The sequence below is a fragment of the Zingiber officinale genome, chromosome 5A, assembly GCF_018446385.1.
Source record: "Zingiber officinale cultivar Zhangliang chromosome 5A, Zo_v1.1, whole genome shotgun sequence".
Taxonomy (NCBI): domain Eukaryota; kingdom Viridiplantae; phylum Streptophyta; class Magnoliopsida; order Zingiberales; family Zingiberaceae; genus Zingiber; species Zingiber officinale.
Genome location: NC_055994.1, coordinates 6,805,800 through 6,949,978, shown reverse-complemented (window position 1 = coordinate 6,949,978; position 144,179 = coordinate 6,805,800). Strand labels below are relative to the sequence as shown.

At 37.8% G+C, this 144,179-nt stretch overlaps 4 protein-coding genes and 1 long non-coding RNA gene across 12 annotated transcripts; 1 reads left to right on the top strand and 4 right to left on the bottom strand.

The window, feature by feature from the left end:
• Positions 1 to 44,761: 44,761 nt before the first annotated feature.
• LOC121979510 (fasciclin-like arabinogalactan protein 15) lies at positions 44,762 to 46,982 on the bottom strand. Its single transcript, XM_042531502.1, has 2 exons — positions 45,527 to 46,982; positions 44,762 to 45,033 (listed from the first exon to the last, which is right to left on the bottom strand). The coding sequence occupies exons 1-2, from the start codon at positions 46,893 to 46,895 to the stop codon at positions 44,960 to 44,962; spliced, it is 1,443 nt and encodes a 480-aa protein (XP_042387436.1). The 5' UTR covers positions 46,896 to 46,982; the 3' UTR covers positions 44,762 to 44,959.
• Positions 46,983 to 51,658: 4,676 nt separating this feature from the next.
• On the top strand, positions 51,659 to 60,175 carry LOC121982602 (protein downstream neighbor of Son-like). Its single transcript, XM_042535742.1, has 14 exons — positions 51,659 to 51,886; positions 52,799 to 52,872; positions 52,933 to 53,059; positions 53,147 to 53,235; positions 53,343 to 53,511; positions 53,582 to 53,814; positions 54,771 to 54,952; positions 55,073 to 55,168; positions 58,553 to 58,674; positions 58,926 to 59,027; positions 59,108 to 59,220; positions 59,317 to 59,403; positions 59,488 to 59,684; positions 59,771 to 60,175. Exons 1-13 carry the CDS (start codon positions 51,857 to 51,859, stop codon positions 59,489 to 59,491), a joined length of 1,428 nt encoding a protein of 475 aa, XP_042391676.1. The 5' UTR covers positions 51,659 to 51,856; the 3' UTR covers positions 59,492 to 59,684; positions 59,771 to 60,175.
• An 823-nt stretch (positions 60,176 to 60,998) lies between these two features.
• On the bottom strand, positions 60,999 to 65,052 carry LOC121979507 (probable E3 ubiquitin-protein ligase BAH1-like 1). Of its 2 annotated transcripts, none has more exons than XM_042531499.1 (7): positions 64,810 to 65,052; positions 64,312 to 64,560; positions 63,043 to 63,287; positions 62,695 to 62,943; positions 62,044 to 62,181; positions 61,549 to 61,607; positions 60,999 to 61,473 (listed from the first exon to the last, which is right to left on the bottom strand). In XM_042531499.1, the coding sequence occupies exons 2-7, from the start codon at positions 64,526 to 64,528 to the stop codon at positions 61,368 to 61,370; spliced, it is 1,014 nt and encodes a 337-aa protein (XP_042387433.1). In that variant the 5' UTR covers positions 64,529 to 64,560; positions 64,810 to 65,052; the 3' UTR covers positions 60,999 to 61,367. The 2 variants fall into 2 exon arrangements, with proteins under 2 accessions (XP_042387433.1, XP_042387434.1); XM_042531500.1 differs by lacking the exon at positions 64,810 to 65,052 and adding an exon at positions 64,196 to 64,217 and having other exon boundaries at positions 64,312 to 64,543.
• Positions 65,053 to 66,484: 1,432 nt separating this feature from the next.
• LOC121979506 (ubiquitin C-terminal hydrolase 13-like) lies at positions 66,485 to 103,536 on the bottom strand. Of its 4 annotated transcripts, none has more exons than XM_042531497.1 (32): positions 103,357 to 103,536; positions 103,006 to 103,069; positions 102,653 to 102,800; positions 102,376 to 102,533; positions 99,430 to 99,695; positions 99,140 to 99,358; positions 98,946 to 99,054; positions 98,756 to 98,871; positions 97,896 to 97,994; positions 92,588 to 92,697; positions 91,046 to 91,120; positions 90,030 to 90,108; positions 89,790 to 89,936; positions 89,639 to 89,719; positions 89,435 to 89,554; positions 88,670 to 88,792; positions 87,069 to 87,146; positions 86,846 to 86,934; positions 86,505 to 86,613; positions 73,292 to 73,360; positions 73,102 to 73,212; positions 70,693 to 70,748; positions 70,427 to 70,607; positions 70,235 to 70,336; positions 70,083 to 70,154; positions 69,864 to 69,929; positions 69,396 to 69,461; positions 69,181 to 69,267; positions 67,692 to 67,808; positions 67,330 to 67,404; positions 67,176 to 67,262; positions 66,485 to 67,056 (listed from the first exon to the last, which is right to left on the bottom strand). In XM_042531497.1, exons 1-32 carry the CDS (start codon positions 103,384 to 103,386, stop codon positions 67,015 to 67,017), a joined length of 3,351 nt encoding a protein of 1,116 aa, XP_042387431.1. In that variant the 5' UTR covers positions 103,387 to 103,536; the 3' UTR covers positions 66,485 to 67,014. The 4 variants fall into 4 exon arrangements, with proteins under 4 accessions (XP_042387431.1, XP_042387429.1, XP_042387430.1 ...); XM_042531495.1 differs by having other exon boundaries at positions 103,006 to 103,072; positions 103,357 to 103,535; XM_042531496.1 differs by having other exon boundaries at positions 70,430 to 70,607; positions 103,006 to 103,072; positions 103,357 to 103,535.
• A 1,224-nt stretch (positions 103,537 to 104,760) lies between these two features.
• LOC121979504 lies at positions 104,761 to 114,684 on the bottom strand. Of its 4 annotated transcripts, XR_006111407.1 has the most exons (6): positions 114,445 to 114,684; positions 113,235 to 113,326; positions 112,327 to 112,502; positions 106,649 to 106,871; positions 106,105 to 106,586; positions 104,761 to 105,450 (listed from the first exon to the last, which is right to left on the bottom strand). It is a non-coding gene; the product is annotated as an uncharacterized LOC121979504 (long non-coding RNA). The 4 variants fall into 4 exon arrangements; XR_006111406.1 differs by lacking the exon at positions 112,327 to 112,502; XR_006111405.1 differs by lacking the exon at positions 113,235 to 113,326.
• Between the last annotated feature and the right edge of the window lie 29,495 nt (positions 114,685 to 144,179).

Below are 144,179 nucleotides of genomic sequence, written 5' to 3'. Positions count from 1 at the left end.
TTAGGGTAGAGATCCTCCAGGCTGTAATAGCGGACTCCCCTTCGCACAAGAGTTGAGTGAATACTGTATCACCTTGTCCTTCCCAGGGCTCACTCTATTTCTAACTTGAGTATAGTCAGGATTAAGCTTATATATACATCTGTAAACCTTCGTTGAGTAAGATGTCGATAAGCTTCTCCTTAACTCTGCGAATACCTGGGAGTCACTGATTAAGAACGATGTTATCTATGCCGGAAAGCCTCCTCCAAGTACAATTATTATTATCTCCTGATTCAAACATAGTCATAGATCAACTTATTCTCTCTCTAACTCCACTGGTACTCAGAAGTCATGAGATCAAGCATATTATTCTTTCCAGACTCGAATATGATTCCCGTTTATAAATCTGTTTTAAATTTGGTCAAATGCCATTAGTTTTAAATACAAATTCTGCCTTTGATGTTGTCTTAAATATGGCATTAATCGATATCAAATAATATAAAAAATATAGTTTTATTTCATTTATAAATACGTATATACAAAAATTTTCATTTATGAATCCATTTTTGTATACATCCATTTCTAATTTTATTACTAAATGTATATTATAATCAAATTCTTATATTTCAACGTGTCATTTTGTGAAAAGCAATAACATATACATATTTCTAAATCCACAAAAGATATCATAATATTAACATTTATATAAATAAATATTTATATCATCCATGTAAACTAAATCATTGATAATTAATAAAATCATAAGAAATTAAATAAATTTTCAAATCTCAAAAGCATCAAACTACAATTACATAAATAAATGTGAAATCTCGCAACTAATCTAACCTTCACATCATTTATAACATTGTTTATGGAAGCCAAATCCTCCTACAAATATATGATTCGTATATTTTACCTCTTGAATCATTTTGCAAACCCTCTCTTCCAAATTTTCTTCTCTTTCTACTTTCCTTGACAAGCTTCTCTTCTCTCTGTCTACTTTCTATGATACCAAGTTCTAATTTCTTCTTGCCCTTGATTATTTCTTGCTCCATTCTTTTGGTAGATGCACGCATGTCTTTGATTTCTTTTGACAGCTTTTATTTTCCTCATTTGAACACTTTTCATTACTTGATGGTATAAGCAAATTTCCATTATATACTCTTCCAAATTGACGATGGCATTCATATCCATACACCTTCCCCTTCGATGGGCGACCCACCACATCACACCATGAGTTGAGATTAAATGAATGATCAGCATATTGATCATCATCATTTTGTTTCTCTTTGTATTTTTCCTACCAATATTAAAATAAATTATGTTAGTCTAATAAATATAAAAATAAATCAATAAAATCAATACTACTTTGCAATTAATATCAATATAATCAAATTCCAAATTTAGTTATGTTCTTGTCTAACTGCCAACATTAATAATTTAGCAACATGACTAAAGTAATCAACTTTTTTTTACAAGTTAAACTCTATCATCAAAATATTTATGCTAATAGTTCAAGAAAGAAAGAATCAATAGTATCACCCACAATAAGGAATAATATGTGTAATAGATAAAATGAAGGCCAAATGTATAAACATTTTAAATTGAATAAAAAAATAGCCCCTAATAGAGTATTTCCATCAGCATTGTAGGGGATACTCACTTTAACGATGTAATATACTCACTTTAATATTGTTAATAAGACATAAGAACAAACAAATATAAATTTGATTAAATTTACTCACACTAACTCAGGTTGATTTGTTATCTACAAATCCTCCAGTATCTTACTTTCTTTTATGCATATGTTCAAAAACTTCAAAGTCATCAATATCTCGTCCCAAATCTTTCAACTACAATTAAATATATATATCACATTTCAATACAATATCAAATAAAAAAGGAATTACATTTTAATGAAATATGAATTCAAAATTTAATAAGAGATGTGACTATTTGGATAATTACTTAGAAGAAATGGTTTGTCATTCTTTCACGGTGTGTTCCAAAAGAAATCGAACCCCTTGCATGCTTTGTAATGATCCATCCTTCATTGTCATTCAATTATTTCATGCAACTTCACATTTTATCTTGTAATTTTATTTATTCCAATGATGGTTAACTAAGTTATTTCATACCTTAGCATCCATCCACTCCGGTCCCCTACCTATCATATCTAACATGGTTGGTTCCCTTTCTAACTCTTCGTACGCCGATGATAATGATGCTTTTTTAGCCAAATAAATAGATGATCTATATCTTTCACTGGCATTTTTATCCCACACCTTTTTCATTTCTCTATCAATGATATTATCTCATTTGTATCTCAGCTGTAACATTTCCATTTAGCAATTCATGGTTACAATAAATATTAAAACTGAACTAAAATCAATTCAGACATTATCACTTATCTTAAAATTGTCCCAAAGTATATTCTTATTATCATTAGACGTCTTTTTCCATGCTCGCCAAGCTTCTGTGATGGCTCTTTTGATATCGTTTGTTATATCACGAGCAACCTCAATCTCAACAAATCTAATATATGGAAATCAAAAAATGTATAGCAATAATACTAACTAATCACAAAAACATTGGTACTTATAAAATTTAAAAGATGAGAAGTTTTACTTATTCATGACCACATGGATCTTAGTCCTTCCATCACTATTGGCGGAATCTGAGACCCTCGATTAAGTCCTCTTCGATGAACAACTGATGAATTATCTTCTTCATAACAAGCATCACTTGTGATATCGTTTTCTAATGGTGGCCTTCTTACCTCCTCATCCTATGACAATTAAATAAATTATATACATGATTTACTAAACATATATAAGGATACATGAATAAAAAATAGCTATTTTATGTGAAAGACAAGGACAATGATCTCATGAAACTTCACAATATTTGTATTGCCATTATAAAAAAGTTCATGCACTTGTGTCTCACCATTTGATATGTTGTTGATTGTTGGTGACACACGTTGCCTTCGTGTAACATCATTAGAGGAAATACTATTCAACTCAATGTTTTGTTCAGATTGTGTGTGATTCACCAATATCAAGTTTGTATCCTCAAAGCCTAAGAGCAACACATCTTCTCCATCCTCTCCCACTTGATCTTTCTCTACTAGAAACAATTTCTTTCCCTTTGTTGGACATGTTGCATAAATGTAAAAAATAGTCAATTGAAATACTTGAAAAATAAAAAAATACATATTATAAATGAATTTTCTATAAAAATGCACATACAAATGCTAAATTATGATATATATAACTGATCCGGCGGTAAGAACAGGGGACCAGGTCAACGCCACGTGAAAGTCAAAGAGCCGGGCGGTTCATCGAAGAGGGTCGGACCAACTAGGCCGACCGGAGAAAGGGGTCTAACCGACCAGGCGGCCGCCCGGTGTTTAGCCGATGGCAAAAGGCACCCCTATGGAAGCCGGGGTTCCGGCGCTCATTGAACAAGATCGTAGGGCCGAGCGGACGGCACACTCGGCCGAAGGCATGAAGCATACTGCTAACGGTCGCCACAAAACACATTACCGAAAACTTCCCAAGTGGACCATCATATATGACCGGTCGGACGGAAGGCGGACGTGGGCCGGTCGGATGCCCGGCAGGAGTTCGGGGAAACAGACAAGGGACATCTTCTGACAGCTGGCATGCTTCGTGATATGGTTATACTCCAAATCACGCGACAGGGGATTCCGCTGTCCCATCGAGGACATGCTTGGACTGTAACAGTATGGGTCAGGTAAGCTCACTGACAAGCCCTTACTGGGGTATGGACTACGGACACGTGTACACCTCGGTATGTGTGCACTCGCTTCTCCGCTGCCCTATATAAAGGCCCTCATCCTTCGCCGGAGGTACGCATTCTGATATTTCGAGAGCCACTTGCCACTACTTGCTTGCCTGACTTGAGCGTCGGAGGGTCACCGCCGGGAACCCCTTCCCGGCCCGACTTCTGTGCAGGTTCGCCGGAGCTTCGTGCAACCAGTCGAAGATCCACACCAGCAGCCGGGGAGCGCCACGTGCCCAGCGTCCGTTGGTTCAGCATTCGGACAGGATCAAATTGGTGTCGTCTGTGGGAACACTCCTGCATCCGAACGGAAATAATGGACGAGACTGGACGGCAACACACGGTAACGCTCTCCACGGAGGAACTCGACGCTCTGATCGAGTTGAGGGCCGCCAAGCTTGTGGAGCAAAAACAGAAGGCAGCAGCCGAGCGGCCATAGCAGCAAGCAACCTCAGCATCTGGTGGCCGAGCGGAAGCACCTCAAGCCACCGTTGCATTCCATCGGGCCCTATTCCGCACCCCCGAAGCCGCACCCACTCATAGAGATCGGGGATCTTCTTCGGATGAAATGCCGAGACGAGATGACAGAAAAGGAAAAGCCCCTCGAGCGGACTCATCGCCTGAGCGGATTAATCGCCAATTTTCAGAGGCTATTCTACGAGACCCTCTGCCCAAGCACTACGTGCCTCCGACGATCGGCGAATACAATGGAACCACCGATCCGGACGATCATTTGGGCAAGTTTGATAACACGGCAACCCTGCATCAATACACCGATGGGGTGAAGTGTCGGGTTTTCCTCACTACCCTATCTGGATCGGCTCAACGATGGTTTCGGAGGCTACCGGACGGATCCATTACCAGCTTCAAAGACTTCCGGACGGCCTTCCTCCATCATTTTGCAAGCAGTCGGCGCTATCAAAAAACCAGCGTTAGTCTGTTCGCCATCAAACAAGAAGCCCGTGAATCTCTCCGAGCTTACATCCAGCGGTTCAACAAAGTGGCCATGGATATTCCAACGGCCACCTCGGAGACCATGATGAATGCCTTTACACAGGGCCTCGTGGATGGGGATTTCTTCCGATCGCTCATTCGGAAGCCGCCCCGAGACTATGATCACATGCTCCACCAGGCCAACGAATACATCAACGTGGAGGAAGCACAAGCGGCCAGGAAAAAAGAAACTCCAACCGAGCGAGCTCCCCCTGCCGAGCGGAAACAGCACGCCGCTCATCAGCCGCCCAGAGGACCGAGGGCCGAAGCAATCCACTCCCCCCATGCCAGGTCTCACGTGCAAGAAGTAGCTGCCGCCCGGCCCAAGCCAAAGAAGAAATGGACCCCGATATTCTGCTCCTTCCACCGGACGGATACGCACAACACAAGGGATTGTCGAAGTCTTCCCTTCGTGGCTCATCCCGTTCCCCGGAGTGGCGGCCGATGGTCTCCCTCAGTCGACAGGCGACAGAGAACCAATGAAGCCGATCGGACGCGAACTGATAGGCGACAGCAACAGACTCCCGAGCGGCATCGTTCTCCAAGGCAGGAGAATCGCCGAACGTCAAGAGAACGGTCTCGACCATCCGCTCGGGAGGAAGAAAATAGAAGTAATACTTCCCGAGGAGAGATCAACATTATCGCTGGTGGGCCGACCGGAGGAGATTCCAACCGAGCAAGAAAGGCGAGCGTCCGGCAGCTCCAGATCCATGCAGTCGGCTATAGCCAAGAGCGGGCGAGTGGACCCGAAATCAGTTTTGGGCCTGGGGACTTGGAAGGAGTTGAAGTGCCCCACGACGACGCTCTGCTCATCAAAGCGGTAATAGCCAACTATACTATTCACCGCGTTTTTGTTGACACAGGAAGCTCGGTCAACATAATATTCAAAAAGGCGTTCGATCAACTACAAATTGACCGTGCCGAGCTGCTGCCCATGACAACCCCCCTCTACGGGTTTACGAGCAACGAAGTCCTTCCGGTCAGACAAATCCGGATGGCTATTTCATTGGGAGAAGAGCCGCTCAGAAGGACGCGTACAGCAAACTTCGTGGTGGTCGACTCTCCCTCATCATACAACGTCATTCTGGGACGACCGGCGCTCAGTGAGTTCTGAGCGGCCGTCTCTACCTTCCACCAGAAGAGCAAGTTCCCCGTCGAAGACAAAGTGGGAGAAGTACGGGGAGATCAACTGGCAGCTCGGCGATGCTACGTCGAAATGGTCCGAGCTGAAGCAAATTCCTCTCGGAAGTCACCACGAATCGAGGTGAATGCTATAACTGAAAAACCTCCCTCTTTAGTTTATGAAGAAAAAGAGGAAGTGCAAATACACCCGACCCGATCGGAGGCCACGACATTCATCGCATCCGACCTGGAGGCGAATCAGAAAGAGGAAGTGATCCAGTGCCTCCGGAGAAACCATGATGTCTTCGTCTGGTCGACACATGAGCTGCCCGGAATTTCACCAAGTATAGCGCAGCATGAACTACACGTCCGATCGGACGCACGGCCAGTAAAGCAGAGAAAAAGAGATTTCAGCGCCGAGCAGAATTCCATCATCCGAGCGGAAGGACCGGCCAAAAGAAGTTCAAAATCTTCGAGGATTTCGAAATTGTCTGTCAGGATATCAAAATCACGCTGGTCGAATCGGGACTGCATGGTGGTGTACCATGGGCCGAGGGACTGGTCTTCAGGGTGCGAAAAACTAGCCATTGGCTGAGCGAAGGAAGCTAGGAAAGAGGACAGACAGAAACAAGAAGAGATCGCCGAAACAGTATCCGGGAGCAAAAACGGGAGAAAGAAATGTAAAGAAAGCACCGGAAACAAGAAAGGCAGGAGGAGAACCTTACGAAAAAGAAGGAAGATCGAAGGGAGACACCGGAGATCGCCGGAAGCAGGAGAACGCAACCGTCGGAGCTCTAAAACGCTGGGGGCAAGGGTTGAAATCGCAAAGGCAGATAAGAGAATGAGAAGAAACGAAGAATTTATAGGGTGGAGGCCGGGCAGCCTCCACCGTCGGATCCAGGTCACGAGAATCAAGGCGTGCATCAGGCCGTCCATTTCGAATCGCTTCGATCACATCAAAGCACCATGCCACCGCCGCCGTACGACGATGGCATTACGCCACGTGGCATTCGACCATTCGAAGCATTTAATGAATGCATGCTCCGCCTTAATGTCGAAGATTGGCGCAGAACACGAGGGGATCCAGCGAATGCCATTGAATCAAGGTCGTCTCTGCGGCAGGCCGATCGGAGGATATTAGCACGACGGAGCCGCTCGGCCAGACTCGTAGTCCAGTCAGTCGGACTAATCGCCTCCTTCGACTAGACTTGAAGGGGAGGCAAGTGATCCAGCGGTAAGAACAGGGGACCAGGTCAACGCCACGTGGAAGTCAAAGAGTCGGGCGGTTCATCGAAGAGGGTCGGACCAACTAGGCCGACCGGAGAAAGGGGTCTAACCGACCGAGCGGCCGCCCGGTGTTTAGCCGATGGCAAAAGGCACCCCTATGGAAGCCGGGGTTCCGGCGCTCATTGAACAAGATCGTAGGGCCGAGCGGACGGCACACTCGGCCGAAGGCATGAAGCATACTGCTAACGGTCGCCACAAAACACATTACCGAAAACTTCCCAAGTGGACCATCATATATGACCGGTCGGACGGAAGGCGGACGTGGGTCGGTCGGATGCCCGGCAGGAGTTCGGGGAAACAGACAAGGGACATCTTCTGACAGCTGGCATGCTTCGTGATATGGTTATACTCCAAATCACGCGACAGGGGGTTCCGCTGTCTCATCGAGGACATGCTTGGACTGTAGCAGTATGGGTCAGGTAAGCTCACTGACAAGCCCTTACTGGGGTATGGGCTACGGACACGTGTACACCTCGGTATGTGTGCACTCGCTTCTCCGCTGCCCTATATAAAGGCCCTCATCCTTCGCCGGAGGTACGCATTCTGATATTTCGAGAGCCACTTGCCACTGCTTGCTTGCCTGACTTGAGCGTCGGAGGGTCGCCGCCGGGAACCCCTTCCCGGCCCGACTTCTGTGCAGGTTCGCCGGAGCTTCGTGCAACCAGTCGAAGATCCACACCAGCAGCCGGGGAGCGCCACGTGCCCAGCGTCCGTTGGTTCAGCATTCGGACAGGATCAATAACAAAATAATTCCTATCATTAAGAATAAAAATTACAATAAAAAAATTTTAAAAATAAATAATTTAATCATTAGTTTCCATTTCATTGACATTATTATCAAAGTCATGGTCTGTTTCAGATTGTGTTTCTTCGTCTTATTCAAAGTCTTCCTCTAACTCTTCACCATCTAAAATAACTTGCTCATTGTTTACATGTTGTTTACATGTTGAAGCTCCTCAATTTCCTTGGAATCTAACTCCTCTTCCTCATCAAAAACAATGTTAACATCATCAATGTTTGTATCTCTAATAATAGGATGTGGAACAGATGTATCCTCTTCTTGGAAAGCAAATTCAACATTTGGTGGAACACTTTCATCTTGTTCTTGAAGTAAAGGGATATTAAATTTTCCTCTAGCTTTCACTTTGCATACTACCATCCAGTTGTTCCTCTCTCGTGTGGTGCTAGGAGATATAGTATAGTACACTTGTTGTGCTAGGGTAGCCAATTTAAAAAGTTCATTTGTGTTCAACTTTGATTTATGATTAATTTTTACAAGACCCAACTTATGCACTTTGACCCCTTTATCAGATGTGTCATACCAGTGACACTTAAACAAAACAATCTCATCCCTAAGACCATAAAATTCCAATCCTAAAATTTCTTCCAACACTACAAAGTAATCCACTTCACACTCATCAATGGCGCTCCCTAACACACATACACCATAATTTAATGTTGCTTTGTAATGCCCATGTTCCACAGTTTCAAATTTAATTAAATTCATTCACAAAGAATCCTTTATAACATGACACTTGTCGATTTGGACCATGTGCTAGCTTTTTTATATCATCATTAACCCCACAAGGACTTTCTTGAATATATCAAAAATACAATTAAAAATGGATTAAAAAAATATTTATATATTGTTGAAAATTAATGAATATTTTAAAACTAAGTAATATACTACTACGTGAGAGAATAACCACTGTGGAAATTGTTGATCGCATAAAATTTAAAGTTCCCTGTCAGTCATACCTGGAATTTGTTGTTGGTGCAATCGACCTAAGTTTGATCGGTATAATCATGGTTTTGATGTGTGTCAAAGAGTTTAAGTTAGATTTTCATATTGGTTTGATATGTGTGATTGAGTCATGCAAGACTTGGTGAAACACATATGAGGATCTTGGTGCAGTTAAGCTTGGGAAACTCATCCTAGGGTTCGGGTCCTTGAGATTGTTAGTTAGAGCCCTAGAGCCAATCATTTGATAATTGTTGTATGGACTCGTTGTATCATATTCTTGTATATAAATAAAGGCATTTGTCTTTATTATTATACTTACTTGTATTGGTGTCAAATAACTAAGTATAATAGCGTCCTTGAGTAGAAGGTTCTTACCTATATCAATCGATTAGTTGAATCGATAGTGAGATGATATAGGGAACACTACTCTTAATCATTCCTAGTCAAGTATTAACGTTCAGGGACAATGTTAATGCGACGAGACTAGCATGTAGGTCAACTCGATGACTTGATCTCACAAGTCATGGATATGGAGATATCAAGTTGACACATGGGTATGCATTGGAGAATGTATACTGAATGACCCGCCATGAGAAAGTATCATGGATCGTTATATGAGTATCATATACTTTCTCATGTGGCTATTAGTATGACTACTAGTCCTTGGACCTGAAGTCACCATGGTTTCCTACATAAGGAGTTATGTACTTTGGCTTCGTCAAACGTCACCCGTAACTGGTGGACTATAAAGGCGATTACTGGATATGTAACAAATTATGCGAAGGGATGTGAGTGATGTAGATGGGATCTATCCCTCCTATATGACGAGAGTGACATCGATATTCTTGATAGAGTGAGACCACGAAGTGCATGGCCATGCCCAAATGAGTCAATATGATATATTGAGCTCATTTGATTGAGTGAGTCTACTTGGAGTTCAAGATTTAGATTAATTAGAGGATGACACGGTCTATACCTCATATTGATCAATCTAGATGTCTAGGATAGAAGGACAATGTCATATATTGTGAAGAGTCACAATTAGTAGTCACAAGGCAATGTTGGATCTCAACATTCTTGTAACTTGGGTAGTAATGATGTGTTGCTAGATACCGCTCATTACTTATGCTTCTAAATGGGTTTAGGAGCATTGCCAACGTTACAAGAACCTATAGGGTCACACACAAAGGATAATTAGATGGAGATTAGGTTCATTTGATGAACCTAAAGGATTAGGTTATGTGATGAACCAAATTGGATTAAGAGTAATCCAAATTGAGCTAATTGAGTTGGACTCAATTTGGTTCATGTGTTAAGTGAGTCTAATTTGGATTTAGACTCATTTAATTAATTTAATTCAATGAATAGAGATTCATTAAATTAAAATTGACTTGAACCAATGGTTAGATTAGATCAACAAAGGGAGAGAAGTGGTCAAGTTTGGCTTGACTTGAGAGGAAGATGAAGGGTCAAGTTTGACTTGATCATTTGCCACCTCATTGGTGAGTTGGCAAAGAGTGGGCCAATGATGATGCTCCACTTCATCATGTTTGCTTAAGTGGGATGCCACCTCATGGGAGTTACCAAGAGTTGTGACTCTTGGTATCCCATGGAGGTTACAAACCTCATGAAGTGGCCGGCCACTTTTACTGTGGAATGAATTGATTTTCATTCAAGTGAATTCATTTCTTCTTCTTCCTCTCAAACTCTCATCTTCTTCTCCCTCTCCTCCACCTCCTTGGCCGAAACTTCTAAGGGTGCTAGCACACCTTTTTAGTTGTTTTCTCCATCTCTTGCTTGTGTGGATACACATAGAGGAGTGTCTATTTTGATACTCTCGAGATCCGGCGAACCTTAGACGAGTGGGATACGCGAAGGGCTTTGCATCAAGGGTAAATTTCTTTTCTTCCTTGCAGATCTAGTGTAGATCTAGGTTAGAAACTCATACATGAAGTTTTTCAAAATTTTATACACTTTGCACGGATCCGTGGCATGGGTTTCGGGGTTTTCGCAACGCAAAAAGCAGTTTTTGCGGCCCGAAAAACCCAACAGTGGTATCAGAGCCACGTGCAAAGCGTGTACGAGTTTTATTTTTGTTTTTATGAGAAAAATTCAGATCTGTAAGTTTCTGTATATTTGTGATTTTTATAGATTTTATGGGTATTTTTCTCGTAGAAGCGAAGCACAAGTGTTTAGACACTTGTAGGCTTCGACTACCGAGAAGATCTTTCTGAAACGGCAAGGTTTCGCCCCAAATCATTTTGGGACAGCGGGCTAAGGCACTTTAAGATCGCGATGGTTATATCGCGGGTATGGGTGCTGCCCCTGACCCCGCAAGGGGCTTCGTTCCGCGATTACGCCTGAAAATCGCTAAACGGGACCGCCGGGAATTTTACTTATAAAAATTGTAAAAATTATGAAAAATTTACAGAAATTTATAGAAATAACATAATTTGGAATTATGTATTATTTTGTGATAGTCATAGCACAAAAGACACAATTAAATTGGAAAAATTATGTTGTAATTCATAATATGGCCTGCGTGCCATTTTGTGTTTGTGCGTGTTGTACTTGATTCGCGACTTGCACGTCGTGCCTTCCTCTATTTTATATTCCTATTGTAAAATAGTTTTTAGACTCGAATGTAACTCGAGTTTCAAAATTGTAATGTACAAAATTGGAGCGGTGGAAGGTCCACTCGAGACGGAGTTACGAGGAGAGCGCGAGTAACACAAGGTGGTCAATGGAAGGAGCTTGAGAAGCTGTTGACCTTAGGTTGACCATCCGATCTTCTCATTAGCTTGAGAACATCGTAGTAGGGCCATTACTAATCACAAAATATTTAATTAATTTCTTGTGTGTGTATATGTGATACATGCTAGAATAGTAATTAATTAGCACCTTGACGATTAGATTAGATCTAAATCGCGTACATGATGCGCCCTAACGATTAGATTAGATCTAAATTGCGTATATGATACACCTCATCGATTAGATTAGATCTCAATCGCGTCAACTCGTAATACCTACCATACCGTGATACCTATCACTACCTCGATCACATGTTGTTGTTGAATCTGCCAAAGCATATCAACACATATTATCTTGGTAGGGTATGGAGGGACAATCTTGGTCCCGCCTATCAATGCATGGGTGAGTATAACTCAATTAGATTGAGCAACTAGTTAACTCAATTGGATCGAGTTTAACTATAGGCATTTTCCAATGGTTGGTAGATAGGTCAAAATCACGTTTATATTAACTCTTGGGCATATTAGCCAAAGCTAACTCGAGTTTTAATATAAAATGTGAATCTTGATCCTATAAACAAGAGTTGCATAGAGATGTAATTGGTAATTAGTTACCTACTGATCATACTAAGTCTTGGGTGATTTAGCCAAAGCTAACTCAAGGCGTAGTATGATGTGGATCTTGTCCCACATGAATTATAGAATTCAGTGGGAGCATCATTTAATTAAAGGTCTAATTAGATGATTAATAGAATATGATATTTATTTATTTATTGTATTTTTCTATTGTAGATAACCATAACATCAAATACGAACTCTTTCTCCTTGCGTTCCCTCCTTGAGAAGGACAAGCTCAATGGAGCAAATTTCTTAGACTGGTACAGGAACCTGAGAATCGTTCTCACACAAGAACATAAACTGTACGTTCTGGAGCAGCCCATTCCGGAGGCACCTCCTGCCACTGCCACGCGAGCTGATCGTGATGCTTACAAGAAGCATCAAGATGACGCATTAGATGTGTCATGTCTTATGCTCGTGACCATGAACTCTGAGCTTCAGAAGCAACACGAGTTGATGGGCGCTTATGATATGGTTGAACATCTTCGTCAACTATATCAAGGACAAATGAGGCACGAGAGATTCGAGATCTCTAAGGCACTATTTCAGTGCAAGATGCAAGATGGGACTCCCGTAGGCCCATATGTACTCAAAATGATTGGGTACATAGAAAACCTACAGAGGTTGGGATTCCCACTTGGCCAAGAGCTGGCCACTGATCTGATCTTGCAATCCTTGCCAGATAGCTATAGTCAATTCGTTCTAAATTATAACATGCACGAAATTGACAAGCCACTGCCCGAGCTGCTTAGCATGTTAAGAACTGCTGAGCTCAACCTTAAGAATGTTAAGCCCAACTCCATTTTGATGGTGTAAAAGGGCAAAGGCAAGGGCAAGCCCAAAGGCAAGGGAAAGTCCCAAGCCAAGGGCAAAGGCAAGGCACTGAAACCCAAAGGAGGGGTCGCCAAGGATGCTATCTGCTTCCACTGCGGTCAGACCAGGCACTGGAAGAGGAACTGCAAAGTGTACCTGGAAGATCTTAAGAAGAAGAGAAGTGAGACTTTCACTTCAGGTATCTATGTTATAGAAGTCAATCTATCTATTTCTTCATCATGGGTATTAGATACCGGATGTGTTTCTCACATTTGTACTAATGTGCAGGCGCTGAGAAATAGCAGGGCATTGATGAAGGGCGAGGTGGACCTACGCGTAGACAATGGAGCACGGGTTACTGTTGTTGCTGTAGGAACTTATCATCTATCTCTGTCTTCTGGGCTTGTATTAGAATTAGATGAATGTTGTTATGTGTCTGCTTTAACTAAGAACATAATTTCAGTTTCTTGTTTGGACAAGAAAGGTTTTTCATTTATAATAAAGAACAAATGTTGTTCAGTTTATTTAAATGATATGTTCTATTGTAGTGCACCTCTGATGAACGGACTCTGTATTCTAGACCTTGAGAACTCTATCTATAACATAAGTACCTATTGGAGTGTATACTAAAAGCCTAGCTTTTGTATAAACATTTATAAGAATCACACTGGTCAAGTGTCTACATTTATATATACCAAATGTAGATGTTCAATTAATTTATATTGTAGATAACATAGTGTGTGGTGTTACACACCGAAGATCATGTTATCGGTCTTTATAAATTATAAATAGTAGCTTATGACTAAGATGGAAAGGAACAAACCATTGGAATAGTCGTAGTGTAATTAGGTATTAGTTTATCTTGACTAATAGATTACACTAGTACACTCTAAGTGTATTGAGCAGGACCATTTAAGGTAAGTTCTTTTTATACTGATTTAATAAGAGAACTAGACCTTAGTTATTATGGAAGTGTGTGTGCTCTTAATCCTAATATAATAACAAGCACATATATTTAATATTTATTTCTTTGACTTATCAAAGGGTGAGATTTAGCTCGATAAATCAAAATACCCGATAAGTTGGGAAATGATGTTACTTATAGTGTGACTTGTTGATTATAGAAGGAAATTGTGTCCTAGTAATCTAGGTTGATAATGTCCCCAAGAGGAGCTCATAAAAATTGTCATGTTAAACCCTGCAGATGGACTTAGTCCGACATAACGATAAAGTTGAGTGGTACTACTCTTGGACTAAGATATTAATTAAATGAGTTGTCAGTAACTCACTTAATTAGTGGGCATTCGACATCTTAAACACAGGAAGACTAACACACTTATAATAAGAAGGAGCCCAAAAATATAATTTGGGATTGGTGCGGTAATTCAATAATAATTCTTTAGTGGTATGAATTATTATTGATGAAGTTAAGTTGTGTGTTCGGGGCGAACACGGGAAGCTTAATTTCATCGGGAGACCAAAACCAATTCCTCCTCTCGGTCCCTATCGTAGCCTCTTGTATATAGAGATTTATACCCACCACATACCCACCTTCTTACACATCCTAATGGGGCCGGCCAAGCTAGCTTGGAACCCAAGCTAGGGCCGGCCAAGACCAAGTGGATGAGCCAAGTTGGTGGCCGGCCAAAGCTTGGGTCCCAAGCTTAGATGGTCGGCCACTAGAAAATTAAAAGGAATTTTTATTAAAATTATTTCTTATGTGGATATCATGGTTTTAAAAGAGAGTTTAAAATTTAAATATTTCCTTTTATAGCTTTCTACAAAAGATTAAGAAAAGATTTGAAATCTTTCCTTATTTGTAGATTGAAAGGAAATTTTAATTTTGATAAAACTTTCCTTTTTAACCATGTTCATGATTTAAAAGAAAGTTTAAAAATTAAATATTCTCTTTTATTAGTTTCTACAAAAGATTAAGAAAAGATTTGATATCTTTCCTTATTTGTAGATTGAAAAGAGATTTTAATTTTTAGAGATAACTTTCCTTTTTGGAAATTATCCATATGTTTAAAAGAAAGATTTTAATTTATAAAATTTTCTTTTTACTAACCAATCATGAAGGGATTAAAATTATTAGAGAAATTTTTTATAAATTTCCGGAAACAAATTAGGAAGTTTTAATTCTTGTTTTAATTAAAACTTTCCTTGTTTTGGGGAGAAAGTGGTCGGCCAAGAAAATTGGAAAAAGAAAATTAATTTTTAATTAATTAATTTTTCTTTTTCATAGCAAAAGAAGTAAGGAAGTTTTTATTAAAATTTCCTTATTTGCCAAGACCGAGGATTATAAAAGAGGAGGTAGAGGTGCCTTAATGGCTAACGACTCTATTCTTTTATTCCTCTCTTTTCCTCCTTAGTGTGGCCGGCCCTAGGGTCTCCTCTTCTCCTTCTTTTCTCTTCCTCCTTTATGGCCGGCGGCATCAACTTAAGGGAAGTCCATGGTGGCCAGTTCTAGCTAGGAGAAGAAGGAGAGAAAGAAGGCTTCGTTTCTAGCATCCTTTGGAGCTTGGTGGTGGTGGCCGGACCTTTACTTCTCATGGAGAATTAATGGTGGTCGAATCTAGCTTGGAGAAGAAGGAGCTTGGTGGTTCTCGTCTCGGAAGATCGTTGCCCACACAACGTCAGAGATAAGAAGAGGAATACGGTAGAAGATCAAGAGGTCATTAAAGTTTACAAAGAAAGGTATAATTAGTAATTAATTTCCACATCATACTAGTTGTATTTCTTTTGTATGAATTCCAAACACAAGAGGCATTAGATCTAGTTTTTCGAATTAGTTTTTCGAGTTTGTGTTTTCTTCTTTTTCGAATTTGTGATTCGATTGTTCTTTTTGGTTAACCTAGAGTTATTTAAGGAAATTAAATATTAGCTTTCCTTAAAAGGCTTTGTCTAGGCGGTGGTGATTGCTCCCATATCCAAGAAGGCCATGTGCCTCATCATGCAGTCCTGGAAGCCAATTTTGAAAATTAATATTTAATGGAATTAATTGTAGGATCGAAAAGAATTTAGATATCTCCACAATTGCATGATATTGTCCACTTTGGGCCTAAGCCCTCATGGTTTTGCTCTTGGGCTCTCCCCAAAAGGCCTCATGCCAATGGAGATATCTTTTCTCTTATAAACCCATGATCTTTCCCATGTGTTTCCAATATGGGACTATGTTTGCAACCTTGCAACCCCAACATTAATAACATAGGTGGATTTGAATCAATAGTGTTAAGTTCCGCTTGCGATTCAAATCTAAACCATTAAGAACAGGTAAGTTAAATTTGGAATCAATGATGTTAAGTTCCGTCTGCGATTCCTAATTTAACTTTTAAAGAACACAATAGGTTATTTAAGGAAAGGTTCGACACTTGTACAAAATTTTTGTACAGTGGAACCGGTACGATTTTCCTAGGACTAACCAACAGTACCAAGAGGTTCAAGTCAAATGACATGAATCAAACCTATCTCTGGCACTGTCGCTTAGGTCATATAAATGACAAACGCTTATCCCAGCTCCATAAGAATGGTTTGCTGGACTCATTTGATTTTGAATCATATGAGACATGCGAGTCATGCCTTCTAGGCAAGATGACCAAGACCAAGACTTGTTAGGTCTTATATATAGTGATGTATGTGGCCCTTTCAATATCACTACTAGAAGTAGTTATAGGTACTTCATTACATTTACTAATGACTTTAGTAGATATGACTATGTGTATTTGATGACACATAAGTCAGAATCCTTTGAAAAGTTCAAAGAATTCAAGAATGAAGTACAAAACCAGCTTGGCAAGAGTATTAAGATACTTCGATCAGATCGAGGTGGTGAATACCTTAGCCATGAGTTTTGTGACTATCTAGCTGAGTGTGGGATTCTATCTCAACTCACTCCTCCTGGAACACCACAGTGGAATGGTGTATCCAAAAGGAGGAATCGTACCTTATTAGATATGGTACGATCTATGATGAGCCACACAAATCTTCCTATGTATATTTGGGGCTATGCTCTAGACACAGCAGCCTTCATTCTCAACCGAGTTCCATCCAAAGTTATAATAAAGACACCATATAGGATATGGACTGGGAGAGATGCCCAGGTGTCTTTTATGAGGATTTGGGGTTGTGAGGCTTACGTTAGACGTCAAGTCTCAGACAAACTGGGACCCAAATCTGACAAGTGTTATTTCATTGGATATCCCAAGAAAACAAAGGGATCTTACTTCTACATTCCCAGTCAACACAAGGTAGTTGTGGCTAAGACTGGGGCATTTCTAGAAAGGGACTTTGTTTCTAGAAAGACTAGTGGGAGTACGTTCGATCTTGAAGAAGTTCAAGATGTGGAATATAGCACTGAAGCCTCGATGGAAGTTGAACTGGAACCACAAAGTGTTGTGGATGATGTTGTTCCACAAGGAGTTGAGGAACAACAACCAGTTCAAGTAGACCTACCTCTTCGCAGGTCTGATAGGGTGCGTCGTCAGCCTGAGAGATATTCATTTCTCTTGTCTGACCATGATGACGTTGTGCTCATTGAGGATGAGCCTACCTCCTATCAGGAAGCTATGATGAGTCCAGATTCCGAGAAATGGCTAGAGGCCATGAGATCCGAGATGGAATCCATGTACACTAACCAAGTATGGACTTTGGTTGATCCACCTGAATGGGTCAAACTCATTGGGTGTAAGTGGGTCTTTAAGAGAAAGACTGACATGGATGAACTTATTTATAAGGGTCGTTTGGTAGCTAAAGGTTTCAAGTAAATTCATGGTATTGACTATGATGAAACCTTTTCTCCAGTAGCGATGTTTAAGTCCATTCGGATCATGCTTGCTATTGCAGCATACCATGAATATGAGATATGGCAGATGGATGTTAAAATCGCATTTCTGAATGGAAACCCGCTCAAGGATGTGTACATGGCACAACCTAAGGGTTTTGTAGATCCACAGCATACTAGCAGAGTATGCAAGCTGCATAGGTCCATTTATGGACTAAAGCAAGCTTCTCGGAGCTGGAATCTTCGATTCGATGATGCAATCAAACAGTTTGGTTTCATCAAGAATGAAGATGAACCTTGTGTCTACAAGAAGGTTGTAGGAAACACAGTTGTCTTCCTTATATTGTATGTGGATGACATACTACTCATTGGGAAAGACATCCCTTTGCTGCAGTCTGTTAAGACTTGGCTAGGGACTTGTTTCTCAATGAAGGACTTAGGTGAAGCATCCCGCATTCTAGGCATACAGATCTATAGAGATAGATCTAAGAGATTGCTTGGCCTAAGTCAGAGTACATATATTGACAAGGTACTCCTACGGTTTGCCATGCAGAACTCTAAGAAGGGATTTCTGCCGATGTCACATTGCGTGAGTCTTTCGAAGACTCAAGGTCCCTCTTCTAGAGAGGAGAGAGACCGCATGGATCAGATCCCTTATGCCTCAGCCATAGGATCTATCATGTACGCCATGCTATGTACTCGTCCTGATGTCTCGTATGCTTTGAGCATGACGAGCAGATACCAGTCAGATCTAGGTGAAAGTCACTGGATAACGGTCAAGAATATTCTTAAGTACTTGAGAAGGACTAAAGAATATTTCTTGATATATGGATGCGATGACAAGCTAGCTATAAAGGGTTACAGTGATGCCAGCTTCCAGACCAACCAGGATGATTATCGATCGCAGTCAGGGTTCGTGTTTTGCATAAATGGTGGTGTTGTGAGCTAGAAGATGTTGGATCGAGACGCGCTAGAGGGGGGGTGAATAGCGCTCGCGGCTATTTCGTATGATTCGTAAAACACTCGAGTAATTAAAACGCAGCGGAATAAAAAGGCAAACACACAAACACAGAGGAATTTACTTTGTTCGGAGCCTAAGGTGACTCCTACTCGAAGGCCCGCGATCCTTGATCGCTTCCGGTGGGCAACAACTATAAGTTCGTTAAAAGTACAATAAAAGATTTACAATTGTAAGTACCAAAGTAAACTATACCGACAATAACAGAATCGAAACTGATGCTCCAGGTCGTCGGTATGTCGCAACAGCACCTCGGAATGATCTTGTTAGTAGCACGTTGAAGAGAGGAAGCCTGGAAGTTGTTGTCTTGAAGTGCTGGTCGAAACCCCCTTATAAAGGGTGTTCAAGGCGCCTTGAAGGCTGTTCAAGGCGCCTTGAAGGCTGTTCAAGGCGCCTCCATGCTGCCTAGTCTTCCGCGTAGATCAGATCTGAACTGGTCGAACTTCATCCCTTGGAGGCGCCTTATACCCTGCTCAAGGCGCCTTCCAAGGCGCCTTATACTCCCTTCAAGGCGCCTTCGATGAACTTTCGCAGCCAGCTTAGCTTTTGCACCCGAGGCGCCTCCAAGTTCCATGGAGGCGCCTCGGACACTGTTCATCCGAGGCTTTGGGTTGCTCCTTTGCACCTGCAAGATACGTTAGTCCCAAACAATATCCTGCAATACAAAGTTAGCACAATAAACATGATAAATGAAGTATAGACAGTCTCCGGACTGTCCGAGTCTGACTTCGGGTTTCCGACCGAAAACCCTAGGTCGACCCGACGCCTACTGTTCCCTCTACGGGGAACGCATCCTCACCTACTCCACTCAGGAGATTTACCTGTTGCCAGTCGATCCTCCAGATCGACTGGACTTTTGCTCAGCACTCGATGCTTCCGGACTTTCTGCTGGACATCCGCTTCCCCGGCTAGTCCAGTCTTTCACCTGGTTCGCGACACCAGGACTTTCCACCTAGGGTTACCACCCCCTAGGATTTTTGCCTGAAGCCATCGACCTACCAAGACTTTCCGCATAGGGTTACTACCCCCTATGACCTAGGGTTACCACCCCCTAGGATTTTCCCTTTGCCTAACCGCAGCTAGGACTTTTCTCCACCTAGGGGTACCACCCCCTAGGACCTAGGGTTACCACCCCCTAGGGTTTTCACCTGCCTAACCGTAGTTAGGACTTTCCTAAAACCTTATTCAACATGTTAGATAACAGAGAATCTTAACTTTGAATCCCTTTGCCATTATCAAAACTTAGGTTCAATCGTCGGATGCTTCCTGCACCAACAGAAGAGTTTAAAGCAGGACACAGTCGCTGATTCTACAACAAAGGCCGAGTATATTGCTGCATCAGAAGTAGCAAAGGAGGCAGTTTGGATCCGTAAGTTCATTACTGAGCTTGGGGTGGTTCTTAGCATAGCTGATCCAGTAGAGCTCTATTGTGACAACAATGGAGCAATAGCACAGGCTAAGGAACTTCGCTCACACCAGCGGACCAAACACATACTACGGCGCTTCTATCCCATTCGAGAGATTATCGAGAGAGGAGATGTGAAGATTTGCAAAGTACCCACAGAGGCTAACATCGTAGATCCCTTGACCAAGGCTTTAGCACAGAGAAAGCATGATGGTCACACTAGGTCATTAGGCCTTAGAGCCTACACTGATTGGCACTAGTGCTAGTGGGAGATTGTTAGTTAGAGCCCTAGAGCCAATCATTTGATGATTGTTGTATGGACTCGTTGTATCATATTCTTGTATATAAATAAAGGCATTTGTTTTTTATTATTATACTTACTTGTATTGGTGCCAAATAACTAAGTATAATAGCGTCCTTGAGTAGAAGGTTCTTACCTATATCAATCGATTGGTTGAATCGATAGTGAGATGATATAGGGAACACTACTCTTAATCATTCCTAGTCAAATATTAACATTCAGAGACAATGTTAATGCGACGAGACTAGCATGTAGGTCAACTTGATGACTTGATCTCACAAGTCATGGATATGGAGATATCAAGTTGACACATGGGTATGCATTGAAGAATGTATACTGAATGACCTGCCATGAGAAAGTATCATGGATCGTTATATAAGTGGCATATACTTTCTCATGTGGCTATTAGTATGACTACTAGTCCTTGGACCTGAAGTCACCATGGTTCCCTACATAAGGAGTTACGTACTTTGGCTTCGTCAAACGTCACCCGTAACTGGGTGGACTATAAAGGCGATTACTGGATATGTAACAAATTATGCGGAGGGATGTGAATGATGTAGATGGGATCTATCCCTCCTATATGACGGGAATGACATCGATATTCTTGATAGAGTGAGACCACGAAGTGCATGGTCATGCCCAAATGAGTCAATATGAGATATTAAGCTCATTTGATTGAGTGAGTCTACTTGGAGTTCAAGATTTAGATTTATTAGATGATGACACGGTCTATGCCTCATATTGATCAATCTAGATGTCTAGGATAGAAGGACAATGTCATATATTGTGAAGAGTCACAATTAGTAGTCACAAGATGATGTTGGATCTCAACATTCTTGTAACTTGGGTAGTAATGATGTGTTGCTAGATACCGCTCATTACTTATGCTTCTAAATGGGTTTAGGAGCATTGCCAATGTTACAAGAACCTATAGGGTCATACACAAAGGACAATTAGATGGAGATTAGATTCATTTGATGAACCTAAAGGATTAGGTTATGTGATGAACCAAATTGGATTAAGAGTAATCCAAATTAAGCTAATTGAGTTGGACTCAATTTGGTTCATGTGTTAAGTGAGTCTAATTTGGACTTAGACTCATTTAATTAATTTAATTCAATGAATAGAGATTTATTAAATTAAAATTGACTTGAACTAATGGTTAAATTAGATCAACCAAGGGAGAGAAGTGGTCAAGTTTGACTTGACTTGAGAGGAAGATGAAAGGTCAAGTTTGACTTGACCATTTGCCACCTCATTGGTGAGTTGGCAAAGAGTGGGCCAATGATGATGCTCTACATCATCATGTTTGCTTAAGTGGAATGTCACCTCATGGGAGTTACCAAGAGTTGTGACTCTTGGTATCCCATGGAGGTTACAAACCTCATAAAGTGGTCGGCCACTTTTAGTGTGGAATGAATTGATTCTCATTCAAGTGAATTCATTTCTTCTTCTTCCTCTCAAGCGCTCATCTTCTTCTCCCTCTCCTCTACCTCCTTGGTCAAAACTTCTAAGGGTGCTAGCACACCTTTTTAGTTGTTTTCTCCATCTCTTGCTTGTGTGGATACACATAGAGGAGTGTCTATTTTGATACTCTCGAGATCCGGCGAACCTTGGACGAGCGGGATACGCGAAGGGCTTCGCATCAAGGGTAAATTTCTTTTCTTCCTTGTAGATCTAGGTTAGAAACTCTTACATGAAGTTTTTTGAAATTTTATACACTTTGCACGGATCTGTGGCATGGGTTTCAGGGTTTCCGCAACGCAAAAAGCGATTTTTGTGGCCCGAAAAACCCAACAAAACTAAGTAATATACTACAACGTGAGAGAATAACCACTGTGGAAATTGTTGTTCGCATAAAATTTAAAGTTCCCTGTCAGTCATACCTGGAATTTGTTGTTGGTGCAATCGACCTAAGTTTGATCGGTATGATCATGGTTTTGATGTGTGTCAAAGAGTTTAAGTTAGATTTTCATATTGGTTTGATATGTGTGATTGAGTCATGCAAGACTTGGTGAAACACATATGAGGATCTTGGTGCAGTTAAGCTTGGGAAACTCATCCTAGGGTTCGGGTCCTTGAGATGGTGAAAGATGATGTGGAAGACATCCGAGGGACTGTCGGACAAGGAGCAATGGAGTTGAGCCGAGCGAAGCGGACTTCAAGGCAACGTGAAAAATGGCACGGAGAGGAGTCGCGAGCTCAGGTGCATCTGAGGGACGAAGGCCAAGGAAGAGGGCTTCAAGGGCGACTCCGGAGAGGATGAGTGTGAGTGTGTAACCGGGACCAATCGACTGATGGAAGTTGCAGTTGACTGGTCCAGTCAACTACTCAGTCGATTAGGAGCAAACATAAGCATTATGTTCGCTCAGCCAACAATGACCAGTCAACTGGTACTTTTACCAGTCGACTAGTAAGTGGTCGTTTGTGACTGTTGGCAGTCTGCGATATAGCCATTGGCCACACCCTACGGTAGCACCAGTCGACTAGTGGAAATACCAATCAACTGATGCCAAGATGAGTTGATACTATGATCAACTCTCTCCTCTTATTTAAGAGGAGCTTTGGGATATAAAGAAGGTTACGCATGCTCATTGAATAACTCTTAAGTCTCTGTCCAAAGCTTCTAAGTCTTTCTCTTCCTCCTAGACCTAAGTTCCATCTTGTAAGAGGAATAGACCCTTGTGAGAGGTTGTACTCCGCCGAGGAGTAAAATCTAGCCGGAGATTGCTGGAGACTAATCCACCGAAGGATTAAGGGTTCGTCCACCTCAAGGACAAGTCGTGGAGTAGAAACAAGCAATCTCCGAACCACGTAAAGGAATCGTATTAGTGTTTATGTTCTTTCTTATTTGCTCTCATTGTTTTTGTTTAGTATATTCCACTACGCACTAACCTTCTTGTAAAGAAGTAATCTACTTGGGGGTGTCCAAGCTATTCAACTCCCCTTCTAGTTGGCCACTAGATCTCCAACAAGTGGTATTAGAGCGAGGACACCCTTCAAGGGACTAATCGCCAAGAAGAGCAACATCATCAAATGGTTGGCTCACACATTCAACCACCAAAATTTGAAGGAGATTTTTCTTGGTGGAAAAAGAGAATTGAGGTATTTTCAAAACTGATTTTGATATTATGCTAAGCATAGAAAATAGTTTTGAGATACCTAGGGATCAAAATAATGAGTTAATTGAGAAAATAAGATGGAGCAAGAAGCACAGGGAAGAGCACATAGCAAACTCAAGAGAAATGCATCATCTCTTAAGTGTTCTTCCCTATCAAGAAGTAACTCGAATTGGAAACTACACAAGTGCCAAGGATTTGTGGGAAAAGCTCATAGAGCTTTACGAAGGCACATCAGAGGCAAATTTAGCAAGAAGAGACCTTCTTTGAACTCAACTCAACAACATCAAACTTGAAAAAGGAGAAAATGTATCTTCACATCATGCTAAAATTAAAGAAATTTTAAGTGGACTAACAAGTGTAAGTGAGAAACTCTCCAACTGAGGCATTATGATGAAAGTTATCAATGTTTTTCCAAGAACCTCGACATGGAGCTCAATTGTAGACTCGTTCTACATTTCAAAGGATCTAGAAAAGTCTTCTCTAGGGATGGCAATTTTCCCTGCGGGTTTGGGGCCCCGCGGGGAAAACCCGAAATGGGGATGGGGATCCCCGATTTTTCGGGGATGGGGCGGGTTCGGGGCGAGTATGAGAATATTATCCCCATCCCCGAACCCGCCCCGAATATTATTATTATTAATATTAATAAATAATAATATGATTTTTTTAAAAAATATTAATAATAGTGTTAATATTAATATTAAAATTTTTGAAAATATTATTAATATTAATATTAATATTAATATTATCATTAATAATAATTATTAAATAATAATAATAATATAAATTAAATTTAGGAATGAGGCGGGTATGGGGGCGGGGATGGGGATTTGATCCCCGTGGGTTCGGGTTCGGGGAATCCCCGAACTCAAAAAAATGAGAACGGGGCGGGGATGGGAATGACAAACCCGCCCCCGCCCCGCCCCATTGTCATCCCTAGTCTTCTCTAGATGAATTATTCTCAACAATGGAGCTCCATGAAACTAGAGTGGAAGGGCTAGATGGAGAAGCCCATAGATCAAGAGGAGTAGCCCTTGTGGCAAACAAGAGAAAGGGTAAGAAGAAGAAGTCTTCATCCCCATCATCCTCCGACTCTAAAGATTCAAGTGCCTCAATGGATAGCGATCAAGAGTCATATATGGTAAGTAAGATGAGAAGAGCATTTAAGAATTTTAATTCTAACAAATCATACGCTAAGAGAAGTTCAAGGGGCAAGAGTAGAAGAAGGAAGGTAAAGTGCTACAATTGCCAAGGAGAAGAACACATAAGGGATGAATGTCCCCTCTTGAAGAAGAAGAAGGAAGAAGAGAAGAAGACAAAGGAAAAAAGGGAAGGTCAAAAGTTTATTCGCAACATGGGATGATCTATCATCATCATCATAGGAAGAAGAACACCTTGTCTCCCATTTTGCTCTAATGGGAATTGATGATATTGCCTCCATCTCATCCGAAAATGAAGAGGAAAAGAGCTCAAGTGAAGATGAAGAAGGGAGCTCAAGTGAAGGGGGAGGTCAAACATCAGATTCAAACGTCTCGATAAGTGAGGTATACAATCTTTCCCCTCATGTTTTAATTAAAATTATTAAAAGTATAAATGAAAATTTGTTTAAGGCAAAAAGGAAAAACAAATCATTAAGGCATGATATTATTTTCCTTGAAGAAAAATTAGAATCCATGTGTTCTAAGGATAATGATATGCATGCTTCTTCTATTATTTCAAATACATCATGCTTAGAAGAAGAAAATAAGGCTTTAAGGGAAAAGGTAGAACACCTCACCAAAGCCCTTAGAAAATTTGAAATTGACTCAAACACCCTAAGCATGATTATTGGGAGTCAAAGGGTAAGTTTTAACAAAAAGGGGCTAGGGTATAAGGAATCCAACAATGAAAAATCCTATCATTGTCTAATTGCTAGGAGCAATCAAAGACAAAAACCATAGATAGGAAATGAATCCCTAAGGAATACTTAGTTAACCCAATTAAGAAGAACTTCTATTGGGTACCAAAATCAATCTTTAAGGGTTAGAGGATTTTAGGGATAAGTCAACCATGGAAGTCATAATTCTATTTTTTTTTCTATATGGTTGACTTGAGACCTTAAGGGGAAGCACTTAGCCTTGGATATAACCTCGTGTAGGCTAAGTAGAAGTTACCTTTATTACATCTCGCAATGAATTTCATTCTATTTCTAAACATAAATGTGAGATGATAGGATGATACTCATAATTCATATGTGCTTATGGCATTTTGATGAATTATGAAATGTGTCAAAATAGTTATCATAGGCCAACTAGGGGGAAAGTAAATGTTTAATTAATGGACATCTTGTCCATAGATCATAGTTGGATATTTTAATATTTTAAAACAATTCTATGTTTTATTTACTGTGGTATAGCTATTTTAAAACATATGATTGTAAAACTAAGTTTCAAAGTGATACAAATTTGATTTATTTTCAAAGTTTTTGAGTTTTTATCAAAACTCTAAAAATATAATTAATTTTTATGAATACATATTTTTCCTAGTTAAAGGACATTATAAGAAATACGTGTTCAAAATTTCATAATTTTTCAAATTTTTTAAAAAATTTTATGTATTTATGAAATTGGCTTCAGAAGGTTGAAAATTCGGATTGACAAGTGTCAGCCGACTACAACAGTTATCAGTCAACTGGTAGCTATTTTTCAGCACCTTCAGAAGCTAGTTTTGGATATTTTTAGGTCAACATTGATACGATAGTGTACTTGGAAGATAGGTGCAATATTTTTGATGGTGTCAAAGGGGGAGAAATGGGAAGGTTAAGTTAGAAACTTTTATTTCTCTATTTTGTACAAAACTTAAAAATTGAGTGATAGAGCATATGTTAAGGGGGAGCTTAGGTTTTATGCTTCATGTTTATACTATGCTTGTAATTTTCAAGTTGTTATTATTTGTGCCTAACTTAAACATATTGTCACACATCAAAAAGGAGGAGATTGTTGGTGCAATCGACCTAAGTTTGATTGGTACGATCATGATTTTGATGTATGTGTCAAAGAGTTTAAGTTAGGCTTTCAAATTGGTTTGATATGTGTGTTTGAGTCATACAGGATTTGGTGAAACACACATGAGGAGCTTGGTACGGCTAAACTTGGGAAGCTCATCCTAGGGCTCGGGTCCTTGAGACAGTGAAAGATGATGTGAAAGACATCCGAGGGACCACCGGACGAGGAACAATGGAGTTGAGCCGAGGGAAGTGAACTTCAAGGCAACATGAAGAATGGCACGGAGAGGAGCCATGGGCTCGGGTGTATATGAGGGACGAAGGTGAGGAAGAGGGCTTCAAGGGCGACTCCGGAGAGGATAAGTGTGAGTGTGTAACTGAGACCAGTCGACTGATGGAAGTCGCAGTCAACTGGTCCAGACAACTGCTCAGTCGATTGGGAGCGAACAGAAGTATTCTGTTCGCTCAACCAACAGCAACCAGTCGAATGGTAAGTGGTCGTTTGTGACTGTTGGTAGTCTGCGATGTAGCCGTTGGTCACACCCAACGGTAGCACCAGTTGACTGGTGGAAATATCAGTCGATTGATGCCGAGATGAGTTGATACTGTGATAAACTCTCTCCTCTTATTTAAGAGGAGCTTTGGGGCATAAAAGAGGTTACTCATGCTCATTGAATAACTCTTAAGTATCTATCCAAAGTTTCCAAGTCTTTCTCTTCCTCCTAAACCTAAGTTCCATCTTGTAAGAGGAAGATGTTAGTTAGAGCCCTAGAGCCAATCATTTGATGATTGTATGGACTCATTGTATCATATTCTTGTATATTAATAAAGGCATTTGTTTGGTTATTATACTTATTTGTGTTAGTGCCAAATAGACTAAGTATAATAGCGTCCTTGAGTAGAAGGTTCATACCTATATCAATCGATTAGTTGAATCGATAGTGAGATGATATAGGGAACACTACTCTAAATCATTCATATTCGAGTGTTAACATTCAGGGACAATGTTAATGCAATAAGACTAGCATGTAGGTCAGCTCGATGACTTGATCTCACAAGTCATGGATATAGAGATATCAAGCTGACACATGGGTATACATTGGAGAATGTATACTGAATGACCCGCCATGAGAAAGTATCATGGATCGTTATATGAGTGTCATATACTTTCTCATGTGGCTATTAGTATGACTATTAGTCCTTAGACCTGAAGTCACCATGGATCCCTACATAAGGAGTTATGTACTTTGGTTTCGTCAAACGTCACCCGTAACAGGGTGGACTATAAAGGCGATTACTGGGTATGTAATAAATTATGCAGAGGGATGTGAGTGATGTAGATGGGATCTATCCCTCCCATATGACGGGAGCGACATCAATATTCTTGATAGAGTTAGACCACGAAGTGCATGTCCATGCCCAAATGAGTCAACATTAGATGTTGAGCTCATTTGATCGAGTGAGTCTACTTGGAGTTCAAGATTTAGATTGATTAGAGGATGACACGGTCTATGCCTCATATTGATCAATCTAGATGTCTAGGATAGAAGGACAATGTCACATATTTTGTGAGGAGTCACAATTGGTAGTCACAAGGTGATGTCGGATCTCGACATTCTTGTAACTTGGGTAGTAATGATGTGTTGCTAGATACCGCTCATTACTTATGCTCCTAAATGGGTTTAGGGCATTGTCAACGTTACAAGAACCTATAGGGTCACACACTAAGGACAATTAGATGGAGATTTGGTTCATATGATGAACTAAGAGGATTAGATTCATTTGATGAATCATATTGGATTAAGAGTAATCCAAATTGGGCTAATTGAGTTGGACTCAAGTTGATTCATGTATTCAATGAGTCTAATTTAGATTATGACTCATTAAATCAACTTAATTTAATGAATTAGATTCATTATATTAAGTTGGCTTGAATCATATGGTTGGATTAGATCAACCATGAGAGAGATTTGATCAAGTTTGACTTGATTTGAGAGGAAGAGAAAAAGTCATGTTTGACTTGACTTTTTGCCACATCACTAGTGAGTTGGCAAGATGTGGACCAATAGGATTGCTCCACATCATCAATGTGTGCCACCTCATGGAGGTTACAAGCCTCCATAGCATTTAATGTGGCCAGCCCACATTAAATGAGGAGTTACACTTGTTGCCATGTCATTTAGTGAGGTGGCAAGATGTGGACCAATAGTGTTGATCCACATCATCCTAGAGTGCCACCTCATGGGGGTTACAACTCTTTAATGGCTCCACATTAATTGCACTTAATGTGGAAATGGGAGTTACACATGTGAAGGTGGCCGGCCACTTGAATGTGTAGAATAATTTTCATTTTGAAATTATTCCATCATTCATTCCTTCTTCTTCCTCCTAGAGTTCTTCTTGCACTCTCCCTCTCCTCCTTCCTTGGCCGAACCACATAGGTGCTAGCACACCTTGGTTTTTGGTCACCTCCATCTAGTGTGTCCTTGTGAATACTTCTAGAGGACCGTGCGCTTGACGGTCTTGAGATCCAGCAACATTTGGACGAGCGGGATTCGCGTGGGGCGCGCATCAAGGGTAATGATCTTAACTTTAGTGTAGATCTAAAGTTTTTACAAACTCGTACAAGAAAAGGTGTCTCGAAAAGTTTTGTTTACGAATCTTTGCACGAGATCCATGGCTTTGGGTGACTCGGGGTTTCCGCGACGCGAAAAAGCGATTTTCGTGGCCCGACGAACCCAACAGAAGAGACCCTTGTGAGAGGTTGTACTCTATCAAGAAGGAGTAAGATCTAGTAGGAGATTGTCGAGGACTAATCCATCGAAGGATTAAGGGTTCGTCCACCTCAAGAATAAGCCGTCGAGTAGGAGCAAGCAATCTCCAAACCACGTAAAAGAATTGTGTTAGCATTTGTGTTCTTTCTTGTTTGCTCTCATTGTTATTGTTTAGTATATTCCGCTACGCACTAACCTTCTTGTAGAGAAGTAATCGACTTAGCGGTGTCTAAGCTATTCAACCCCCCTTCTAACCGGCCACTAAATCTCCAACAATCATCAACCCCACAAGGACTTTCTTGAATCTATCAAAAAAAAAATGGATTAAAAAATATTTATACACTGTTGAAAATTAATGAATATTTTAAAACTAAGTAATATACTACTACGTGAGAGAATAACCACTGTGGAATTGTTGATCACATAAAATTTGAAGTTCCCTGTCAGTCATACTTGGAATTTGTTGTTTCTTTTCTTCAGTAAATTTCCTATATGTATCAAATTGTTAATGATTTTAATTTACATTTACAAATAAATATATAAAGAACAATAATTAAACCAAAACTTACATTACAAATGGAATTATCTTGTCACAATTCATCAAGATGTATCTATGGGCAGCTTTTAACTCATCGTCTTGTAGATATCTAGTTGTAAATCGAGAGTCAAGTGCTCATCCTGGGTGAGTAAATATTGGCAGCCTGTAAGAAGAATCTATTGCTCCACCATCATCATTTCATGGAATTTGATTTAGTCGTGATTGTACTTGTGGTTCAAAGTATGATGAACAAAATGTCATAACTTCCTCTATGATATAAGCTTCAACAATTGAACCTTCCATATGAGCTCTATTTCCTACTTTTTTTTCTTTAAATGGTACAAAAACCTTCAAAGATTTTCTACTTTTATTAGGTATATGAAAAAATCAACATAAGTTAGTGAATTTAGATGTAAAAATACCTCTCGAAAGGATACATCCATCTATATTGTACAGGTCCACCAACTTTAGCTTCATATGCAAGGTGAATTGGCAAATGCTCCATGGAATCAAAAAAAGTGGGAGGAAAAATCCTTTCAAGTTTGCATAGTATTTCAATAATATTTTATTCAATTTGCTACATATGCTTCACCCTCAACACGTTTGCACATATATCTCAAAGATAATTGCTTAGTTTTGTTAATACTTCTCGAATTGATTTTGGAAGTAGATCACGAAATGCAACAGGCAACAATCTTTGCATAAATATGTGACAACCATGATTTTTCATCCCACTAAACTTGTATTCATGCTTATTTACACAACGAGATATGTTCGTGGAATATCCATCTGGGAGTTTCAATGATTTTACCTAATTACACATTTCTTTCATTTGCAATTTACTCAAAGTGTATGCTGCTTTTGGTTTGTAAAATTTACCATTTACGCCCTCAATTAAATGCAACTCTGGACGACTACAATGTTGCTCTAGATCTTTTATAGCTTTAGCATTATCCTTTGTCTTGTCTTTGACATCCATCTACTAGAAGACGTAAAAATACATCAATATTTGTCTTTGACATCCATGATAGTATTGGAAACATTATCAAACAAATTTTTCTCAATATGCATCACATCTAAATTATATTGAATAAGATCTGTCTTCCAATAAGGTAACTCCCAAAATATACTTCTTTTCACCCAATTATGTGTTCTACCAAACCCATTAATCGATTGGAAGCCACTTTGTGGTTTCCCAAATGTTACATGTGGTAGCCTAATTATTCTTTCACAAATTTGCTCACCCCTTAAGCGAAGAGGCGGATAATCTTTTTCAATCTTACCCTTTTGAAACTTATACGACTATCTTCTAAAAGGATAATCATGAGGTAAGAATTGACGGTAACAATCAAACCAAGAAATCTTTCTTCCATATTAAAGTTGGAATGGCTTTGTATGCTCCATACAGTAAGGACATGCCAACCGATCATAAGTACTCCATCCAGACAACATTCTATATGCTGGAAAATCAATAATTGTCTACAAAAGTGCTACCTTCGTCAGAACATTTTATTTACTGCACACATCACGTGTTTCGACACCAGTGGTCCATAATTTTTTTTAATTCATCTACTAGAAGACGTAAAAATACATCAATATTTTTTTTTCCAGGACTCTTTGGTCTAGGAATGGAATAACCATGTTAAGGAACATGAAGGGCTTTTGAATGCACATTCATGGAGGGAGATTATACACTGTAATAATCACTGGCCAATATGAATAAGCGGTACTTTGATGGCCAAATGGATTGAATCCATCAGTGCATAACTCAAGCCACACATTACGTGAATCTGAGGCCAATGAATGATAAGTGCGATCAAAATGCTTCCATGCCTCACCATGAAATGGGTGTGCCATTTTCGCATCTTCGCAATGATTTTTCGCATGCCAAGTTATCTGTTTAGAAGTATAGGAAGATGCATAAAGCATCTTAAGTCTGGGTAGTAATGGCAAGTACCGTAAGATACTGAAAGACACTTCGCACTCTCGATTTTCTCGGTTTGTATCTAGGATGAAAACAAATGGGGCATTCTTTGTGGTCTTTGTATTCTTCATAATATAAAATACAATTGTTCACACACGCATCAATTCCCACATAATCGAGTCTGAGATTAGCAAATTGCTTCTTTGTTTTATACAAATTGGGCCGCAATTTTCCAGTTTTTGGTAACATGCCTATAACAATTGACATGAGTCTATCATATCAGGCCTCGAGCATCTTGAACTCAGACTTGAGATTTAATAGATGAATCACAACTGAAAGTTTAGTGTGGTTTTTGCAACCATCCCATAACGGTTCATCGACATCCTTTAATAAGTCAAAGAACTTTTGTGCATCCAAATTGGGTGGCTAATCATTATTTAATGAAGTCCAATCAAAACCTTGGTCAATCCCCTCCATGACCATAGTTTTGTAATGAGATCCTTCTTCATTTTGAACTCTTTCACTATCAATAGAATGCGAAACTTTCTTCGATGGTTCAACATGTGCATGCCATAGATCATAGCCACGAGTGAATCCATTCTTGACAAACTAATAATGCACGTCTTTTTCAATAAAAAATATCTATTATAACAATCACTGCATGGACACCTTATCTTGTTGTCACTACTAACGCAATCTGGATGTTCATAGGCAAACTTCAAAAAGTCTTTAACCCCTTCCACAAATTTATCAATAAGATAATTGATATGGGTTATGTTGAGCGGATTTAGAGGAGGACATGACAATCAAAGTTAGGGCGGTGTGATATGTTAATTCGAGGTAAAAGGACATTCCTCACTTGGATACGTTTATCAGGGCTCTCGGGTCTTGATCGTGCAATCCTATAGCAAGGTGTTCAAAGAGGGTCGACCGGTTATAAACCTGGTCGAGTATAAGGGCCCTAGGATTCTACTTTGAAACTCAAGAAATAATGCACTTGGTCAGACAATGGGCGGTCGAGTTTAGGGAAGCTTGATCGACTAAAGGGGCGTCCGGACTCTAGATACTTAAGACTTAGCCCTATAAAACTCTTAACATATGATCGGCCTGGAGAAGGACGATCGAACATAAGGCTTTCTATGGGCACTCGACTTGGCAAAGCTCGGGCGGGCCTAAAGGCAATTAACCCTATAAAACTCTTAACATATGATCAGTCAGGCGAAGGCCGATCGAACATAAGGCTTTCTATGGACGCTCGACCGAGCAAAAGGCCTCATGCCAATGGAAATATCCTACATCCTTTTAAACCTATGATCTTTACCAAATCTTTCTAATGTGAGACTTTTATTGAACCCCAATAATTCTCCTCTCAAACGAAGAACTACAATTACTCTCATAGTTCGGGCCTTCCAGCGAGCATCTAGTCACCCTGACCTGCTCTGGGTCTCCCCGCAAGCATCTGCATCTAATCATCCTAACCTACCCCAAGCTCACCCCTCAACTTCGTTCAAGGCCACCTCACATGGTATCTGGTCTGAACCATGGCTCTAATACCATTTGTTGGGACTGAAAGGATGTTCACATATCTCCACAATGACATGATATTGTCCACTTTGGGCCTAGGCCCTCATGGCTTTGCTTTTGGGCTCTCTCTAAAAGGTCTCATGTCAATGAAGATATCATATATCCTTTTAAACCCATGATCTTTATTAAATCTTTTCAATGTGGGACTTTGATTGAACCTCAATACATTCTCTCTCCGACTCCACTGGTACTCGAGAGTCGTGAGATTAAGCTTATTATTTCCACGATTCCGTGGACACTTGGGAGTAGCGGGATCGAACCTCTTATTATCTCTCCGACTCCATAGACACTTGGGAGTCACAAGATCGAGCCTCTTACTCTCTCCCCAATTCTGCAAACACTTGAGAGAGTCACGGGATCGATCCCTTTAATCTATCTCCAACTCTGCAGACACTTAGGAGTCGCAAGATTGAGCCTCTTATTTTCTCCCCGACTCTACAGACACATGGGAGTCGCGAGATCGAGCCTCTTATTCTCCCCGACTCTGTGGACACTTAAGAGGCACGGGATCGAGCCCCTTATTCTCTCCCTGACTCCACGAACACTTGGTGGTCGTGGGATCAAGTCTTTTATTCTCTCCCGGGCACCACAGACACTTGGGAGTTGCAGGATCGAGCTCCTTATTCTCTCCCTGGCTCCGTGGACACTTGAGAGTCGTGGGATCGAGCCTCTTATTCTCTCCCCTACTCCGGTACCCAGGAGTTGTGAGATCAACTTTATTTCCATCTCCCAACTCATACATAGTCATAGATTGAGTTTTTATCTCCTAACTCGGGCACAGTTGCTGATCGAGTTATTTTCTCTCCTACTCCACGAGTATTCAGGATTTTTGGATCGAATTTATTATTCTTTTCTGACTTAAACATAGTCATGGATTGAGCGTTTCTTCTAACAAGGATGAAATCGCCAATTATTCCCCCGACTAGGACTTAGCTGTGGATTGGTTTCTCTTCTAAAGTCCCGATAGCTCTCTATCGAGTTACTCAATTAGATGGACCTCTATGATCATTGAATAGAATATTTATTCAGTCAGTTGGCCTACATTCTATTTCGACTAGACTTAAAGGAGATGTTTGTGATACAGATGGTAAGTAAGAATCCACATGGTAGGTCCTTGACCCAATCAACAGGGAGTCTAGGTGGCATTATTTAGGATTGGGTCAACGTAAGGATTATATGGTGGTATTCCTTTAATAACCCATGAATAATCCATTAATAGCCCTTTACTTTTCTCTCTACAAAAGTAAATGAAATAGAAGGGGCCAAGTAACAATTTCACGAATCTCGGATTATCTCAGGAAACGAATAATAATCACACGGATCTCAGATTATTTCAAGAAATAAGCAATAGTAGGAATAAATTTTGATGATTTATGGAAACATATAATATCAGTGAAAAAATCATAAGAAAAAATTCTATCATCTTCTTATAAAAGATAATCCTTCCAGTATTAGGGGTACAAGTAGACAAATCCAAAATCTTAAAGATCTTCTTTTCATGTTTCTTCCAATACTATCAAACCTCTATGCTAAATTAGCCATTGGAGTGGTTTCGTTGGGGCTCTCCCTGGTGAACCCTTGATGATTGTCATTATTTGAAGGAATCAAGGATTACGGGAAAAAATCTAAGAGAAAACCTTAACATCATCATTCTTCATATCGGGATGGATTTCAGCCGACATGTAATCATGATGAGATTTTTAAACCGAATCATATATATATATATATATATATATATATATATATATATATATATATATATATATATATATATATATATAACAACCTGTACACCCGCTCTCACACCAGCGAATGTGCAAGCTAGCAAAATTTTAAAGAGGCACATTTTGATATTTATTAAAGGATGTATTTCTTTTTCATATGTTTTTTTTAACAAAGTATTACGTTAGTAATTTTTAAGACTCATGTGTCTCATTTGATAAAATACCGAAAAGTCTGTTTATCCTACTCAATGAGAGTAGGTTATATTATTGAACTCAATTTCATATTATATCTTCATTTTATATTTAAATAATTTTATTTTATTATATTATTTCAAACTAAATTTTCTTTGATTTTTATTTTTTAATTAATAGTGCCAGATGATATCGATCATCTCAAGTGATCCAGTATCACCGGCTTCACAATAAAAACAACTAAATTACGAGAATATTTTATTTTAATGCAATGATCCTTTTAAAGTTGACCCTTAGATGATCAAGAGAAGCAAGCCCCACCTTAGGTGGGGCCTAAATTTAATTTTAGTAACTTTATTTATTATTTTAGTAAAAGCTGACAAAATAAATTAAAATTTCTTTTTCCTTACCACCATTTATGTAAGCCAAAACAATTTCTCCAAAATCTCTCAAATCCTCATTGTCGCTTCAAGAAGTTGGTCGTCAAAAATTGAAAATTGAGAATGAGTTTCTAGAAAAAATTAATTATAAAAGATTAATTAATTACTTTATGGATAAAAATGTAAGATGATAATTGTAATAGTTACTAATTTTTTTATGTATTAATACTGATTATTAACAATGTGGATTATAATATTTTAATTATTATAAATCTTAAATGTTTTGTTAATGAAATTATTTTTATAGCATCATTTTTATTAGTTTTATATGAGTACAAAAGATCCATTTTTTACACCGGATCCTTCAAAGTCTAGGGCCGACCCTCGGCTCTTTGCATGAGGAAGATCAAACACCGAACAAGTTTACATCTACTTAAAATTGACTCCAAAATATATTGGTGCAAACACTCATATAATAGAGTCGTCTCAATAATTCTCGAGGACCTAGGTAGAAAAAAATTTAAGGCCTTAATATATATTTTTTTTAAAAAAAAAATATTATTATAAACATTTAATTTTATTAGTAAAATTAAAAACAAAGAGAGTTTCATATATATTGTAAAAGATTATTTATGCACTTGGCAATTTCTACTTTTTTTTCTCTTTTTTTTTATGGTTTGTGAAATTGTGATTGTTGTGGTTGAATTCTTAGCCAATCAGCCAAGTCTTGGTTTTGCCACTACAATTTTAAATCATGTAAACAATAATTAAAAACTCAAATTCAATAAAAAAAAAGAAAATATTTTTAACACGTTTTATTTCTATGGATGAGTTTAAGGTGCTAAGATTACTTCTAAATTTCCACATTTGTTCCCTTTTTTAAATCCTTTATTTTTATTTTTGATTGCATACATTTTAAGTTTCAACATAGTACTAGATTTTACGAGTAGGTAATGAACTTCTCTTTATCTTGAAGTGACAAATCACATGTAATTTTAGATTTTTAGTTGTGATTTTATTTGAAATTATTTAAAATTTTAAATTATCTAAAAATTATGATTCTAATACTGGGAAATGTTGTGATATTATAAATTGATTTATTATTGTGTTTGAGTTTATCATAAAATAAATAATATGATTGAGTTTGTTATAATTGACTGGTAGTTATTTTTTTTGTTCTTAACTTATAAATAATTAATTTGTAGTAGTTTTTTTTCCTTAGGTTATAAATGGAACACCAACAACCTTCAAATAAAAAGTCAAAAATGTTATTGTTATTTTTTAGGAAAAGAGATGAACAATCTGAATCTAATAATCAATTGCAATGTGATATACCTCTTAGACCAATAATTGAATCCTCTACTTCTTATTTATAGCCTCCTTCTGTATCTAGGTCAATAGAACAAAGAAAAGAAGAATTTGATATTTCTTCTATTGAACGAGATCTACAATTATGAAAATTGATTTGTGAATACGCTATTAATGAGCGGAATGAGATTAGAAGAGCATATATCAAAGCAGGCCTTATCTGTTGGACCGCTCAGGTCGGCTAAAAGGAGGGTTGAATAGTCTGTAAAATTAAAAAGACAACCCTTCTCGACTTTTTAACAAAATAACACTTGCATAAAATAATTGAACAAATAAAACAGAAAAAAAAGAGGCACACAGGGATTTATTTGTTTATAACCGGGAAGGTTGTTAATCAAAGGAAAGTGTCGCACTAACTATCTCCTTCAGGCGGAGAAGCCTCTTATAGCAATGAAGCGCACAAAGAAAAAAGCTAAATTCTAAATGAAAGCTTACAAGTGTTGGAAATGAATTGCTTGAGTTGTTTTTAAAAAGCTTCTGGACCAAGGATGTATTTATAGCCTTGGTCGGGGAGCCCCGAAGGGGTTCCGAGCGCCCTGGGGGGATAAAACTTTATCTCCAACGCAACGGATCGCGCATGACGCGATCTGATAAAAAATCAACCCCCGGGCGCCTGGACCACTAAGTCAACCAAGTTGACTTTCTAGTCCGGGCATTCTGCTCCGGTGCTGCTCGCCTCGGTCCGGGTCTTCTGCTCCGGCTCCGCTTGCTTGGGTGATCTCTGCCATCCGGAATAGGGCTCACCCGAACCCAACTTCCGGTCTTTTCGAGCAGGCTTCCGCTCAGGCTTCTTGTCCCTCAGAATCGTTGTGTGCTTCCTTCTCATTCGCCAGCGTACTCATCCACAGTCTTCGTCCCTCGGTCGCACCCCGTGCCAACCTTCTCGCTAGCTGCATCTCTTGCTCCCCGAGCAGTTTTCCGCTCCGGCTTCTCATCCCTTGGAACCACCGCACGCTTCCTTCTCGTCCGCCGATGTACTCTTCCACAGCGCCTCGTCCCTCGGACGCACCGCGTGCCGTCCTTCTCGCTAGCTGCGTATTCCGCTCGACTACCTATGCTCCTAAACTCCTGCACACTTAGACACAAGGTTAAAACACACATGACCTAACTTAACTTGTTGATCACACCAAAACAACCTTGGGGTTCCAATAATCTCCCCCTTTTTTATGTGAGCAACCCAAGTTAAGCTAGGGTAAATAAACATAAAGATAAACTAACTAATTTTGTAATTAAGTACAAAAAGATAGAAAATTTAAATTTTGGTGGTCTACCTCCCCCTAAACTTATATTTTTCCTTCTCCCCCTTTGATCACAAAAAAAAATAGGGTTCAAAGAAAAAAAAACTCTATGGGAAAAATTTGTAACTTTGAAAAAGTTTTGCAATAATTTTCAACGAAAAAATGTTCTAAGTTAAAAGATTTCTAAGTAAAACTTTATATAAGAAAATTCTCTAGGTAAAGCTTTAAGTAAGAGAATTTAGAAAAAATTCTGACTTAGGAAATTTTGCATAAATTTTGAAATTTTTCTAAGTAAAAGTTTAAGCAGAAATTTCTAATTTCAGAAGAATTTTTAACTTATTTTTCTAAGTAAAAGTTTTACGCAAAAAAATTTCTAAAAAAAATATTTAAAAGACTTTTTAAAGTATTATTAAATTTCAACCTTAATGCTTTATCAAGAAGTTAATTAAATATTTTATTTCAATATTTTGGCTTCCAAGTCGTGGTGAGACGGTCGTGGTGAGACACTAGGTCTTCTTAGTTATTGGAGCAACAACCACTTCTTTAGACAAAGCCTCATAAAGAAACTGACTGTTTAATTTTTTTTACTGAAAATGCTAAGTCTAAGTTTGTAATTTAGATCAAATTCTCTAATATTGTGATATTTAAATTTCCATTTTAGTTTATCATAATTTCTCAAATCATAATTTTTCAAATTTGAAGCAAAAAATATTGAGTATGTAGAAAATTGTATCATTTCCTTTATCATGTTATTTTCTATTGTTAGTTTGTCGAAATTCTTTGATTGACAAACTGTTGCATGAGTTTCCTTTAACCCACTATTCTTTAATAATTTTTTTTTTAATTCGCAAAATCCTTTTGATAAAATAATTTTTGATTTGCAAAAATCTTTTGATAATTTATTGATCAAATTAAGCAGTTGGTTAGGAGGTGAAGACCATACCTGACTTACCTTGTCGGCTGTTGATTCTCCCCTTGTTAGGTTGCTTTCTCCCGACGTTGTTCCCCCTTCATCGATGCTCTCGATGCTTTTTGAGGAAGAGATGATTGCATCTTCTGGTAGATACTCGGCGGTGAGTGATGTTCCGACAATTTCCTTCGTCTCGGATTCTTCCGACGATGGTTCAGTATCCATCGAGGAGTTGGATTCGACTTCAAGTGGTTCTTCGTAGAGCTTCAAGAACTTTTCCCAAAGTTCTTTTGCGCTTTTGTATTTTCCGACTCTGTCGAGATCCTGGGTAGGTAGTACGCTCAAAAGGCAAGACTCATCCTTACCGTTTGTTATGAATTCATCACGCTGCTCGTCAGTCCATTGATGCTCCTCAAGTTCTTCTCCTTCTTTTCTTTTGGGCATATCAAAGTCATAGGTCATTATTAATAACAAATTAAAATCGGTTTTAAAATAAACCTCCATCCGTCGCTTCCAAAAGGCGAACTCCCCCTCAAACGTTGGTGGGTAGATGTTCATTCCGGTCGTCTCGTTGCTTCAGTCGGCGGTTAGTCCTCCTGAGACGTCTTGGCTCTGATACCACTTGTTGGACCGCTGGGCCGGCTAGAAGGGGGTTGAATAGCTTACAAAATTAAAAAGATAACCCTTCTCGACTTTTCAACAAAATAACACTTGCATAAAATAATTGAACAAATAAAACAGAAAAGAAAGAGGCACACAGGGATTTACTTGGTTACAACCGGGGAGGTTGTTAATCCAAGGAAAGGGTCGCACTAACTATCCCCTTCAGGCGGACAAGCCTCTTACAGCAATGAAACGCACAAAGAAAGAAGATAAACTCTAAATGAAAGCTTATAATTGTTAGAAATGAATTGCTTGAGTTATTTTTAAAAAGCTTCTGGACCAAGGTTGTATTTATAACCTTTGTCGGGGTGCCCCGAAGGGGTTCTGAGCGCTCTGGGGGGGATAAAACTTTATCCCCAATGCAACGGATCGCGCTTGACGTGATCCGGTCAAAAATCAACCTCCGGGCGCTCGGAATGGTTCCGGGCCTTCTGCTCCGGTGCTGCTCACCTCGGTCCGGGTCTTCTGCTCCGGCTCCGCTTGCTTAGGTGATCTCTGTCATCCGGAATAGGGTTCACCCGAACCCAACTTTCGATCTTCTCGAGCAGGCTTCCACTCCAGCTTCTCACCCCTCAGAATCATCGTGTGCTTCCTTCTCGTCCGCCAGCATACTCAGCCGCAGTCTTCATCCCTCGGTCACACCCCGTGCCGATTTTCTCACTAGTTGTGTCTCTTGCTCCCCGAGCAGTCTTCCGCTCCGATTTCTCGTCCCTCGGATGCTCCACAGCGCCTAGTCCCTTGGGCGCACCGCGTGCCGTCCTTCTCGCTAGCTGTGTCTTCCGCTCGACTACCTGTGCTCCTAAGCTCTTGCACACTTAGACACAAGGTTAAACACACACAGGACCTAACTTAACTTGTTGATCACACCAAAATAATCTTGGGATTCCAACATTATCAACCCAAACTTGTTGAGTATCCAAGAATAAAAATTGGAAAGCAAAACCGTCAATTTCAATATATTTGGTTCAAACAATTTCCTTGGCTAAAATATTCACCTTAAAAGGACAAATTTCCATGCTTTCTTTTTGAGAATATAAGTAATCCAATGACTCGTTCTGCACTTGTTTCTGAAGGGTTTAACAGTTGGAAGAGAGTTAATGATGGAGAAAAATGTGCATTTCTTATTCATGTTGGTCCATTGTCTTCATCACATAATAGATGTGTGAAATGTGTTCAGGATTTAATGAAACCAAAGCAAAATATTGACAAAGTGATAAATGTTCAATCTACGAAAGAAATTATAAAGAATAGGTTGCATCTAAAGGCAACAATTGAAGGTTTATTATGCTTGCAACTCAAGGATGCTCTTTTAGAGGTCATGATGAATCAGAGAGTTCCTTAAATCGTGGAAAGTTTATTGAATTGTTGAAATTTCAAGCATATTTAAATGATGAAATTGTAAAAGTTGTGTTACATAATGCCCCTCAAAATGCTAAATACACTTCTCCGCAAATTCAATAGGAAATATTGCATATTCTTGCTAATAAGTGAGAACAATGATTTGAGATGAATTGGGAGATGCCAAGTTTTGTATTCTTGTTGATGAAGCTCAAAATGAATCTAAAAAAACCAAATGGCTCTTATTTTCATATTTGTTAATAATTCTAGCTTTTTGGTGGAACATTTCTTTGAGATTTTGAGTGTTGAGGGCACAACATTGGCAAACCTTAGTAAATCAATTTCTGACATCTTTGTTCAACACAATATTCAAATCCACAACATGAGGGGACAAGGGTATGATGGTGCAAGTAATATGTGTGGCGAATGAAATGGGTTTCAAGCGTTATTTCTTAGAGATTGTCCATATGTCTATTATGTACATTGTTTTGCTCATCGTTTACAATTAACATTGGTTGTAGTTGCTAAGGATGTGCCTTCTAGTTGGCAATTCTTTTCTTATTTGACTTCCATTGTAAACTTTGTCACCTCATCTCCTAAACGTCTTAGTGATTTACAATTTGCTCAACAAGAAGAGATTGCATATATGTTGGCTATTTATGAGTGTGAGTTTGGCACAGGAGCTAATCGAATTGGTACATTACATAGACTCGGTGCTACTCGTTAGAGCTCTCATTATGTTTCTGTTAGAAATTTGATAGACATGTATGCAACAACTTGTAAGATCCTTGAAAATCTCAGTGAAAATGGGTCAAATGGTACAATACGTGGGGAAGCTTGTGGTTTATGCAACATAATTATGAGTTTTGAATTTGTATTTGTGTTATTTTTGATAAACAATATCTTAGAAATCACTGACATTCTTTGTCAATCTCTACAAAATAAATCACAAGACATTGTGAATGCTTTAAAATTTGTCTCAACCACAAAAGTCATCCTTCTAAAATTTAGAGAAGATGGTTGGGATAATTTTTTTGAGAAAGTAAAGACTTTTTGTGAACGACATAATATTGAGATGTCTGATATGAAGTGTGGTTATAAAGTTAATTGTTATTGTCAACAATGGGATCATGTCACGGTTGAGCATCATTATCACTATGATATTTTTAATGCTGCAATAGATTTTCAAGTGATGGAACTAAATTGTAGGTTCAGTGAGGCAACAATGGAACTTCTCACTCTTTGTTCAGCTTTGGATCCTACTGATTCATTTACAAAATTTAATGTTGGCTACATTTGCAAGCTTGCATCAAAATTTTATCCAGCTGATTTTATTCAACAAGAAATTAATGTTTTGAGAGTTGAATTGGAACACTATCAACTTGACATAGTTTGTGATCGTGAGTTTCAATAAATTTCTACTCTCTCTGTATTATATAGAGAAATGCTTGTGACCCAAAAGACTGAAAGTTATGTTATGATTTAGAGATTGATTCATCTTGAATTGACTTTTCCTGTATCAACTGCAACGGCAGAGAGAGCCTTTTCATCCATGAAATTTCTCAAAACGACACGTCGCAACAAGATGGATGATGATTTACTTTCCGATTACATGATTCTCTATATAAATGATAATTGTTTGAGAAAATAGACTTGGAATCAATAATAGATGAGTTTTATACTCTAAAATATCATCAAGCACAACTTAAGTAGATGTTGAAGTATTTTGTATGAAATTTGAACTATGTAAAAGAATATTGGTATATAAATATTATATGTTTGTTAAATATTCAGTATACATGTATGCTTTATTATTGTCGTAATTTAGCCCAGGGGATTTGAAGACCCTGGCTACGCCATTAGATGCAATGATAAAATTATTATTATGTGATCTAGAGGTAACAGATTCGTGTAGCAGATATAGTCATTGGCATTTTTATAAATTTTAATTTTGATAAATTATTAATTAAATTTATTTATCTAAAAATATTTAACTATTAAACATTTATTTAAAAACGTACATAATAATTTGCTGCAAAGACACGATAATAAGAGTATAAATCAGATAATGAAGAAGAAAAAAAAATGAAAAAATAAATTTAAAGAGAAATACTAGCATAATATTAAATATGTTTTGACTTAAAAAAAAAATTTATAAAAAAAATTCAATTATTAATAAGTTTAATCAAATAAATATTCTAAATTTATTAATCAAACTTAATTTTGGTAGATAAATTAAATTTTTATCAATAAAAATTAAAACTTATGCATTAAATTTTAATAAAAAAAAGTACCAACAAAATACAGTAAAAAATTAAAATTATCAATTAGATATAGTAAAAAAATAAAAAATGATCAAATTTAACTTTAATCTATAAAAAATTAAAAATTATTAGTCAAATATAAAAAAATAAAAATTATTAGTCAAATATAAAAAATTAAAAATTATAAACCAAATATAACTTACCTAGTAAAAAATTGAATTAGATGAAAATAAAACTTAACTAAAATTTATTTTAGTCATAATTTTAAATATTTAATATCCAAACTCAAAATATATATATATATATATATATATATATATATATATATATATATATATATATATATATATATATATATATATTTTTTTATGAGCCCCAATGTAATAGGAGCCCTATTCCCAATATATTCCATTCCAGTGTATATTTATCATGGTCTTTTTTTATTACCTAATTGAAATATTTTTATTGATTATTTAAGTATATATTTATATCATTTTAAATATATTTAGGAGCCCTAGTCCCAATATATTTCAGTGTATACTTATCGTGGTCTTTTTTTTCATTACCTAATTGAAATATTTTTATTGATCATTTAAGTATATATTTATATTATTTTAAATATATTTTAATAAATTTTTTTCAATAATCATCACTCTAACTTTCTTTATAATATTCTCATTTATTATCTAATCCAAAATTCCACTTCCATTATTCTTCATTTCAATAATCCGTAAAACATCTCAATAAACTTCTCAATATTTAAAGCTCTTAATCATATATAATTCATCATCTACTATTTATCAATGGATAATATTAAATGACCAGAATATGATCAACCAGAATATATGCATGCATGTACAAAAACATTTTAATAATATCATATTTATATATTAATTACATACATACATTATAATTAGAAAATAAAGATTTCTAACTGGTCATATTCTGACCAACAAAATTTACTATTTATATGAATTATCTATAAAGTCATTACTTATTACACTTAAACTTTTATATTGTATATTTTAATTTATTAAATTAGAATATTTTTATACATCCACTGGAATATTCATCCTAGAGAGTAAAATAACAAGAACGAGATTCACATTTCATACCTAAACCAACACAAATAAATAAGAAAATGAAATTTAAAAGGAATCATGTGGAATTGACTTTGTAGTAAAACAAGTATGGATGACAACAGAAACAAAACAAAACAAAAAATGGCTTCCTTTACATGTTCTTGAATCTCAGGCATCAGTATTTTCACTAGTATGAACATTACAAACACTCAACTTCATCACCTCACCAAGAACATGTTTATTGATTGTTGAATGGATTTATTGGCATGTGGCAAAGCGAGGACGTTGACCCAAAGCCCCAAGCAAATTGCATCCAACTTCCAATAATTTCCCTGCATTGACTCAATGCAAACAACTTAATGGTGCACGTTATGTAAAATAAACAGAAAATTCATCCAACAACTCGGCTTAAACCATGTTGTAAAGGAAAAAATGAATCACAGAGGTGTTTTCTATTGCAACCAGAAGAATACAAATGCATATTTATATAACACTGGTTGTGACAAATCAACTATTCATGCTGAACAATTGAAATGGTCGAGAATTAGAGATGAAAAACTCTACTTTTGCATCTAATAAAAGGGAGGAATAGAAGATAGATCAGAGAGGCACGCAAGAAAGACAAATAGTAATCGTTCACCAAGAAGCATAAATCGCTACCGACAGTTCGTTCACATGATGAGCTAATGTGCAAGTTATTCACTAAGTATAGTTGGTGAGTTCGTATGATGACAAACGATGTAAAAAAAAGGAATCTTGCCGGAATGTGCCAACGAGAGATATCGTAATCCGATAGAAGGGTTTGAAGAAGAGAATGGTGGTTACCTCTTCTGAGCTTGGCTTTGAGCTTTGACTTGGACTTGACCTGAGCGATCTCAGCCTTGCGGGCGGACGGGGAGAGGGAAGTGGCGGGCGGCGCTTCCTCGTCGGGTGGGAAGAGGACGGCGTCGATGCCCTGGACGGAGATACGGCCGTCGGTGTAGATATCTGGGTCGAATAGATAGGCGGATCCCTCACCGGCGCCAAATTTGACGGAGCCGTCGGCCTCCCGTGCCACCACCTTGTGCGGCAACCGCAACGTGTCGTAACGCACCTTGCCGAACCGTCGAACGGCGTTGTACATGCTCTCCTCTGTTTGGTACTCCGGGATAAGGTGGTAGTACATGATGGCTTCCGGAGCCCCTGGCTCGCTGAGTTGATCCGCCGTCAGCCGCCCCATGGCGTCGTCATTGGGCGCCAGCACCGTCAGCACGTAGCCCTCTGACACCAGCCGACCCATCTCCGTCGCGAGCGACGTGAGATTAACCAGTATGTCAGCGAACTCGTTGTAGCCTCCGTAAAGGAGAAGAGTCTGGATGAAGTCCTTTACTTGGCTTTCCCCGTCGAACCAATGTTTGCCAGAGCCAGGACCCGGCGCGGGGGCGGGCGCTAGCGATGGTCCTGGGGCCAAGGCATCGTAGATTGGGAGCACAGGAGGGGTGCCCGGGGGGACGGGAGGCGCCGACTTCTTCAGGCGATGAGTGCGGGGATCCACCTCAGGCGCGCCCCTGGGAAGCACGGCTGAAATGGCCGCAAGGCTGCGTCGGCGATTGAAGTCCTCCTGCACAGATCTAGGCACCAGCAGCCGCTCGATGCCGTGAATCACACCATCGGGGCGGATCACCGCGTCCGGATGCACCACGGCAGCGAGGCCAACCTTGTTATCCTCCAGATGGAGGTGATCGCCGGCAAGAGTGGGGTGGCGCGCCTGAGGCCAGCCGCCGGAACCGATTCGAGCGGGGACGACGTGGTAGAGGAGCACAGTCTGAAGAGAGCGGAGGTTCCGTGGCTCGAGGAGGAAGCGCTTGAACTCGGGATCAAGGTCGCGCTCGAGCGCCTCGTTGCGGGGGGCGAAGATGGTGAGGTTGTGTCGACCGACGGCGGCCTCCAGGGACGGGAGAAGGAGGGCCTTCTCCACCAGTTCTGCCAGCTCGGTATAGTGAGAGTCGAGGAGGGCGACGAGGACCGAGTTGGAGTTAATCTGCCCGGCGGAAGTCGCCGCGGTGGCCAATGTGGTCGCAGAAGAGTCTGATCCAGGCATTGCCGGTGATGAAGAGGAGGAAGTTGATGCAGAGACAGAAACGGAGACAGCGACGGAGGAGAATACAAAAACGAGGAGGAGATCAGTAGCGCCGCCCAGGGAAGGAAGATCCATGGCGACGCGGGCGGTGGCGGAAACCCCCTTTTCCTCTTCTTTTTCTGGCGGAGAACGAGAAAGAATTAGATAGAACGCGGGGAATCAAGATGACGTGGTGCGACGTTGGGTAGTAAGCACACCAATCCACGTGGTGTAAGGAGACACAAACTGCCAGGCTGTTGCCTGTTTACGAAAGGGCCCCACAGCTGGTGAGTAGGTCCCGTGACCTTAACTCGTCCGCAGAAGCAAAAACATCCGGCGCCTAAAGTACTCAAAAGACAAAAACACCCTCTCATCTAAAGACCATATCAATATACATCATGGGCACAATAGTAAAACTAATTATGCGGTAACATCACCTGTGAGCTGCATGCAGGGAAGGCAAGATGAGGTGTCGGTGTTGCTTCGAGCGGTAACTTCACCTTCCTCCTCCCGCTTTGCTTGGTTTTAGTGCGAAGTATCTGTTTATTTATTATTTTTCTCACAGATATAAAAATCATTTTTTTAATCCTTCATAATGCAAATCAAATCATAAGTTTCCTTTGTGGAATTAATGGCCATTCTATTTATTTTTTATTTAAATATTTTATTTTTAGGAGAATTAAGTTAAATAATGCCGGACAAGGACGGGTGGGCATCGATTAGATTATTAAAACAAGTGGGTGAAAAATAAATGTACGCCACTCGTGAAGGGTACAACAAACGGAACGGGTAGAAGTGAGCGCGACGCACTGCCCGCCAAGCGGACGTGTCCTCGACGTCTCCGTGGGGCCCGCGACCGAAACCGGGGGTGGACTTCGGGAGCGGGGGCGACTTTAGGGTGGGATTTGTTTTCCCTATTTATTTCTCGGCCGGATTCCTTCCGCCTAAATATTAAATTACTCCAGAAGGGCTTCCGTGGAGTCTCCGTGTGGGCCGTAGCGCGTGTTTGATTTTGTTTATATATATCAAAAATATAAATGATGAAATAATAAATTCTTCCATAAATACGTTAAATGTCGAAGTATTTAGTCCACCGACCTTGTCAACTGCTACACTGCCTTGCCATTTATTTACTTATTAAAAATATTAAACTTCTAAAATAAATAAATAAACACGAACTAGAAGTCAATAGTTCATAGAATCAAAACTCGATGTGATAATTAAGATATGAGATATTATTATATAAAGTCTTGAGGTTGAAATTTGACATAATCGAGCATAACCTCCTTCATATTTACCTCTTCCGTGTTGACCTAGGGACGGGTTGGCGGGGGACTGGGGTGAGTGAATCACCTTTTACCACATGAGTCATTATTAGAGTGTCCTTTCGGAACGGTGCGATGATTAATATATAGGATATTGTCATATGAAGTCTTGGGCTCGAAATTCGACGTGACCGAATATAACTTTCTCTATGTCTTGGGTATTGGGGGCGTGCGAGCTCAACTATAACTGAAACTTATGAAACTCTCTTACCTTGCAATAACTAATTAATAGAGCTTTGACCTCACGGAGAGATTTACGTGGAAGATTCAACAATACATAGCTTTAAAGTTAATTAATACGTCTCCACTTTCAACTGCTTGGAAGAATCAATCAACTACTGCCTTTTCTTGGAGAAGTAAGTAAACTTTAGTAGGTAGTTAAACGCCTTAATGTTCTTGCTCTTCCAATGGGAAAAGAAGACAAACTAAATCCAACCATACAGAAATAACACAGAGATCATCAGCAACGATATTGATTAATTGCTGAAGGAGAGCAAAACTAGTTAAGGACTTCATAACGAGAGCATCAATGCTGTTCTTCGCTGTCGATACTCTTCGTTGTTCGACGACGGCTCGACCACGTCGGAGGCAAACCTCACCCTCTTCTTCCTCCTCCGCTGCTCCTCGCTGCTCACCCTACTGCGTACGCAGCCTGCAGTGTCGTCGTCGTAGGCAAAAGTTCGACGATCAGAGTTTTTTCTCATGAAGTTAATCGAGGGAAAGACCGTACGTACCGATTTCCGACTCGAGTTTCTTGATGATGTCGGAGGCGAGACGCTTGTGGAGCTGGAGAGAGACGAGGGCGACGCTGCCGGAGACGGCGACGACCGCCATGAGTCCCATGCAATTGGAGCCATCCATCTCCTTCCTTTAATTTCTTCGGAGCTGCTGCTGCTGCGCGCGGCTACTGCCTTCAATTCTTTAATTAATTATCTCCTTGGACCTTTTATATATATATATATAGAGAGAGAGAGAAAGGCAGATTTAGATTTGGCTATGGAATTTGGAGGAGGGGAAGAGAATACAGAAGAAGAGGATAAATATATAGCAAAGGATCAAAGATGGCTAAGTATGGCTAGGAATTTATCGAATTGTTTTTTAGGACTTCGGTGACTAGAAAAGGGAGAGGCTTGGTTGACTTCGCGGGAGGAGTCCCTTTGTCTTATGTAATAGATAATGTTGACCGGATTGACTTGTTGTGATTTGACTAAACTAGCCTCGTGCGTGTGGAAAATGACGGCGAAGGTACACGGTTGCCGTAGGGGCAAATGAGTCAATAAATTTGAGGCACGTGGAAAATACGGTGTTCGTCCGGTTTTTTAATTAGCAATTGACTGATTACAATTGTGAAATTATCCAAAGCTGCACTTAACTTTCACATTTTTTTTAAGTGAGCATTTATTTTTTATTTTACCCAACGACAGCCGATTAAATTCTGTTTTTTTTTCCGACGCATCGGAAGTATTGTTTTTTGAAATCGAGGATTATTGCGTTGCTAGTTTTTCAAGAATAAAATTCATGTTCCTCTGTTTTTTTTTCTGTATTGATAAATAGGATGGTGCTGGTTTTTAAAAGAGTTTATGTAATATCTAAATGATGCTAATTTTTAAAATATATTCTTTAGGAAATCTTAAAATTAGATACGTCTTTTTAGAATTTTCATAATTTTAAAAGTGCACTTGATCACTTGCCGCTTATTATTGAAGCTATTTTGAAAAATAAGATTTTTTATTATTATTAGAGTATAAATAATATTCAAGTTTTCTTTTAATTTGAAAAATCTAGGTACGCATTGTTATTATAGGAAAATAATGTGTTTGTTTTGTTTGCATTTTTATTCCATTTTTTTAGAAAATTGTTTTTTTTTTTAAATGATTTTTTTCGTGTTTTCCGTTTTCTTAGAAAATACTCTCTCTCTCTTTTTTTTTAAATGAACATGTAAAATACAAACCAAACACGTTTCCCATTTTCTCATAAAATGAAATAGAGAACAACATAAAAAATACAAACCAAACACCCCCTAAATATTTTTTGACTCACCAAACATGAACCGAGCTAATAGCTCTAACAACTAGGATGGTAAAAAGCAAAGTTGTTACCAGAGCTAATAGCTCTAACAACTAGGATGGTAAAAAGCAAAGTTGTTACCAGCTTTGAAGTGTTCAAATTTATTTTAATAAAATAATTAAGATAAGTTAAGTAAGTCAAAGTCTAAAATTAAGTTATTGAAATAATTATTCAAGTTTAATTTGATTTTTTTAATGAGCTTGAATTTGATTAAGTTTGGCTTGAGTTTAATTTGTTTGGATGTTATTAAGTCTTAATTCAAATTTATTTGATTGTTTGAAATTTGTACTTATTTAATTAGTCATTGAGTTTGATAATTCAAATTTATTTGTACATTTTAAAATTTTCTTTGTTTATATAACATGTTCAGAAAACTTTTATTAATAAATATGATTTATGAACATTGTTTACTGAATATCAAGAGCATTCATATTGATAGGTGTTATAACACCTAGCTACCACCTCATCAAAAAGCATATGACTCACATGCCATATACATATTATATTAATACTTTATTATGTTATATTTATTTTAACATTAACACTCATTATTGGTGGGTTCCGCTATCTTTTTATTCATCTTTATTTTTATTATACATTAAATAAATACTATTTTAATTTTATTTATCCAATTTAAATGATTATTATTTAAAATAAGAAAACTTTTTTTTTATTTTAAAATTTTAATAATTATAATAGAAAGAACATATATATTAATAAAAAAGAAAAAAAAGGTAAGAGCATGAGATGTGGGACCTGTGGTTGATGAGTCACATGGACATTATTGAGCAGGAGGTATGAGACTCACTTACAGATAAAAAAAAAAAATCAATGAACGCATTTAGGGTTGATCATTCGGTTAATGTGATATTAATTTTGTATAAATTTTTTATATTATTTTTTAAATAAATTTGATTAATTTAGTATTAACGGAAATATTTAATATTTAATTTGATTTAGTTAATTTAATTTTAATAAAATTTTAATTAATTCAGTTAGTTAATATTAAATCAGATTTTAGTTAATTAGATTAATTTATCTACTAAATTAATCCAATACACACCCCTAAATATTCAGAGCTTTGGATGGCAGTCTCGTTCAAATATTTTCACCCATTAATTTTAACACCCACTGAATATTATAATACCTTATTAATTCTTTCAATGTGAATGCTCTAATAAACTATTTATATTTATTTATTTATTTTAACCAGTTATTTAAGCTTACATTATAGTGTATTCAACAAACTGAAACAAAACTTTTGTTACCAAGTCGAATACCAACAATTCAATAGTGGGTCACAAGCTGAGTGAAGCTTAATTGTGATCCGCCCAACCTACCCTCTCTTTTATTCGATGTCAGTAGTGGGTTCCACTTTTAAATCGATTCGTTTCAAAACATGAGTTTTAGCTGCGCCCGAGGAGACTGGTATAAAACCTCACGTTTCGAGCCCAAAATTTTGCCCATTTTTCCGAAACTTCCACATCCCCCGCTTCGCCCCTTTTTTCAAATCCCCCGCTTTGCCTCCCTGCGACGATCTCGTCGCCCTCTATCGCCACTTCTTCGTCGCCGCTTGTCGTCACTCGCAGCACCCACGCTGCCGATTATCTTCGCCAGTCGCCTTGCGGAAGGCAACGGAGGCTGGCGACGGAGGCTGTTGGAGCGATGAAGCGGAAGACGCCATTGGAACTTAGGGTACAGTTTGGCCAAGACCCATCTTTTCCTATTCTGCTGTACCAGTAAACTCGATAGGTGTTCCATTACTAAAGGACATAGCTCCTTGTCGTTTTTTTATTGGTTCCTGAAGTTTTATTTACTGGAATTTCTGCTCAATGCTATCCTGTCAACAATGTAATGGTCAATCATCGATTTTTCTCTTTTTTGGATCTCATATTTTCTGCTCTAAAACTTATCTTTGTCGCTGATCATTTTATACCTATTTTATTTTTCTTAATTCATTCATTCCTAGATCCAACCATAGATCTGTAGGAGTCTGACATAAGAAAGTAGGAATCATTTGTTTTTGCAGACATGTCTATGACTTTTTAAATTAGTAGTTTCCTTCAATAGTATTAAATCACTTTCTTTTCATCTTGCGTTTTCTGTACCTCAGAAGTACAAACATATCGGTAGTTGCTTATTCTAGTTGTTCTGGTATTATGTGGATCTGATTAGTGATTTTATGTGGTCTGCTATATTTCCATTTTAACCCAGTCTACGGTTGATGGGTGATTAAGCTCTCCCTTGTGGAAATTTGAGTGTGATTCTAATTGTGCTTCTAGCAAAGTAATGAGATTTAAGACAATTGTTTCTCAATGTAATAGATTTATTAACATAATAACTTTCATTCAGGATCTGTTCGGTTAATGCTCATTTCAGACATTTATGCTTCTATAAATCACGGAGTGGACATAGATTGCTTGTATGTCTAGTATTTTGTACTTTCAGTAGCAGATATAAGAGCCATATCCCATTTGAATCACATAGAGAGGACTTGACATGGATATATACATAATGGGATTTTGGTGTCTATTGTAGAAAATATGAGGTTATATATGATCTTATTGTTAGAGAATCAGATGTTGATGAGTTTTACCTACATGACAGAGTGAACAGTTGAAGCAAAGAAATCGTCAGATAATTGAAGAAAAAATTGTGCCTACTCGTCTTGCTTCAGAAAGGTAGGGTAACAAGCAAAATTTCATACATTTTAATATTGCTTAGCTGACTGCTTGGATTAGTATTGAGATCAGGAAAAGTGAACAGTTGAAGATTCAAAAATATTTTAATATTCGTGTCAATGATGTCTATCCTATTAAGAAGTCAAGTGAAAGATGTAGAGTTTTATATGAAGATGCAATGGCCAAGGTTTGAATTATCATGCATTTGCAGTAAGTAATCAGCTCTAAAAGCTATTCTAATGAGATTACTACTTTCTTTTTCCCTGTAATACAGGATCTTTCGAGTGTTAGTGGATTTCCTAATGTTGTTCTTAACCCTTCTGGTCCTTCTTTACAAGTCGAGGGCAAAACATCAATTTTGTGGTATTGTTGTTCTTCTTGTCGCTTAATTATCTATATTTAGTTGGTTGCCCCTATCAAAGAATTTATTAATTGAATTAATTGAAGACAAGTTCCTCCTTTAATTACAGTGAAAATGTGTCTGGGTTAAATGAACTTGAAGGTGCTGATCAATCATGCACAGATAAGAGTTTTCAAGGTTTCCGGAAGATCGATAGATGTAGCCAAAATATGCTGCGTAATGTTGTCGAGCTTCATCTGGGAGATGAGACCCTTGCAACTTCTGCCAAAATTGATATGGTACATCTTCAAATTTTCTACCTTTTCGAGTTTATGCTCCAAAGCCTTGTTGACTTGATGTATTTCATAGGAAAAAGCACTTAGGGGGTTGGATGTTCATCATATTCCTGCCAGCTTAACTATGGTGCCTGTTGGTCCTGGAAAAATGGATAATCATCCTTCAAATTCAAGTGCTTTTGGTTCTGAATTTGAGATGTCAGGTCGTAGAACCACTTCTGAATTTGAGATGTCAGGTCCTAGAATCCCTTTTGATTTTACCCTGAAAACCAGTGTGCGGTTGGTCTCTTCATCATCTGTTAAATGGTGGGTGCTATAGTTGGATTTCTTAGATATATATTCTTTGTAATATGCAGTAGCTGTAAAAATGCTGAGCGCACAGCCAATAGGATAGCGATCCTTTGTATGGCCAGTTATTTGGACACAATTATTTATTCTTTTCAGTTTCCTAACTATGATTCTAGTTTATAAGCAAATGGCACAATATCGATATCCTAATTTAGCTGTCTGTTGAGCATGCCTTTTTTTGTAGCTGATTTTATTTTTTTGAAATATTGAGATGCAGGTACATTCTTTACACTTGTTATTCATATTAGTGTCTAGCATATTTTAACATATATGGCGCTTAAAATAATACTTCTTTGCTCTAGTTAAACTAATTCTGTAAATGAATTAGTGTGATGTGAAAATAAGGTATCACTGTCTTAATGTAATGGGAAAAATATACCTATCTTAGGTATTTACTTGTATATATTATCTACTGAATACCTGATGTGGAAGCTTATATTCGATGCCTCTCTCCTTACTATTTTGATGATGCAGGTACGTTGACAATTACTACCTTAATTATGCCCCTTAAAGAGATTCCCAGACAGCTTTTTAATATAATAATCTATCTGCAATATTTTGCATGAACTTGTTTTGTGCTCACAGTTTGTCGTTTGATTCTTTTGATGAATATGTATATCTGTGATTAGATACACGAATTGTTCCAATGTCAGGTAAACCCATTCCAACTTGGCCTGATCACTCAGGTTGGTTGGGCGAACTTGTGTTTTTGGTAGTTCTGAGCATGAAGCAAATGGAACTCTGATCGCTTAGAGTTTTTTTTATTGGTCGAACCAGTTTTTCTATGGTTTTATAACTGCTGGATAGTTCTCAAATACCATAATTATTTTCTGTATGCTTTAGTGTTGAGTTTTGATTCTTTCTCTATTCATGTCGTATCATTTTTGGTGAAAAATGGTTGCTTTCCCATGCAGGTGCCACAGGTCGTTTGCAACCCCCCCAATTGATGCAAGCTGTAATCTGTACAGCTTGTCGTCTATAGATGGTGCTACTGCCCAGGTGAAGTTCTATAAATCACTTCACTCATGGGTATATCCCCAGTCTTCTCTACCTGCTTCAGTTGTGTCAGTTTTAGCTTCATCTGCTGGAAAGGAAGGTCAGTTCATGAATCATTTCTCTCTTATTTTTTTGATATATTATTATTATTATTATATTATTTCTTAGACCACTGGCTTCTTTTTGTATTATTCTGTCATTTATATTCATAATTTTCTAGAAGCACACTTTTGGCTGAAAAGGCAGCAGGATTGGGAAGACTCACTTCGAAGCCTATACTACATGCTAAGAAAGAACATTTGTAACATGTTTTATGGTATATTGCTAAACTTTAATCATATTGATTTTCCGCTATCTTTAACCTACTTGTTATATCATTCTGGGAAATTTCTTGCATTTGATTTTTTTTTTTTCAATGAATCAGTTAAATTACAGGCTTACTGCTTGAGGAATATATAATGCATTTGCATTTTACTTCTTCTGGTGGCACTGATGTTCCTAACTCAAGTAAAGAAAATAGAAGTTTACATGGTTTTGTTAGTCCAAATACATCTCTCTTTGTTGTTCCTACATTACTGTGATTCTGAAGAGCTATTTTTTTATGCAATGACCATTATTTGATTTGACTGATCCGAGGTCACTGCATTGTTATGATAACCAAGAGTTGCATGAGAAGAGGTCTAACTACGAACATCAGTCATCTAGATTAGAACACTACAGAAGCTTACATTTGACAGCCAACTTTGTGTCGATTGGCCCATCAAATAGAGATGCCTATTTTTAGCTGGTACTCTGACTCTCCAAAGATATATGATCTATGGATGACATAAGAAGAAACGGATTCTGCATCCAAATGCAACAGTTAGGTATTTGAAGAAGATATGATGACTTGTTTTGTCTAAGCTCCTAAGCAAATAACACAAGTCTAATCTGATAGATCAATGTGCTTATTAGCATAAGTACTCCTACAATAATAACAAAAACAATAACAAAGCCTTATTCCACTAGATGGGGTCGGCCAAAGTCTTATTCCACTAGATGGGATCGGTCAAATATAGGAGAATTTATCATTGACGTCAGCTAGATATAGGAGAATGTTTTTTCACACTTATCTCGCCCATCTGAGCAGCCTGCCATCTTTGATTAACATGATATAAATAAAATCTACTGAGAATGAAGCCTGCTCATGCATATCCAAGCAATGCCAGATCCATCAGAGGACTCTGGAAATAGGTTAATCATGTGACTAAGCTCAGTGAATTCCTCATAGATTATTGGATGACATAATGAAAAGCCCCAAAGTTGGATTGGAAGGATTAAGCTATTGAAATTTGATACCTTGGTCCAAGCAAACAGAAAAGAGTGTAGGAAAATCATTTCCGAGCATTGAGGCATCCAATAGATGGTTGTGTTAAGCAAGATGATATGAAAATTTCAAAACCAAAGTTTAACTGACAAAAGTCTCTATCCACCCAAATATTTCTCTAGATGAATGACCATGCCAGTCCAGAATGTCTAATTCCCAACTTCTATGTCACAAAGTCACGCTGTACCACAAATTTCCAAGATAAGCCAAAGTTCGCAGAGAAAAGCCATCACCATTTACATAACTAAGCTAATTAAAGTCCTTCAAGCTGATAGCATCAAGGTTGCCAAAGCACACAGGAGCAGAAACTTTGCTCCACTAGGAAAGGAATCTGACGGGTTATGACTTGGGACGATGATGCTAAAAGAGGTTTCTTCAAATAGTGTCTAAATGATCCCTCACCGAAGTGGGTAGAAAACAAGTGAAATTAGGATTCTATTAACAAGTGCGAGTCTGCAACCTGTGGAGAGAGGATTTCTGGCAAGGTTGTAGTCTCCTCTCTACTCTGGCAATAAATTTATCCCATTATTCCTTGCTGGTTTGTTTAAACCTAGCTGAAGGCTAAGGTATGTCAAAGGAAAGTGTTGCAATAGACATCTAAACAACAACAACATTCAGGCCTTTTCCCACTAGGTGGGATCGGCTGTATGAATCCTTTTACGCCATTGAGCTCTATCTCTTATTATATCATCATTTATATTTAAATAAATTTTATCTTGTTTTATTGTTGCTAACCAAGTCTTTTTTGGTCTTCCTCTTTCTCGTTTGATATGCATATTTATCATAGTTTCACATCGCCTAATTGGAGCATATATTGGTCGTCTAAGTACATGTCCGTACCATCTTAAACGTGTCTCTCGGAGTTTTTCCTCAATAGATGCAACTCTGACTTTCTCTCTAATGCTCTCATTTCTTATTTTGTCTATCTTCGTATGTCCACACATCCACCTTAACATCCTCATCTCTGTAATTCTCATCTTCTGCTCGTGTGCTCGAGTTATAGTCTAACATTCAGCTCCATATAACATAGCAGGTCTAACTGCGGTTTTATAGAACTTATCTTCAAGTTTAAGAGGTACTTTACGGTCACATAAAACACTCGACGCTCCCCTCCATTTCACCTATCCTGCTTGTATTCTATGTAAGACATCTCTCTCAATCCCTCCATCATTTTGTAAAAATGATCCTAAATATTTAAATCGCTCGGTTCCAGGCAACTCGTCCTCTCCTATCTTAACAATTGTTTCATTACTTCTAATATTGCTAAACTTAAATTCCATATATTCTGTCTTTAATCTACTAAGCTTAAAACTTTTCCCTTCTAGTGTTTCCCTCCAAGATTCTAACTTAGCATTTACTCCTTCACGTGTCTTATCTACCAAAATAATATCATCTGCAAACAACATGCACCACGGTACTGTGTCTTGAATGTGCGCAGTGAGTTCATCCATAATTAGTGTAAAAAGATAGGGACTTAGAGCTGATCCTTGATGTAACACTATTTTTATTGGAAATGCTTCAGTTATTCCGCCTGAAGTCTTTACTCTGGTCGTTACATCTTTATTGGCAATAGACATCTAAAGATTCAACTAAATTATCATGAATGTTCATTTCCTGACCCATGCAGATGAAGAATTTGCTGATGTTAGTCTTCAAGCCACTGAAGAAAGTGAATGCCATGACTAGAATATGCAAATTCTTTACCACCGAATGCTTAGTTCTAGAGAACAATAAGGCATCATTTGTGATTGTAAAATATAAAAAATGCAGCTGTAACAAGATTGACCCTCTAGTCTCCTTGTCCTTCAAAAGTACTTGATGGAAGACATCAATCAAAAGAATAAAAAGGTATGAAGAACGACGGTTATCTTGCCAAAGGCTCCTTCTACAGTGAACCCAGGAGTGAAGCTTGTTATTGACTATCATTTCCCCATGCACTAGAGTATGTCCATTACCCAAGAAATCTAGCATGTTGAAAAGCCTCCAAGTGAGAGAACATGTTGTCAAAGATCTTCTCATACTTTAGTTTGATGATTACTGAATCTTCCTGTCTCTTCCGACACCAATTAATAATCTCCAAGGTGCACTTGAATGAAACAAACTTTTGTGTTTTGATTCTTCACAAATGTAAATTGAGAGCCACTGAATAAATCTGGAAGTAGAACCTACAGGTGAGTTGGAACTTGCAAGCACCATTGAGATTAGTTTCACTAGCAAGTGCTTCAAAGTTATTGGCTGAAAGTTACTTGGGCAACACATTTCTGACTTTTCCAATCTTATTAGATTCAGAATTGCATTCTCCTATGTTGCATTTGATTCTTGTGAAAATTGCAGTTTATACTGTGCAGTTTGTGGCTTTATTCATTGGTGGCAACTTATTGGGGAAAAAGAAGCGCTCATGTATTGCTTACGTATCACAATCTACACGTGGTCTACGATCCTTGCTAAGAAAAAATGTATGCTCATCTATTTTACTCTTTGGCTTAAACAGCATTTGTTATCATTCTCTCTGAGCAACTCATTTTATCTTGTCTTTACTTTCTAGTTGAATCATTTAAATTGCATAAAATATTTTTGTTGAACACGGTCCGCTTATTCAGACAATGGAGAAATTTTTAATTATATTCATTTTGAGTTTCTCTTGAAAAGTGTAGTAAATAACTAGTATTAGTATTCTGATAACATTGTATTCTAAAATAATATTTAGAAAATAAATTTTACCATGCCACTCGGTGGTGTTGAAGTGGAGCACTCAATTGATGACGACTTGGTTGAACTTATGGAAATTGAGAAGCGAAAATTGGGCCAGGTAGCAAGAATATTTTTTTGGGCTCTGTTATTCTTTATTACTTCACTCGAGTACGATCATACTGTTTGATTGTTATGTAGATTTTCCATCTGAGCTCATCGATGGAGAACGTGGATAACACTTCTCGATCCCTCCTTTCATTTAGTGGACATGAGGAGGTCCAATCTCTATATGATATACTCATAAACTACAGGTATGCAACTAAAGGTCTCTTCAGTTTCTAGTAGTGAAATGCAGGGTTAAAAGAAATTCTTGCCTGTCGTATTTTCACTTGCTATGTGTTCTTCAGGAAAACCTTGCATTCCTTTACTGGTTCAGATGTTCCTGTCTTGTTTGCACCTGTCCCATTCCAGAATGCAACCTTACATTTCCAGAGGTAAAAGTGCATTCAAACATTTTACCATAACTGTTGCAGTAATGATTTGTCTACTAGTAAGCTCATGCTTGTATTGAATTTTAGATGACATGTAAGGAGATAAGGAAAGCTGATATGATCTTTACATCATCTAGTGGCTCAAACACTAGTGATACAGAAATGACACCAGGTTTTGGTGGACTTTGTTTTAGCGTTGAACTAAAGGATACAATTATTCCACCATGGGTCGTCTATGGTGTTTGGTCAGCGATGAGCGCCGGGGGGACTAGTTTCCAGTCTCTGTACGTTAAGAATCCACAAATAAGTTTTTGCATAAATTTCATGTTTGTTTATAAGGGATTTATTTATTATGAATTCCGTGCCACAGTTTGAGGACTGATCCTTTGTCACTTGGCTTAAATGTTGCCCTTAAATCTGTCTGCTCTGAAGTGCAAGATGGTGGTGCCTCTGGCCTTCCTGCTGCGATTATGAACCCTTCTCTGAGCGGTGCGGCTCTACAACAGCTCAATTTTTCTGATGGTGTATATACTGCTAACATCACACCCATTCTTTGATGATTAAAAAACCATGCCCCGTAATGAAAAAAGTCTCTTCCTACAAGTGTTTATTTCCTTAAATATGATCTTATTCCAGAGATGCTCAAGTCGGAATTGGATCGCTGGTGTTGATCTGTCTAACTTGGACTAGAATGAAAAAGCTTTTTCATGCTGCAAATTATGTATTTGATTGCTTGTATCTTATTTTACAATTCTCTATCATGCGAATTAAACTTGCCTATAGATTGAAGGCATTTCTAGCTCCGGTTTGCAGATTATACATTCCTTCTACTTGTGGAACTAAAGTTATAATTCTAAAGCCCTTGAAAATGTTCCCAACTCTTAGATTGTACAATGTCTCTAACTTTTAGTAATGACTATGTACTTAATCATATATCTCAACCTTAATGAGAAATCACATCCAAGGTGCAACCGACTAACATATTGATAGGGTTAAAACTCCAAACTAATTGGAAACAAGTGAGATCATCCACCCCAGTGACTGACGTGCTACAAATCTACAGCGTATCTGAATGGCTCACCTGAATGACTCTTTGATGATGCATGCAGATGGGAAGATAAAACAGCTCTTTTACAAACAATGAAGCTCACGTACTAAGCCCCTATAGGTTAGGGGAGTTGGGGATTCTAGAGAGTATGGGGCTACCCTAGAGGGGTGGTTAAAGTGACGGCTTCACCTTTTTCTCAAGCTCACGTACTAGACATGAGATTGCTCCATTTGTGATTGAGGAAGGACTCATCTTGGTATTACTCACATAGATGAAAACAATACAACGCTGTTGCTCACAAATGGAAAAGACTCTACCTCCCAGCCTTTAGCTTATTAAAAGATGAACATATATTCTTAATTGCACAAAATGTCAACTAATCAAAAAATTAATATTTGTAAAAATGCAACAGAACTGTCTCAGAGAACACATCTCGACTGACATTTGGTATTCCATGATTCAAGCACTTGATTAGAATGGTTAAGAGGAAGCTTATTTTGAAATATGCAAAAAGCGCTAAAAAATCCAAGTTGGGTGTTTAAACTTCTGAAACTACAAAGGGCACGAATGTATGACCCAGATTTTATTGAAAGTTGTTAATACTAAGCAGTAGAAAGGATCACAGATTCTTACCACATGCAATATGAATAAATAAATAAAACACGTAGTAATTGTAAAAGAAGCAATTATTGACACAATAACTGAAAGATGGAATGAATAAATGAATCATCAAAGTCACCTCCAACTTAGTTCGTTAACTTGAGAAACTAAGGTGCAAGCGATCTTTGTGTGTGTATTCTGATAACGGCAACAAAAAGAACGTCAATTCTAGCGAGGTCAGCGAACAACCGAAGAACCAATTGATCAACTTGATCATTTAATCAGAGATAATGCAACTGCTTTACCGCTTATTAGCACTTTAAATCCCAACCGCGGAAATAGTCTGCCGTTCCCAATATTCCTTTGCTTGCTTCACCATCTCAGAACGCTCACTCCGCAACCTCTCCTTCCAGTACTTTTTGCATCTGACAATCAGTTGAACCAGATGACATACTTTAAGTTGATATTATGCATTCGATAAGTTCATTAACAGTAATCACCTGTTCTTGAACAGGAGGTCCAGTTCTGTCATATGCACTGCATCCTTGTACATACCCACCTGCACAATGTTACCTTGTTAGAAGCAAATTCTATAATTGGTACTTTATACTACTTAGAGCAAACAAGAATCTACTGAAAAAAACATTAAGAAAGCTGAAGAAAAAAACATTCTGTTAGTGGCTCGAGTTTGATCCAATTTGATTGCCAAGGAGGTAAAACTAAATCTATAAGTGGCTTACAAGCATGGCCTTGAAACCCATTGAACATACATAGAATGCATAAAAATAGATGATGCCATTCTGGCTTAGCATTTCATTTTCATCTCATGAATCAAAATACAAAGACTGATTACATGAGATGTAATCCCATGAAGCACTCTTCATGAGAGGGAGATCTTCATTGATCATAATGGTTAAATAACACTATCATAAACCATTGAAATAATGCAGCAAATGAAAGGCAGAGAGAGAGAAATGTAATCAAGTTACAATTACCGCTCTACAAACAGGACATTTGGCTGATTTAGGAGCTTCCTTGAGGCCTTGGAAGAGCAGCACAGAAGCAGCTGAACAAGCACAACCTTTACAAAAAAGATGACCACAACCTAATGCATACGGATTGAATACAATGTCCTAGAAAACCAACAAAAACAACAGACTTGGTTAAACAAACAAGTATAAAAAAAAATCATCATACCTAATGCTAAATAGATATTGAGCCAGAAAAAATAGAGCAGAAAAGTAACAAAGCAAATTGACTAAAAAAAGGTAATCAGTTAGAAAACCAGGTAGGGCATACGGATGATAAAATATTTTTTGCAAGAGCTTAAGAAATCAAGACCAACAAAATGAAAAAATTATTCGAACATGCCCATATCAATGTCGGCAAAATTTGAGACCCAAAATCTGAATGCAAACCCAGGTCTGCACCAGCAATCTGAAACAAAATTTCAAGTTCAAACTGAACTCGCAGGGTCATAATACTACAACTATGCTTGTTCTCTTTAGTCATTTCTGAGAATCATCATTAACTTGTAAACTTAGGCATCCCCAAAATGAGATGCATATAAGCGAAACAAAGTCCTAGTCCTTGACAAGAAAAAATACTCAAAAATAGGGTCGCAAAGAAAGGTAAAGAAATCTTACCAAGCAAACGGGGCAGATCAGGCTGTATTCGTACTTCTTTGAATTTAAAAGGGTCATGGTCATTACAGGTTGTGTATCTGATAGATCACAAGAAACCTTGTTGAAAAACTCTCCAGGTTCACCCATGTCTGACCCTCTGAAATTTAAATAAAATGCACCCAGTTCTATGAGCCATGGTGACTGCAAAAGCTCTATTTGTTTGGCCCGCATCATAGTCTTGAAGTTTCTTCCATCAACAGAACCATGTACCTATGAAACACAAAGAGAAAGCATGACAAAGAACAAGGAAAAATACAGATTGTATTTGAAAACAGGAAACCGAGTGATATTGGCAAGCTTGCAACTTACTTTGTCATACTTTTTAAGTATTTTGTTTATAGCAATAGCATTCATAGTGACATAATCGAGTAACATTCTTCCTTCTTGTATCATAATTTGTTGATCATCAGCAAAACAGTGCCGCAAACGCCACACGCATCTATACAATCCAGAAGAAATATGAAGGTTGAGGAGGCGTCTGACTCTTGAGCTAAAGCATACAGCTATCTCTGAAGCTTCCTTAGTAAGCTCAGTAAAGAACCTTTGATTGCATGCTAAAGTGATAAAAACAAGTTAGCAACATTATTAGCATATCAAATCTAGATAGAATGACAAGTATCAAGTTTTAATATTTTTTTTTTTCAAAATTTATATGTGCACTCTAGGTGCTGGATTCTTGTTGGCTGAAGGTTTTATTACCTTGTGTTAAATCAAACCCTAGGTATTTTAGTGATTACAAAAAGTGATTTATTTTTGAAATGTTAAGAGGGGGAGGTCCTCATCAATCTCACATTGCCATAAATATAAATGGATGGTGTTCATTTGACATCTATTATATATAATAGTTACCATATTTGTATATATTATTTGTTACCATATTATATCTATATATTAGGTAATATATATATATATAGGTCAATTAGGCAGATTTGTCAATTAGCCTAATTATAGTTTCCTAAGATAGATTCGAGTTTGTATATACACATCTAAATGTTTAGGAAAGCAACAAGGTCAGATAAAAATAGGGAAGTAGAAGCAATAAGGGTGAACAACAAAAGTTCACTCGATATTATTCTAGACAGAAGAGTTTATACAATACAAACTTCTCTATATTTCTTATCATAAACAACTGTGAAAGAGATTGCAGCAGAGGAAACAAAATCTACCGAAGTACTGATGAAAAAAAATGAAGAAAAGAAAATGCAGAAGCCAGGTGAATTTCACTTCACCTAGCAAGCTGTAACAAAATGCACGCAAACTGTGAACTAAAGAAACAGCTACGATAATACTACTCTTTCATATCTCCTATAAAAATTAAACCAAGACTTTCATTATTGGTATCAAAAGGCCAAGGTATGAACACTATTGATAAATAAAGTAGTTCCTTCAACTTCTTTAGCGACTGCAACGAGTGGTATTAAAAGAATTACATTAGTGGCAGTGCAATACTTATGACACAAACCTTCAGATTTAATTGAGATTGCCTGAAAAAATAATATAATATTTCAGTTCATATGAATTTGCAATCGTCGATTACCAATCTAAAGTAAACTCGACTCGTTGGGAAAGAGGGCATACATGCACAAGAATCACATTGGTCATCCTCCGTCGGCAGCTCGTTGCCCTCGCGTTGTTTACTGACATTAATGGCACCACCATCATCGCTCAGAGAGCGGCAGATCCGGCAGCTCTTCAACACCTTCTTGAGACGCTTATACTCGACATGTGAGCATTTGTTCAAAAACGCCTTTTGTTCTCCATGCAGATACTCCGTGAATGTTTGCCCAAACTTCATCGCCGAACCCCCAAAACTTGCATGCGCCAAAGCTGAAAAATGCACAACTCCGACCATCAACCCGCAAATACTGGAATGGAAAATCATATCAAGATTCAACGAAATCAAACTCAGAAGACGAAAGATCGTCACAACTCACAAGCATACAAAGAATCGAGATAAACAACACTTTCTTGCACCGTCGGACAAGAAAAGAGCGATTCATCATCTATAATGAAACGAAAAGTCCCGAAATCGAAAGTTGATCGCGAGGACGACGGAAAAAGGCAGAAACACTTTACCGTTTGGATTGGATCAGGAGTCTCTCCCGGAGAGCTCGGCGAGATCTGAAGACCTAATCAATGGCAATAAGGACGATGCGGAAAGTCGAAACGTCAAGGTTTCGCGAGTGGATAAACCTCGAGAGGATTAAGCGAAGCAACGCAAGCAGAAGCGTAACCGCTCTCTTCTCCTCCCGAACTACGTCTACGTGTTCTATAAAGCTTTTCCCAAATCACATGGCTTCGCTCCTCAATCTTCCATAATTTATTGATTCGTTTTCGGCTTTACCTCTCCTGAAGACCCGTGTAGTTATTGGAAGAAAGGCTGGGCCCCGAGGAGACCGCTTCTTGGGTTGGGCTCCGTGCTTGTGTGTTGGGTCGTTGATCGGGTAAAGACTATGAGAGTGAAACAAATGTGGGGGAGATGGTTTCAGTTCAGGTTGGAGGCGAACTGGGCCCAGTACGGGCCCCATTTCGTCGTGTAAACGGTGTAATGAAATACCGCGCGAACACGTGGCTGGTCCAAATTTAGGTGTTGGAAGCACTCGCAGAACGCAAAAGGTAGCTTTTAATTTTTATAAATTGAGGGGCACCTTTTTTTTTTTTTTTTAATTAGAATACTCAAAAAGGGATTCTTTAACCATTAACTATTTTATATTTTAAATATTGATAAAGATGTTAACTTGGTCGGTCCTTGGAGCCAAATGCACTCTTTACTCTGAAGGCGGGCAAGGGAAAGTAGTCAACACTCAACAACAGTGACAAAAAATTATATAAGAAATGTAAAAGGAAAGAAGAGAAAGAAAGGAGAAGTACCGAGCAAACGTTCTGCAATACTGCAAACTCTAGCTCGTAGCTTCGCTATGAAAGTTCCCAACGAGGCTGAACTCTAGTCGCCACCATGAACTTACAGTTATAAAGGTTCACAATGAGGCTGCACAAGCTCACGGCAACGCTAAGAACCTCTCCACGGCCGATGCAAGTTCAGTTTCATGGTTGCCGCAGCCGAAGTCGGGTGGGCCAAAAAAAACACAATCAATCGGCGGACAAATTTAAAATTCATTCGTCTATTATTTTTCGATAGATAAACAGGGCACAAGGTTAGTAAAGTCCAACAGGCTAGTAGGCTTGAGTGAGCCAACAAAATTGGCCAGGCTAGGCGATTTAATTTAGAAACTTTTAGAAGTAAATTTAATCATTCTCAATCAATACAAAGTGAACAAAACAGATATTTGTTCGACATGTTTGATATCAAGTACTGCATCAAAAACTGAATTAATCGACATGTTTGATATCAAGTACTGCATCAAAAACTGAATTAATCGAACTGGTTATGCTGGAAACCGTACAGCATTTTGTTTCAGTTGTATAAAACAATTAGTCAGTTCAGTTGGAAAAATCACAATCCAAATATTGACCGTTTCAACATGCCCGCCCAAGTTTTAATAGCACTGAACCTAACTACCTAAGCAACATGGAGCTGACCTGAAAATCTTTCGCCGATCCAAATCGACAGGAATGATCCAAATCGACAGGAATGTTAATGAATCGTCGAGAACCAGACACAGGCAGCAACTAATAAACAAGGGACAAGGTGCCAAATGTAGTGGTGGCATGGTGTAGTTGGGCAGTAGTACCAGTACCTGAGATTAAGATAGTTGCACTCGGTATTCTCATTGCAGAAAAAAATTGTATGCAAGTCCGAACATGATACACGGAGTGGAGTTCTTCAATGCCTCATTCTTTTACATGGTTTGGAAGACAAAGACAAGCAGTTACATTGAATCATCCCATTTTACAACCCAAGAAGAAAGGTGTGAAAGTATGACAAAAGCTGGAAAGAGGGATACACACACCAAAAGAAAAAGGAAAAGGCCAGAAGAGACACTCGGCTATACCTCCTATAAACGCCCCTCTAATTCAAAGCCTCATGTACTAAGTTATACGGCACCAACCATGCAGAAACCTAATAGAGGGCTCGATGGATCAAAAGCCACCAAGAAAAGTGATATAAAGAACGTGCACAAATCATTACAAGAGGTCAAGATAAATAGTCGATTCTCCGTGCACACCATCCCAACTAATACCGGAACAATTTTGGTGATGAAATCCCCCTTCATTCCACATCGCTTTGTTGAACTCGTTTCTAGAATCTGTCATTCTCCTGAATCCATGTGCTTGTGAGGTGACAGCATGAGGTGTTATGGGAAGGGATCTAGCCAACTTTCAATTATAAATTTTTACTGGCTTCTCAAACGTGTGACGGTTCTGCAGGAAAACATAGGACTATTGATCTTTGCGCAATTGATGTAGGTAAATCTACAAAAATCTGAAGGGTTGATAGGGTGTTGAAACGGAACCAGGAACAATCTGAAAGGAAGTTATACCTGATTAGTTGTGTAAGCTTTTTTTGGAGCAGTGTCGGAATGTTCTAAACCAAGGTACTGCTCCCAGGCTCCATAAATATCTCTTCTCTGCACCACCAATGTAATCAACTTCATAGGGAGAAAAACAGAGAAAGAAACACCAAAATAAACATACCTGAAATCTATTGGATACAATGTCTGAATCCTGGAGATATTCAGGACGTCCAAGTGATATAAAAGCAAACTTCCACTATTTGAACAAAAGAATTCTATTAGATCTATCGATAAGTTGGATATCAAGATGTCAGATATAAAAGGGTGAGATATAAATGTAATTTGAACAAACTTTAAAAAAAAATCAGTTTAGAAACTGAACAAGTAAATGCACACATGTAGCATAGGAAGCTGACCATTAAGTAACTGACATGTGCATTACAAAAAACATGATAGAGACTTATAAAGACCTCTAAAATAATGGAAGATGTTAATGCAAATGAACACTTGATCAAAGAAGTAACAACAAAAATAGTAAAATACCTTTGAAAATTCATCATCAGGAACTTGTAGTTTCGTCTGAATGCGTATCTTGATATCGGCTAAAGTCTCACCTTCCTTAATTACAAGGAAGAAAGGCTCTCCAAAGTTCTGTACTTGCTGCAAGAAGCATAAAATGATTAAATGTTCTTTTTGGAAACAAAATAACGCAAATAAGATAAATAAAAAACTAATTATTAGCCCTAAAACATGACATAAGAAAACATGAAGTTGAAAATAAAGAAAAATAATTAAGAAAATGGGATGATTTTTATCATTAAATAGGCATCTCTAAGACAAACATAGTGGGGGGAAAGAAGGAAGGTTTCATGGATAAAAAAGCATCTGTTTCAAGAAATTAATTCAATTAATCATGGAGTGTAGGGAGTATTGACAACCACAACATAATTCAAGCTGAGAATCCCAAACAGCACCTGTGAGATCTCACTTGCAAAGGGGAAATGGCATCGAACGTGCAAATAGCCAGACAGGATATAAGATACCACAGGTTTAAAATAAATAATGTCCTCAACTGCTTTGCAGGCGATTTAGAGTCTTCTCCATGGGTTTTAGTTCAGATTGTTCTAGGCCAAAATACTCAAGGTACACAATGAAGTAAAAGGAAATTTCTCCATCTTTATTAGATTTGAAGAAAATAAATAATGTCTTCAACTGCTTTGCAGGCGATTTAGAGTCTTCTCCATGGGTTTTAGTTCAGATTGTTCTAGGCCAAAATACTCAAGGTACAGAATGAAGTAAAAGGAAATTTCTCAATCTTTATTAGATTTGAAGAAAACTCAAACAGGAAAAAAATTGCAGACTTCATGGATAAAAATAGTTACATAACATTACAATAGATAAATAACCTATATGGAATTAAACCCATAACCACAAAATAAAAATTGACTCGACTTAGAACTCCAGTTCACATAAAAGCAGAAAAATCTCATAAATAGAAAAATATGACGAAGACATGACATTTGTACTAGTTGGGAGACTTAACAACTTGATCCTTTGGATAATCTTCAAAAGGGTTGTCAGTCAGACTTTAAGAAGATATATCTGATTTTCAAATCAGTAAAATCTTCTAGAGCATAAAAAGGGGAAGATGTCACAATTGCAATGTCTGCTAAGATGAAATGACTTGTCAAAGGATTACAGAGAAAAGGAGACAGATTAGACTGAGTAAAGTATGGTTTTACTCTGAAAAGATGATAATATGTGAAAAGAAAACTGTAAAATCTTGGCATCTTCATGAGAGAAAGAGACCAGCAGAAGGGAGACAAAGACTAACCTATCTGTTAAGTTGCAATCATAGACTGAAACCTTGTTGAGAAAAAATTTCTTGGCGCAAAGCTCAGAAACCATGTTGAGAAAAAATATTATGATACAGGTAAAAGAAAACAAATAGGAATTTTGTTGGTGAACATAAACTATACCAGATTTTAATTATTAGAAAAGAAAAATGACAACTCAAACACACTAAAATTACCATTTGGTTCTGATTAGAATCTCTAGTAAAGTGATAAACATGAATCATGCGATCATGAAGCCCAAGGCTTTTCTCTTCCTCTGGAATCTGGAAGGATGATACTTCATTAGACTTGATAGGTTACTAGCGCATAAGACAGCATAATAACAAACATCAACAAAAAACAACAAATACACTAAAAGCATCCCAGTTGAATATTAAAAATGAAAACTCACCTCCTCTGCACGCAAAGTCCAATACTGATCATTAATGTTTTCAATTTTTTCACCTGGTGGAAATATCTGCATGAACAAAGAGTCAAGATGGAGGCAAGAATACCTCAAAAACAGCTTTGACAAGAAAGAAATTCCATGTGTAGGGGTGCATGGAAACTAATTGGCAAAAGATACTAAATCTCCAATAGGATAGAATTTAACTTTAAAATACCCGCCAATAACCAGTACGCACTAGAAAAAAGCATTCACATGTAAGCACATTCTCACATTTAAAGTATGACACAAATATCAGCTAAAAAGCCAGAAATTGGACAAGGTAGAGCTCAACCTCTATACCTAACAATGTAGTTGAGCAGAGAGTTAACTTTATGGACCAATCCCATTTAGGAGTAGACAAAATATTAATTATAACCCTGCTTATGTGAGCTTTTGAATTTTCCTCTAAGAACATTAATAACAAAAAGGTACCTTGTAGATTTTGTGATAGAAAACCTCAAGCAGCCTGACTTCAGCATCTGGATGAGAGAGCTCAACCTAAATGAGAAAAAAGAACCATAAAAAAGTGTAAGCCATAAATAAAGTAACATTAAAACAATAAGATCAATGCAACAACAAATGAACTCTCTTTCTTCCATCACAAACTGCATATTCAAGAAGAAAATAACCACATCACATACATGTAATTACCTTGGTCTTGAGGTCATTGATTACATCGGCTACAGTACTATTCTTAGGAAGTCTAATGGTGTGAATTGCCACCTGAAGTTGAAAAAGTTTACGTTTAAGAAAGCTTCATAAAAACAAAATATAGCTACAGAAGAAGTGAAGGTTTGAACCACCTCTTCTTTTGTGGCATGATGGAAAGCTACTTTCAGAGTTTTTAAACCTTGCAATTCGGGGAGAGGAATATCCAATATCTCATAATACAAAATATCAGAAGTCTGCAGCAGTTAAATCAGAATGATTTAATTGAACTAAGTTTTAATGTAAACAATTAGTTTGGATGAATAAATATTGTAAAAAAGTTGAACAACTTGGTTATAATGAACCAGCATGTCTAACAGGTGGTCTACACCCCGGTATTTGATGGGTTGTGGTTTAGGCTGCTGAGAATAACAGTTGTGAGATGTAAGGCGAATTTTAGATGAATCATCTACACCAAGTTGACGCGCAACCCTTTCAACAACATCATCATATGTGAAAAGTTTGGATCTGAATAGATATCATATCAGAGTAAAAGGTTAGAAAGATGACATAGCTAGGTACAATTATGCAAATTATATTCTCAAATACTTACAACTCCAAGGAAAAATCATCTTCCTTTGGCTTCTCCAAAGATCGAAAATGAACAACCTATAACATCATATCATACAAACCTTGAGTATAGGTCTCACAAACCCATGGTAGGGCAGAGTAGTTACTAATATAGAAGATAATTAAAGCAAACAAAATAATAAACCAATAATTACCAAATGCCAAACACTCAATACTGATCTCTTGTATTATCTATAATTCCATTTTAGAAATGTATGGAGGAGAAAATGGTAGGTAGCTTACTTTAGTCTTTTGTTTATCACTGTGTCTGATTTAAGCTTATATAAGGCCCTCTAACATCTATTGCTGACCCCATTAATTTTTTGTTTGTCTACTGGGTGTCTGGTTTAAGCTTATATAAGACCCTCTAACACCTATTTCTAACCCCAATTATTTTTTCAACTCTCTCAGATTAAACCTCACTCATGTATCCTACAAACTCTTGCTATCCTATGTTCCTTTAAAAATTCTGCAAATTTGATCATCCATAGACTGGATTTTGATGGGTTTAAATGTACGGCATGGATTTTGAGGAGAAAAGAAAAAGGTAGAGAAAACTTCCAATTGAAATTGTATACAGTATAGTATAATATCACAATGGTGTGACATACAATTTAGACTCTGCTTAGTGTCCATATGTCGCACTAGAATTATTCTAGAACATTAAACTCAAGCAGTCAAATACAAGCGCATCTTTTTGATTTTTTTTTAAAGAGTTAATTACTAAATCTTTTTTTTTTGGTTGAAATTTAGTTACTACATCACTTGTGTACATTTTACAGAATGTCAAATCTGTCACAACCTTTGAAGCTTTTCAAATATATCATATGAAATAGGTTTCAGCAAGAATCTATCACCCATCAAACTGCATTCCATCCGCTGTCAACTTGCTGGCAAAGTATTGATGCAGTGGAATGCCTACTCAGCTAAGTTATCTATATCACCTACCAACTCAACAACTATTAAAATAAAAAACTAAAAAACCTAGATTCAGCACCCACCCACACCTTGATTGCCCTAGCCACTTGCCCTTGTGGCAATCTAAACGTTGCTGGGGTCTCTGCAGTCTGCACCCCCTCCAGTGGTGGACTGCTCATGGCCTTGAAGGAAGATCTCTAATGCTCTTCCATTTTGATGATATTTCATTTGGGGTATGCATTTAGTTTAATTTTTGTTATATTTTCCTTTGGCATTATTATAGTCCATACACGCCAAGCGAACCTTGTCTCTTGGTAGGCCAAGTTCAAATAAGTTCTGGGGCTTGTTAGGAACCTAAAACACTGAATCCATCCTCTTTTATAAAGTTCCATTAGAGATTGTGGTCCCTATGAGCCCAATAATAAACTTAATAGCTGCATGGGTCACGCCTTTATAAACAATGTGTTCAGACATGATAACAAAGGGTAGGCCCTTTGTTCGAATCCCAACTACGGCACAGTGATTGGCATTTTCCTAAAGTAGGATTAAAAATCTGGGATGTTGGCGGCTGGGCAAGAAGCCATTATGATTCCGAATTTACCCGGTGGGCAAACCGGGGGAAGGCCGTCCGCCTCTAGGATTAGTTGAGTCCAAGGCTCCTCAGATACCTGGATTATCCCCCAAAAAAAAAAAGGGAGTAGGCCCTTTGGTTCAAAGATGTGGCTAGCGGGCAAGAAGCGAACACTCCGTGGAGGCAAAGAAAATAGCAGTAGAGGTGAAGGCATGGGCAAGAAGTGCATTAGAATGAAGTTGATGATGGATCCAGCCAGGAGGATGAAGTCTAAGTCAAGCTCATTGAGACTGAAGTTGGGGCAGCAGGCTTTTGTTGCCAAGGACACAAACACTCACTTTGAAGGGCAATTGAGGAAGGGATCAACTGTATTAAATTAAGTAATAGTCATTGAGTTGGCAAGTGAAGTAGACCACATGGCTGAATTGGCATTCCATCAACAAGTTAAAAGCAGGGATGATTTTTAAACAGGCAATAAATTTGTTCCACAAGTCTAAAACCATATGATAGATTTGGTAAGATTAAAAGATTGTGATAGATTTAAAATCCTTACAAATATATGATGGGTTAGAACCCAATTTGGAATAACAGATTCAATTCAACCAAGAATACAATTTTAGTTTCATAACTGTGGAAACCAAGTTATTATGCATTTCACTTCTCAACTGTGCTTTTTGTCATAGTAATTTTTTGATGGAATATCTATAAAACATTTTTGTTTGACTTCAACATCTGCTGAACGTCTAAGATCCCATCATGATTAAGAGATTGGACATTTTCCAATCAATTTGTTTCCTTCTCTATGTTTTTACTGATTGCTTTCTTCAGGAAAGACTCCATAACTCTAACTTGGATGCAGAAAGATGATAAGAATGAAATTCATTATAGATCAGAAAGACAGACCTGGCGGTTACGAACATACTCCAAGAAAGAAGGAACATCAGGATATCGAAACTGGTTCCTATTTGCCGATGTTAAAGATTTTTGATAGCAAATGATATCTCCGTCTTCAAGCTACATTCAGAGATACATACAAACTGATGAATAGGATAGCAGGTAAAAAGTTAAAAAGGAAATTGTTCATCATATTTACCTGGCTTGACTTGAAAGACATCCGCATGTCAATATGCTCACACATGACATTCGGTTCAAACTTTATTTCCTAAATATCGAAGCAGAGTGCAATTATATATCCTTATCTTGGACTAACATATAATATAGAACATGAAAACAAAACTATAAAGAACAATATTTTGTTATTGAGGTGTATTCGTCTAATAATAAACATGTGTATGAAAAGTCTATCACATAAATAAAAGGAGAGTTGTATGCCCATTTTTTGGGCAGAAAACGTTATACTTTTATATATTTAGGGAGAAAATTGAGAAATAAAAGTGGATTTCAATTTTCCTGAAAATCTTAAAAATTTGAAACATGTTTGGTATACAAAACAAAACATTGGTGTAGAGTGGAATTTGTGTGATATTATTTGTCTAGAAAGAAAATTGTCATTTCAATAGCCAATCTAATGGAAAAAAAAAAGGAAAAATTATTTGGTCTGATTATTACATGATTAATAATTCTTTTATTGTTCCTCCTATTTGGTAGAAAGATTTTCAAAAGAATATAAAGATGAACAATTAATCACTAATGCTCAGTTTACATGGAAGGATGGATTCAAAAATTGAAAAAAGTTTTCCGCACAGAAAACTTTCCATTGTTCATTTTGTAAGGAAGGATTGATTATTTATCCTTCCCATTGTTTACTTGTTAGGAAATAATATAAGGCTGGATTTACAAATCCTTACGGGGATTCATTTGTTAACAAATTTTTATCACCCAAAATCGGACGGAACGCCTTTCCTTCTCGTCTATCACATTCTTGCCTTCAACCATGCGAGCACAGACAACCCTACGCAACTTACCCAGCACGGTCACTCGCGTAGGCATCCCCACAAGGCCACTCTCGAGCATGAGCAGCGAGCATCCCGACACATCTGCTCATGAGGCGAAGCTTCTTCTCCTACCTATCCTATTCGGACTTGTCAACAACTCGACGGGGATCGTCATAGAGACTCAGATCGCAGTGCTACTGCTGAAGGCGAAGGCTACGGTGCTGGAGATCCAAGAGGGAGGGTCCGCTAGCGAGGTGGAGATTCTTCTCCCGCTTCCCCTGGTCAGACTCATTGTCATCATCGACAGTTCGGTGGGGATCGTTAGTGGAGCTAACATTGTAATGTTGGTGTTGCTGCAGCCGAAGGCAAAGGCTGCGACACTAGAGGTTCAAGAGGGAGGGTCTTCCCTTCTTCTTCGTCTTCCTTGCTGTCACGGCCGGCTTCATGTTGTCCATTCTGTGCACCCCCAATTTCTCTCTCTGCCCTCCTATGGATTCTTTTTCTTTCCCTAATGATTCTTTCCTCTTCCCTTGTCTGTTTTTTCTTTTCCCTTCCCTTCCCGAGATACTAATTTCTCATGACTCTATTATAAGCTTTTTCTAAGTCATTGAATATCATATGTAGATCTTGTTTTTGCTCTCAATATTTTTCAATTAATTGTCTAAAAAGATGTAAAAGCTTCTATTGTTGACCTTCTAGGCATGAACCCAAATTGATTTTCACTCACCATGATCTCTTTCCTTAATCCATTTTTATTACTTTTTCCTAAAGTTTCATGATATGACTCATTAGTTTAATACCCTTATAGTTTGTACAATTTTATACGTCTCCCTTGTTCTTATATAAGAGAACTAGAGTACTTATCATATATTGATCATGCATTTTTTTTTTCAATATCATGTTAAATAATTTTGTAAGTCATTCAATACATTGTTTCTCTACACACTTCCATACCTCTATTGGAATATCATCTGGTCCAATAGCTTTTCCATTGTGCATCACATTTAAAACTTGTTTTACTTCTGAAGTTTGAATTATACAATAAAAATTTAAATTTCTACACTCATTTGACCTACTTAAATTACCTAAATTAAGTTGGTCACCTAAACCTTTATTAAAAAATTAATGAAAATACCTCTTCCACCGCTTATTTATTTCTCCATCGTTTGCTAGTATCCTATTATATTCATCGGACAATGCGACAAACAATATGGCAGCGACGGAGTTGTTGAAGGTTACACAACCTCAAATTTTCTAGACCTCTTGTGCGACTCATACAATCAACCTTATGCTTGAATCAATTGGAAAGCTACTCAAGTTTAGAGGAATAGTTGAGAAAGCAAAGGCCCTAACAATATTTATCTATGCATATTATAAAACTTTGGCTATTATGAGGAAATATACTAAGAAGAGGGCTATTATGGAGCCTAGGGTGACTAGATTTGCTACTTCATTTTTGACCTTGGAAAGTCTCAAAGACCATAAAGATGAATTGAGGCTTATGTTTACATCCGAGGAGTGGAGCAACACAAAATTAAGGAGAAGTGCGAAGGGGAAAGCAGCGGAGGCGACGGTAACAAGTATCTCTTTTTGGAATGATGTTTCTTTGACTTTGAATGTTTTCACCCCTTTAGTGAAAGTTTTACGTCTTGTTGACGGTGACAAAAAAAGCCCTCAATGGCCTTTTTATTTGGTGCACTTAAACAAGCCAAGGAAGAGATTAGAAAGACTTTCAAAAAAAAGGAAAATGTCATCCCTATTTTGAAGATTATTGATGAGAAGTTTAAGGGTAGACTTGATAGTCCTTTGCATTACGCCTCTTACTTGTTGAATCCGATTTTTTACGTCAAAGATCCAAGCATACAAAATGACATCAATGTTATGAGTTCTTCAATTGTGTTGAGAGAATTTTTCCTACTGATGAGGACATACAATTCACTATTTCTAATGATGAATTGTTGAAGTATAAGAGTAAATTTGGAAACTTTGCAAGAAAAATGACGGTCGCAGCATATGAGAAGGTGGATGTGTACCATGACTTTGATCTGAGTACATCTCTTTAGTCTTTCTTTTATTTCTATTTTACTAACATGCATGCCTTTTTTGTTGGTGCAATATCCCTCAGGTCAAGGTTGACCTGGGTAACCAAGCTGAGTCTTGGTTTGGGTTTAGATGTTTGACAATAAGATATTGATTGAAGAAGAGTCAAATAGGTCAAGGTTGACTGGATACTTGACTGGGAAGTCCTAACTGGGATGTTAGGCAAAATGAAAGTCCTGGTGAGTGAAGCCAGGCAGAAGAAAAGTCCTGGTGAATGAAGCCAGGCAGAAGGAAGTCTTGTTGAGTGAAGCCTGGCAATAGAAAAGTCCTATAGGTGAAGTTTGACCGGATGGAAAACCCGGTGAGTGAAGCCGGTGAAAGTCCTAGTGAGTGAAGCTAGGCGGATGGAAAACCCTAGTGAGTGAAGCTAGGTGAAAGTCCCGTGAGTGAAGCCGAGCAGAATCCAGATGGATCGAGGATGATCGGACATCTGTGGAGAGTCAGTAGGTCAAAGGATTGATGGATACTTGGCGTGAAAGAAAAGTCCAAATAGGTCGAAGGATTGGCGGATGCTTGCAGAGAAAAGTCAGTGGGTCGAAGGACACTTGTAAGGGAGTCTAGCGGTCGAGGGTGACTAGATGCTAGGCATGATACCAACAGTCGAGGTTGACCGGATGTTGGTTCGGGATGTTTGGGACTTGGTTTTGGACAAAATCAAGTCGGATCGATCCGTGGATCGATCCAGCTCTGATCGATCGATGGATCGATCCAAAGCCGTAGCAGGTCGGATCGATCCGTGGATCGATCGAGGTCCCAATCGATCGATGGATCGATTGGGGGCCGCTCGCGATAAGCGCTGGATCGATCCGTGGATCGATCCAGCGCTTTCGCGAGGCGCTCTGGATCGATCCGTGGATCGATCCAAAGCCTCCCCGATCGATTGGGAACATTCGAATCGATCGGGATCCGACCGTTGGCGTCGTTTATAGTTGCAGGCGTTCGATGGCTGCGGCAAGCACTTCACCGATTCACTCCAGAGCTCTCGCCAACTCCTCCACAGCGCTCACAAAGCTCAGATCGCCAGTTCTCGAAGTCAAGAGGCGGATCAAAGCCAAGAAGAGAAGCTAGGGTTAGGGTTTTGTACTCATTGTAAGCTTGTAAGCTTGTATTTCTTGTATCCTTTCCCTCTCTTCTTGTATTGAGTCTTGTAGGGCTTCTCCGCCCTTGGTAGTTACCATAAAGGAGAGTTTTATTTAGTGGAGGGTGTGTGTGTTGGTGTGGATCCTTGGATTAGTCACCTCTTGTGAGGTGGATACCAAGTAAAACCAACCGTGTTAGCGTTGTGTGTTTGTTTCTGTATTTTCCGCTGCACATCTTTGAAGGAACAAGCAACGCCGAGCACCGAGCGAACGCGACGAGCTATTCACCCCCCCTCTAGCTACTTTTGGTCCTAACAAGTGGTATCAGAGCAAGGTTGCTCTTCACCGGAATCATCGCCGGAAGGGTCAAGTACAACAAGAAAAGCTAGAGGGTGAAGAAGTTGGAGCAAATTCTTCAAGTTCAAGATTCTATCAAGCTCAACTTCAAGATGCAATTCCAAGATGGACTTGGATTTGACACAAGGGTGGCTCCACCATATTCATCTACAAGCTTCGATTCTTGGAAATCAAGAATCGAAAATTTTCTTATGATGGAGATAGAGCAATGGTTTGCTCTCATGGAAGGTTTTGAAGCTCCCACAAATTCCAAGGGCAAAGTACTCAAAAGGAGCAGATGGAGCAAAGACCAAATCCAAAGGGGCGAGGCAATTGGTCAATTTATTGCCAAGCAACATCTTGGAACAAATTGGAGAGTTTGAAGATGCCAAGGAGCTTTGGAGCAAATTGGCAAGAATTCATGAGATCCCCTCCACTGTATCAAATCAAGAAGAATCCAAAGAGGGCGACTCATTGGATCAAGACCAAGAGGAGGACTCCGAGGTTGAGAGATACTCAACCTCAAGAAGAGGAAATCCAGAAGCTTCATCCTCGAGGGAATGCACCGAGGGAAAGGAGGGGCATACTCCTTGTTTCACATTCAAATGATGAAGCCTCCACCTCTGGGATTGAGGGGAGCATTCTCGACTTCCGAAGAAGAAGGAGAAGCTTCTACATCCGGGTCAAGTGAAGAAGAAGAAGATTGTGCCACCTCCGAAATTCAAGAAATATCAAATGGAGGAGCAAGTGTCATCCCTATACAAGAAGGTATAAATGTTTCAATTAAAAATAAAAATCATATAATATGTTTTGAGTGTAGGGAAAGTGGGCACTACAAGAGCAAATGCCCTAAATTGGCCAAGAAGAAGGGCCAAGTGGCACAAAAGGGCAAGGAGAAGCTCAAGGAGACCACCCCCGGGACAAAGAAGAGCAAGGAGCACATTGTGTGCTTCTTGTGTCAACAAAAAGGGCATTACCGAAGTCAATGCCCCAAGGGGAAGAAGATGGTCAAGGCTCAAGGAGGCACTAGTCAAGGGGGAGCCTCCAAGGTAAAAAGGAAGGTAACTTTCATTGAGCCTATTCCCTTGCAAAATGGTAAAAAGCATGCTAGGTCAAATTTTTATCATTTTAATGCGATTTACCATAAGAATAGGAAGCATGAGGGCCTTAAGGAAAAACATGTGGCCCTACATGCCAAAACTACCCAACCTAAGGTTAGGAAGGTAGATAGACACTTGGGCAATAACTCTAAAGATTTTAGATACAAGCCCCAAAACAAATATGCTCATGAATCAAATGAAAAATCTAAAACTAAGGACTTAGTGATAGAAAATCAAGTCTTGAGGTCAAGACTTGATAAAATGGAAAAGACCCTAAAAAGGATGGAAAATATCCTATTAGGGCAAAATGAGCATAGCCTAGGTCTAGGAGCACAAAGGTCATCTAATGGCCATAGAGGTTTGGGATACAAACCAAAGGCTAAGAAGGATGTGCCCTCTTACCATAGAGTTCCATATAGTTATGGAACAAACCCTAGGTCTAGTGGTCAAGCCAAAAATGCTAGGGAAGTCATCCCTAAGAGTATTTTTGCAATAAATGTGACTAAGACTTCTAAGAAGTCTAAGAAAGTCACAAACAAGGTCACAAGGGAGGTTATCCCTAGAGTTGACCTAGAAAATGTGACCAAGGCTTCTAAGAAGCCCAACAAGGTCACTAGGAAGGTATCTAGGGAAGTTATCCCTAGTGAGTACCTAGAGCATCCAAGGAGCACCAATAGGTGTTGGGTTCCTAGGAGCATCTTCTCTACCCCATAGATGGGTTAGAGAGTGTTAACTCCGATTAGAAGGGTAGTTAACCCAACTTTGAGGAAATTGACACTCAAGGAGCATTTTCAAGGTTTTAGTTAACCTTTGAAAATAAAATGGACCTTTTGATTACTCCTTGAAAGAGTAAAATGTGCCTAATGGTGGAAGAATTGATTTTATTTTAAAGTGGCACAAATTTGAGAAAACACAAGAACTACCAAGTTGGGATTTTGGTATGTTATTAGGAAATTAAAGGCAAACTAAGCCTTAATTTAAAAGTGCTACTCTTGAGGAAAAATGGAATATGCCAACATTTGAGGACATGTTTACTTTCAATTGGCATACATTAAATCAAGGAAATTAGAAGTGCCAATTTAGGTTTTGGCACTCTCTTGAAGCACTTTAGGGCAATCTAGGTTTAAGTTGTAAGTTTAGCTAAGACTTTAAGGATACTTAGATAGTTAATCTAGGTATATTTTATTTATGCTAAACCTTGCCATGATTGTTTGCCCATCATATGCCATGACATCATGTCTATTTTTGCATTCATGTTTTATTATGAAAAATCCAAAAAAAATACCATGTCATGACATTCATACATCATGTAGCAATAGGATATTTTCTTTTGAAAATTATTTTCTTTTGATGTATGCCATAACATAATCATGCATTTAGTTTAATTCCTTGTAATTAAGGACGAATGGCATTTAACGACACTTATTAACAAGTGACATCCTGGGTGGATGTCTAATATCTCTAAAATGCCTAGATAGATATGCATGATCCCTAGAATAGGGCAAAACCAAATTTTACATCTCACAAAGACCTCTAAGGTGACTTGTATGTGTTTTAGTGCATATTATATACAAGTGAGATGTTAGGATGATGAACAAAGCTCAAGATGTTGATTTAGTGCATTCCTTTGAGTTTTAAATTCATCAAAACACATAGTTATGTGTTTTCCCATCGTTGGGAAAGCTAATGTACAAGTCATGTGCATTATGCCCAAGGAACATGATGGGATATTGGTTTTGAAAATGTTTTAAAATGTTTTGGAAAACCTTGGTGAAGGCTATCTTTGATAGTAATCACCATTGAATAGTTGAACAAACTTGAAGAAAAACACTAAAGTTTTGCAAGTTTTCAAGTTTGTGTCAATCTTTGAAAATATGATGTATTTTCAGAAAGCTATTTTCCATGATTAAGTATGCCTAAATAATGTCTACACGAAATTTCATAATTTTGGATTTTGTAGAATTTTCTAGGGGTTTCGAAGTTGACTGAAATGGAATTTCAGCAACTATCGAGTCTCGATCGATCCATGGATCGATTGAGTTCCATGAATCGATCCATGGATCGATTCAACGGCTTGCAGGTGCTCTGGATCGATCACCGATCGATCGGGAGTCTGAATCGATCCGTGGATCGATTCGAAAAGGTTCAATCGATTGGAACCCAACTCCATCGATCCAAGTTGCTGATTTTGTCCGGGAATGCCGATTTCAGCATCTTTGAACCTCTTTGAGTCTAGGTAACCATTCCAAACCCCTTAAATACATTTGTATACATACAAAGGGTGTTTTCATGTTGAAAACAAGGATGGATTGGTTAACGAAGACTAAGTAGAAGTTTAGGTTGAGGTTGTTTCAAATTTTGAATATTTGAACCTCAAAACTTCTAAATTTGGGTTTCCTAATGTTTTAGGGATTCCAAGTCATTGTTGGTGCAATGACAGAAGTTACCACCATGTCTTTAGGGGGAGGGACTCTTTAAAGACATGAAAATTATTTTTCATGAACCTTGGAAGGTGATTAACCTTCTGTTGTGGACTTGCTCAAGGTTGAGCATTTAAACTTGAAATGGGGAGAAATGGGGAGTGGATATCCTCATTATTTCAAGTGGACACTCAAGTGGTAGATAATGCTCAAGGTTGGGTAGTTGTCTACATTGAGGGAGAAGTTAAGGATAAATGAAGGGTATGAGACCTTCATTATCGTGTTGATCACAACGAGTGATGTTGTGAACAACGATGAGCAACTCTTCGGGGGAGAGTCTTGACAAATGGATTTGTTGAAGTGTGCCCGAATGGAGCATAGGTTGATGTGTGTCCAACGATGGGTTGATGTGTGCCATAGGGGAGAATGTATGGTTAAGCTTAGTCCTTCATTACCTATGGAAAGGTCAGGGGGAGAATGAAAGGACTCGTGAAAGGAAGTAAGTTAGGCTTTCATTACCTAGAGGAGTTTGCCCTCTTGGGGAGAATGAAGAGCTTAATTTATGCTTCATTACCTAGTGGCGTGAAGGAGGCTATGGGATTAGCCTAACTTACATATGGGATTGTAAGTGTTATTGTGGTATTGTCGAACATCAAAGGGAGATTGTTGGTGCAATATCCCTCGGTCAAGGTTGACTCGGTACCAAGGTGAGTCTTGGTTTGGGTTTAGATGTTTGCGATAAGATATTGATTGAAGAAGAGTCAAGTAGGTCAAGGTTGATCGAATACTGGGAAGTCCTAACCGGGATGTTAGGCAAATGAAAGTCCCTGGTGAGTGAAGCGGTGAAGAAAAGTCCCGTGAGTGAAGGAAGGAAGTCTAGTGGTGAAGCTGGGCGGATGGAAATCTGGTGAGTGAAGCGGTGAAAGTCCTAGTGAGTGAAGCTGGCAGATGGAAAACCCGGTGAGTGAAGCCAGTGAAAGTCCTAGTGGTGAAGCTAGGCGGATGGAAAACCCTAGTGAGTGAAGCTAGGTGAAAGTCCCGTGAGTGAAGCCGAGCAGGGAAATCCAGATGGATTAAGGATGATCGGACATCCGGTGTGGCAAGAAGGTCAAAGGATTGACTGGATACTTGGCGTGAAAGAAAAGTCCAAGTAGGTCGAAGGGATTGACCGGATACTTGGAAAAAAGTCAAGTGGGTCAAAGGATTGACCGGACACTTGGTAAGGAAGTCTAGCAGGTCGAGGGTGACTAGATGCTAGGCGACATACCAACAGGTCAAGGTTGACCGGATGTTGGTTCGGGATGTTTGGGACTTGGTTTTGGACAAAATTCAAGTCGGATCGATCCGTGGATCGATCCAGCTCGATCGATCGCTGGATCGATCCAAACCTGTCCCAGAGAAACTCGGATCGATCCGTGGATCGATCAGAGGTCCCAATCGATCGATGGATCGATTGGGACGCTGTCGCGCGATAAGCGCCGGATCGATCCGTGGATCGATCCAGCGCTTCGAGCAGAAGCTCGGATCGATCCGTGGATCGATCAAGCCCCCGATCGATCGGGAACATTCGAATCGATCGGGATCCGACCGTTGGCGTCGTTTATAGCCGCAGGCGTTCATGGCCTGCGGGATGCTTCACCGATTCACTCCAGCCCACAGCGCTCACAAAGCTCAGATCGCCAGTTCTTGAAGGATCTTGGAAGCTCTCCAAGTCAAGAGGCGGATCAAAGCCAAGAAGAGAAGCTAGGGTTAGGGTTTTGTACTCATTGTAAGCTTGTAAGCTTGTATTTCTTGTATCCTTTTCCTCTCTTCTTGTATTGAGTCTTGTAGGGCTTCTCCGCCCTTGGTAGTTACCATAAAGGAGAGTTTTATTTAGTGGAGGGTGTGTGTGTTGGTGTGGATCCTTGGATTAGTCACCTCTTGTGAGGTGGATACCAAGTAAAACCAACCGTGTTAGCGTTGTGTGTTTGTTTCTGTATTTTCCGCTGCACATCTTTGAAGGAACAAGCAACGCCGAGCACCGAGCGAACGCGACGAGCTATTCACCCCCCCCCTCTAGCTACTTTTGGTCCTAACATCTTTTACCTATTTTTAGATTTATTATTTTTTTTGTCTCTTTACTTGTTTAAGTTGGATGGTGGTTCAATTATGGTGGTGACACTCTAAACTTACAAAAAATGACAATGAGATTTCTCTCTTGGACAAGTAGTTCATCGGGATATGAAGGGGTAAATAGTAATTCATAAATTATGTTATCTATTCTTTCTTTTTATAAGTTTTTAATAATTTTCTAATTGTTTAGATACATACTAAGAAGAAGAATAGGCTCGAGACATCATAATTGAATGATCTTGTATATGTCAAATTCATCCAATCTTATAGAGAGAAATGGGCGGAAATTTGCTTCTATCCTCTCAAGGTAGTGAAGCTCAAGATTGGCTTGTTGATGATAGTGATGAAGATGAGGTCGAGCCGGGTTCCGGACTTGGAGAATGGTGGCAGAGGCCTCAGGAGCGGATGAAGTGCTACAACCAAAAAGGAGCATAAGAAATATCTCTATTAGAGAACTTGTTGAAGATTTAGATACATCGGAGGAGGAAAATGAAGATGTTGATTTTGTGTCCGATGATGAGAGGATTACGGATGTAGTTGATGGTGTATGTGTAGATGATTTAGAAGATTAGTTATGTTGAGTCTAATACTTTTTGGCTTGTTGTCATGTTGGGTTGAAATTTTAATTTTAAACTTAGATTTTTGGTATAAGTAACGATATTACTTTTTAGTATTAATATGCTGATGAATTTTTATTACTTATCTTGATAGTTGCATTTATATATTTATTTGTACCTTATATAAATTGTATTGTATTGGATGAAACTTATTTATGCATGAAAAAATTCAACTATCTAGGCATCGCCAAGGCGACCGAGGCGGTAGGCGGTCACTGACCGCCCCGCCACCTATTGTCATTTACAACATTATTCCTTACTGGTACATGTCCCTTTGACTTAGTACTCTTAGCTACTATTTTCAACTTTGATATCATCTTATCCCATGTCGTATTAGAATCACTATATATTTCACCTAATGCTTGTACTTCTACCTTCTCCTTAAATATATTTTGCTTCCCATCCTTTAACTTCCATCACTTACTTCTAGCAGTCGTGTATATTTTCTTTCAATTGATACTATGTTTGAGGCATAACCTAAGTTGGGTAGTCAAGCTTTCTCCTGGAATAATCTTACAATCTTTACAAATCTTTCTAAATTTATTCCTAATCATAAGAAACTCAATTTGACATTTATTATTCTCACTTTTGAATGTGATAAGTGTTCTTATTTAAAAATAAAACGTATTAGCTAATATAAGGTCATATGCTATCGCAAAACCTAATATAGTTTTCTCTTCCTCATTTCTCGTTCCAAAGCCATAACCCCCATGTACCCTCTCATATTCCTCATTTTTTACTCTGACATACCCATTTAGATCACCTCCCATTAAAATTATTTTATTTGACGGAATATTTTGAAATATTTTATCTAAGTCATCCCAAAACCTTGATCTAATAGCTTCATCTAATCCTACTTGCAGTGCATATACGCTAATTATGTTCATAGTTTCTTTTGTCACTATTATCTTAAGGGCTATAATTCTACTCCTTTTTCTAACTACTACAACTTCATCCTTTAATGAACTATCTGCAACAATACCCGCTTCATTTCTTACTTTACTCTTTCCTGTGTACCATAACTTAAAACTCAAGTTATCTATCAGTTTTGTCTTCTCGCCTACTCATTTTATCTCTTGTATACAAAATACTAATTTTTCTCCTAATCATCGTATTTACTACCTCTATTGATTTACAAGTGAGGGTTTTTATGCTCTATATTCCAAATATTAGATTATTAATTTTCCTATCATATTTGTTCTTATCCAATCCTGGAAACAACCTCTTGCAAAAAATAGGATAAGACTGCGTACAATGGATCCTTCCCCGGGACCCGCATAGCGGGAGCTTCATGCACCGAGCTGCCCTTTTTATTTGTTCTTATTCAACTTATGGTGTGAGAACTCTTGTTTATTAACACCACACCCAAGTTCTCATGAAGATGTAGCGGTCCTTTCCGATACGTTACAATCAAACCCTGCAACGTGAACTCTTAAATATTTAACTCTACACTCGAGTTCTGGAGATATAACGGTCCTTACCAAGACGTTACAGTCGGACTTGCAATGCGTTCCTTCCGGGGAACAACCTAACATTAGCACAATAATTTAATAAATCTATTCATTGAATATTTGCCATAATTTTAATTTAGTAAATATATTTAAAATACAATTATATTGTATTTTAAATATATTTACTAAATTAACTTTATTTATACTTTATAATATTAGAATGATAGTGTTGAAGTCAATATAATACAATATATTAAAATAAATTATAATATCAAATATACTTCTAAAACATTCTTAGCATCCTGTAGAATTTTATTATCCTATACTTTGATCCTACAATCCAAACCTATACTCCTCTTATCCAAGGTAGGATCTCAACCCTAACAACCTTAGTTCCTAGTGCCCAATAATCGAAAAACTGATAGAAGAAAAAAGAAAGAAATATTATAAAATGTCCAGAACCTCCAAATTGCTTTAGACATTTCAATTTATAGTTACTGTCACTTCAATGTGTTCCTAAAACCCAGAAATTACTTTTCAAACTGATACTATTAGAAATTCATTGGAGAAAATTTTCTAAAAACTACCAGTTTTAGGGCTATTGCAAGGTAAAACGCATTTTCTTAAAAACCAAAACCAAATCAAACAGGTTCTTCAACTCAGCTACTTCTGAGTTAATTTTAATTGGAATCCTAGAAGCCTGCATTCTGATCTTGAATTGCATAAAACCAAAAGAACTTTGTGTTAACCATATGTTTGCCGTGTTAAAATTTTACAAACAACTAATACAGTAAGTCTTCCCATTACAAACAATTGGGTCCCACTTGTACCTTCTATCAGCAAAATTTTAACATGAAAAGGAACCAAAATACAGGGGATGACAAGAAATTCTAAGAATCTTTGTTCACGACTTGTGCAAGGATTTGCCATGTCATTTTTTTTTACTCCAGCATAGTCAACGCTTCAAATTAGCAATTTTGATGAAAATTAAAAATGCGGTTAAGCTGATAATTTACATTATTTTTTAATAATGGTACCAACTAAAAACAAGAATATTTTAGTGTTCAGAGTATGGTGGTTTATGCATTTTCTATGCATTCAGTCTCTTTAGACCAAGAATTCATATTCAAATGCAGATAACAAGATAAAGAGATGATTGAAACTATTGACTGCACTGCTTTGAATGGAAAACAAACCTCATAAAGATCAATTTCTTCATTTGGAGGGAATTCAGCCAGTTCATTCAATTTTGAGAGTATTTCAGTTGGTTTTCCTAGAGCCTTCACGAATAGCCTTCCTACAAATCTACAATAACAAAAGCAAAACAAACCAACACAATAAGAACAAGGCTTGCCAAAACAATGAGCAATTTTCATTCAGAAATTAGCCACTACTACAGAAAGGCTTAGCTACATATGCAAACAGTTACCAGCATAAATACCACACTAGGGAAATTTTGTGCCTCTAAGCTGTTACTCTCACAAATGACATTAAGAAAAATCATAGGGAAATTAGCAAAAAAAGTTAGAAGACATACCTCAGATTTTCTTTTTCAGGGTCATATACCTTGAAGAAAAGTAGTATGTCCTCCTTTGTTTTTGGTGGTGGGGGAAGAAAGTGAAGATCCTAGGTTGTGACAATTGTCAATAAAAAAATGCATTAGCGAAATCTCTTCACTTAAACAATGATTAAATGAACGATCTCAAAAGAAAAGACCCATTTATATGCAAGTTGCTCAAAGATGTGAAATAAGAACTTACAGGCCCAATGTCTACTTCCAACAACAGCTTCAGCTCAGCATTATGTGTCTTATTTGAAACCTCCCTAAGCTGTCCAACCTATACAAGTGCACACATAAAACAACTATTTTCATGGACCAAATGGTACTAAATGAATTATACTATAATGACAACAAAAATTCATGAAACATGCATAAATAGTAAGAAGTGTTATTGAAAATAACTTGTATTCTAGAAGAAATGGAGGAAATGATTGATCAAATTTAGATGAATAAAAAGTTTTTCAAAAAAGGAACAGGCCATGAGGATTCACAAAATCTATCACAAAGGATTTTATACAAACCAGAGTTGGTAAAATGTATAAAAGAAAACTGCAGGTTGAATGTTTAATCACCTTAAAAGACATTTTACTGAAATGGAAATTCTACATTAAAATAAGTAAAAAAACTACAACATGAGAATTATATAAAATAAGTTGTAGAAATAAAGTGTAGCCCGCCAATATGAACTAAAAAAAGTGGAAACCTTAGTTAGCAAACCTTCCAAGCATGAACAAAGAAACTGTCTCATCAGGACCTAACATAACTAGATGTCATTACAAACGGATACAAGTTAATAAACACGCCGAAACAATAGAGGCCATTTAAGAAGCTAGATGGCAAAATGAATGAACCAATAAGTTGCAGTTTGTGAGTTTTATATATTTATCAGTCTTATTTAAAGTCTGTATCTCAATCTCTTGGTCCCATAATATTTATAACAAGTTTTACATAAAGCAAAAAAAAATACAATATTTTGGAAAAAGATTAGATGACCATAAGCACTCTGGAAAACTTCATTGATGTTGGACCACCCTTGTGGTCTGAATGAGACTATCAACTACTGGAAACTCATGGATGATTTGTCTAACTCAAACCATGGTACTCACTCTTAGTATCTAAATTAATGAGAAAGAAAAGGTACAAATTCAGAAAAGACCCAAGCAGATAAGTTGTATCGCATGAAGCTTTATATCTTTCTCTTTGCCTAATTTGAAGATTATACTTAGATCTCTTGGTCATGCAATCTTTATGATTTTTTTTAAAGGGAAACTTTATATCACATTTCAAAAAAAATGATGGCGATAATCACTCCAAAAAATAATTTTACTCGTCTTGGACCCACACTTCAAATCTGGATGAGACTACTGAATTCTAATTCATGGATAATTTAGCTACTCAAATAACAATACTAACTATTACTTTCCAAATGTATTAGAAACAAAGTTGAAATTTAGGAACTCAAATCAGCAAACTCAAGCATAACCTCCAATCCAAGTTCCCTTACGGTCTTCTCTAGTTAGAGAAAATCACAACATAAGTACCAGAAAATAAATGCATTCTTTTCCATATTCTCATGGTTGAGGAACTGTAAAACAAAGCCTTGCATATGTACAATAGGTTGATAATCCTCTACGTACAAAAATTGCAACAAAAATAGACAACGATGATGACAAGAACATCCAAGCCTTATCCCACTAGGTGGGGTCGGCTTGCAGCAAAAATAAACAATTCTCAGAGATCAAATGTAATGCTGAAAGTATTTTAGGAAACAGAAGTACAAAGAGAAGCGACAATACTTACAGACTGTGCTTCCTCCTGTGGTGTCAAAGGCCGATTTGGCCGATATGTATGGTTTTGCCGCTTGGCCCACAACCAGAACCGCTGAAACTGAACTGGAATACCAAATTCTTTGAACACATCCTCCTGCCAATTAGATTATTTATGTAGGGTATTCACATTAGGAAAATTTTAAGAGGGCAATGAAGCAACATGGATTCAGTAATGACAAATTTCAATGAATAATCACTCAAGTACTGCAGAACTTGAGGCTCAAATATACTCTGAGGGTGAGAAAGACTCCAGATTCTAAGACAACCGTGACATAGTTGAGCAATGCAATCACATACACACTCTACATTGAAACAAAGTTCAGAAGATCCAAAACGTGAGTTTCCTGCATAAAGTGCACATCTACAATGTCCATTAAGGTGATGCTCTGAATACTGGAGATTAAATAAATAAATCTGCATCTCTGCATCCCTCTGTATATAGCAGAAAAAGTGAAATGCTTTGTATTTTGCATTCTCCAAACTTTTATTACTTTTTACAAACAGAATTATAATTTCATATAAATGTCTTTCCTTGATTATTCATAGGATAGAACCGACTGATAACTTCATATTGCTATGACACAGCTTAAAGTCCCATACAAAACCACATTAAAAGTAAACTAATAAAATAAAGTCCTGTCAATATAATATATATTTATGCAGATAAGGACATCTTTTATGATCATATCAGACACTTTCATCTGTTAAGGTAGCTTAATCACTTTTATGATTTCACCTTAAAATGATTGAATGGCAGTTGCTTTTGGATGCGAAAGGCTCGAACTTTGTCATGGTCTACAAGATCAAAAAACATATCCTTTCCAATCTGCTCTATCAAATCCTCATTCCGAGCTACCTGATGGAAAGGGAAAAAATAATTTTATTGAAATGAAAGCAGAGGGAAAAAAGTTTTCTCAGTACACTGGAACCCAACAGCAACCTTTATGATAGTATAAAGATGGGCCTCAGCTTTCTCTTTCTTCTTGTGCTCCTTCTCTTCTTGCTCCTTCTTCAACCTAATCTGTAGATATAGATTGTGAATATCTGAAAGATATACGACCATCATACAGATAATGATCTCATCAACATACTCTGAGGTGTTCCGCAATGTCTTTCTCATCAACATCACACATAATTTTCTCTTTGTCACTTTCACGAATGTATACAAGCATATAAGCATTGGAATATTTAGTAAATTTAAAAGGACTATTGTTGAAGCCTGGATTTGTCTGAGGTAACTGCAAGACCCAAATGGTCAAAGCTAAATGTAGCATATACACCAGTATAGAACGATATTAGCATCAGAACAAGATAGTGGTTAATGTTTGAACCTCCTCTTCACCACCATACTGCTCCTCTAGTGCCTTTTTAGCATCTTCCTTTGTTACTCGCTCATCATCAAACTTAAACCTGTGATGAAACTTTTCTTAACTATATATATTTTATTAAAAAAACTACTATTACAATGTAGTTCACGCTTAATAAGTTGGGCAGGAACACATGAACTCAATCATTAAGCATTGAGTAAAAGATGCAACTCCTGTTCAAGTCGGGTAAATCCAATTTATTCAGAAAACTAAAACTAGTCAATTTTATTTATATAGATTATAAAAAAGTAGCTGTTTAGTTTTTGCAATTAAACCACACATGAGCTCATTATATAGTATTGATACATAAGCAAAGCAAGCCATGAGTCCCAACCATATGGAGTTGGGTACATGGAATATACCATTAGATTCTATACAAAGTGATATAATAGTATCATTCAAAATGTTTTAAATTCCTTCTAATTAAGTAAAATAGAGTTTTATTTAATCTCCCACTAATCCTCAAAGCCTTTAACACTAATTGATACGAGTTGTGTAAACTCTGAAAAAAGGCTATACATGTAAAATTCAAATCATTTAAATCACTTTTAATTGTGTTAAAGCAAATCGATTGGCTTTGTGCCCATCACATCAAACAGTGTGCTTATAGAATTGAGTGAAAATCATTGTATTAATATAGTATTAATTGTAAGAATCAGTTAAGAGTAGAATGTTAATCATGACAAAAAAACCTTTCTGCTTGTTGGCAACAGAAAGTGGAAACCAACATTGAGAAAAGAATTTAGGCTATTTAAAAACATAAAGTTGGCAGCTCTGTAAACAACTTGAGATTTGACAATATTGAATAAAAAAAATCTTTCCATAAGTAACCAGAGCAAATAGCAAGGACTCTTTGATCAGAAATATTAACTCAGACAAGTAAATTAAGCAACAAACTCATAAGCAATCTTTCACTATATTTTTTTGAAAACACACAACAGAAGAGAATCGGCGGAAGATACAGGTAAAATGTTCAATACCACTGATCTGATAGAGTTGGTCGGATGAAAGCATAATAATGTCCCCCATGCACCCCACCACTGTGAACGAGAACACTGGATGCAAGGAAAAAAACAATATAAATGTCGATACAACTTAGCTTAAATTATTTCCACCTCTAAATTTGAATCTTTATATTTTATTTTACAAGATTGTAGCAAAGACCACAAATGCTTCGCTATCACAAATGTGTCATCCTTTGTTTCTTTAGGTTGGTCAACTTGGAAATAAAATAGAAATTAACTAAACTTACTATTATTACACTGAAATGATTTGAATAATATAACAATAACAGGAATAGTATAGATATGTTTAATATGAACATCTGATGAAATGAAATATTTTATAGTTATCTCAAAATAAAATAATACAATAATAGAAACCATAATATGGAATATATTTTTCCAATAATAATAACAAATCAATTAGAATTGGATCCATTAATATAGATTTTGATAATATTTGTTATTTATCATTATTATTATCTGATGATAATATCAAATTAAATAAAAGTTATATACACACACATACATATAGTATTATATTAGATGTACATGTGTGCATGTATATATACAGTTATCGCATAGACTAAGCAATTTATTTTATTCTTCCATATATTTTTTATAAAATTCTTACCGACTCCAATCCATACAACAGATACTTAAGATTTTAAAATGGTCAATACCCTATTGACAACTATGATTACTCAATTTCTTACAATTAGTAATTGAACTTAATTAAAATATGCACTATTCTTTTCAAATGAAACACACGTGATCTAATTAAATGTCTGATACATTTTTCCAAATCATTCAAGAAATTGCATGAATGCATAATATTCCCAATTCATAAGGAAATATCGTCAACTCCAAAAGTATCGAATGAAATTAAGTTTCTTAATTTAGTCAGCGGGAAGTAGGATTATATATTAGTATAGATAAACACATTCAGAGTTTGACAAGCAATTAATGAGCAAATAAATATCAAGTTGCATTCTACGGTAAATTCCATAGTCAGGCTTGTGTTTTTTCTAATGTTTTAGTAAAGAGAAGATTCATTGAGGTTGCATTCTTAATAATTAACTTGGGAGTTGAACTTGCATAGCTCACATGCATGTAATTAATAGATTTGCTGTGAGAAAAGGAATTGACATCTTGCAAGCTAGTTTGTAAAAGCCAAAAAGGCATTGTTATCAATTATGAAGCTAACACTTAAAGAATTGCTCAATATTTCACTTGCTTTTTTGATAATGAATATCTGGAAAAAAACACTGTCAAACAGAATACTATTTTATTGATAGTGATTGTGTATGACATGGTGAAAGACAGATTTGATAGCATGGAAATTAGTTGAAGATTCAAAGGTTTCAATTTGAGGATACTCCTTGGCGGAAATTGTAGGATCTTCTACCAAATACCAATTATTTAAATGCAGTATTGAGTAATTTAGTAATATAATTTGGGTCTTGGATCTGCACTCAGTTTCCTTCATATCTAGTTTTCTTTATTTAAAAGAGAGCTCACCTGTGAAGTGTATACAGGTTTCGAACCCTCCTGTCAGCATCCGGAGAAAGATATTTACCATTATCTCTATCAAGGTCCAACTGAAGTGGAAACTCATAACGATCATTTATCTGCATACCAGGGACCAATAGGTTACAAATGAGAATAAAATATATATATATAAAGCTATCAGAAAAATATAATTTGGCAAATAGGCATTTATATAATGTTCTAAGTTGTAAGTTGAACCAAAATATGAAATTTTCTTCATGATCTCAATTAAAGTAACAAGGTTTCGCCACATGAGAGTGATCAATTTTATTCCATGTAGAATGAATCTTCTAGTCAACAAGGGTCAAAGAGCCATGAGAAGCTGAAGAGAATGTGAACGGCAGGATTATGGCTTGAAAAAACCAGTAAAAGTGCAACAATACTGATAGGTGGATCTTTTTGGTTCAAGTACCAAAACGCATGATAATTTCTAGAATACATCAAATAAGATTCTATGTGGGAACATAACTTCACCTCTATTTCACTAATCATGCAGAATCAAATACATAAGTTTATTACCCCAAGCCACATAATTTTAGATGACAGGATCCTATCCTCTATGCTCTCATAATGCCGGTGCCCTTCCTATGTGACCCAAAGAACAATACATTGACTGGATGGGAGGAATTGGTTTCTCAGCCATTTAAAATATCAGGCTTCCTGTCCTCAACTCCACGAAACATGCTATCATTAAAGACAAAGCTCGGCCCCCCATAGGCTAGCGCAGTTGGTTCATACAAGAGTGTTGCTACCAATAGGTCTGGGGTTGATTCCTAGTGGGTGTGGAATGCCCCGCTGGTTGCCTCAACCCCTTCTTGCATGTGCTATTGTTGCTGGGCGAAACTCCCATAATTTACCTCCCTTCCAGATAAGGACAGCCGAGGTAACGGTTTCACCTTTGTCGCCAATTAAAGGCAAAGCTCGACACACTTGTTTATCTCAGCAGGGAATGCTGATTAAGAAAGTGAATGCCAAAAGGTAACTGAAATATTTGGGGAAAGCAAATAGAATGCAAACAGTCGAAATAATGGAGAAAAAATCAAAGATGTATAGAGAAGATGAAACCTAATAATAAGGTCTATAAAAGAAAAACATTGTCTAATGACAGCATCAGCAGGGCATCCTCTTACATTAAATTTTTAAGCAAAACATTCATCTATGCATTGGCCAGAACGAACCCAAACCTTCATTTGCTGTCAAAAATTTCCAACATTTGACATTGTTTTCTAGTATTAAATGAAGATCAGTATCCATCAACACAGCCAAAACATATGGTTTTGGTCTTCAATTGTTCCAACAATATGTTGGCACGAGCAAAAAACATTTTGCTGCCAATGATGACACAGTTTTGGTGATCATGACCAGATAGGAGGATTCTCTTCTCATAACATCCATCAATTTCATCTATCGGTTGCAAGGAAGAGATCAAACAGTATCATCAAATAAGATTCTATGTGGGAACATAACTTCACCTCTATTTCACTAATCATGCAGAATCAAATACATAAGTTTATTACCCCAAGCCACATAATTTTAGATGACAGGATCCTATCCTCTATGCTCTCATAATGCCGGTGCCCTTCCTATGTGACCCAAAGAACAATACATTGACTGGATGGGAGGAATTGGTTTCTCAGCCATTTAAAATATCAGGCTTCCTGTCCTCAACTCCACGAAACATGCTATCATTAAAGACAAAGCTCGGCCCCCCATAGGCTAGCGCAGTTGGTTCATACAAGAGTGTTGCTACCAATAGGTCTGGGGTTGATTCCTAGTGGGTGTGGAATGCCCCGCTGGTTGCCTCAACCCCTTCTTGCATGTGCTATTGTTGCTGGGCGAAACTCCCATAATTTACCTCCCTTCCAGATAAGGACAGCCGAGGTAACGGTTTCACCTTTGTCGCCAATTAAAGGCAAAGCTCGACACACTTGTTTATCTCAGCAGGGAATGCTGATTAAGAAAGTGAATGCCAAAAGGTAACTGAAATATTTGGGGAAAGCAAATAGAATGCAAACAGTCGAAATAATGGAGAAAAAATCAAAGATGTATAGAGAAGATGAAACCTAATAATAAGGTCTATAAAAGAAAAACATTGTCTAATGACAGCATCAGCAGGGCATCCTCTTACATTAAATTTTTAAGCAAAACATTCATCTATGCATTGGCCAGAACGAACCCAAACCTTCATTTGCTGTCAAAAATTTCCAACATTTGACATTGTTTTCTAGTATTAAATGAAGATCAGTATCCATCAACACAGCCAAAACATATGGTTTTGGTCTTCAATTGTTCCAACAATATGTTGGCACGAGCAAAAAACATTTTGCTGCCAATGATGACACAGTTTTGGTGATCATGACCAGATAGGAGGATTCTCTTCTCATAACATCCATCAATTTCATCTATCGGTTGCAAGGAAGAGATCAAACAGTATCAAAAGAGAGGGGGAGAATGAAACAACAACAAGAGCACCACCGGCAGCAAAGAATTGATGCCAAATCGAAAAAACCAAGATGTAACCATATCTTTTAACTTCTTTGTTCTCAATTCTAGATGTGTCAGTCCAAGTTCTTCTCAATTCTAAGTGTCAATCCAAATCCAAGTACAATGATCCTATCCGAAAGCTGGGAAGATGGCTAGCTGGAAACTCGGTTCTGATGTTGACTGAATGGAAACTTCTCACTATCCTGTGTCACAAAGAGCGTTAGTGCCGAGCAAGGGAAAGGATTCCGGCGTTGGTCCTCTGACGCTCAAGTCAATGATCGATTCTTGGAGAGGAATAATGAAAAAACTATAGCAATGAGCGTGTAAAAATACGTAGCATTGTGTACCTTCGCCTATGAATGAAGACCCCCTTTTATAATGTCACTGTTGTGTCTATGCACAAATTACGAAGCACTTCCAAAAAAAAGGACAGGTCATAACCCTGACACCTTTCCAAAAATGAGCTCACAAATCTCTATGATTTGACAGGTTGGAAGCTTCGAAAGTGCGCACAAAAGGCTAAAAAAGCGTAATAGTTTGTTGGCTACGAGGCTCACAATAGACTACTTTGACCAACTGATTAAATTACTAGTATAGTCCGACCGACAGTGACTTCCGAAGAGTGCTCGGTCAATGTTTATGAGTGCAATCGACAACTCGACTTTCGCTCAGCTTCTTTATTTGAAATGTACACAACCAACTGTCTAGTATGTCCAATCGGATCATACGTCCAATCGACTGGAGCACTCGATCAAGATAGTTGATACTTGGCTTCATATTTCATTATCGTTGATTGTCAGATCAATCTTCGAGGCCAGATCGACCGGAGGACCCGATCGAGCGAGCCCCTAGCTTAACATTCCATCCGTGCATAGAACTGTGACTCACGGTCCAGCCGGCCTAGAGGTCTAGTCGGACCTTCTCTTGTTCCCCATGACGTCGACCGCCCTTTGACTTTGACTTCCACGTCAGCCAGCCTCCTAAACTTTGACCTCCCCCCCAAAAAAAAAAGGGCCCACCTTAAACACTGTATCATACAAGTACAACTCTCAATAATTAAGATATATTTTTCGACATATAAAGAACCAATTTCAATATTAGATGTCTACGCGCATTATTTAATTTGGGATTTTAGAAAATTATAGGGTGTTATAAGAACTAATGCTCTCATTTGATTGAGTATTGATTTTGGTATTAGAAAAACATAATCATTAGTTGAGCTATTTATTTTTTTTTAATAATTTGTTGCACAAAAATTTTAGTATAATTATTTTTTTTAATCACTATAGGTATATAATTAGAGATATCATTTAGCAACTAAATGTAAGACCATTATAGGATTAAATCTTGCCCCAGGGCTATGGTGTTGTGGTAGGACATCCAAATTGTCATTCAGGCAACCACGGTTCAATTCCCAGCTATGGCGTATTTGCAGGAATTTTTTTCTCCAAATGGGGTGCGCAACCAAAGGTTGGAAGCCCGCCGTAAGCACTTCCCGATTTATCCTTGTGGCCGGTGAAAAAATTCCGTGAGACTGGGCCGGTCACCATGGAAAATCAATGAGGCTAACTGGTTTATCATTTTTTTTATTATAGGATTAAATCTCATTTGAGCTGATCAAGGCAGGTTTTGCGAATTTCGCTACAGCACAACACCAAACATGTACCATTTCAATTGGTGATAGAAAGTCTATCATAGATCATTGTACCATGAGTTAAAATGCAAAAAAAAAAAAAAATCACAAACAGTACATTCAAGATATCAAACTTTGTCACAGTTTGAGTATTTGAGCAGAACAACTCAATTTGGGTATTGTCGAAGTCTCAATGAATGGTATCAATGTCAAATTAGAGGTGTAGGAAGGAAGGAGATGAAGAAGATGAAAGAAAGAAGAAAAGAAGACAACTACATACCCGAGGGTTAAGTTAAAGTGTCATTCTTGTAGGAGAGTCTACCCCAAACAGGAATGATCAATTTTGACACTATGCTTTGCTGACACTCGATATGCTTTGGCATGACACTTATATGCTTTGGCATGCCATGATAAATTTAAATGACTTTTATTTGAATGAATTAAATTTTCTCATATTATATGATACCCATTCTCGACATATATAAGTATGCATTAAAACATACCACGAATTCATATTGTGGGTTTAATATAGTCTTCTTTTACTTGGTTTTTCCACATTTAATAATATTATTATCAATTAGTAATTGAATTATAAATAATTTTATTCATGTTTACTATAATATGCATCGATATGTTCATATAGGTTTTCTTCTTATAATTTTTTTCTGCTAACTTATTTACTAATAAAAATAACACTATAATAATTAGATACTCAAGTGAATAAGAATGTAGATAATCATGTGAATAAGATTTTTACAATAAAAAAGGCATAAAAAAATATTATTTGAACTCATTTGGTGCATATCGTAGCATATCGAGTGTTGGCACGACATAATGCTCATCGTCTCAATCAGAACATGAGAGATTATGCACGTCGAACAATATTGGATTTGAGAAATTTACTAATACCAAAATGATAAATTTCTGTACCACACGATACGGTACAAAATTTTAAACCATATTCATAACAACAAAATATAATTTGAAATGAAAAGATATGACTTTGGAAATGCAGAAAACATTTGACCATATTTGATTAACAAATATTTCAGGAGCTCAAGGAAAACTAGACAGACAAAAAAACAAAACCAGCTCTAGGAACAAAATATACAAATGAACAATAACAAGTGATGTATTAAAAAGTGTCAAAGCCTCACTGACCTTCACCATTGTATCTCGCATAAAATCATATTCAAAACGTTTAAGCTGGAGTTGCAAAACAGGGGGGAAGTCAATGAAAAGAACACCTTTCTTAGCATCCTGCAAGAAAATTTTAGAGGTGAAAGGAAATTCTCAACCATAATAGCACTACGAAGACATATATTTAAATTACAATAAAATAGTGTACATGAATTAATTGGTCTAACTGCTAGATGAAGACAGTTAGTTGTCTTTATGGGAACCCCTTAAATTGTGTATTTTAAAAAAAAACAAACACTCATATCTTACAGAATTGATACATTATATACTTATCAGCAAGGTAAAAATGAAGGCAATGACAGTGAAAGCAGAATTGAGTAGTCTGCATTACAAAATACAAGTCTAGTTAAAAATTGTGCAGCACAGATCTTATCCATTTGTCATAAACATTTTCATAAATATGCATTAAATGAAACAAAATCCAATATTATGATTAATTAAACACAAAACTAAAAATAAAGAAAGAAATGTCAAATAATTTAGCCATCTACAAGATCATAAAGCAAGATAACAAGATGATATTTGAAAAAATGACTGGGAACTCAGATCTCCAGGAACAATCCCCTGTATGTATTTTCTTAAAATAAATCAAATAATCTCAAAATTCGAAATTCTATAGAAAATTAATAATGAAAGAGAATAACTTCTGTGTCATTATCATGACAGAGTACAAAAAAGACCAAAAAACAAATTCAATAGTCTTATTGAAAGAAATTTTACTCAACTTACAAAATATGCTTGCGAATTTAATTGAGGATCAGAAATTATGTAGTAACTAATCAAATAATCTTTGAATAAATGAAGAGATATAATAAAACTACCTGTAACCCATGGTTTTCTGCTTGATATTTATTATCCCCTTCAAGCCGCTCTACTTCGACATATTTATCAAATGAAGAATAAACATCCCGACAACCCTTTACATCCAGCTGTAAATCTATACACAATACAACCAAGCAGCATTACTTGCAAAACATATCAAAAAACTGCAAAGTCATAGCAGTTCCATACCATAAAATGATTCTTTTCTAGTGGATTTGTAATCCACATTAATGCATTCAATATAGTTCATGTGATGTCCTTCAAACAAATGCTGGATTGTGCCCTCAACCACAGTTCCCTGTGACAATTTCAAATACAACAATTTAATGAATGGGAAGACCAATGTCAACACAACATAGATCATTTCAGCACAAATTTCAAACCTTCATTTTGTCTTCTAATTTTTCACAAAGAACCCTATTAAGTTCTTGCACGTCATGTTGCATAAAGGAATCATATGTGTCCCAACCAAACGATTTTGTCAATTCCTTTGTAGCAACACTGTTGTCACTGTACTGAAGCTTATAGAACAGACTCTGCAGTGCCAAGGGAATGCTCCCTGATGGCATATCATTCTCTGTTGTTGGCATATGATAAACAGCCTGAAAATGAGATTTATGGGATCATTCACTGAACAAAATGATTGTGCAACTAAATGAATTGTCACTCCTACCTTTCTGAAGTATGGAATATGATACAGAGTCTGCAGAAGAGAGTTCATGTAACAAGTAGCTCCTTGGTTTTTAAGGCCAACATAGCCTGTTTCCTTTTTTGAATCATAACTCCAGTAATCTATGACTTTACGGACAGTAACTTCAGCATCAATTACACATGTATCATTGACTAGATATCCTCTACTTGGATCATAGAGTTCACTTAGAGACATAAACGAAGTGAAACCCCAATCGCTTTCTCGCCCATTAAATTGGTGTTGTGTATCTGTAATCAGGAAAGGTAAAGGACAAGAGCAGTGCTAAAAAAATCAAGTTTTTAATTTTTAAAAAAGCAATGTTTATAACAGAAAACAGATTCTCAACCATATTCTTATGCAGAAACTCAAAGACATTTTCTCTCCCAGAAATATAGTTTTGCATATGCATGTAACAAGTAGCAATTCCCAAACTTCGGAACAACAACCACTTTGAAACCTTCACAAGGATGTTAGTCATACTATTACTGCTTATCAATAAAAAAAAATGTTTGTTGTAGCAAAGGTGATTACGCTCACTCCAGGTGTCTCTCACAGCCCGTCCCTAGGTTATGGTAAGGGAAGTAAATCACGGGATCAACTTATAGCCGACCGCCAAGTGGCTAGAGGGTGAGAGGAGTTTTTCCCCAGGGCATGCTCAATTCCCGCCCCATTGTAGCAAATTTGTCACTCTCTAGTCAACTAGGCACCTTCGTGGGGACAAAAAAAAAGTTAGGGGATCATTGCCCTTCGTGGGGGCAAAAAAAAAAGGTTAGGGGATCATTGCCCAGTTGCAGATTTATAGTAAGGGGATCATTTAAAAAGTTATTTGATGTTCTTAACTTATTATAGGAATAATTTATTTCATAGGCAAAGTTTAATTTTAGTAGTTGGAATGTTCTTCCAAGGAAAAAAGAAGCAGTAAAAACTGGACACAGATTATGTAAAAAGAGTTTTAGACTAAAAGATTTTTTTTAAAAAAAAAATAAATTATAAGACCGTTGTAAGACCCTCAATATTTCCTAGATTAAATGATGGGCCATTAAGAAACAAGCACAAAAAGAAATAAATAAATAAATAAATGTTGAAGAGATGAAAATACTAAGATGGATGTGTTGTGTTACTAGAAAATATAAAAGAAAAAGAAAAATTTCTCCCCTGAAAAATTAAGTGCAGCTCCTAAGTGAGAAAATAAAAGAAAAAGGGTTAAGATGATATGAATGTTTAAAGATAACCAAAAGGTCAAATAGTTAGAAAAGTTTGATAAGTATATGAAAGGTGTGAAGGGGTAACTGCATATGAAAGATAATTCTACTTTATGTAAGTGAAAGTGGTCTAGGATATTTAAAAATTTCTAGTGACATAGTCTTGCAAGAGTTCAATTGAGGAATAACATCCAAGTAGCCATCCCTCAATAGTTGAAACTATTATGGCTTGATGATGATGATGTCTAAAACATTAACCATTAACCATTAACAATCTTTTCTTAAAAAGTAAATAATATGCTTTTTCCAACATTCTCTAATGGTTTCATTTTGTTTAATTAGGGGATATAAACCATTTCATAGTGATAAAACATTATCCCAAATAACTTCATAAGACACCTTGATTACTAGCCTTCAGGCAATTTTTTAACAAACAATATCATATGGCATTCTAGTGATGCCAAACTCAAATCGCTTGCTCATAAATATAAAGACAAAATACATCTCTGTTGGCCATCCATACTAGAATTCATGTCAGCAAAATTTGAAGGTTGTTGAACTAATATTACAAAGGAGTAAAATGTTTCTAAATGCCAATATAATTGGTTTGGTGATACGTGATCTTAGTTCTACAAATTAACTTATATGGTCTCTGCATCATGTTATTGTCAATAGTTGTTTTGCAGCTCCTTTTTTCTTTGTATAATTGTATCCTTCCTTGACACCCAGGCTTAGTTATCCTTTAAACTGTACAAGGAAATTTTAAGGACAAAAATCATCATTATGTATGATGGCCTGCGAGGTACCATATCAGAATTAGTCTCATATGAGTATGTCCATGGATTTGTCTATTTATAATACATGGTGGCATCTTCCACTTGGGATTGGTCATTTTGAGATGGATTGAGCTCCCCACTGCTTCCAGGACCATAAAAAATTCAGATCATAAGTAGAGATACATTTCTATAACTTATGAGATGATACTCCTAACCAGGCTCACAAAATAAACATGTCTCTATCTTCAATTATAGGGCATGTTAGCCATGGAGATGGATTATTGGTGGGTGAGGCACTATGCTTGGATCACTTTTGTAGATGCTGTTTCTGGCATTGAGTTTGAGACAATTGTATTTTGAGAGTTATATTGTGATTAAAAGTAAGAGCTATCGTGGAATCCATAGGTTGTGAAATTAGTGTGTTGTGGCGTGGACAAAAGAAGTATGTCCTGAATGTGAGACAGGTGTTATTGAAGAGGGCTAGTAAGAGCTTATCCTTCCTGTGTTTTGGAAATTAAATGAGACAAAGTTTGATTACGTTGGCATCAAGTTATTCTTTCCGCATATATCATTGTGTTCCAATCCTAATAAAGCTAACCCCACTCCCCCCGAGATCAAGTAAGAATTTGTGTCTGTAACTATCAACTAAATTGGAGGTGGTTTCCATTGGCGCCATTCAATAGTTGTTCCGAACTGGCAAACCTCAGCTTCCCGCAACTTGTCTACTCATTTCAGAATAAATGACACTCCAAAGTACTCAAGCTCCTTTTGTGGCTAGTATTCCACCGGAGTAAGTAGTCATACTGAGCTATAACTGGCTTCTCCCATGGATCCAGATAAAGTGAAGTTGTTGGAAATTGGATTCACATATCAGATTCTCATATGACTACTTTTCAGCAAAGCTATGTATGGAAATGATCAAAAGTGGAAATTCACAAGAGATGAGATACCTTTTCTTATTGTGTACTTTCCATGAACTTGATTGACAATTGCAAGTGCGAACTGTGCATATCTACTCCAACCATATGGCAAAGTAGCTGAATCAGCAACATCAAGGTACATAGACAAGTGGTCTACATTATTTCCCTTGGGAAAAATTAGCACCCGCCTGCACAATCAAATCAAGAAAAACTACTCAATGCCATTGAATTGCTGTATCCTAACTGAGTAAGCCAAATCATGCATCTAGAATAGACAGACATGAAAGGCATTAAATGTTAAGCTTACCATTTATACCCTCCGACATAGAAAATGTCAGAATAAAGTTTCTTGGCATTCAACCTGGAAAAGTTTTCAATTGTCCACCTATATTTGAACGTGGGAGGATCCTCCACCTGTTGGCTTTCCAGAGCATTCGCTGTCTCAGCTGATAAAACTGGCACCAAAAAGGAAACATAAAAAATAAGAATGCATTAAACTTCAAAATTATGAACCAACAGTAAGCCAGACACCATAAGAAGCATCGCCAAAAGCAATTTTATCTTCAAATCAGCAGAAGCACGCAAAATTACTAATTTCCAGCAACCAAAGATAGAATGCCTCACAATCAAGAGCCTCGACTAAAAATCAATAACAGTTACCTTCCATCGGCTGGGGTCCCTCCGTCAACTCCTGATGTGGCACCAGTATCTCCTCGTCCTCCTGCTGCTGCAAAAACAAGAAATGAACACACAAATTAGAGCTCAGATCCACCAACGATCACCGTGCTTCGATCCAAATAAAGGCCTTAGCAGACTCATTAAGGGTTCGATGGAGAGTCAAATTCTAACAGATTGACGGGCAGGCAGCGGTCCACTCTAAACCCTAGAAACGACGAGAATTGCACAGGAACAAGCGACACAGAGAGGCCAAACTACACACGCCATCTCCAGCTAACTAACCAATAACTAGGGTGACGAATGAAGACAGAACGCGCGTTGGGAGAACCGTACTTCAAGAGGGGGCGGCGTCATCATAGTCATGGGTGGGTCGTCACTGAAGTGGCACGGGAGGATCTGATCCTAGGCGGAGGATCGCCGTCGGAGGAAGGGAGTTGATCGGAGGAGATAGAAGAGAGCCCTTCCCCGGGATCAAGCGACGAGGCCAAAACAGGAAGTGGGTACCGGTGACGGGCTAAGGGTTTTTTTATCACACGTCAATGCGATCGCGAGTATGTACGTGGGGCCTAAGACCCTCGTGTCCGTATGAGCCTTATGCCGGTTTACTTCGAAGAGCGGATGACATAAGGATGGATTACACGTATTTTCCTCTGTTTACTTTTGAAAAAAGAAATATAAAAATAATTTATAAATTTATCCACGGATCAAATTTAACTCGTTTACTTACCCATTCAAATCGAACAAAACTAACCTTTCATTTGTCGAACATTTTGATAATGGAACCGTAACTCAATAAAATTGAGATAAATGATTCCTTTATATATTATATGTTAATTATTATTCTAAAAATTAATAATCATTCATAATTTATCTTTCTCATGTTAATATTAGACGGATTGACGAGAATACTGAAGATGAACATATTTATTTTTTATCACTTTAATAATGAAGCCGAACATATTATCTTTTACCATCTTAATAATGGAGCCTTAAATTGACCATAAACTTGTCCACTGTGAGTTTATAGGCTAGTTCGGGGGCAAGGCGTGACCTTGCCGCCTTTAGTTCACGAGTGCGGAGCGACCTTGCGGCACGTCACTACCTAGCCATGAGGTCGCGAGCTGCACTCGGCAAGGGGACCTAGTCGCGAGCGAAGTCACTGATAGGCAACGCACAGCAACCTTGTCTCGATAATCACGAGCGACGCACGAGATCATGACCTCACCATGAGTCCGACAATGAAATTATGACTTCGCTCTTTTCCTTTCTCTTCTTCGAGCTTACTCTAATTTTTTTTTTCATTCACTTTTCCTAAGGAAATATTTACAGGGTGACTCCTTTTTCTTCCAATTCATACCTCCAAATGAAATTAGTTATATCTGTCAGTCTTTCTCCGTTAACCTTACCTCTCGCTCCCTATCACAGGGCCCACCAGTTGGACAGAGGGGTTTTTTAAAAAAAAATTCTTAGAAAGTAATAATAACTTTAAAACTAAAAGTCGTATAGACTAAAATAACTTTCACACAAAATCGAAGGCACGAGGAGAATAATAACTTGTATGAGTTCCCCTTTAACAGTGAAATTTATATCATCAAAGAGAGATCAGCTCAACAAGCACGAGTACCTCTTACAAGATTTAGTTGTCTTCTATTTTCACATTGTGGTATTTGCATATTCTCAAAGGGAACCATGAAATTGGTCAAAACAAAAAGGCAACTAAACTTGAGCTCAAAAACAAGAATCAAGCCGGCATCATAGGTTGAGCTACTATGTTTGGGGTTCTCTCAGCCTAGGAAAAGCCCACAATGCACCACTAGGAATCACAAGAAAAAGAGTAAAAAGAATTCTAAGACAAGCTCATTGACAATAACAACGTTATTAGGAGAAAATTCTAACCAAGAACAAGAACAACGTTATCAGGAGAAAATTGGGCTGATACCAGCACCATACTTGACTCCCTCTCGGAACACCGATAGGAGTTGCTCGTCGGACTTAGAGTTCTCAATCATGATCACATCGGCATCCATGTCAATGATGGAGTGAATGATGTCGTTTAAGTTTGAGTAGCACATGCGGGCATCAATCTGTTGGCACAAGCTCAAAAATTCATTAAAACAAATGACCTCAGGATCCATGATTCAATTATCCTTATAAATACGTAGGTGTAATAATTACGGATGATAATTTCCTCCAAATTCAACGAGGATCCAATACTCGATCAGAAGAGGGTATTGAGGGATTTGTGTCTCGGCGATGGTCAGAACCCTTCAAAGCAGCAGCTTACAACGCCAGCACTGAATGCTTAAGGCATGACAAACCACAAATCAACCATAGCTTAAGCTACCCACAGCTTTTTAAGCTTCTTCATTGGTCACCCTAGGAGATGACTTTCTTGAAGACTGCAGCAGCATTAGCTGAAAAGAAAGCCTGATCGCACCAAGAAAAAAAAACATGCAATTATTTAAAAAAAAAATGTGCTTACATACCAGTGCAACTGGAAGAGAACAAACTACATGGCAAGCATATTGCACTAGAAATTAGTGGAATGCATCATTAAAATCAGGTACCAAAACATTTTTGTGACACTGATGGTTGACGTAGTGGAAACTATTGATTCCGTTGATTTGAACATGAATATTGAAAACAGTCTTATGAAAATAACCTTAATCATAAACTCTAAAAGATAATAAAAGGACTAAAAATTTTTGGAATCTTTGAAAAAACTTTAAACGACATTTTTGGGACCTAAGACTGAGCTGTTATGAATTTCACCCGATAACAAATATAAATCTTTAGACGAGCTTCAATTTGATAAATTATAGATCCCGCAATTCAATCTAAGTCAAGAATTATAATCTCTCAAAACTTCCGCATATATCAATGACTCAAAAAGCTCACCAAATTGGCACCTTATGAAATCAGAATACAAGAAAGAAATACTTAGCATTATGTTTATTTACTACATTCTAACACAACCAAATAGGAGAATTTTGGGTAGCTATTGACCGAAAGATATTGAATTAATTCCATTTTTTCCAAAAGGCTCTTATGAGATAAAATCAGTTTGATAGAAAGAACTACCTCATCCTTCTGACAAGTCAACACTTTAGGCAATGCATTTACTTCAATCACTTTTTGAGCCTCATCCTTCTAACCGGCCAATACTTTAGGTAATGAATTTACTTCGATCACTTTTTGAGCAGCAAATGCAAGTTATGATTTAATCTCACTGTCCAATTGTGACTCATTGACAAGGTCAGCGTGCATGAGTTAGCAAGATGTAGAGACAACAAGCTTGTATGTAAGCAAACATCAAATACCATCATCTGCATATTAAAAAGAAAGATGATTATACAGGAAAAAACACAAGGGATGATTACCTTTGCCAACAATGGCCTCAAAAGTCTCAAGTATGCTGAGAGAGGATGCAAGATCATTTGCCGAAATGTTCCTTCCATCAACAACTCCTGCAAAAAGATATTTGCCAGCAGGGAAGCTTGTAGTCTTGATCAAGTCCAAGGTCAAAACCAAAACCCGAGACACCATTCAAAGCAGTGACAATCCTGGAAATTTTAAAATAATCTGAAAGTTGCAATGTGGTGTCGACCAATATGAACAAACTAACTTATATGCTTCTGCAGGGACATCAGTAAAGTAAGTCTCGATGAGCACACTCAAGCCTGACAGAGATGATTATAGTTCGGAGTAAGCCTTTGTGAATGCCTCTAACTGATAGGACTGAAGATCCAGAACAAGGGTTGGCTCTTCAAATTGAATCCATGAAGCGCCAGCGGCCTTCAACTCCATAATAACTTCCCCGTTATTTGTGATATTTTAAGTACACAAATCTGTACACAACTCCAGGAAAAAGTATCAAAGGTGATCTAAATGTACTGGAGATTGATTTTGGATCTTTACTTATAAACAGGCAAAATGCTTTCCAGAAGTGAGAGCAACAATTAAGTCACAAGACAAGAGATTGTCTCAATTCCCAATTGCATAATTCAGGAAAGACAACAAATTTAATCATGGGATACATTGTTCAGATAAATCTCCAATCACAACAATTATTTGAAAATAGCATCAAATTACGGATGCAGTGTACATGTCTCAAGTAGGGGTGAACAAAAGTTTAAATTAAACCAAATTAATCTACCAAATCGACCGAATTTAAAAGTTTGGTTCGATTATTTCCGAAATTCATTTTCTTTTAAGAAAAAATATTGGCTATTACAGTTAATTCAATTTGGATTTAGTTTTAATAGTCTTAATTCAGTTAAACTAAACCGAATCGAACCGGAGTTGCATCATAGTAGTGTTAATTTTTGAAATCAACACCATAGTTCGGTTAATTTAATTTTTGACTGAATTAATTAATATTTTATTGGTTCGATTTTTATTGGAAAGATATGTTTGGTTTAGTTAATTTGAATTTTTTTTATTTGTTCAATTTCAATTCGGTTTAATTAGCTCGATCAATTTGTCGATTGCTCAGCCTGCTCTCAAGGCATCATTTTGATAGTTTAATAAATTTACGATACATCTAAATTTTAATATACCACAAACATTTTGATAGATATATGCTTAGGTCATAAATGGACAATATCATACTATTGTGAAGAGATATAATTTCATTGGTAAATAAGTGGTATCAAAGTCATGGTCAAGATTGAACCATGTAGGTGAAATAGTGGCCTCGAATGAACGAGATGGGGGGCACTTCCAAATGGATGGGTTTGAGCGGAGACCAGGACCATGGAAAAAATCATGTCATTTGGGTAAAGTCCATAAATAAATTCATGAGAGGTTAGGTCTAAAGGGGATAATATCATATCATTATAGAAATATATGTAAATTCTATTGGACAACAAACTATACATCTAAATTTCAATATACATTTAAAATTATATCTTTCACAACAGAAACACAAGAGAACAAAACCAATTAAATTAAATAAATCAAAAATTTGTCAACTCTAAAAAAGATGTTCGACAAGGAAAAATAAATTATGTTTAAAAATATTTTAAATTATTAAGGCAAAATGAAAACAATGGTCAATTTAAACATCAAATCGCTGAAAATAATTCAACCTCGTAGAATTATAGGATCTCATATTAGATTCAAAGATAAATCAAATTTAAATTTCACAAAACATCCCATAAGTACACGGTAATAAAGAACAAGACATGCACAATTTCATTCGGATCCATCAAAATGAATTTTGACAGTAATTTAAAAGAAAAAAAGAAAAAGAAAGAATAATCAACTAAGAAAATAAGAGAAAATTAAGCAAGAAAGACTTTTGGCCCCTACAAGCAAGTTAAACATCCTTATATTTGCATCACGATTAACAAATCAAACGATTAACAAATCAAACCCTCAAGAACTAGCAGGGCACCGACCAACAAGATCTTGAAAAGAAACAACAGTAAGGCTGAGTAATCAATTCAAAACTGAATTGATTTAATTGAAATTGAATAAATTAAAAAAATTTCAAACTAATCGAACAGACAAAACTTTTCAATAAAAATTGAATAAACCAAACAAATAAAATATCAAATAATTTGGTTTTCGACTGAATTAACTGAACTTTTCAATAATAATATATTTCTATCTGATTTTAACTTTTAAATCGATGATTTTGAGAACACGTGTGTTTGTTTATCATTTCTAGTGACAACTTTGAGAATGTGGTACCAATTGGAGATCGTGTAAAATCACAAGTTGGATATCATCACTCATCCAAATCTCTAACAATTGTGATGATTGTAAAAGAGGATATCAGTTTATACAATTTAACCCAATAGAAGTTTAAAAATTGAAATCAAACTTGAATTATCTAAAATAATCGATATTTTAAAAATAAATTCCTGAAATAACCGAATTAAACTTTTAAATTTGATTAGTTCGATCGATTAAGTCGATTTAAATGAAAATTTGCCCACTCTTATTTGCAAGTCATCAAAATTGTTGTTTCCATTCAAAAGGATTTCAATGCAAATTTAAGTTCTCTCTTGGGCCCCATGTGAGGGTATCCAATAATATGTGATGCTATTTTCTCTGTACATGCCAGGAAATGAAATAAAAATCTTCAATAAAAATATTTTTCTTTCTCCTTGACATTGATATACAGAAGTTATTTTAATTTTTCTAAATTTTTAAAATAAAAAAAAAAATATAAACCAAATAACATCGAACCTGGGACGACTGGCCCGGCCCCACGAAAGTTTTCCACCGGCCGCTAGGGTAAATCGAGAAGCACTTTCAACGAGTAACCCAAAAGCTCAGCATCTCGTGGTTGCGCACCCCATTTAGAGAAAAAATTCTTGCAAATACGTCATAGTTGGGATCAAACCGCGGGTGTCTAGATGATAACTTGGTGCTCTTCCGCTACACCGTAGCCCCGAAGGCATTTTTTTTTAATTTTTTTATGGCTTTCAAAATAAAGAATTGATAGGAACAGGATAATTGACCACAATTATTAGCTCACTACCCAAATACCTAAATTAGAACTTTTGAGTAAAACTAGCTTATTTTTCATCCACAACCAAAACTGTTGGTGCAATATCTATAGGTCAAGGTTGACCTGGTTGACTATGCTTGAGTTGGCTTAAATTTGAGTCTTGATGTTTGAGTTTCGATGTTTGATAATACATGGAGATTGTAAATGCAATCATCTGTTTGGGGAGATTGTTGATACAATTCCTCTCTGGTCAAGGACTAATCAGTTAAATGTAAAAAAGAGTTAAGTAAGTCAAAGGGTTGACCGGATACTTGACTGGGAAAGTCCTAACTGGAGGTTAGGCAAGGGGAAATCTCGGTGAGTGAAGCTCGACATTTGGAAATCCTGGTGAGTGAAGCTAGGTAAAGACCTAGTGAATGAAGGTAGGCAGTTGGGAAATCCTGGTGAGTGAAGCCAGGTGAAAGACCTAGTGAGTGAAGGCAGGTGAAAGACCTAGTGAGTGAAGCTAGGCAGGTGAAAGTCCCGGTGAGTGAAGCCGGACAGTGGGAAAATCCTAGTGAGTGAAGCCAAGCAGATAGAAAGTGCCGGTGAGTGGAGCCAGACAGATGAAAAGTCCTAGTGAGTGAAGCTAGGTAGATGCAAAGACCTGGTGAGTGAAGTCAGACACGTGGAAATCCAAGTGGGTTAAGGTTGACCAGACACCTGGTATTGAGAAGTCCAAGTAGGTCAAAGAAGTGACTGAATACTTGGCACAAGGAAATCCAGATGGGTCAAGGGTGACCAGACATCTGGTGAAAGGAAGTCCAAGTGGGTCATGGAGGACCGGATACTTGGCACAAGACGATAAGTCCAAGTGGGTCAAGGTTGACCGGACAGTTGACACGAGGAGAAAAGTCCAAGTGAGTAAAGGATTGACCGGACACTTGGTGAAGAAGTCCTGGCAGGTCAAGGTTGACCGGATGCTAGGCATAAGTAATTCCAACAGGTCAAGGTTGACCGGATGTTGGAATTGGGAGCCCTTGAGCTTGAGTTAAGCAAGTCAAGGGTGGTAAATCGATCAACCGATCGATTGAACCGAAGCCCAATCGATCAGCCGATCGATTGGGAGAGTAGTGCGATAAACAACAGCCCAATCGATCGGTTGATCGATTGGGAGCTTATATCGCGCGCACAGAAGCCTTCCCAATCGATCAACCGAGCGATTAGGCACCGCCAATCGATTAGCCGATCGATTGGGCACCGCCAATCGATTGGCGGCTGGAAATTGCGCGCAACATGATAAAGGCTGAATCGATCGGGCAATCGATTCAGGCCTTTTCCAACAGAGCACAGAGGTGCTTTGAATGGATAGACCGATCGATTCAAGTCTCCCCAATCGATTGGTCAATCGATTGGGAAGTGACCGTTGCAAAGGTTAAAGCCGTTGGCGAGCGATTTCTTCGTCAGTTCTTCATGAGCTTCATCCCAAAACCTCACGCAACTTTCTCCACCGAGCTCACAGACACACGCCAGATCTTGGAGGCTTAGAGCGGAGTGTTGGTACACTTCCAAGCAAGTCAAGAGGTGTATTCAAGCAAGAAGAAGAAGCTAGGGTTTCGGTTTCATGTTATAAATCTTGTAACATTTTACTTGTATTTGCTTCCCTTTTTCTTCTTGTTGTATTATGAGTGTTGTACAAGGCTTCTCTACCTTCAGTAGTTATCGAAAAGGAGTGTTTTCATAGTGGATGTGTGAGTGAGGGTCGGATCCTTGGATTAATCACCTCTTCTTGAGGTGGATACCAAGTAAATCCTCGTGTTAACGTTGTGAGTCTTGTTTCGAGTCTTTCCGCTGCATATCAACAACACCAAAGCAAGCAAACGAAGTGCGACGAGCTATTCAACCCCCCCCCCCCCCTTTCTCAAACTACAAATCAACCCTAACAAAAACTAGGTAGCAAACTGTTTCTTAGTTGCATCAGGACTTTGCATGCATTTAGTTTCTTAGTTGCGATCTCAAAGATACATAAACCAAACTATTTTTAAGTTAGATTCATGAACTGATATTCTTGTAGAAAGCTAGATAACTTAGTTCCGACTTCCGAATAGAGGTGGGAAAAATATCAAAAAATTTCGGTATGATATCGGTATGTAATTTAATAGTTTGGTATTCCGTGTACCATATTGATACTGGAATTTGAATGTAAATTGTATATAATTTATACCATAATGAAAATCGGTATATCGACATCACTACAAGAAAATAGAGTTTTAGAGACGAATAGTTTGGTATTCCGTATGCGGAAAGCGATTTTTCTGTCTCCAAAGAAAGTTTGAGACGGAATATTCCGTCTCTAAAATCCATTATTGAAAGTCATATTTCGTCTCTAATATAGAAACAGATTAGAAAGTCGTTTATAAATCTATTTTTAAATTGACCTAAAGAAATTAGTTTCAAATACAAATTTTACGTCCAAATTTTATTTTAAATATGTAATTAATCTATCTCAAATAATATATCAAATATAATTTTAATCTATTTATAATTCTATTTATAAATCAATAGCTAATTTTTTATTATATTCTATTTATATATTCTTATCTACATATTACTTTACAAGAAACACTAACGCATTTCAAATAAATTAAAATATTTAAAATAACTAATTTCTAATCCAAACATATGATACAATTAATATTGAGATTAAATAAATATTCACATCATCCAAATAAATTTCACTATTAATCAAATTGTAAGAAACTAATAAATTTTTAAATCCAACTACTTTAATCTATATTTCATGTATCACGACACTCTCGGGTACTAGATCCTCCTGTATATAAATGATCTATATATCTCACCTCTTAAATTATCCTACGAACCATCTTCTTGAGATTTTCTTCGGTTTTCCTACCTTTCTCGATAAGCTTTTCTTCACGGACACCGATTTGTTGTCAACAAACTCACTACCTTGCTTTCTTTTGTGCATTCATTCAAAAACATCAAATTCAACCACTTCTCGTCCCAAATCTTTTTTCTACAACCATATAGAGCATATGTCAATATAAAATAAAACAAATGAGATACAAATTGGACTATGTATGAGTTTTGAAACAAAAAAATGTTTTTAGGTAAAGTATGAGTTATTGTGTCATGTTAGTGCTAAAATCTATGACTTAGCAAGTACATGAATGGAAGATAACTTGCACAAGATAGGATGAGTTGTGAAAATGACAATCATGATAGCTGGATTAGTTGAATGCAAGATAATGAATGGAAGAATTGGTGATGAATGAAAGATTACTTTTACAACATATGATTAGTTGAACAAAAGATTGGTCATACTCTTCAACCTTTCAAATAACATTCATGAGTGTGATAAATCAAGTCATGTGACCCTTCATAGTTCTTGGTAGTCTCCTTTGATAATAAGATATACCTTACTTGAAGCAATTATAATTAGTCCTTCAAACTCAAAAGTGCCTAGCAATCTCAAGAGTATTATTTTTTCACAACCCCATATATCCTTCCTCATGGTTATGTCTATGTCTAATAAAGGTATTTTCATAGACTTTAGAAAAATTAAGATCAAGAATTGGCTTGAATACAAGTCCACTCAAGAAACACAAATTTCATATTTTTTTATACCTTTTGCTAGCTCTTAGTAAGACTTTCAAGACATATTACATATATTGTCTCAAACGAAGTTCCAAAAGCTTAGAATGTTTCTATCAACTATCAATAAATAAAGGAAAGTATAACTAATGACCTTGTCTTTGGCATCCAACCTCTTTCAATATTTTGAAATTACTGGCAATGCACCATGTAGCAATAGGAGGCATCCTAAGTTAAGACCTACACCTGATTACATTCCTTAGTAAGAATATAGCAATAAGATAGACCTTTAAATTAAACTTTTAGTACAATATCAAACCAAACCTTTTATTAATTAAAACAAGCTAAGATAAATTCAAATGAATTTTAGTGATTTAATATTTTTTTCATTTAAAAAGATTATTTCAATTAGATAGTTAAATTAAAAAGGATAAAATAAAATTGATTTTTACTTATTTTTTACTTCAATGCATGTCAAGATGAATGAATTCATCCAAATTTTTACTAATATAATCTTCTTCTACTTAATTTATTTCCATTTACAAATAAAGCAATAGCAATTATAAAAAATAAGATTAAAAAAATAAAGATTACTAGTATTCAATTTGTTTAAGCATGACAAAGCATGTCTAAATGTCAACACACTATAAAACTCATGTGAATGATCATGTCAGATATCATAGGATATATTACTAGTGTCAATCAATATCAAATTTACAAAATTTACTAAGTGGTAAATTTCTACTATCACCAGCTAACACAAGATCTTAAATCATGTACTGGATATACAACACCTGATCATGATATTTTAGTTTCCTCACTTGATGTGTTATGTTCTTCTAGGAGAATGATGTTATAATAAATAGAAAAAAAATCTTAAAAATAAGATATCCAATAAAATAAATTAGTTCCCTACTTAATTTTAAACATAAAAATTTTTGGTGATTGAGATTTACATATGCTCTGGTTATTCATATACACTGCACTTTGTCAACATGTTTCATGAAACAAAATAAAAGGAAAATTACTGAATCAAACAAACTGAAACCTGATATTTCTATGGGGAAATAACATCTCATAACATTATGTAATATATGAAACAAATGACAAGATTAGCAAAAGTTTAATCAAGTTTTGGAACACAAAGAATAAAATGAACAAATTTATTTTTGTTAAGGAAGACATCCTAATTAGTGCTAAAATTTATCAAATCTCAAACCCTAAACAAATATAATATGAACCATAAAGAAGAGGCACGTGAATATTTCCTACAAAATGTTTGAAATGCCTGGGCAAAAGCAGCACAAAAGAAAAGAGGAAAAAATAAATAGAAGAAATTTGGGCAATTAGGAAAATAAGTATACCCGCGGGTGTCGGATCGCCACAACAGCGCAATCGAGCGTGCCAAATGTCCTCGCCGCCGTCACTTGAGACGCAATGTGATTAATCCCAGGAGGCTGTGCCCTGCATGGAAGATCGGTTGGGCGGGCGTAGTCTTGGATTGACTGGTATTGGGCGTCGTCGTCCATGGCGGAAGACCACGAATAAGTAACGCCGGACCGGGCGATGTGGACGCGGCGGGTGTCGCACGACGAAGAGAAGAAGATTAGGTATTTAGGAGAATTGAGTTTTTATTTTATTAAAATAAAATAAATTTATAATTACCTAATAAATTTCTTTCTAATTTTTCTAAATTTAAAACGAAATTTTATATGTTTAAAAAAAATTAAACAGATTTTTTTACAAATATTAGATTCTATTTTTATTCCGCATTTATTTTTTATAAAAAACATTTGTTGTATACTTTATTTTGTTTATGCAATTAGTAATTCGGTTGTAATCTCTACTTACTAAAATTTAAAACAGTTTGGAATTTTATTTTTAAAATATATCTCTTAAATATTGTTTTCTCAATTATCAGTATGATTTTTTTATATACTAAAGTTTTGAGTATTATACATGGTATAAGATTTTGATATTATACCGAATCAGTTAAGTTATGAATGCAGGTCAATGATGACCAAAGGCGTAGCCACATTATTATGAGGAGAATGTGTAAAGAATTTAAAATTTAGATTTTAGATTGTGAAAATTGTTCTATACTAAATTTTGAAATTTTTAAAAAAACATCCCTCTTAATTTATATCATATTATAGATTTTTTGTACTTATATTTTAAGTCCCTAAAAAATATATGCATAAGAATTATGCTAAAATTAGAATGAATTATTCTTCATCTTGTATTTATATTTTATCATAAACCTAAAAATTGTGTGTATAAATAATGTACTAAATTTGAATTTAAATAATACTGAATTTAAGATGAATTATATTTTATTTTGGAGGAATGATACTCCTTTTGAATTTTTTTTACTTATATTTTGTAATAATTTCTCGAAATTTATGCACAACTAATGCATTAGGTGAATTGATATGGATTAAAAAATTGAAATAAATATTCTTTAATATAGAGAATGACGGCAAAGTTAAAACTTTGCAAGAGGATTTTAGGATACTTTGCCCTATAAACAAACCTTAAAAGGTAAACCGAAGCAACTAAACAACTACACAGAATGCATCTTATCCAAAAAGACGTGGACCCACGTGCCTCACCCTAATGATCAATTGGTTTAAACTTAAACTGATCGAATAGATTTATTCAAAATTAAACCAATTAAATTTTTTTAACTAATTAAACCGATAAAATATTTCTATAAAAATTGAAGATAAAATATTGATTAATTTAATAAAATTTAAATTAAGAAATTTTCAACAATAATATATTTTTCGAAGGTCCAGTGAGAAACACGGCCTAACCATGCCATGGCAAGGTCGTATCTCGTGCTAAAGATTTAACGGAGAAGTTCTCACACTGACATGCTTGTGGTACGTTTAACCCGTTTGACTATAAATATTGATTTATTTGATTTAATGGAATTAGGATTTTTAAAATTGAACTTAAACCTAACTGAATTATCAAAATAATCATATTTTTTATAAAAAAAATTGAATTTTCAAATTCAGTCAATTAATTCAGTTTAGAGGGTGATTGACTGAGCTTATAAGCTCTCGAATACAGTTTATAAGATGTTTTGGAACTTATAAGCTCTTCAAATTTGTTTGGCAAATTTTTTTTCAAACAACTTATAAGCTGTCAAATAAGTTGTTTTGGAGATTATAAGCTGTTTTTAAAAAAAGTAGGGAAGACCTTACTTTCCTTACTTTTTAAAAAAAGATCTTATTTTAATAATTTGTTTATCTAAAATATCCTTATATAATTTCATAAATCTCCATCTTATCTTCCATAAATTTTTATAAGCCTAATATATTTTTAACTCCGCCGACTTTTCTTCCAACGTTGTGTCATCTTCTCCGCCAATGTCTCTTTCTAATTTTCTCTCCCCCGGTGCAGAAATTCGCTCAAAACCCTTTATTAATAAAATTTTCAAAACCCTCTATTAATAGTGATCCTGTTTGAGAGTCGAGTAGACGGACGTTAGGGACGTAGCGCTCTCTGCTGATTCCGTGTAGACTCTGGGCTGACGTGGACTCCGGTGAACCTGCAGCAAAATCGAGCCGGGGAGGGGATTCCGACGACGGCCCTTCGACGCTCAAGTCAGGCGAGAAGAAATTGAAGCAGAATAACGAGGCAAAGAGCTACAGTAGATGATCATGCCTACCTCCGTTGAAGTCTAGGGGTCCTTATATAAGACCCCTGGGAGGCGCGTGCACGCTTCTAGAGGCGTGCATGCTTCCCAAGACATACCTCAAAATGGATGTGTCAGAAAAGTACGTCTGACGTCATATCGCAACCGTCTGAGCATGTCTCCGACATGACAGTGGAAACTTCCACCGTACGATTCTCTGTCTGGTCCGGCCGCCGACCATGCTGTTAGTCGACGATACATTTCTCGAGAAGGACATCACCCGCTGTCCCCTTCGTCCTCTTCTGCACCTTTTGTCTGTTACTAGCCTGGACGGGAGAGATGCTTGGACTCACTGCCGTCCGAGAGAGGACATGTTTTGGACCGAGCGGGAAGGCCGCTCGGCCTCATACTCGGACGGGAATGTCGTCTTCGTTGTTCCGCAGCTCGCCTGAGCGAACAGGTTGCCCGGCGCCTTAACTCTCTTAGGCGGACTCATGAACGTCGGAAACCCAACCCGCAATCGAGCTGTTTCTGCGTCGCTCCGAGCGCGGTCGTGGTCGATCAGCCAGGTGGCCTTCCGATCGGCCATACTTTTAGGTTGACTATCTTGGCTTTGACCTCCACGTGTCATTTACCCTCTGTCTCGTACGGGATTCCACTCTTGTTACCGGATCACATGCCTCCCCCTCAAGTCTAGTCGAAGGAGGCTGCAAGTCCGACTGACTGGACTATTAGTTCGGTGGCATAATGGTCGCTCGGCCGATGAATCGAGTGCTCTCCCGCTCAAGAGCTGTGAGGGTGCCATTTTGCCGCTCAGTGATCCACTCGCTAGGCCTAGAAAGGTTTTGATCACCGTTGATTGCCTCGCTAACCCGAGGGTGACCAATGCTGACGTCTTCAGGATCCCCCCGAAATTCATGCAAATCCTCGTCATTAAGGACGAGCACGCACCCACGCCCGCGTAATGGTGTTCATTAAATGCCACCCTCTAACCTGCCGCCACGTGGTGCCACCGCCATCATCGCACGGCGAGGGCATCAGCTCCGATGGGACAGGCGGCGGTTTGAAGTCGACGATCAGATGTCGACTTCGATCCCGATGACCTGGATCAGACGGCTAAGGCTGACCGAGCCCTATGTTTATAAAGCACAGGCACCGACAACTATTCCATCATTGCTGCTTCTGCCTGTTTCACCGGCTTCCTCGACCTCCAGTGCTCTGATGATCCTCCCCCTCCCTCTCCTAGGTCTACTTTTGTAAGCTCCCTAATCCTTTCTTGTTTTCCCGTTTGCTTCCCCTTGCTTTCCTTGGCGTCGCCTCTTTCGTTGTTCTTTCCGTCGATCTATCCGACGAAGCTTCTGCGTTATTCACCTTCCGATCATGGCCAGTTCGTCCGCCCCCTCTCTCGGGCTTTGGTATCAAGCCATGGAGAGTTGGTTTAACTCGGGAGATGCCTTTAAACTGATCAATGCATATGACATCCCTACTGACCACAAACTCACCTTGGCTGAGTCGTCCGACCGGCCTCATGACCCACCGGCCGGCACTGTTACTTTCTTCCGCGACCAATTCATAGGTGGCCTTAGGTTTCTAATCCACCCATTCAACATAGAAGTGTGCAACTACTTTCGTATTCCGCTCGGCCAGCTCGTGCCCAACTCCTTCAGGCTGCTGTGCGGCGTAGTTGTGCTCTTCCGAGTGCACAACATCCCCCTTAAGGCTCAAATTTTTCATTATTTTTACTATCCCAAGCAGTCCGAGCTGGACACCTTCTTATTTCAAGCTCGAATCGGCTTAGTTTTCTTTGATAAAATGTCTACTTCCAACAAGCATTGGAAGGATCATTTCTTCTTTTTGAGTTTTCCCGAGCCGCCACCCTTCCGAACCCAATGACAAACTTCGCTGCCACCTCCCCCCGAGCTGAAGAGGTATAGGACCAAGCCCACTTTTCTACACGCGGCTAGCTTGCTGGCCGGGCTGAAGTTGGACATCCATAAGCTGCTGCCCGAAGGGATGTTGTATCTATTTGACTTAAGCCCGATCCGAACGCGACTTCCGAACGACTCAGATAAGAAATAACTTTCTCTCCTTTTTCTTGAGTCTAACTGATTTCTTTTCTCTTTCTTGCAGTTGAGACCATGATGAAATCGGTGGTGTTCGGCATGCTGAAACGCAAGACCATCGAGATAGAGGTGGCTGCAGCGCAGGAGGCGGAGAGACTTGGCATCACCCCGGTTGACTCTCATGAAGGCGAGAGCGAAGAGGTGTAGACGGCGGGCGATGCATCTGCCGCTCGGACGGTCACTACTGATGCAGCTGGAGAGACCGCTCCATCGAGTACTAGCATCGAATGCAACCGGCCACTCAGCCCGAGGAAGCCGAGTCTTCCGATGATGAATTCCCTTTGGTTGGACGCAAACGCCGCCGAATGGGCACACCAACCCACTCGACCACCTCAGCAGTTCACGTGTCCGAGCAGATGGACGATCCTCCTCCGCTGGCTCCCGCGACTGTGGAAGCGCTGTCTTCTGACCGGACCCCCTATCAAGGAGATTGGCCTTCCGACCCCGTCGCTACTCAGCCTCTTAGCTCGTTCCCTCCGGCTCCACGGATAATCAAGCGATCTCTTATTCGCTCTGAGCCAGTCGGACAATATTCTGCCCCTTCCACGTCCGCTCAATCTACTCCGGGCCGGCGCAGGACTGTCAAGGCCTTACTCCATCTACCGACAGAGGAATATATGCAGGTGGCCGAACAGTCGACGAGCCCCAAACACTTAATAACCGTCCGGGGACCCCTCACGAAAGTCTGGGAGGATGCCCGAGCGCGCGTGGGTCTGATGCCCCTTGGGCTGCTCAGCAACAGCTATCTGTAACAAACCACCGGGGTAACTTTTATCACAAGCCTTCATTTCTCCTTCTCCGTTCAGTACTATCTATTTTTCTTTTAATCGGGTTGCAATATTGGGTGGAAAGTATAGCGGTATGCTACCGCTTAGCTTTCCTTGAAGAGGAGTTCAAAAAGCTCAAGGTCTCTGGTCGGGCTCCCCCTCAAGGCCCTTCTTATGCCGAGCTGAAGGCCGACCTGGATAAGACCAACAAACTGCTAGAGGTCGAGCGACACAAATCTTCAGGCTTGCAAACTATGGTGGACCGGCTCGAAACCCAGGTCAAAACATACGACAAGAAGATCACTTTGGCCGCCACCAGGAAGAATCAGGCCATCACCGACCTGGAGACGAAGAATGCTGAGGCCTAGGCGCTTGAGCTGAAAGTCAACGAGTTGACCGACCTGCTCACTGCCGAGAAGAATGGTCGTTCGAGCCTCGGCAGAGGTGGCCGCTCTTCAGAGTGATCTGAAGACCTTTCAAGATGCACTAGAGGCCTCCCGAGCCGCCTTCAAAGAATATCAGGAGGTCGAACCTGGTTGAGTCACTATCATGCAGCAGAATTACATCCTCTCGGAGAAATTTGTTGAAAAAGCTTGCGCTCGGCTCGTCCATGCGTTCGAGTTGGCCATCACCGCCACGGCTGACTATCTAAAGACAAAGGGCCGGCTTCCTGAGGATTTCACTATTCCCGTCCGTGATCATGCTGATCTTCTGGCCACGATTTCGGATGAGATTTTTAATTATTTAGAGTGAAGTCGTGGATGTATATTGGCCGTTCGCCCTATTTCACTATGTGTACTCGTCGTTCGGCTTATTTTGATCAATGAACCTTCTTTGACCTTTCCTTGTCTGCTCGTCCAATTGCCGTGTGTATTCGAGCGAGCTGTCTGACTCGTGCAAGTCTTCGCCTCTCGATCTTTGAGCTACCGCTCGGCAGTCGAGTACAAGACCATCACTCTTCCGTAAGTTCCATTAGGATTACGTAGTGCCAAGGCTGAACCCTATGGTTGCCGTTCGACGGTCTACGAGCCGGGGGTTTACAGTCGCCGGTTCGACTCTGGAGTTTAACGTCTCCGCTCGACGGTCTTCAGGCCGGGGGATTTATAGTCGCCGGTCTGACTCTAGAGTTTAACGTCGCTGCTCGACGGTCTTCAGGTAGGGGGTTTATAGTCACCAGTCTGACTCTAGAATTTAACGTCGTCGCTCGACGGTCTTTGGGCCAGGGGGTTTATAGTCGCCGGTCCGACTCTAGAGTTTAACGTCGCCGCTCGACGATCTTCGGGCCGGGGGGTTTATAGCCGCCGGTTCGACTCTAGAATTTAACGTCGCCGCTCGACGATCTTCGGGCCGGGGGGTTTATAGTCGCCTGTCCGACTCTAGAGTTTAACGTCGTCGCTCGACGGTCTTCAGGCCGGGGGGTTTATAGTCGCCGGTCCGACTTGAGAGTTTAACGTCGCCACTCGACAGTCTTCAGGCCGGGGGGTTTATAGTCGCTGGTCCGACTCTAGAGTTTAATGTCGTCGCTCTACGGTCTTCAGGCCGGGGGGTTTATAGTCGCCGGTCCGACTCTAGAATTTAACGTCGCCGCTCGACGGTCTTCAGGGCGGGGGGGGTTTATAGTCGCCGGTTCGACTCTAAAGTTTAATGTCGCCACTCGACGGTCTTCAAACAGGGGGGTTTATAGTCGTCGGTCCGACTCTAGAGTTTAACGTAGCCGCTCGACGGTCTTCATGGAGCCTAGATGTTCGGCGTATTCTTTGCTTTTTGATATCATTCTTGCATTCAAAGGGAGTCGAGGACCGGAAAGTACATATAATGAATTACATTGGCACACCTTTCATCCAGCTCGGTACGACTGGAAATGTTTAGCACTCCATGGTCGTTCTAGCTGCCGTCTATCTTCATCTTTGAGGTAATTGGCGTCCGATCGGAGCGTCTCGATGACCTTAAAGGGCCCAGCCCAGGGTGCCTCCAGCTTGCTCACATCGCCGACCGACTTCACCTTCTTCCATACAAAGTCACCGACTTGGAATGTCCTGAGAATCACTCGCCTGTTGTAATTCTGCTTCATTCTTTGCAGGTACGCCATTAGCCAGATGGCTGCTTTGGCTCGCGCCTCGTCTATCAGGTCCAGCTCCAGCTGCCTCCGCTCGGTGTTACTCACGTCGTACTATTGCACCCGATCGGATTCTACTCCGACCTCCACGGGAACGACAGCCTCTCCTCCGTACACCAAGTGGAAAGGCGAGACCCCCGTTCCCTCCTTAGGGGTAGTGCGAATCACCCATAACACGCTTGGGAGCTCATCTACTCAGCTGCCACCGATATGGTCGAGCCGAACTCGAAGAATCCACAGGATCTCCCGATTGGCGATTTCTACCTGCCTATTGCTCTGCGGATAAGCCACGGAGGTGAAGTGTTGCTGAATGTCATACCCCTCACACCATTCTCGGAGCTGTTGTCCGACGAATTGCCGCTCGTTGTTGGACACGAGCCGTCATGGAATGCTGAACCGACATATTATGTGCTGCTAGATGAACTTCTTGACCATTTGTTCGGTTATTTTCGCGAGCGGCTCGGCTTCCACCCACTTTGAGAAATAGTCTACCGCTACTAGTAAAACTTCCGCTGTCCGGTCGCCATGGGGAAGGGTCCTACAATATTCATGCCCCACTGGTCAAACGGGCAGGCTACTGTAGAGGCCTTCATCTCCTCCGTCGGTCGATAGGAGAAGTTGTGATATCTTTGACAGGAAAGGCAAGTGGTGACGGTCCGAGCGGAGTCTTCCTGGAGGGTCGGCCAGAAATATCCAGCTAGCAGGATCTTTTTTGCTAACAACCGACCGCCCGGGTGTCCTCCGCAGGATCCTTGAAGCACCTCCTTTAGTATATATTTCGCGTCTTACGAGCTAACACATTTTAGCAGCGGACGGGAGAAAACCTTCTTGTAGAGCTGGTCCCCTATGAGGGTGAACCAGCCCGCTCTCCTTCTTAGCAACTGTGCCTTAGCCCAATCGGACGGAGCAGCTCCTGATCGCAAGAATTCTACTATGGTCGTCCTCCAGTCGCTCGAGAACGCAAGGCCCTCCATCCTGTCAATGTGAGCCACTAAGGATACCTGATCGATCGGTTGTTAGGTGACGATCGATGTTATCGGACTCGCCAGCTTTGCCAACTCATCTGTCGCCTGATTCTCTGCTCGGGGGATCTTCTGTATGACAACCTCGCCGAAGTTGGTTTTGAGCTTGTCGAATGTCTCCGCGTACAGCTTCAGCCTGGTGTTGTTGATCTCGAAGGTTCCCAAGAGCTGCTGAGCGACCAACTGTGAGTCTGAATAAATTAACACCTTACTGGCTCCTACGTGCCGAGCGGCCTGTAATCTTACTATGAGGGCCTCATACTCCACCTCGTTGTTGGTTGCACGGTAATCCAGCCGAACGGACAGATGCATCCGCTCTTCTTGTGGTGAAATCAACAAAAGATCGATGTCGCTTCCCTGCCATGTGGCTGACCCGTCCACGTACACCCTCCAAGTGGCTTCGGGCTCGGGGTTCTGTACTTCGGTGACGAAATCCGCCAAGGATTACGCCTTAATTGTCATCCGAGACTAGTACTGTATGTCGAACTCGCTGAGCTTAGTTGTCCATTTGATCAATCGTCCGGACACCTCGAGATTAAGAAGTACTCTTCCCAAAGGGCTGTTCGTCATGACGACGATTGTGTGCGAGAGAAAGTAGGGTCGGAGTCTTCGGGCGGTGAGGACTAACGCGAAGGCAAGCTTCTCGAGACCAGTGTAGCGGGATTCAACGTCCTTTAGGATATGACTTAAAAAATACACAGACTGTTTTTCGCCGTCCGACCTTACCAATGTCGAGCCAACAACATGCTCGGTGGAGGATAAGTATATGCGGAGTGGCTCGCCGATAGTCGACTTGGCTAATACAGGTAAAGAGTTTAGATAAACCTTCAAAGCTTCAAACGCTCGGTCGCATTCTTCGTCCCACTGCAATTTGGTGGCTCGGCGAAGAATCTTGAAAAAGGGCATGCTCCGGTCAGCCGTTTTGGAGATGAACCGCGAGAGAGCCGTTATCCGACCGGTAAGGCGCTGTACTTCCTTCAAATTTCTGGGAGGTGGAATGTCCTGTAATGCCTTTACCTTGCTAGGGTTTACTTCTATGCCCCGCTCGGTGACGATATAGCCCAAAAAGCGACCGCTCTTTGCTCCGAAGAGACACTTCTGAGGATTTAGCTTGACTCCGTATATCCTCAGTGTATGGAAGGTCTCCTCTATATCTGCACATAGGTTGACCGCTCGAAGTGATTTAATAAGGATGTCATCCACGTATACCTCCAAGTTCCGCCCGATCTGCTTCCGGAACACCTTGTTCATGAGACACTGATATGTGGCACCGGTGTTCTTCAGTCTGAATGGCATCACGTTGTAGCAGTAGGTGCCGTCTGTCATGATGAAACTTACTTTCTCTTAATCATTTTGGGCGAGTGGGACTTAGTGGTATCCCTGATAAGCGCCCAACATGCATATCAATTCGCATCCCGCAGTTGAGTCTACCATTTGGTCAATTTGGGGCAGAGGGTAAAAGTCTTTCGGGCACGCCTTATTCAGATCTCGAAAGTCAATGCAGACCCTCCACTTATTACCTGGCTTGGCGACCAGAACCATGTTCGTGAGGCAGCTCGGGAATTGCACCTCCTGTATATAGCCAGCCTCCAGAAGCTTCTCGACTTCCTCCCGGATGATGACGTTTTGCTCAGCACTGAAGTCCCTCTTCCTCTGCTTCACCGGTCGCGCGTCCGACCGGACATGGTGCTCGTGCTGTGCAACGCTTGGCGAGATGCCTGGTAGCTCGTGTGTTGACCACGCAAAGACATCATGGTTACATCGTAGGCACTTGATCAATTCTTCCTTCTGGCCCACTTCCAGGTCGGATGCAATGAATGTGGTTGTCTCTAGTCGGCCATCATGGATCCACACCTTTTCTTTTTCTTCATAAACTAAAGTTGGAGGCTTTTCAGTTATGGTGTTTACCTCCAACCGCGGTGCTTTCCGAACGGATTTTGACTCTGCTCGGACCATCTCTACATAGCATCGTCAGGCAGCCAGCTGATCTCCTCTAACTTCGCCCACCTTGTCCTCCATGGGGTATTTGATCTTCTGACAAAAGGTTGAGACGATCGCCCGAAACTCATTGAGAGCCGGCCGACCAAGTATCACGTTGTAGGCGGACGGGGCATCGACCACAATGAAGTTAGAGGTCCACGTCCTTCGAAGCAGCTCCTCTCCTAGCGATATAGCCAGTCAGATCTGGCCGACCGACAGAACCTCATTGCTGGTGAATCCATATAATGGAGTTGTCATTGGAAGCAGCTCGGCTTGGTCAATTTGAAGTTGGTTGAACGTCTTCTTGAAAATAATGTTGACCGAGCTGCCTGTGTCAATAAATATGCGGTGAATAGTATAATTTGCTATTACTACTCGGATGATGAGGGCGTCGTCGTGCGACACTTCGACCCCTTCTAAGTCTCTGGGCCCGAAGCTGATCTCGGGTCCTTGCGCCCGCTCCTGGCTGCAACTGACCGCATGGACCCTGAGCTGTCGAGCGTGTGACTTCCTTGCGCGGTTGGAGTCACCGCCTGTCGGCCCACTAACAATTATGTTGATCTCTCCCTGAGCAATATTGCTCATGTTTTCTTCCTCTCGGGCGGGGGGTCTCGTTCGCTCTTGCGAGGCTCGGGAATTGACCCTTGGCTGATGATGCTGTTGCCGTTCGGGGGACTCCCTAGCCACCCGTCGTCCGGTACTCTGGTGTCGATGTCGTCGATTGGGCGAAGGCGATCGGCGACGATAGCTTCTCGGCGTCGGGTGAGTAATCGGGCCGATACTTCGACAGTCACGGGTGTTGTGGATTGCGGACTGGTGAAGCGAACAAAATATGGGAGTACATACCTTTCCTTTTTGCTTGGGCCGATCGGCTGCCACATGTTGGACGGCGTGCGGCCTTGCCTCTTGATGAGGGCGTGCTCCCTCAGCGCGAGGTCCCCTTGGGGGTTGATGACTAGCCGACGGTCTCCGCTCGGTCGGAGCTGAAGGCTCGGGTGGTGCTTCTTTCCTCCTGGCCGCCTAAGCTTCATCCACATTGATGTACTCGTTCGCCTTCTTCAGCATGTGGTCGTAGTCGCAGGATGACTTTCGGATGACAGAGCGGAAGAAATCCCGGTCGACTAGTCCCTGAGTGAAGGCATGCATCATTGTCTCGGATGAGACCGTAGGGATATCCATGGCCGCCTAGTTGAAACGCTGGATGTAAGCTCGGAGGCTCTCTCTCGGCCCTTGTTTCATAGAAAATAAGCTGACGCTAGTCTTCTGGTAACGTCGGCTGCTGGCAAAGTGGTGGAGGAACGTCGTTCGAAAGTCTTTGAAGCTCCGTACCGATCCGTCCGACAACCTCCTGAACCAGCGTTGTGCGAAGTCGGACAGGGTGGTGAGGAAGACCCTGCATTTGACTCCGTTGGTGTATTGATGTAGAGTGGCGGCATTGTTGAACTTGCCGAGGTGGTCGTCTGGGTCGGTTGTACCGTTGTACTCTCCGATCGATAGAGGGGCGTAATGCTTCGGAAGTGGATCTTGTAGAATCGACTCAGAGAACTGGCGATTGATCCGCTCGGGGGATGACTCGGTCTGAGGCATTTTCCCCTTCCTGGCGTCGCGCACGGGTGCGTCGTCGGATGACCCCTGGTTGGCTTGAGCTAGCTCAGACGACGTCTGGAACAAGGCCCGATGGAACGGAATAGGGGCGGGCGGCGCATCTCCTGGTGTGTCGGTTTGACCTTTATTCTGTGCCCAAGTGGAGTATTGTTCCGGTCGCTCTTCTTGCGCCGCTCGGCCACCTGATGCTGAGGTCGCCTACTGCGTCAGCCGCTCGGCCAACGCTTTTTGCTGCTGCTCCACAATTTTCGCTGCTCTCGCCTCGATAAGAGCGTCGAGGTACTCTTGAGAAAGCGTCACGGTGTGCGGTCGTCCAGCTCCTTCCATCTTCTCCGCTCGGATTCAGGTGCTTTCCCACAGATGATGCCAATTTGATCCTGTACGAGAGTCGACTAGACGGACGCTGGGGGCGTGGCGCTCTCTGCTGATTCCGTGTAGACTCTGGGTTGACGTGGACTCCGGTGAACCTGCAGCAAAACCGAGCCGAGGAGGGGATCCCGGCGACGACCCTCCGACGCTCGAGTCAGGCGAGAAGAAATTGAAGCAGAATAACGAGACAAAGAGGTACAGTAGATGATCATGTCTACCTCCGTCGAAGTCTGGGGATCCTTATATAGGACCCTTGGGAGGCGCGTGCACGCTTTTAGAGGCGTGCACGCTTCCCAATACATACCTCAAAATGGATGTGTCAAAAAAGTACGTCTGACGCCATACCGCAACCGTCCGAGCATATCTCCGACATGATAGTAGAAACTTCCACCGTATGATTCTCTGTCCGGTTCAGCCGCCGACCATGCTGTTAGTCGGCGACACATTTCTCGAGAAGGACATCACCCGCTGTCCCCTTCGTCCTCTTCTGCACCTTTTGTCTGTTACTAGCTTGGACGGGCGAGATGCTTGGACCCATTGCCATCCGGGAGAGGACATGTTTTGGATCGAGCGGGAAGGCCGCTCGGCCTCATACTCGGACGGGAATGTCGTCTTCGTTGATCCGCAGCTCGCCTGAGCGAACAAGCCACCCGACGCCTTAACTTTCTTAGGCGGACTCATGAGCGTCGGAAACCCGACCTGCGATCGAGTTGTTTTTGCGCCGCTCCAGGCGCGGTCGTGGCCGATCAGCTAGGTGGCCTTCCGATCAACCATACTTTTAGGTTGATTATCTTGGCTTTGACCTTCACGTGTCATTTACCCTTTGTCTCGTATGGGATTCCACTCTTGTTACCGGATCAAATAGTATTATATCGTTTTTGGTAATTTTATTAATGAAAAGGTCTTATAATACCAAACACATCAATATCTTTAAGTTGATTGTAATAAGTTCATCCAAACACTTTAACAACTTATTTTTAAAATAAGACCTAACAACTTATAAGCTCCTAAAATAACTTATAAGTTGTACGAGCTTATAAGCTATTTTTAATAAGTTTAGCCAAACATCCTCTTAATTAAACTTTTAATTAAACTTTAACATCCTTAATGACCCATATTTACTGTGTAATAAATTATATTAATATTTATTTGTCAATTTCTTTCATATAAGGCATAGTCTCATTTTTTTTTATATTTTAATATACTTTTATATTCAATTAAAAAATATATTCAATTCTAATTTTATATTCTTAAAAAAAGACATTTATTTTTAATTTTATATTATTTTAATTTTATTTATTGTGATATTTTAACCATATATCTTATTTTTTTAAATCTAATCGTTTCTTTCTTTTTCAATGATTTTAGAAAATGAGCTGTTATAGTGGTTGATGATCTTCCGTTTTTCTCTCTCGTCAATACATGCTCTCTCTCGTAATCCAAAACTAAAAAAAAATTTACTAAACCTTATAAAAAAATAAATTCTTTTCATATTCAATAACTTATAGAAAATTATTGATAATATCTATTAGTATAATTTTAATCTATTTTTTATAAAATAAGATTAATAAAATCTTATTTACAGTTCAATCAGCAATAACTCAAGATTAAATAATTTAATAATTTTATTAATTAGAAGAAAAAAATTATTAAAGTTTTAACATAAAAATTTAATTAATAATTTTGTATTAGAAAATTATTCTAATGCTGCTAACTTGATACTTTATCCTAGTGAGTGAGATATCCTTAAAATTTAATTTCATTGTATTTGTATTATACAAACAAGTTTTTTAAGAGAAATTTGATAATGCTATAATATGGTCTTTCCTCTTCCTTTTGACACTGTTCAAATAAATCCAATTATAAGTAGGTATAAGTTCGGTTAAACCGAATTAACTGATTGGACCAATTAAATTAAAAAAATCAATTTAATTATTTAAAAAATTTATTTTTTTTTAAAATATCGATTATTTATATTTTTTCGATTCAATTTTGATTTTAAAATTTCTAATTTAGTTAAATTGAGTAAATCAGACCTCAAATTTCTAAATTGAAAAATCATAAATTTCTAATTATAAATTAATCATAGAAAGTTAAATTAATTTAATAAAAATGTATAGTTGTTTGAAACTTCTGTTAATCCGACAGAAAATTAAATTAATTGATATTTTATTAGTTTAATTTTTTATTATTTTTAAAATTTGATCAGTTTAGTTAATTTATTTTTTTAAATTTATTTGATTTGGATTAAGAAGGTTTGATTTTCAATTTATTGTTCAGCCTTAATGGTAAATGAGGCACATGTGATATTGATTTAACTCTAAAGAAACTACACCTTGCCATCTAGTTGCTGTTGTGAGTTTCAAAAGTTAACGTTTAAATTGGTTTTAGGCCTTTATAAAATTCATATTGCTTTGTACAATTCTAGATGTCGACCTCATTTAATAGGAAAATACTTTATTGTTATTATTGTTATTTGTACAATTCTAGATTTTTCTTATAGTTTGACAAATTATTATTATTATTATTATTATTATTATTATTATTATTATTATTATTATTATTATTATTAATAAGTAGTTAGATTACTCCAGTTATTTGTTGGTTGACATTGTTGGCAAATACTTTCAGCTCATTGTGGTATTTTGCTTTGTTGGTCATATACTTTTATAAGGCATATTAATTACTTGGAAAATTTTCAAGATGCCGTCTTACACCAACTTGACAAGGTAAGTTTGTTTATGTATAGGCAACAAGGTAAGTTTGTTTATGTATAGGCATGTTGCGTAATGCTATCATTTCTTATTATATACATTAAAACACAATGCCACAATGAGTACAATGAGTTTGTTTGTTCATCCGCTAGGATCAAGTATCCTAACCGAAATTTAAGGATAACTTATAAAAATTTATTCTCTTATTAGATTGATTAAAACTCAAACACTACCCCTTTCTTTGACACTGGACGGTTGACGTAACGAAAATTATTGATTTTATTAATTTAAATATGAATGTAAAATTAATCTTTTAAAGATAATATAAATAGAAAAAACTCATCATCTTATAAAAGAACAGCAAGAAGATTATTAATAAAAAAACTAATCTAACATTAACTAATTAAATAGCTAAAAAATTTAACTTGGGCAAAAATAACTTTAATCATAAATCCTAAAAAAATAATAAAATGACCAAAATTTTTTGGAGCATATGGAAGACTTTAACGACGTTTTTTTATCTGACTGATCATTGCGGGTTTTATCGGGTAACATATATATAAATTTTTAAATAAATTTTGATTTGATATATTATATCCCAAGATTCAACTTGAGTTAAGAGTTGTAACATCTAAAAGCTTTTGCATCAATGACTCAAAAGTTCATCAAATTTACACACTACAAGAAAAAAGACAAACAACAACGGTTTTTCACCGTTGTCGTAGGCCATTTTTAACTGTTGTTAAAGGCTGTGTTGTTAAAAGGGGTGGCCAACGACAACAGTTTTTAACCGTTGTCTTTGAAGGCAAAGACAACATTTTTACAACGGTGAAAAACTGTTGTCTTTTCCTACAAAGACAACAGTTTTTCACCGTTGTCTTTGAGCGTATGCCTAGGCTCTTCAACAACAGTTTTGAACTGTCTACAACAACGGCTAAAAAGCGTTGTCTTTTTTGCCAATGACACCGGTTTGACAACGGTTAAAAACCGTTGTCTTTTTAGGCAACGATGTTAAATAACATCAGTTTGTCACTATTGTAAACTGATGTCTTTGGGTACAATATACAACATTTTGACAATAAATAAAAAACTTATTAATCTTTTCCTACTCAATGGTTTATAAAAAACATCCAGTGCAAATTTCATTGATAAAAAACCTACATAATCAATATTTACAATGCAAATTTCATTAAAGTACCAAACATCATCATCCAAATAGCATTAAAGTACCAAACATCAACATTCAAACATCACAAAAGTTTACACAGCCAAAAGTTTATATATATCACACATATAGTCCAAAATATCATGTTTTGTTGGAGCACGTCTTCTCTACATGTGCATCTTCTAAACAGCCTGTGCATCTTCTAAACTGCAGCCTTTTCTGGTTTCTCCTCCCTCCTAGCTTCTCTTTTCTTCTCCTTTCACAGAAACGGGTCATTATCTTTTCCCTGAGGTAAATAGCATATGATTGCAAGTTAATTCATTTCCCAGGAGTAAATGGCATAAAAAATGGATCTCTTGGAAATTTCACACCTGACCTTATTACAGTTTTACAAAAACTCAGAGTAGTATGTCTTAAAAGACCAGCTATATGGCTTTACAAGTAACTCTTAAGTATGGTAAACCAAACCTATCAACTTTACATATACCAAAAAAAATTCTATCCAATTTGAAGCATATAGAATCTAGCTAAATTCACAGAGCAAGCAATGGCTTAGAGCAACAACCAGATTCTGGTTCTATCATCGAGCATCAAAAAAGCATTATAGAATCTAGCTAAATTAGACATGAAAAATCAAGTTCCAACTTATTTCCGGAGCATACAAAATCACAAATACAAACAAGGGCTGAAGCAACAAAGCAGCACACAGAGAATTAAACAAACAAGCTTTACTAATTTAAATTCACAGAGCAAGCAAATTGATCAACCCACAATTATCATAAGGATCTACTCTCTTGATACTCAAATAGACTCAGTAAACGACCTAACTTCTAGCAGGAATCAAAATTCCTAACTATATTAGCATTTTCCCCAATTCATATTCGAATAAAATTCTCCGACAATCATGCAAAAACATAGAGATGGTTTATTTAGTTTTTACACAGAATAGAGAGTAGAAAAGAGCAATCCAAACTTCCGACAACATCATAGAGGATACCGCTAATTAGATCATGGAAATCACATAGATAGAACTAGTAAAGAACATAAAAGCCCAAGATTTAACGATGAGACTGAGGGATTTAACAAAGGACCTGCATCTAACCATGTATCAAACCAGAAATTAATATGATCTTCACCTAAACGCCATCTAATCTGCTCTTCTGCTACGTTTCTCATCTGTAACGTCCTTTTCCAACAATGTGAAGCTTTGTTTTTGAGTAAAACCACCACAGGAGAGACTGACCCACAGTACATGCTAGACAGAAATTTCGACAAGTGTGTTCTCTACTCCCAATCCTCCTTCTAGCTTAGGTTTACAAATATCTTTCCAAGAGATCCAGTGAATCTTCCTATTGGAACTGATAGAACCCCAGAAAAAAATGGCCATAATCATCTCAATTTGATGTAAAATACCCCCTTCGTCACTATTAATAATGGACGAAGGGGGTATTTTATATTTGACAAAGGATTAAGTTATCGGTTTGTATTTGATGTTGGCGCATCAAGTGTGCAGTTTAGTCATGCCGATTGGATTTGGTAAATGGACTCAGAGACAGATATCTCCAAATCAAGTGCAATCAAGTATAAGCAGCATGTATTCAATTTAACTGAATATTATTATTGTCAAATGCAATAAGATGAACTCATGTATATACCTATTCATAAATATGATCTTGTATGCATTCTGCTATCTCAGAGCGCACTTCATCAATTTCTTCTTGAGAGTACTCCGCTTTTGTGAACTGTGAACACACATAAATTATATGATCTTAAAGAACAAAATATAATTAATTGGAAAAAAATAATAACTAAATAACTTCTAATTATTTGAGATAATAAAGATAATATTACTATCGATGGTAGTGTATCCCCCTCGATCATTGCATTTTCTTCAGTAATTTGTCTCATAAATCTCATCACGTAATAACCACATTGTTTCGCATCTGGCTGCCTAGGAACCTACGTTAAAGGCAATTGATATTGTTAATGATAAATATACACATACCTTGATTGATTGAAATAGAAGTACCCATACCTTGATTACTTCCCATTGTACATGCTTTCTTCCTTTCCTTCCATTGTTCGAATTAAACAATCTTAACGCCCTTCATATATACATTCAACATAGTTGATATATAAGTGTTTTATGACTAAATTAAATACATAATAAAAAGCATATATAAACTCACATTTCCACAACATATTTCCAATCTTCATCACGAATGCGATGACTTAAAGAATCCAACAAGTAAACAATCTCCTTATGAGGTTTAATGACAGTCAAATTCCAATGGAAACTACACACAAATACAAAATTAGTGCATACAATTCACTAAAATAATCAATTGAAAATGATATTAAAGATGTTCATTACCCATTGCAACTTGGCACCAAAACTAATTGATTAATTGATGCACCACTCATCCTATCTGCTAAGAAACTTGCCCTCTGGTTCAACCTTTCAGTTTTACCTATTTTGTCTTGTGTGGTTTTTTGAAAGTTTGGGATGCTATGCGGATTTACAAATCTGAATTTATCAATCTTATTTTCTTTTACCAACTTTTTATAAAGATGCCTGCCATTTGAAATAAAAAAAATCAGAACTATATTAGATATTAAATACTGATCTAATAAAGTATGTGCTTCTTATATACTAAATTTAAAAAAGAACAAACAATACTACAAGGTAATTCGAAGACTTACCATATGTAAACAACCACACAATTTCCTGAAATTGGCTCCAAGTGATACAAAGCACTAATGTCCTCAAGATGCAAGTTCAGTTCATAATCATCTTGAAATACCTCATGATCTAAAGCAATTGACAATTTCCTTCCATTCTCAAGAGCACGCTTACAATAACAATACACCACGCGCAATGATCTTGGCACACTTGATAACAAAGTCTGGTTATTTTCTACATGTGCTGTTTTCTTCATTTGACGCTTCTAATAATTGTAATTGTAAACTTTTTAGATAGGTGCAATACTAAATAGTTTCACAGATATTTACTTTGAAATATTATCTTAGATGTACCTTTTGTCGTAGCATCAGCAGGTGTTTTGGCCAAGCCACATGGGTTCCAACAGCATCACCAATAGTCTCACATTCATTGGGAATCGGAACTGACAAACATGCTGATTTCTGCATTGCTTTATCGATGGATACACGCATACAATTCTTGGGTAACGGAACACCATGGAGAGAGTGATTAACTCCAATGACCTCAACAACTGTACCATATGCAACAATGTCTGTGCTAGAATCCAATGTCAAAATAACTGATTTACCCTAAAAGATAAATAGTTGTGTCATTGAATTATACTAACTCTTTATTTTAATAATAAATATAACCACAACTTATATACCTGTAAAGCAACTTCTTTATCCACAACTTGCATTTTGACATCATTGAACTCTTCATGACTGGGGAAAGTCTTATCGGTGTTCAGTTTATTGTCATTTTGTTGAGGTAACTTTACCGAGCAACTTCCTTTGTCATCAATGTCACTGCCCCATGCACCCTTTTTGTAGACAATTGCTTCAAGGTTTTGAATGCGTGTATTTTGTTCTTGAATTAAATTTCTAGCCTCCACCAACTCTCTCTTTTGCTCAATCAGTAGCTCTCTATCAACATGGTCAGTCTTCCATCTACTACCATTAAAGAACAATGATGGAGTGATATGACCTCCAATAGCCCTCACACGTCCACTATGTTCTCTTGAATTGAGTGCTTTCGTAAGAATATCTTCTTTTGTCCCATTAATTTCGAGTGTACCCTCACGCTTCTGTTGTATATAATCATCCTATCATCCAAATAAAAAAAATTACTTTAAAAGTTTCATTGAAATACAATAATTGATTTTTACTCATAGCTTCTCACAATCTTGTCTATTGTTTGTTTCAACTCTTGGCCATCAAATTTCCCTTCTTTATTAACCCTTCCTTTCTTCCAAATAATAGCTCTATTGATTTCATCATCGTCACATAATTCATTTGCCTAAGAACAAGAATAATTGAATGATATATGTTAAATAAGAATGATTATTAAATGCTAAACAAAACCGTTATACGAATTTTATAAGCAAAATATACTTACTATTTCTTCAGCATATCGTGCATATCCTTTACGAGCAGGGCGATGGGGGTATATGTTCTTCTTTCTTTTCTCCTTCTGTTGTTCACTTAGTTTCTAGTCAAGTGAAACATTCCACATATCAAATTTACTAATTCATCATTTACCTTAATATCTACTTATTTTGAAAGAACAAAAGACTAAACTTACAATAAAGTCATCAGACATGCGAGTCCTGACAAAAGAAATCCAATCATCTCTTGCAAGACCATAGCCGCTGGGTGGTTCATCCAACTCTTCGAGTTTGTCAAGCTTCTTCGAAATGAATGTCTGAGTGAGATGGGATTTAAACTGACGCCACTTATTACTTGCTGAATTCAAACATCTCTTCTTCCAACTTGGGGGAACATCATATGTCAGCTATAAAACACAATTGGGAATACAATAAACTGATTAGTACCTATATTCATCATTGACACCATAAGCAAACACAATTTCTGGAAATTATTTTAGCATTGAAACAACACACACATTCATTAAGTTTAAGGCATTCTCATCATTGAGTGTTTTGGAGATCTGAAATTGGCAGATTTAAAGCAGTTTCTTGCTAGCATAGATCTGAAATTGGCAGAATCTCCCGGAATTATGTTACTTATCTTCTAAGCATAGAACCAAGTTTCCATTATCATCTTTCAGGTGCATTCCAACAAGCCATCCAAGACTGAATGAAAGAACAAGTTATCAAAGGTGCTAGGTATGACTGCTGGTGATGAACTTAGGTTCGAGTTCTGCCTTGGTCAAAAAGAGTTGGGGAAACAGAACAATCTGTAGTTGTTTCAATGCTAATGCAGAAACAAAGCTACCAGAACTAAGTACAAATGAAAACCCCACTGATATAGAAAAAGAACCTACTGAGGGATCTAAAACTGAAATGGAACAAGGAGAATCACGAACAACAGAAGAACAACCTACTGAAACATACGAAGCTGAAAGAAAGGAAGCAGAACCTTGTGAAATTTAAGAACCTTCAACTGAACTATCTAAGCCTGAAATGAATGCAACAGAGCAACTTGAAATAGAAAACCAATCTTTAACTTGTATATATAAAAATCATACTGTTGAATGCTGGAGTAGCAAGAACAGCAGGCAATTCATACTGTTTTACTATCTTTAACTCATCTTTTCATGCATGCCATGATATGACAAATAAATTTTGCAACATGATAATTGACCAGAATTTCTTTAACTTACTTACATTAACTGATTCCCATATCAATTGTTTAACTTCATTTGGAACTTGTTTCCACGTCTTGTAAGATATCTTGACCTTTTCTCGAGCAAGCAAGCCAATGTAACTTTGCATTGCAATAGCAGCTCCTCCTACTGGCTGTCCAAGTTTATTAAATCTTACCTCCTTTCGAATTCCTTGAACCCTTTGTTTAGTAAGCTTATCCAGATGGGTACGACCTCTAGATGTTCTTGTTGTTTCAGTGTCTGTAGATTCCAGCATTGTCTCAACCTGTAAACCGTTGTTAGTGGATGTAGATGCAATTTTTCCTTTGCCCTTCCCAATCGTTGCAGGTTGTCCTATTCTCTTGCTTGAAGCATGAATTGTGTCATCACCATCAGATTTGATTTTAAGCTTTCCAAAGGATGCCATAGATCTCAAATTTAATCTATTGATAAAAAAGTGAAACAACATATCAATATTTTAAAAAAATACACAATAAGAAATTCACCTACAAAATAAAATCAACATACATAGATAAAAATTTGAAATACCATCATGTGCACAAAATCATATTCAAAAACAAGATACATATCAATATTGTCTACAAACATATCTTCAAAAAAAAAACTATAATTGGTTAAACATTTTCAACCCAAGTCCCATCACAATCTTCACGAAGGCATTGGGGTTCATTGTCATCTACTCCGTAAGCATCCATTGATGGTAACTCTCTGGTAAAAGATTGATAGTGGACTATAGTGTCTTCCAATTCATCCTCATTTGCATATTCAAATGACTCTCTAGTAGGAGTTGCAAGTACAATACTCCATACAGGATCTTCAGGATCTTTAATATAAAATACTTGCTTCGCTTGACTTCCCAAGATAAAAGAATCTGATTTGAATCCAATTCGTTTCAAATTTACCAATGTGAAACCAAGATCATCTACTTTTATACCATTATTATTCTCCACCCAATTACATTTGAACATTGGAATTTGAAATTTGTGGTAATCAAGTAACCATATTTCTTCAATAACTCCATAAAAAATCATGTCCGACACAATTGGATTTTTATCCTTTGCACTGGCAACTTGCATTGTCTTTGCGACTAAGCTTACTCAAGAATTTTGAGCAACTAGTACATCATCACGTTCTTTCGTAGCATAAGTAATCCCATCAATCAAATAACTAGAATACTTTAACACTTTCTTGCTAACTCCACGCGCTACCACTTTAATCTTTCAGATATTTGAAGGGTCGAATGGTCAATCGCACGTTCAACCTATAGTTAACAATATAATAAAATTTAAATTTTTGCGTAAGATACCAAGAGTTGTATGTATGCTAATACATAGTAGTTTTGGAACGTACAATATCATGCAACCAGTTAATAAATGTTCGGTTATGCTCATCTTGTAGCCACTTTTTGGACTTAGCTTTTTGAGGAAATCTTGCTCTCAACTCCACCATGTGTGCCCTAATAGAATTATTTTAAATAAATAAACCAATAGAATGAATTCAAATTGCATAAAAGTATTGATACGTTAGAGAACATACTCGATATAAGGATTAATCTCATCATCATTCGTCAATATGTAACGATGTGCTTGTTGCAACTCATCATGCCTAGCGGAGTGCACTATTGCACCCGATAAAGGCTTAGTACGTTCTACTTTGTGATGACTTGATGGTATCCCAATTGTGTGGACATTAGATAGATAGTCTGAGCAAAATTCGACAGCCTCTTCAGCAATATAACATTCGGCTATACACCCTTCAGGCCGATTGTGATTGCGCACATAACCTTTCAAAATCTTCATGTATCTTTCAAATGGGTACATGTGTCTATACCAAACGGGTCCGCACAATTTGACCTCTCGCACGAGATGAACAGTTAAATGAATCATTATATCAAAAAATGAAGGAGGGAAATACTTTTCAAGCAAACACAATATCATTACAATCTCTCTTTGCAAGTCATCCATCTTTAAAACGTCTATTACTTTACTATATAACGCATTGAAGAAGAAACACAACCGAGTGATAGTATCTCTGACATGTTTTGGCAAGACACCACGAATAACCACTGGAAGCAATTGTTGCATTAAAGTGTGATAGTCATGTGACTTAAGGCCAACAAGTTTCAAATCCTTCATCGACACAAGGTTTTTAACATTAGATGAGTAACCTTCAGGGACCTTTATTCCTGACAAAGAATTGCAAATACTTCTTTTCTCAGCTTTACTTAGAGTGTAACAGGCAACTGACAGAAACGTTCTTTTCTCCCCAATCCTTGGTGCCAGTTCAGTTCTTAAATTCATTTCCATAAGGTCTAATCTTGCTGCGACTCCATCTTTTGTTTTTCCTGGAATGTCAAATAATGTACCGATGAGACTTTCACAGACATTTTTTCCAATGTGCATCACATCAAGAACATGTCGAACATGTAGCTCTTTCCAATATTCAAGTTCAAAGAATATTGATTTCTTTTTCCAACATGTTTCTCCATCATTCCTCTTTGATGATAGCTTTCCGCTGATTTTTCCCAACTGATAATTATTTCTTTCAACTCTTTCCAAAACTTCATGGCCACTCAATGGCTTTGGTGCAAGGTTAAATTCTTGGTTTCCATTAAATGCCTTCTTTTGCCTTCGATAAGGATGACATAAAGGTAGAAACCTTCTATGGCCTGTATATGACATTTTTCTACAATGCTTCAACCTTGTTGAATAAGTTTTTTCTGCACAAATAGGGCATGCATGATATCCCTTCACAACACATCCTGACATGTTCCCATATGCAGGAAAATCATTGATTGTCCATAGCAGAACAGCTTTAAGAGAGAAACTTTCTTCTCGATATGCATCATATGTTTCGACACCTTTATCCCATAAACATTTTAAATCATCAATCAGAGGTGCTAAGTAAACATCAATATCATTTCCTGGTTGTCTAGGACCAGATATCAACAAAGTGAGCATAATAAATTTTCTCTTCATACACAACCATGGTGGAAGGTTGTATGTGATCATTAAAACTGGCCAACAACTATATGTAGAACTCAACAAACTGTGGGGATTAATCCCGTCTGCTGATATAACCAATCTCAGATTTCTGGGCTCAGAAGCAAAATCAGGCCACATGCGATCAACTAATTTCCAAGAAGGTGCGTCAGCTGGATAACGTAAGTATCCATCATGAATTCTTTTATCAGTATGCCAGGTTAACTCCTTGGATATCGCCTTATTCCGAAACATTCTTTGAAATCTTGGCATGGGTGGGAAATACCACAAGACCTTTGCAGGAACTCCTTCTTTTATCTTGGATTTGTTGCTCAACTTCCACCTTGATGTCCCGCAAGTAGGGCAATTGGCAAAATCTTCGTACTCCTTCCGGTATAAGATACAATCATTAGGACAAGCATGAATTTTCACGTAATCCATCCTTAATGCACGTAAGCTTTTCTTTGCCTCATACAAAGATAAGGGTAATTCATTGTCATCTGGAAGCATTTCTCCTAACAAAATAAGTAAATCGGTAAAACTTTTATCACTCCAACTATATTTTGCCTTCAAGTTAAATAATTTTACAACTGCAGATAACTTTGTGAATTTTGTGCATCCAAGATATAAACATTTCTCGGCATCTTCAAGTAGCTTATTGAACTCGCTTGGATTCTCAACATAACTATCATATACAGCTTGCACCATATCTATAGGCTCCTCGGCAAAATATTTGCATTCATCTTGCCCCACGCGATCATTACTGTTCATTGAGTTTTCTGTCATAGTTCTTTCCCCATGCCATATCCATGTATGATATGTCAAATCTATACCATTACAATACAAATGTGCCCTTATAGTTTCAACATTTTTCTTCTTTATGTTACCACATCTTGCACATGGGCAAGGTATTGCATTAGGATCGTTAGCGTTTTCCAGTGCAAATTGCAAGAAAGACTCTACTCCAATATCATATTCACTAGATAGTCTATCCTTTGACATCCATTTTTTGTCCATTCTTGTTATAAGTACTAATCAGCTAGAAATGAGATAACACCTACCTTCAAAACAATTGTACAGTATACAACAAGATCTTAACACAATGAACAAGAAACATAAGATATTCTTAGCATACAATCTATACAATCAAGTAACTAAATTATTAAAATAAGCGAATCTGCTAATAAGAGAAAAACTATCTATGGATGTGAAGAAAGGGAAGGGTTTAGTGCAAAAACGTGAAGGGTTCAAAACCACCTTAGATGAAAAAATATTTGAAATAAACTATAATGTGAACTCTAGTTCAAAGATAGGACTATTAATGAATACCAAAAGCAGATTAAAAATTTGTCAAGCAAGCAAGCATATTGAAAAACTTGAGGCAACTATTGTTTCATTGAAGAATAAAAAAACACGAAGCTAGTCTGCAGGCAACTATGAGAAACTTGAGGTAACAATTTGTCAATTAACATTCAATATATGGTGAAATCCTCTAATATTCAGGATATTGAGAAACTACAAGAGGAAGCTATTCTACAAGCTAGGAGGTTGTCTAGTGCCACTGAAACTATTACATAGATTGCTTGACACTTTTAATTTTCCAATATCATACTGATCTTATTTTACATTCATAGATGACCAAAATCTTGTGCCTATCATGTTTGAATAACATCTAGTGTAGGTATATAAGAGCAAATCATTGACAAGAAAAACAAGCTCATGACACATCTTGAAATAAAAGAAGATAATGAAAATTCAGTGGAAACCCTGAAGGAAGCTAGGCAGGAACCATGCTTAAAGAAAGAGTCATCCATGTCTCAGAAATTTGTATCTGGGCTGGTAGTTGATGAAGATATAGATGAAATTGGAGGAAACTAAGATCAACCGAAAAGAAACTGGAGTTATGCTATATGAAGAACACAATAATGCAAAAGCAGGCGGTGCTTTCTCACAAGATTGCAATGAATTCAGGGCAAATCAACTACCAGGTGAAGACCATAAGTATGATGAGATGCCACAGGCAGTTCATGATCCTTGTTTGCTGGAAAAATCTATGAAGCAAACAATGCTGCAAGGAGACAAGGAAGTTAGCAGAAATGAAAAGATTGAAAGGATCCTTGCAAACCCAGCAAATCCAGATGTTTCAGCTAGCAGTGACATTTTAAACATAGATTCAGATGCCAGGGGAAGCCTTCTGTTCAAAGATTTGGATGCCCACCTAGAAAATGATGATGATTTAGAATTACAATTGGCTAAAGATGCTGCACACATTGACAATGTTGGACTCTTAAAGTTTACTTCAAACTTTAAGAAGACAGAAGATAATGAAAGTGGAAGAATGGAAAAAGATATATGTAATACATGGCACGTAGGTTGTAGGAAAGATATGTGGTTCATGATGCTTCTGATGGTGTGTTCTTTGGCAGTGTGGTTTCAAGGAAATGATATATTGACTAAAAGAGAACGAGACACTTTTATGCCTCCGAGAAAAGTGCAAAGAAGAGAGAAAAGCGTTTGGGAGCTATGATTCTTCACCAGATTAGAAGAAGAAAAACGCACCTCAGGACAAAATGAGCCACGGCGATCGCGAACTTGTGAACGGCGTGGACTGGAAGGAGAGAAGACGGCGGTCGCCGTTGGGGAGAAGATCGCGATTAGGGTTAGCGCTGGTTTTTGGTGGCGGTGCGCGCGATGTGGTAAAAAGAAAACGTGCAAGTGTTGCTATTCTTAATAAAGGGATATAAATCCATCCATCTTAAAATAGACCATGCATAAATTTTATCTTAGAGACAACATAGTTTAACATAGGCAAATAACTATGTTGATTAAACTGTTGATTAAAACTAATAGACAACATAGTTTCAACATAGTTTTAAACAACACTAATAGACAACGGTTGATTAAAACTGTTGTCGTATGCCAAATAAAGATATCTCATAGACAACAATGTTTAAAAAACCGTTGTCTTTGACATAAAATTGTTGTCTTATGTATGTCAAAGACAACGATTTTTTAAACATTGTTGTCTTTTTTTAAAAAACACGACTAGCAACAACAGTTTTCAATAAAACCGTTGTTAAATAACAAAAAGACAACAGTTTCTCAAAAAACTATTGTCTATTAGGTGTGGTTAAATCTATAATTTCTTATAGTGACACCTTATAAAATATAATATAAGAAAGAGATATTTAACATTATGCTTATTCACAACATTCTAACACCGTTAGATATGAAAATTTTGAGTAGTTATTGAATGAAATATATTAAATTAATTTTATTTTCACTAAAAAAGAACATAAGTTTGATAGAAAGAACCTCTTCATCTTTATTATCGACCAATGACATCATGAGCGAGAAAGATGTAAATATAGCCATCTTGTCAGTAGGTAAACAATGAATATAATATTTATATATATACCAAGTATATTAATATTAACTGTATATTAAAAATTTTAATATGATATTATATCATATTGAATTTTTCTTTGATATCGATATGAATTTAATATTTTTTTATCTTTTGATATATACCAAAATACTAAACACATTCTCTTATAAATTATCCATTTTTCTAATTAGTGTTTGAAAGTGTATTGAACTTTACTTTTAAACAATTAAATCAACCGGCCTAACTCATTAGAAAAATCATTTGCATCGTGACTTCTCTTCGTTCTTATCTCTCTTCACTTTGTGTGTTTGCCTTAACTTGAACTTTCAATATCAAATCGATATTGTTTCAAAATTTCGGTATATTGAATTTTTTTTTTTGTATAAAAACGATATGAAATGTATATATCATATCAAAAATTAGGTATATTAAAATTTTAATAGGATGCCAATATATATATTTTTTATATCAAAATTTTTAATACGTTATATAATTTCATATGAAAAATTTAATATATCATACCGAAATAATTTTACTCAATTCACAGTGATCATAATTGAGGAAAGAAAACAAACTCAGTCATTGGATATATTGCTTAGAAAGCATAACATATATAAGCATGACTTCCTTAAATTTAAATTTCAAATCACAATAATTATTTTTAAAAGCAACAAATTAAATATGCAACTTACATGCCTCAAGTCATCATTTTGATGTTATAATAAGTTAAGGATACATTTAAATTTCATTATACATTTAAAGTTATGTCCTTCGTAACATAGGACCACAAGAGAATAGTACTTAAATTAGTTTGATATACTAAAATTTTGATTGGGTATCTATATATGTTTTCTTTATATCAAAATTTTCGATACAATTTTTTTTGAAAAATATAATATAACTTACTGAATCAACCTTTACTCAATTTTCAATGGCATAATTGAGGAAAGAAGACAAACTCAATCATGTGATACATTGCTCAGAAAAGTACAAAATATAATAAGTACAAAAGAAAGACTTTCTAAAATTTAAATCTCAAATCAAAATAATTATTTGAAAAAACAACAAGTTACATATGCAACATACATGTCCCAAAACATCATTTTGATGGGGATATATCTAAATTTCATTATACATTTAAAGTTATGTCCTTCATAACATAGGATTATAAGAGGAAAGAATAAGTTAAATTAGTTTGGTACACCAAAATTTTGATAGAATATCTATTTATATTTTCTTTATATTAAAATTTTTGATATATTTTCATATGAAAAATATGATATATCATGTGATGCATTGCTCAGAAAATACAATATATAATAAGTACAAAAGAAAGTTTTTTAAAATTTAAATTTCAAAACACAATAATTATTTCAAAAATAGTAACAAGTTACATATGTAACATGTGTCTCAAGACATCATTTTGGTAGTATAATGATACATCCAAATTTCACTATACATATTAAGTTATGTCCTCTAACAACATAAGATCACAAGAGAATAGAATTAGTTAAATTAGATAAAAGTGACCAAAGATAAGTTTACTCTAAAAGATACTATGCAAGAAAACTAAATTATGCTTGAAAATATTTTAAATCATTGTGGAAAAATGAAAACAATGGTCAATTTAAACACAAAACCATTAAAAATAATCATAACCTTGTAAAATTAATTATGGACTCTAACATTAAACTAGGGCCGGTTTGTTAAGTATATTAATTTTTTCTTATGATACTATATAACGTATCAAAAATTTTGGTATAAAAAAATATATACCAATATCATATTAAAATTTTGGTATATCAAAATTTCGGTATACCAGGTTTTTGATATGATATAAATTTCATATCATTCATATAAAAAAATTTGATATAGCAAAAGTGAAGAGAAATAA

Excerpts from the sequence above, each read along its gene's own strand:
- LOC121979507 (XM_042531499.1), bottom strand. The coding sequence starts at position 64,528 with ATGAAGTTTGGGCAAACATTCACGGAGTATCTGCATGGAGAACAAAAG. Across the intron at positions 63,288-64,311 it reads CCAATGTGATTCTTGTGCAT|CATGCAATCAAAGGTTCTTT; the intron begins GTATGCCCTCTT and ends TTATCACTTTAG. Across the intron at positions 62,182-62,694 it reads TGATCTGCCCCGTTTGCTTG|GACATTGTATTCAATCCGTA; the intron begins GTAAGATTTCTT and ends TTGGTTTTCTAG.
- LOC121982602 (XM_042535742.1), top strand. The coding sequence starts at position 51,857 with ATGAAGCGGAAGACGCCATTGGAACTTAGG. Across the intron at positions 53,512-53,581 it reads CTTCTGCCAAAATTGATATG|GAAAAAGCACTTAGGGGGTT; the intron begins GTACATCTTCAA and ends TGTATTTCATAG. Across the intron at positions 58,675-58,925 it reads GATCCTTGCTAAGAAAAAAT|AAAATAAATTTTACCATGCC; the intron begins GTATGCTCATCT and ends AATAATATTTAG.
- LOC121979506 (XM_042531495.1), bottom strand. The coding sequence starts at position 103,386 with ATGACTATGATGACGCCGCCCCCTCTTGAA. Across the intron at positions 89,720-89,789 it reads ACATTGCGGAACACCTCAGA|ATTAGGTTGAAGAAGGAGCA; the intron begins GTATGTTGATGA and ends CTATATCTACAG. Across the intron at positions 89,555-89,638 it reads ATCTTTATACTATCATAAAG|GTAGCTCGGAATGAGGATTT; the intron begins GTTGCTGTTGGG and ends CCTTTCCATCAG.
- LOC121979510 (XM_042531502.1), bottom strand. The coding sequence starts at position 46,895 with ATGGATCTTCCTTCCCTGGGCGGCGCTACTGATCTCCTCCTCGTTTTT. Across the intron at positions 45,034-45,526 it reads CAAAGCCAAGCTCAGAAGAG|GGAAATTATTGGAAGTTGGA; the intron begins GTAACCACCATT and ends GAGTCAATGCAG.